Genomic DNA, 112677 nt, shown 5'->3' with positions numbered 1-112677 from the left:
TTGACTTGCTAGTCGAGATTCCTCGCCTTCGGCTACTCAGGCGGATACGATAGAACTAAATTTTGATTGACGTTAGATGTGCGCGGCTGATGTTTTTTTTTTTCCAATTTTTATAGAAAGCACATGGAAATTGTCATTGTATATTTCTCGTAGTTTATGAGTAGTGAGCAAAAAACCGGGAAGCATATATATAAGCTCAGATTACGTCACCCAATAAACGCGTTCAATGACCAATTTAAACAATCTTGAACGCCAGCATGCGTACAAAAACTGTCAATGTCAACTTTGAAGCGGATTATTCATTTTTGCGACCGTGAGGATATTTAACGTAAAGATTCTATGAGTGGAAGAATGCAGTGCTGAATCTAAATGTACACTTTGCAGCATCTATGGAGCTTCCTTCTCGGTTTTGGAAACGTGTATTAGCAAAATGAATATGCCCTAAAACTTTAATGGAAGGTGTAAAAAAGGTAGATAAGAAAGTAAATCACGATATCCTTTCACTGAGAATTCATCTTCAATAACTCGGTTTTCTTACTGACAACGAGGTGTATGACAACATCTACACCAAATCACACTTCGAAACCGAGATACCATTTTTCTAAGCTATTGCGTAGCCATCTGATCGATAATGTTTTCAATGTTCAACGATACCCTGTTTATGAACGGCGCAACAAAGATAATTTTTGTGGTTATAGCCGCGTTTCCTAAAAAAAAACATGCGACAACTGATATGAAAGAAAGTAAAAACTTTATAATGAGCCACGAGCCCCCACTAAATACCCTATATCGCTTCGCTTAATACGATCATTCCTGTGATGAGTTTTCAGCGTTACGCGTTACATGCGTAGTAAACGAAAAAGTAATTCGACTCGAACGATGTCCAATAGTGTTCGTCCTTGAGACGAAACACGTTGGTGTACGGAACTTCATAAAATGGTCCTGAAAATTGCGTCCTTTAAGATGAACGGAAGACCATAAAGGGACAGACGGACAAGCTCACAACAATTCCGGAAGTTATTCTAAATCGATCGGTATAACAAACTTAACATACCTTCAGCAATGTAATCCACCTCTCTTACTGGATAGTAGTTGTATCCAGTTAAAAAGATATCTTTAGTGATAGCAATTATCTAGTTTACAATACTTTACTTTTTCCTATCATTAATATCTGTCTACGACAATTACATCGCTTCGCTTTGCCGAAAAATAATTCTCTTCTATTATATAAACCTGTTTTAAGTAAAAATGATTTACCCTAACGGTCACTACTTATAACATAGTGTCGTAGGACCAAAATGATTGCACAGAACCAACTCGCTACCCTTAAGCAAAGTATTTTATAAAAACCTCAGACTAAAACAAAGGAAAGCACAAGGGAGATAATTATTTTGAAAGGAAAAATACATGCTCACTGTGTAAGAAATATGTATTAGACATAAAGATACGCGAACGGAATAATTTATTTAATGTTGCGGAAGAAAGGAATGATAGACAACAAATATTCCATAAAGGCAAGAAATGTATTTTAATGGAAAGTTCCATTGTATATTTCAAAAGCAAAAACATAAATTTGGTAAGTCGAAAGTCAACATCGCAGTTATAAAGTCTACACCAGAAAACGAGCAACAATTTTTGTAATTACCTCAAGCCTTAAAGTATACTATAAATCCGTTTAAAAACTTACCAAATATATAGACGTATTGTTGTTGCAAAGTCTATAAGACGTAGTAGTTGTTTTACAATTGTTCAACAACTGATGACAAGTGATTTATGAATTTTGGGCTTTTCAAATCTTTTCCCAATGAAATTCTTGCCTTAAATTTTTAATTTTAACTTTCACAGTACACCCAGTCCAAAAGAGTGAGTTTTGGTCTCATACACAAGACAAAGAAATTTTTGATTTGTTTTAAATTTTGCACATTTTTTCTTAATTTAAGACGCGCCATATGTCAACTAATGTTTGTAAATCAATGTTCACCGTTCGCGTAACAATGGTCAATAAAATAAGTAAACAATAGCGGCATTAATATCTCATAAAAACCAGGCAACGCGCAGTTAAACAAACAAATAGCGTAAAGTTAAATTTCATACTCTCGCTGAGGTCAATTAGAAAAATGCCGGTTGCACAGAAAATTTTTTACAAGGGTGTTGACAATTTAGTTTAGTGCATGCGTCACCTTTAATTCTTTTGTTTTTCTTTTTTTGTTTCTTCTTTTATCTCGTCGTTTGTACAGCTTGTAAATGTTTTTTTGTTTTTAACTGTGTACTTATTAATTGGGAAATTTTTACAACGATTTGGAAATGAAATTTTAACAAAGCCATATCATTTCTCGTACTGATATCTTTTTCTTATTTTCTGTGTGTGTTATCAGTGGACCTGACGCTTTTTAATACGCTTTGTACTCTTCTTAAATCGGTTGTCAACGTTCGGTTTGATAACTAAACGACTACTGAATAATTTTTCACTTTTGATGTACATTTATTAAATAGTCTTCCTTTAACAGGGAAAGAGCTTTTAGATTTTCTGCTGTGCAAAGTAACTAGCTTTTAAAAAGCTTTAAAGGTTAATCTACCTGTGAATAAGCAACAGTATAAAATGCTGCATCATCTAGAAAGTTCGTGGCGCTTTTCATCCAAAATTCAAAGCCTATTTTAACTAGGTCTTGTTAGTACAATAGATTTTCTAGGTCGCGGTACGATTTTTCCACGCAATTAATAAATAACTACATCTTAACTGAATATTTTTAAGCGAAGTATATGCCGTTTTAGGTATTTTCCCCAATATTGATAAACTGTCGGGGGCAAAACTATGGGACAAATGGGACCATCTCCAACTACGTTGAATGCATCAAAAGTTTCCAGCCAAACTAAACTGTCTCAATTTGTACACATAATCACTAAGGATCTGTGTCACAATCCCGTTGTAATCGTGTTTAGCGCTGAAAGCAGTGACTGCTTTTGTATCACGCATCACGCAAAACCTATTTGACATTTAAGTGCGTGGCGCACGCTGCAAATATATTCATTTTGCTCAGTCCTTCTGTTATTGACAGTAGAGAATGAATTCAATCGCCTAGCCGCGTTGGACCAGTTCAAATTCTACAATTCCCTTTCTACCGTATGGAACGACAGATGTTACATTATGTGGACTGGGGTGGACTTTACCACCGTTTGTATAGGATTAGCATCTTTTTGGTATATTATTGTCGTATATGATGCACTTTTCATCATTCACTACCATACTCCCCAAGAACCACTTGGCTTTATCTCTTTTTAGATGGTGTTCGCGATTGGGGATTTGATGTATTCTGATAACTTCCTTACTTTTGAAGCGCTTTTGTGCGGTACCCGAATATCAAATTTTCTTTTCTTGTAACATTTGCTATTTTCGCGACCTTGTCGTGCTGTGCTAACTTGAAGTTGGTGATGGGTGGGTTTAGCTTTTGATTTTATTAGGAGAAAAAAGAGTTTTGGATTAGTGTGCGAGGAAAGACGGTGTTTGACCGAATGCTTACTATAAATTATATGCAAAAAATAGACGATGACAATAAGACTATATAAACGCGGTCAATGGGATGTGCGACCGTTTATACAACAACAAATTACCACCTCCAAGAGTGAACGTAAACATAGCAGCAGCCGTTCTTGTACTACTCTTCATATATTTTTGTAATTTTGTTTGATTATTTAATACGGTTCTATCCACAATTTTATTATATCATGTGATATAGTATATATTGTTTTCTTCCGTCTTTAACAAAAGAAGAGAATTAAAAATTTTTGTAAGGCTGTGAAAATGTAAATCACTCTTTTTTTATTCGAAGAACAAAAGAGGAGATTTCTTTGATTAAAGATCGTATGCAGGTCTTTTCATATCAGAGTCTTTGATCAGAGCATCACACTAAGGTATTTTCATACCAAACTTTGTTTGATCTGAGAGCTCTGAGAGAGATTAGACCATTATACTCGTAGGCATCGTTGAAAGCTAGCTTTCGCTTTTGTGTTCTCAAACCAAAGTCTTTGATTAGATTTATTGTCTTGAGTTACTTAATATCACGAGTCTACTGCGGTTTAGAAATAAACGCCTCATCTTGATGTTACGTTAAAAAACACTTGACTGCTCCGTACTCGATTCTCATGAGCAAGAATTCTGTTAAAACCTTCTTGAAACGAATTAATTGTTTACGAAGCGCAAGCGTACGTACACACTTGGGCTTACTTGAGAAACAAATTTAAAATTGATGACGTAGCACAGATAACTTTCGTTTCATAATTTATATAAATTTGCATTAAAGATTTCTGAGCTTCACATTTGTTAGATGTATCGATTAACTTCAGCCAATCTTTCTTATGAGTGTTTGTAATCCATTGTTTTCATTACGTATGTAATCATTAGAATTTATAACTAAACTATTAAGTTCACTTTATTACTTTTTTCTTTCACACTCACATTGTTTTATATAGCAGGTTCTTTATATAAAATATATTGTTGTAGTTGAATTTAATCTAAATTTATAAAGATTAATTTTAAAAAATAATAAAGTATAATTATTTGAACGAAATCGTTACCATTATGTCTGTCAACGCACTTTTCCTAGTTAAAAGCAAGTAAGAATCCTATAGTCGCGCAAAGGCGCCATTAGACATCCTAAACCTCTTCGCTTAATTGATAAGACATCAAAAATTATACTTTATTTTTATTTACATAAAAATATACGTTTTTGAAAAGCCTCATATTGAAGAATGTTCAAACGTCAAAGTAGCAAGTAGTTTAGCAAACTGAACCTACTAGTCAAAGAATGTATTGTATTCCATATTTGCTTTCGCCGTAAGAAACCACAAATTAGACTTTCTCGCCATAGAAGAGTTTGTTTTCACGAAAGCCGGTATATATAGGGCGGTCTAGCAGATAGACCCTTATGATCCGAATACCCCGTAGTTAATTTACTAAGCATCATGTTTTATCTTAAAATATTAAAAGTTAAGCCTTTTTAGCATATACGGACCTAGTCTTCATTAAAACCCTTATAGGGGGTGGGTTTCAAAAAGTAGACTAAGGTGGTCCACATTCGATAAGTGTTAATTATGATATGATATGAAATGAAATTATTATTTGCAATGAATTTTTCTTAAGAAATATTGAGAATTAAGCCCTTTTACCATATAAAGATTCAGTTTCCGTGGGAACGATCTTGTCCAAAGTTTTCGCACCTATTTAGAATGCCAAAGTACTATTGCTAAGAGATCTTTGGCCCGAAATTCTAAAAATTGCACTATTTTTCATATAACGATTCATCAAAATAAAGGGGGTTTTATGGGGAGTGGTCGAAAAAGTGGTCTGATCCGAATCATATTTAACAGCGTTTGTCCGTGAGCCAACACGCGTCCGTGTACCAAATTTCACCAATATAGTACGAAAATTGCGACCGGTAGGTTGACGACAAGAATACGTGCGCTGACATCAGACAGACATACAAAGCGGCAGTTAAGTTTAAAATCATTTTCTGAATCGATCGGTACCTGAATAAATGTAATATATCCTGCACCAAAATTTCTCAAATCAATCAAACCATTATTTCTTCTTCTTTTCCTCTCTAATTGCTTGTTTCACATATGCAGCTCATTCTTATTTGTTTGTTTACATAAAAACCAAAACCGGCAAAGTCCAGTAAGAAACTCTTCGAGACTGATATGACTTAAAATTATTTTGTGATCATATTGATTGATTGTTTTCATGTGTTCAAATTAAATGTCAAAGTCTGATAAGAAAAGCAAGCTTTTATGTGAGTAAAGCCAACAACAATGCCTATAGAGTATTGGCGCTGAAATTTATTGAAACATTTAACAAGTATAAACCTCTGAAATCTTTAATATGAAAAAAAAGAAGAATGCTTTGCATCATCTTTGATTTTCTTCCCACATATACAGATGTATGTTTATCAACATATATGCACTTAAAATATATGTTCGCCGAGCTTCGTAACATTTGATAATGAGAGCGAAAGAGAGCATTCATTGTAACAGCGCTACAACTGTTACATTAACAGAGATGTCATCAGGCAGGCAACATTCGCGTTTTATTTAAGAACAGTTCGAACTCTTTTGTAGTGCTGTTTTGCTTCTCTCACGCACGGAAAACGCAAATATATAAAACACCGCTTTAAAAAAATTTTCAAATATAAGGAACAAGCAAACAGTTGTTTACTTATCGATAAAAACGATAACGACTTTATCCCCGTCTGCCATCCTTAAGGTGTACTTGTGTGCATGTAAATATATATATATATATATATATATATATGTATACTCTTTAGGTGCAGAAAAAAACATAAAAAGTTGATAAAAATTAAATAACAAGAGTAACAAATATTATTAAATAAATAAACGTTTTGACAGAGAAGTAAACAATTTTTATTAAATGTTAAAAAATAACGACATGATAAAATAAATAAGCTAAATGAAAAATGGAGTCAGTCTAGAAAAAAGCAAACGGTGAAAAAGTGAAAAATTTTCAAAGATATAAAAAACATATATCAAACTGTGTTTTTAATATTAAAATTACATATTTACATATTTTTGCCTTAAATTACTTTGCAAAAATAATTTATAAACCGTTAGATGTATAGACAATTTATCTAGTCGAGCTGCTGGGAATTAAAAACTGTACATATAGATGCACGGGCATTGCACGCATAGACTGAATTGAAAGAGGGCAACTGCCAGTGTTAAGTTGTATGTTCTAAAGCTGCTGTATGTATGATATCGTTGAGTGCTTTGCTAACAACGCTGGGAGTTATGAATAACAATCAAGCAAATAACGTTTCTAATCAAGCTGCCGCTGCTGCTGTCAACCAAAATAACAATAACAATGCTGGGCCAAACGTAAACCAGGCAGCAATACCTGCAGCCGTTGGTATAAACAATCAAAATTCGGCCGCCGAAGGCAGTATGGAAAGAGGCAGGTAAGTATATCGTGTTTCCTAGTTACGGTTGGAAATTTTTTCTCATTTATTTTATCTATTTGTAGTTGTTTGCTACGTTATGCCAGCCAAAATTCTTTAGATGAAAGTTCCCAAAAGCATATACAACGTCCTAACAGTAAAGATCGTACTGTCGGTCAATATCACAATGAATTGCATTCCACGCATTCTTTTGAGGCCATGAACGAAATGCGCAAGTATGTCACTACATATGTAAAACTGTTTTTGTGTTTATTTTTACTTTCAATTACAACTTATTTTTTTCTGGTCTGATTTGCAACTTACTAAACCGGCCAAGTAGGTTTCTAGAGCATTAGACCCAAATGAACTAAATGCATAAATTTTTAAATTTAAAACATATACGATTTCAATTAAATACAACATCAAGGATTATTCCACAATTTAAAATAATTATTACTTTATATCTGATATAATATAAAACAACAACCCCTTCATACGCGTAATACGCTTAACGTTAACATTTAACCTTGAACTTCTAGTTTAGTGTTGATTTCATATTTTTATTATAATTCCAGGGGATGTATTAAGTTCGTCAATTGTTTGTCTGCCTTATGGGGCGATCCGTTGTTTAAAAATGTACATCTTTAGCTTCGTTATAACAACAAACACATGAGTATTTGTATGTCTAAAAATGTCAAATATGCCAAATTAAACAAATTTCAATGATGAGATTACGTTTTTAGCTTCTTTCCTTTTTAAGAATTATCGAAAACGTGCTCAAATACACCCGCCCCTTCATATCTATAAAATCATTCTTATATTCAGTCTTAATATCAGTCTTAATGGACGACATTTTGACGAAACTGGTCTATATTTAAAAAAGCCTCAAAATTCCCGCAACAAATTGGCTATAATTGCGCTAACAATATGTCTCTTTAGGTCAGCTATAAAGCAAAGGCAGCTGACAAAGTAGTAAACCAGCTTATTTTTTGAAGCAATCAAGTTGAGTAAAGATTCAAATTTGTGAGTCCTCCCTTTGACGATTTAATAATCAAAGACCTCAATTATCATCGCCTATCTTAATATTTTTAAATAAACGAAGCGATGACGGTATTCTCTCCTTCCTCCATCTAAAATTTATACAAATTATTTCGATTCAAATATCATGCAGTTCGCAGCAATTCAAAACGTTTCTCTCTGTACATAAAAATTTATGTTTTTCAAGTGGAGTGCTCTGAAAATTCCGTACAAACTGACAATAATGTTTATTCTTATATTTGTGTATATACTTATATAAATAGCGCTGAGATGTTTTTGTGACAAGACTGTGACGCAAAAAGTATTATCAATAATTTAATAACTTGTTTAAATAAACAAGTATAACGTGTAATAAGTTTTGCAGCTTTGGCCTGTACATATATAGAAAAAAAGGGACACAAAGTTTAATTATATTAATTACTCTAAGACACAGCTTTGTTGTCTAGTTAGCTTAAGAAGTTAATCTTTATCGTCTCAATTCATTCAGGCATTTATAAGAATTACTTAATTAATTACAGACAAAATCTGTTGTGTGATGTTACCCTGGTAGCTGAAGATATGGAAATACCAGCCCATAAAATGGTCCTAGCATCGTGCAGTCCTTACTTCTATGCCATGTTTACAGGATTTGAAGAGTCACGGCAGGGTCGAATTACCCTACAGGGCGTCGATCATCATGCTCTTGAACTTCTTATCGAATACGTGTACACATCAACGGTAGAAGTCAATGAGGATAACGTGCAAGTCCTGTTAACAGCAGCCAATCTTTTGCAATTAACCGATGTTCGAGACGCCTGCTGTGACTACTTGCAAACTCAATTGGATGCCAGCAATTGTTTGGGTATACGAGATTTTGCGGATATGCACGGTTGCGTCGAGTTGGTTAATTATGCCGAAACCTATATAGAACAGCATTTCAAGTAAAATTCGTAATGAACCTTTAAGAAAATACTTCACTATATTACTATCTTTATCCCTTAGCGAAGTAATACAATTTGATGAATTCTTAAATTTGACACATGAGCAAGTAATTAGTTTAATAAGTAATGACCGTATATCGGTCTCCAGCGAAGAAAAGGTTTATGAATGCGTTATAAACTGGATACGTTATGATCCCACGCCACGCGAACAATATACTGCAAATTTAATGGAACATGTGCGCTTGCCGTTTCTATCAAAAGAATATATAACCCAGAAGGTTGACAAGGAGCCTTTGTTAGAAGGCAACATTATATGTAAAAATTTAATTATTGAAGCACTTACTTATCATTTACTACCTTCGGAAATTAAAACGGTGCGTACAATACCACGTAAACCTGTCGGACTGCCAAAGATACTATTAGTAATAGGAGGTCAGGCGCCAAAAGCAATACGCTCGGTTGAGTGTTATGATTTGCGTGAAGAAAAGTGGTATCAGGCTGCCGAGATGCCCAATCGAAGATGCAGGTGGGTTAAATAACATCAAAATATTGTCCAATAAAATAATAATTACCTATCCGCAGAGCCGGCTTAGCGGTATTAGGCGACAAGGTGTATGCTGTAGGTGGTTTTAATGGCTCATTACGGGTGCGTACTGTAGACGTTTATGATCCTGCAACAGATCAATGGTCTACCAGTAACAGCATGGAGGCAAGACGATCGACTTTAGGTGTTGCAGTACTTAATGGTTGCATTTATGCTGTGGGCGGTTTTGATGGTACTACAGGCCTTAGCTCGGCTGAAATGTTTGATCCAAAAAATGAAGTTTGGCGTTTCATAGCGTCCATGTCTACTCGACGTAGTTCAGTGGGCGTAGGGGTAGTTAATGGTTTACTCTACGCTGTCGGCGGTTACGACGGTTATACACGTCAATGTCTCTCCTCAGTTGAACGCTACAATCCCGAAGCTGACACTTGGTATGCTGTAGCAGATATGTCGGCACGTCGCAGCGGCGCTGGCGTAGGTGTACTCAATAACATACTCTACGCTGTAGGTGGTCATGATGGTCCAATGGTGCGCAAATCTGTAGAAGCATACGACCCTGAAAGCAATCAATGGCATTCAGTAGCTGACATGTCATTTTGCCGCAGAAATGCTGGCGTTGTAGCTCATGATGGCCTACTCTACGTAGTGGGAGGAGATGATGGTGACTCAAATTTATCATCAGTCGAGGTTTATAGTCCCGAAACTGACTCTTGGCGTATACTGGCCGCGGCCATGATAATTGGACGCAGTTATGCCGGTGTGTGTATGATAGATAAACCCATGTGAATAGAAGAGCAGGGTGCATTAGCACGGTATGTAAGCAAAATTTCATTCACATATATTATTTCTAACTATTTTTAAATTGACAGACAAGCGGCCGCCAATATAATGGGTATTGTGGATGATGAAAATAGTCAAGCTGAAGGTACAATAGAGGGAGCTGTTGGTTTGGTTCGCAACAGTGACCAACATCAACAGCCGCAGGCAAATATTACTAACAGCAATAGCAACAGTAGCAACTGTAATCAACAGCAGCAAATAAATCATCCACACTATGAAAATATCTACGAAACCATTGAACAATACAATGCGGCTGCTCGGGGTGGTGCAGTAAGTGGTGTTGTCGCAATTCCTGCAGCAGTCAATGCGGCCGCTTCAGTAAATGCATCGAATAGTACTAATGCCCCTGCCGAAGAGCAATCCATTCCACAACAACAACAGCAACCACAAGGAAATGACAATAACGCACAAACACAACAGCAGCAGCAACCACGTTTGTATAATAGCATCAATTACCGTAATGATTTGTATGATCGGGCAAACGCTACCAATATCGGTTCCACATCCTCAAATACCACCACTGCAAACGGCGGTGGCAATAATTACGATATACCCAGATCAGTACGCTCAGCTCTGGGTTTCAGACGCAATTTTCAATTGGATTTACACGCAGGTAATTAAAAGAAAAAAAAAAAAATTATTAAAATTTTTAAACTGAAATCCTATTTTCTTGCAGCAAATCCTCGATTTAATGCTTTACGTTGTAATGGTATATCCTGCGGCCATACTGCCTTACATAATGCCTACGGTAGCAATAGTTCTTGTCAACGTCAGCACAGTTTTGACGATTCCGAATCTCAAAATTATTTCAATTTAAACAACTATCCTGCACCGACTATGAGATACGAGAATATTTATGAGCAAATACGCGACGAACCAGTCTATCGCAACACCACCGGCACCTCGTCGACGTCCAAGAGCGCCAGATTGTACGGACATCTTAATGTTATTGGTCATGGAATAGGACGTATCGAGCGTCATTTGAGCTCCTCATGTGGCAATATTGATCATTACAATTTAGGTGGCCACTACGCGGTATTAGGTCAGTTTTTCTTCTTCTAATTTTCAACCATTTTAATTTCCTTTTTTAATTTTTGTTAGGACATTCGCATTTCGGCACTGTTGGCCATATACGTTTAAATGCCGGTTCGAATAACGGTGTCAACGGAGGTAGCAGCAGTGGTTCAGTGAACACAGGTTCCTCTACATTATCTAACGGCGGTTCCGCCTTGACTGCTTCCAACTCGAAAGACACCGGTAACGTAAGAAATAGTGCGTCGTCCTTCTTTAGTTGTTTGCACGGTGAAAGTACACAAAGCATGAACAATATTTATAAAGCCTCCAGCAATGTAGCCCAAACCACCAACACCAACGTAAATGGAAGCAACGGCCAATCTATACAATCAACTATTACCCCCAACAATTCTAAAGAACGTGAGTCGCGAGCTTCTTCTGTAGGACCGTTGCTTAACAGCAATGTCACCAATTCATCCGAAACAAACTCGTCTGCTACTCTTCATAAGGCCACTGGAGCTATACCAAAAACCAAAGCTTTAAATTTAGGTTCAACCAAAACTTCTAGTTCGAGTTCGTCGTCGCCCCCTACCACCGAGAAATCGGTAGCTACTTTAAAAAATACTTTAAGCAAGAAATCAACTACGTCATGTGCAAATACTAACACCAACAAATTAACAACTGCAACGAATACCTTTAACACTATGGCCATGGAGCCCGGCAACAGTACGTTAAATCGGATTTCAAAGTCTAGTCTGCAATGGCTGCTGGTTAACAAGTGGTTACCACTATGGATAGGCCAAGGTGCCGATTGTAAAGTTATAGATTTCAATTTTATGTTTTCACGTGACTGTGTCGACTGTGATGCCGCCTCAGCTACCGCTCAAATGACCAATCCGTACGCCACACCGCGTTTAAGTGGACTGCCGCAAGATATTGTTCGCTTTAATGCCCGAGCTATGTGCTGCAACGCTTCGCCAAATCAAATGTCATTTAGACGGCAGAATTCAGATTTAAATAGTCGGCCTGTACATAACACTTTAAATCGTTTACGCGAAGCGGAAACGTTCGTCAACAGTCGACGCTATGAAGATCCATCATACGAAAACGTTCATGTGCAATGGCAAAACGGTTTTGAATTTGGACGTTCTAGAGATCAAGAACATAATGCAATTTGCGGTCAGAACTCAACAGCTTCATACGCGATCACTGCTGTGAATAGGAACGCATTGCAAAGAGCTCGATGCGATAGTCCGAATTTAAATCAAAGAGTTTCCACCAATATTGCAAGCAGCCAACAGAAACGTTTAAGAACTAATACAAATAGTAGCAGCAGTAGTAATAGCAGTAGTAGTACGGGTAACTCCAAGTATAAAGATCCCTATCGTAATTACGAACTGAATACCGAAAGCAACACCTTTAAGCCGAAATCAAATCAAAACATGAAGTGTGACACCTTAATCGATAGCAACGCTAGTGAGAGTACTAATAAACTTATTGACGCAAATGTTGTTATTCTACCCGAAGAATTAGAAGGTGCTGTTGGGGGCACAAATCAATCACCATTATTGCCCACTGAAGACGCTACTGCAGCAGTAAATCTCTTAGAAACTAACAGTACGAGTGTATCGCCGCCTTTACCGCTCGTCAATGACATTGAACCGGAAGCGAAAACTGTATTTGCTAAGTCCGCAATCAATGAACAAAAAGATAATTAGAAGATGATCTTGTGTCGATTTTTTTTAAAGCGGTTATAATTAAGTATAACTTATAAGTAAAAAACAACAACAAAGTATACGCACTTGAATAATTTAATCCGCATTTTAAGTTTAACTTAATAATGGTAATTAGTTTATTAGCGATTAGTTTTCCCGTCTGTCCGTCCATAAACATTGGATTAGAAGACATTTGCTTATTTAACTTTATTAACAGTATGAAGGAATTATAAGAATACGATTAACCCAATAACAAAAACACATAATTTAATAACATTTACAAGTATTATCAGTTAATATTTAAGCGTATTACCTTAAAACCTAATATTTAATATATATAAAAAATACACCTATTATTATTACTGACAGGATGATTTTAACTTAAGTAAAAAACAAGCATATTCATCCCATACCTTGCAATACTCATTCATCGTATAATATTCATATCAAAACTTAGAATTTAATTTTTTTTTTTTTTTTGTTTTTTTCAAATAAAACAAACAACGCCGAATATGCTGCAAGAGAAATCAAAATACATTTACATAAATGCATATATAAATAATTCTCATCAAATTTATTTACATATATATAAATACATATATACATGTAGTTGTAGAACTAAAATCGTTTTTTATTTATAATCTTAAACGTTCGCGACTCTGCGAATCACTTTAGCAGATATGTCGAGTGTTTAAAAGTTTTGTAATAAATGCATGAGTAATGTTCAATTTCTTCTTTATTCGTTTGCTTTGAGACCTTTTCGACGGCAATCCAGCCATAAATCAACATAAATTATAACAAGGGCAGAATCCAACTCTACCCTACGGTGAAGTTCAATTGAATCCAAATAGGAAACGGTAGTAATAATAAAAACAAGAAAGAGACAGGTGTAAGTCAATCAATTCCTTTCTTGTATGAGGGGTTTGTGAAAATTTTCGTCAGCGACTTATGTACCCCAGGGTACATAACAAATAAGTTCGATGATTTCAGCCTTTCTCTACATAAAATAACAATTTTCCATTTAATATTATTGGTTTACCCAGTGCACATATGAAATTTGGTGACTTTATGGAATAAGCGCATATATATTATCAATAATTTGTAAAAATGCCAACCATCTGAGAATAAGCATATACGTTTGTTTTTGGCGCTAATCATGGAGCGCTCAAAATTCTTCTTCCAAATTCATTACTTTTATTGTTCATTTGAAGAAATCCGCTGCTTCAGAGGCTTATGGTGATACTGCTTCATCATATTCCAATTGTCGGTTTTGGTTTGGACAGGAAGAAATTTTCGAAAGCCTGACTGACTTGCTCCTCAGAATTGAAGGTTTTTCTCATTCAAAAAGGTGATAGTCTTTGGGGGTGAGGTGGGTGTGGTGAAACAGACCATCCAACCTCAAGAATTTTTCTTGAATCACCCATGCTGTATTTGGCCGCGCATTGTTGTGGAAAAGAAGGACATGGAATCCAGCTTTGCGAACTTACGATGTTTTGCTTTAGATTGATTTCGTGCCACTAGCTTGTCAAAATCCTAGTACACGCTTTATTTACAATTTTTACTAGATCTCTTCAGAAATAAATTATCTGCACGAGCTTAGATTTGCCAAGATTTCGACGCTTCTTTTCGAACTCCTGAAGTGCCTGAAGTGAATACCCTGCTTATATACCCTATTGAGAATAAGTGACCAATATAGGTTTTAATGCTAACTTTGTTATTAAACACGCCACCTGTTTCCTGTAAATTGATCTTAAATTTACCATCAATCGGCAGCTGCATAATAAGGTACCGTTATCGTAAAACACCAGCTGCATCAAGAATTACTTTATTACACTACTAGGTAAAATATCGAAAATCTTTAAAGGGGCGGACATAAAGTCTTAAATGGCAACTATCATGAGCTGCCACGCCACTGTACTGTTTTTCAGGAAAATGAAAACAAAAACATATGGTTTTAGAATCAAAAAGAAATAAATCCCTGTAAAAGTAAACAACAAATTAATGAAAAATAAAAATAAGGGAGTTAATATAAAACTGAATAAGCTTGCAGAGATTTACATTAGGTATAAATTTGCCTATGAATTATCCATAATTAGGAAATTACCTTTTATTACTCTTTAAGAAAACAACTTGATGAATACATTTCCACCTTAAAATATTATTCTTAATTTAGCCAGAGAATAACTCCTAAGTGCTGCAGCAATGGCGTCGAAGGCTATCTAAGGCTTTACTGGAAACTCTACCGCGCATGAACTCACGATCATTGAGTTGCTAGTCGAGACTCTTTGCCTACTCAGCAAGTCAGGCGGATGACCTTGTTTTCCATTCCTTACAGGAAGCTAGTGATCGCAGCCGACTGAGCACTCACGATAACGCACGACCATAGTAAGCACTACCGCCCTTCGATTTGAATCCCCGAGAGAAAGTCTAGTTTCGTACCTTCTAGTTTTTTATGAAGGAAACTGAAAAATAATAAAATTTTTGGGAAGTAAATTAAGTTTGCTAAATTTGGATCGCGTCATATACTTTTCTTGGCATCCTCCAGTATGGGGGCATTAAAAATGTGCCTTTGCATGAAAGTAAAGTGTAATATTTTATGTATTAATACCAAAATTAGTGAACAAATGCATTGGACGAAGTGGAGTAGGATATCTACCGATCGACATCACTCAACTATTATATGGCTACTTGTGTTTTCTTAGTTCTTACTTACTCCTCTCTAATTGCACATGTTTTCATCGTTTCACACGTTACTTTTACGTCTTGCGTGTGTGGTTTTTTCTTATAATATGTGGTTTTTTTTTTACATTCGCAAATGTACATGTTTGCTTTCGTAACAAACCAAGTACACTATACACGTTTTCCGAGATTTTTTTGCTTATCTATCTGGCTTGTGTCGGAAAGACGTACTGATGTCATTTGGAATACGCAAACTTAATGTATAATACATAAGTTTTTCGGCAGATGAGGTTCAAAAATGTTTTCACCATATTTACAAAATTTTTAAAATTAAATAATAAAATCCAAAGTAAACGTTTTCCGCCAAACATGTAATCAATATTTTCTGCAAACATTTTCTAACCAGTTAAAAAAAATGTTTTATTTGCAGCAGGCATTTAGTTTAATTGTATAACTAATCTTATATGACTTATATGACTGGTAGTGGAAATTATAGCGTATGTTTGGTTCCTTTTATAATTCCAGAAAACATTATCCTTTTTTTAATAAAAATTGATTCAAATTTACTCAGTACTTAGTGGCTATGTCAATTAACATAGGGCTCGTTTTACTTTCATATTAGTGGAAGAAGAATATCCTCGTAAGTTATCTCAATGCAATAGACTTTTTGCACTTTGTAAATGGGTAAGAAAATGATCGATTCGAAATGATTGCAATGATCGGCTTATTTGCAGCTACAAAAACATTTCTGTCATTACATTTGTATACCAACATATCGTTTATATATAACATTTTAAAACATTTCTTTCATTTAATTATATTTAAAATATTCGAGTTTAGTTTTGCTTTAGTGAATCCTAACTACTAACGCTTTAATAACACATTTTAAATAAACGATTATAAACACTCCGGCAACTCCTATGCCTTAGTGTCATTAAAATGTAATAGATTTTTATGATGATTTGTCAAAATACGACAGAATTTGATTCAGATTATATTGTGCTTGGGTGAGTTTTGGACGTGAAATTATTTGATTAGACAGAAGAAAATTTAAAAATTTAAAATTTTTCATAGAAATTGCCACAAAAAAGCAGAAAACGAACAAAAAGACTGTAACGAATAAATATTCATAAAGAAGGCATTTGTCGTATGCCCCTAATCAAATGAAAAAAACAATGAAAAAATAATGAAAGTCGAGATTTTTCTAACCTATATTGCCAGCATATTTATTTGTATGAAAAATATATATAATTTAGGGGTTTACTGAGAAATAATCGTGTAATTTTTGCATATCACATAAGAATATTAATTATCGATTGGTGACTATATCGATTCCAATGGAAATCAATTAAAAAGCAAAAAAACAAAAAGCTGCTGGGACATTCATGGTAAAGTTGTGAAAATTTTCTTTAATTGGTGTGATGGGAGAAAAGCAAAATGGCGTTAAAGGGCGTCTCCCAGGCAATTGCGTATTAAAATTGTAGTAGATTTTTAAAGGTTTGAAGCAATACTTCTTTTTTATCTTAGACGCGAATCTAGCTAATGCACACAACGTTGTAGAATGGTTTCCGAACAGTATTTAACAATTTTAATGAGCGGATTAATAATAACATTAGCGTCGGGTAGTGGGTATGTATTTATTTTATCGTTAAGTTTTGCGTTTGTGGTTAGTTAATTGAGATAACGTAAATAAAATATTAGGAAATTGCCATAATGTTTGCCGATTTGCCATCACGTGCAAAGTAATTTCATAAAAATTGATTCCCACAACAGTTGACCACTTTGTATTAGCAAAATATGCCGTCTAAAGCGAAAAAGAGGAACGAAAAAAACCTTTTTTTAAAAAAAAAATCAAGTTCTCATTGAAATTTGTTTAGAAGGAAATAAAGAAAAAATTTTTAAGAGATTTTTTGGCATATTTTATTTCTATAATTTTTTATAACGTTTTTAGTTTTTACTTTCACCATAAAGAAGTGAAGAGACATTTGTGAGTGAATTTCATTAACACTGGATTTAGTGCGTGTGCTATTAACAACTTTATGCATTGTTGTATAAAAATTTTGCATTTCTCTCGCTATCATTTTGATGACAGACTGTACAGGACATTGTTTATAAAGCAATTTTTTTTTCTTATCTTTGTTTATTAACGGAGTAGTACGCATAGCATAGGAGCAATATCCACCATAGTACAGTTTAAATTTCTCAATTTTACCTTCTTTTTTCCAGTCACGGGTTTAATTTTAATGGAAGCCAACTAGCTGTTCCTCTAACAAAAAAACAACTTTGCTCCGATAGAAGAATTTAAAAAAAATTATTAGTTTTATTTGATTTGCCGCTTGCTTGACAAAAGCGAACATTATTTAAAGACAGTTTCAGTGCGCGATTAGAACACCCTGTCTTTTGTCTTATTCTTTTACAAAAGTATTGTCGCCATTTTATTTAGAGAAAATTTTATGTATATATTCCATTTAAAGAATTATAGTTAGTCATCAAGTGATTTACAACAGCGCAAATACAAAAAGTAAACGCACAAGTCTGTGTCGTAATAAAAGCCTACACAACTTATCTTTAATTAATGTATTTATTCTGCAATAATTCAAAGCATTTTAGGTAAAATTTTATGTTTTTAGGAAATATTGAAAATAAAATTTAATTAAAAAGGGGAGGGATGAGTTTTCTTTGCTTTTTTGTGATTTATATAGTTATGAAGCAATATTCATGGCTTAAATAATTGGCAGAAATAGTTACAGTCGCACAAAAATTTTCTTTGTGAAAGTTTTAGATAATTAAAATAATTGCTTTTTGCCTATTTTTTATTTTTGTTATCATAGATGTTGAACTTGAAAATATAGAAGCAATTACGTAATATCTGAGTGTACAAATTATTTAGAAGCAGTGAAAGTCAAGCGTTGAGTTTCTCTGCAAAATTGATTTTTATAAAGACGGCGAAGCTTAATTGTTAAAATGGTGAGTTTTCTTCTTTTTTTTTTTTCTCTAAATTCTACGAAATGTGGGCCATGTTGCAATTTAATAATATATGTTTTTTTTTCTTGTTACAGCCACGAATAGTGCCTATACAATTATTGAAATGCCTCAAAGTTCTGTTGGATGATAATGGAGGCATATTAAGTGCCGGAGAAGTGAAACGAATAGCAAGGTAAGTTGGTTTTAATTATCTATCATAGCATACTTTAATGTAATTGAAAGTGGAAACGTGTAATATGGCAACGGGGTTGGCAAAAAATCAATTGCGAAGAAGTCTACTAGTGTGCCACGTTGTTGTCTTTCTTACATGGCTTAGTGTTGCCATAATACATAAATTTAAGTCAATCGTACAATGTTGTCTTTACTCACAATTGTCACATTTATTGATTTTATTTTATATTGCGTTTTAACATTTTACAGTTTGATGACTAAATATTCGAAAAAATTGGTTTCCAAGTGCATTTATGTGCAAATTTTGAAATGTACCAAAACTGAATTACTGGGCGAATTTATGGGAGCTGGAGGTTGGTCTTTAGTGTACACCTGGTTAAATGATGCTATCCGTGCTATGAATTGGCCTTTGGTGCAAGAGATTTTAGAGTTATTATTATTATGTCCGGTGGATGTGCATCGTTTAAAAATAAATTCTGCTCCTAAATTAGTTAAAGGCCTGTGTAAGGATGGCGGGAATGAAGGTAAGTACTCATTATAAATAAATTTATGAAATAAAGTAAAAATAAATATGTTGTGTGAAATTATTTATTTCCCATATTTGCTGGAATCTCAAAGCATAGATATACACATATAAATAGATTATATTTATCCACCAATAAATATGCTTTTCATTCCCTTGGAAAATTTCTCTCATACATACACAAACTGAAAATGCCAATAAATGTGGTGTTTGAGGGTCCGAAAAGTTCTTTTTTTAAGGCACTTACGCAGGAGAATTTTTACAAATGACTGAGAATGTAATCTCTCTGGTCTGAAATTGAAAAGTTTACATCAGATGTAGGTTCTGGTAAAAGCGCTTAGATGTACTAAATTTGATTCACATCTTACGGCCCTCTACCCGTTTTATTTACTGTAAGGAAAATTTTCATTGCTACCCTTAATTTTACTAAATACTTTAATACATTTATGTAAGAACGTAGAGATTCCTCCTAAAATGGCAGTTGTTTTTTAATTTTTCCCAAAAAATTTACCAGTTTCACTGCGAACGCATGCTTTCATTTATACATTTTACCTGGTTGCTCATTTACTGAGCATACATTATGTGTATGTGGGTGTGTATATTCGATTAGCCTTTTTGTAATTTGTGCATATATAGGCTTGTAAAGTATGAGTAACGTAAGCATTTAGGCATATACGTTTTAATTGTTAACAACTCAGTACGTGAAAGCAGTGATTGATTTACAACTTTGTGCTCGTACTTTATTTTAACTTCAATGCGCGATTTTTTTGTGCAATTAAAGCTTACCTTTCTTTTTCCACGATTTCTTTGGTAAGCCTTGAAAATTTAATTTCATTTGTTTTTAATTTCTCGAATGGCTTCTGCTTACTATTGGTTTACACTACACGTATGCATATATATAATGTGAATTTTTTTTAAGTTTTTCGTAGATATTCGTTTAATTGAGACAAAGTTTTTGGGAAAGAAATACATCGCATAAGGATTGTATGCTTTTTTAGAAAACATTTAAGAAAATGTGCCTCTTTACAAGTTTTTCTTTACTCCAGGTCTTCCAGTGTTTGTAGCTAGTTTCTTATTTCTTCCATTTTGTTATATATAGCAGCGAACGCGAATCGAGAAAAGGGTCAGCGGTTAGGAAGAGGACTAACAAGCTCGCCGAAAACTTATGTCCTGATCACTATTAAAAAGCAAAGGAAACTTTAACCATTATGGAAATGACCTAAGCGAGGAGTAAAAAAAAGTATTTCATGTTCTGCTTGCTCCAGTTTCCGTAATGCTTTTTCTGGTCTCCCCTTAAGGTTAAGCTCTTCTTGGGAGAAGCACCTACACAAAAGGCATGCCCTTCAAGCAAAAGTGAACGTTTGGATATATAGAAAAATGAGATTTTCGTTCCTTGTTCTTCACTGTCAACTCCATGCTCATGGAGGAGCATATTACTTTCCTGAAACAACGGGTGAGGGAATACTTTTACATTAAAGAGCAAAACAACACGTTATATCCCTTTATGTTAGACTATATTAATCGTGTGACATTTGAGAGAGTCTACTTTGCATCTACTAAGGCATCATTAAAGGAACGTAAGCATTAGCAAAACTGGAAGCGTGCGGTTGAAGGGTCACTTCGTTTCTTTTTTTTTTGGTTCGTGCCTCTTGGGGGAAATATGGACTTCGTACATATGCTAAACAACAAGGGCATGTACTTCACATACTAAACAAATTATTTAGTAGTGGAAGACCAAAAAGTTCTTAAATAAACCAACCTTTCAGCAAAAATAGTGGAGGCTATCATTAGGAAATGGTAAAAAAGTTTTTGCAGTTTTTTATTTTAGGAAAACCTTTGGTTTTAAAAAGTGTGAATCGATAAACATATTTATAGACCACACGTGTGGGATCTGAAATGAAGCCACCTTTTTGATTTTAAGCAATGTCTCGTGAGGAATCTACTGAAAAACTTGTATTTGGAAGAGTTGTGGATTTATAAAGGTCATCTATTAATTGAGCGTAAATTGTTCGACTGTTGCACGTCTTGTGATATGAGCACACTAGCAATTTTCACTTCTAATTTGTAACTTTCCAGGTTATTTCAACAATTTATAAGAGACGAGTTATTAAATTAACGTCTCAGGAAGATTAAGAATATGTATAAATAACCTGATATTTTAAAGTGCATTATAAGTTATTGTAGAAGACGCTCTTGCGCCGAGAATAATATTTCAAATATTTTTGAATCGCCAATAGCAGGCTTGCAAATAACTAAATTAACCTAATAATGAATGCAAATGAAATTTATTATAAAGGCAAAATTACTTATAAGGGCAAGGAAACATTATTGTATTTTTAGATTACTTTGTAAAATTATGATTTCTTTCTTGTGTCTTGACCATTTTTTATGCTGTTACGAGAAATATGCATCCTCAGCTTCCCATCCCAATCACTAACTATTTTAAGCCAAAATGTATGCATGTTTGTTATCCGAAATCTCCAAATCTCAAGTAAGCAGGTAAATTATGACAGAGAGATGCGTAGGGCATAATTAGCCAAGAGCAAACTGTGGAGTAAGGTCCAAGTGCCGTCCAGAGACACCAACTACTACCCCTTTCCATAATCGCACAAATGATGGCATTTTCTCGGAGTTTTCTTTAAATATATCGGCCGTTCTCCTTTGCAATTAAGTCTGTTATTAAAAGAAAATGTCCACCCTTTTCAAATAGAATGAAGGCAAGAAATTTATTGGGTCCACACCGAGACACCCTAATAAGGCGCATTTCTTTTATTAATTTTAATAACTTTCTTATTTTTACTGGAACTAAACTTATTTCAAAAGAAAGCAAAGAATGCAGAGAACGGCGTAAGTCTTCAAAAGAAAAATGGTTTATAGTGAAAAGTAATTACTAAAGTTTTATCCGAACGAGTTGTTTGCAAACACCCACATCCGGTAGTTTAAAAATTGAATTCCTATATACTATAGATTGTAAAAAATTTAATCGTAAGAGTTAAGTCGTCTGCCTTTGGTATAGTTTTAAAGATGCCACTTCCTTTTTCTAATAGAAGTTAAATACATGGGTAAACATTCCTTTTTATACTTACTTATGTAAAGAATATTTTCTCTTCATTAAATCCATTGCATCGCCATCTGAATTTTAAGAAAGCCAAATAGGAAAAGTTTTGTGGCTTCTAAAAAAGTCATATTTGAAATTCATCATTGAGATTTTTAACACATGATTTATTATATTTTTGAAAATTCCATTTCAAATTTGCGAGGCTGAAGATAGATAATCTGGTCTGCGACAGGCATTTCAAACTACGCTGACAGCCTGAATTTAACCCCAATTTTCTACATTTACGTTTCAGGTGTTCGCATATTGGCTAAACGTCTTGTCGAGCAGTGGTTAAAAATTGTTACGGACAATCCTGAAAGTTCTGCGTCAAAAACGCCAGCGTCAACACAAATTGCTAATCAAAATCAGTCAGTTAACAAGGCGATGACCCCGCAGCAAAGCAGCCTAGTCAAAACTTCTACGACGGCAGCAATTACTCCAGTCGATATTTCCGTATCTGTAACACAATCGTCTGCAACTGTTAATTCCGCACCTTTAACTACAAATACAACAAGCGGTTGTCTGACAAATGTTACAACAACAACGCAACCGGAAACAAAGCAATCTGGAGCTGAGAACATGCAACAAGTGCAAGATGAAAAGCAAATAAATAATAAAGAGAAAGCACAGCAAAGAGACGAGCAGAAAGAAGAATCTCAGGTCGAACAAGATCCTCTCGGTGAAGTGCAAGATGTGACGCCGACATCGACCTCATATACGTTGACACCAGCTCAAAAGAAAGCCAGCGAAAGCGGTTTAGTGTATAAAATAGTTGTTAAGGATGGTCAGCAAGTGCTAGCCAAAGTAGCAAAACCTGTTGTCCCCGTCGTTAAGCTCTCAGCTAGTGCGATCGCTGCTGCAATTTCCTCAGCTCGTGATAAGGAAAAAAGTGCTAATGATAGTCTTGGTAAGGAAGGAGAAGATACTGAAGATGGTGAAGGTACAAATTCAATAAATGACTCAAACGCTGCGGCCGATGTAGAAGAAGACGACAACAGTTCGTCGTTGGACAAAACTGAAAAAGAAAGTGAAAATAATAGCAGCACTGAAGAGGAAATCGATACAATGAAGAACAAGCACAAATCTAGTACAGAAGCGGATAAAAAAAATGACGATAAGAAATCTGAGGGCGAGAAAGAAAAATCGGGTTCTGCTAGTCGTAAAGAGCATAGACGTTCGAAAGACTCGAAAGATGTCAAGGAAAGGCGTTCCAGTAGTAGCGGAATAGAGAAAGATAAGGAAAAAGATAAAGACGGGAGATCGAAAAGTTCTTCAAGTTCCGGTCACAAATCTTCTAGTCATAAGTCATCGTCTTCGAAAAGTTCGTCATCCTCATCGTCGAGTAAATCGAAATCTTCTTCGTCTTCTCATCGCAGTTCTAGTGATAAGCACAGGAGTGATAAGGACCGTTCCAGTTCCAATAAAGAAAAAGAGAAGGACCGTAGCAGCGGCTCCTCCAGTTCGTCGAGTAGCAAACATAAATCATCTTCAAAGTCGTCGTCGTCATCCTCCTATTCATCAAGTACAAAGGATAAACATCGCGATAAGGAAAGAGAGAAATCTAGTAGCAGCTCTTCCGTGTCATCCTCCTCTGCTAATAAGAGTAAAGATAAAGAACGTTCAGATAAAGATACAAATCAAATTGAAAAGGATAGAACTGCAAGTAATCATGAAAAAAGTAGTAGTAATATCTCGACGTCTCCATCGATAGACAAATTGGGTAGAATACCTAAGAAACCGAAAGATGATGCCAGTGCTAGTGCCAGCGATGAGTCTCAAACTAAGCCTACTTCAATTACAATTCCATTTAAGAAAGCTTCCATCTCGATAGAAATCCGTAGAGATTCGGAGAAAGCTAAAACCGTTAAAACGTACAAATCTCAGTTTCGCTCGCATGGGTTGACGGAAGAAGCACCGCCTCCGCCGTCACGTAAAGGATTAAAGAAACCTTCCTTTGGCGCACACACGCCTGGTACCATATTGCCCACCTCTTTGCCATCTTCGCTCAAGCGTTCTTCGCCAACACCGCGCGATTCGCCCGGTGAAAAAAGATCTAAGATTGATTTAAATAATGTAACGTTAGCGAATGAGAAGCCTGGAGCTATTAAACTTATACCACCCAAAAAAAGTAAGTATAGGTCGCAAGAAACAGTTACTAATTGTCGCGTTTTTCTCCTCTTTTCTTTGCAGAGAAACGCATTGATCGTCGTCGAATTTGCTTTGCATTTAAGTATAAATATTTTTTTCCTGTTATTTGCTTAATTATTTATTTTATTTTGCTTTTCTTTGTGTGTGAGAGCAACGAGAAAAGAGAACAAATGTACTTTTTCGAATACTCACGAGTCTGTTCATCATGCTACGACACTCAAATGCGTGTTTATTACCTACCTACCACCGCCTTCAGTGTTTTTGTCTACCTCTTCCTCCTTCAACACATACCGATTGCAAGAGAGTGAAGAAATGCGATGCGCTGGACGGATGGGTGGCCTTGAATTTGAAATAATATTTCAACAAATTATTATTGTTCCTTTTTGTTGTGCAGCATATTTATGAAATTTATGATTTTTTATTTCCCCGTCATCAGTGTAAATGCCACGAAGAGCTTTACATACAATAACGATCGATAGATATAAAGAGTTATTGCGCGATGAAAATATCAAAATCCTGCGATGTCTACGTCTTTAAAGCAATAATCCGTTATCCAGTCTATTCAGTGGTTAATCGCGAAAGTGTACAAAATATTTAAAAAAGCAAATGAAATGCGTTTTTGGAAAAGTTTTTTACATCAGCATTTTAAAAAAGGTTACTATTTTAAATATTGTTTAGATGAATTTTTTTTTTTTTAGATAAATAAAATAATTAGTGTTTGGATAAGTAGTGTAAAAATGTAGGGAACTATCGAGCTATTAATCTACAGCATTATGGCGTTTATCGATTCAATTCAATTTCACTCTCAGTATATTTGTGGAAAAACTATTCATACGTCCTGAGAACTTCGGCACTGCCTATTTTCTTTTCCTGCTTGGTTCAGCCAAGTTGAAAACAAGCGGCAGGCAGTAAGTGCCCTTTTATTTCAAAGTCGGGCTAACATTCTCCTCTGACACAAACCCACTGTTAAAAAGGCAAAAAAAAAAAAACGTAGCAACTCGATTTTGCTACTAAGGATGGGCCGGGCTGGTAAGCGCCATTTAATAATTAATGAACAGCGAACGAGGGGGCTCTCTCCAATAAATATTCGATTGAATTCCGGAATTATGTCTAAAAATTAAAACTATAATTAGTTTTCAATTTGTTTTTTTACTTATATTTTGGCCATGTTGCACCTATTGGTCTAAAATATTCAATCGGTTATGCACCCGGTTTTTCTGTTTTGATTTTCCCAATACTTTTGAGAATTTCAACAACAAATTTGGAGGCCTTTCATGTTCAAGTTAATCTTGAATGTTAATTTGTTCGAGTTCTACAAACCTGCAACATTGACATATATATACATAAATATCCATGCATATATGAATTCGAAAACAAACTTATTTATGAAAGCCAATAAATATTTTCAAAAGCAATATTGGAATGTTATGCACTTGACTCCACGCGTTTTCCATTAAGCAAGGGTTCAGTCGATCGGCCACAGTATATAAGATAAAATTTCTCGAACTCTGAAATATTTTGAAATCAACTTTGCTCACAGATGAGATTTTTGAAATATCTAATATCATGACAATGCAGCGCTGGTATTGAATAGAAGTCAAATGTGATTATGCAGCTACTGTTAAAACCTATCATTATTATTGGGCCTCTCAGGTAACACACATCGGACGACGTATGAAGAAGAAGTGCTCAAGAAAGCAGGTTTATTTAATTTCTCAATATATGATCTGTAGCAATTTCCTATGACTGGGCTTCAATCCCAATGCATTCTTTTTGAAGTTTGGATACGTGTTTCGATTTGACTAAGTCTGTCTGGGTTTGCAGTCTCTCTAACTAGCTCATGACTTGTGGATTGTAAAGACAAAGTTTAGCTATGAGAGTTCAACCTACCTAAGAGCTTGTCCAGAAAATGCAAGTTTTTTTATGCATTTTTCTTCAGCGATTTGAAATTTGAATGAAAGCATGAAAAGCTGGTCTGGCCCATACATTCGGACAAATTCAAGTCCGGCTGAAAATGATCTGAATGAGTAAATTTTCTAATAAGAGTAAAGCAAACGAAGGGCTATATTCGGCTTTATTGCCCCCATGATTTTGACAGTCTTGACAGATGATAACGAATGCGGCATAGTTAAATCGATTGACACTAACCTCTTCTTCATGATAATGATTACAATCTGAAGGAGGGAAAAAAAAGCGCACGAAATGCTGAACACATCAGCATATGAAGAAAAGTTAATTATATAGGACTATGGGTTGTCTGCCCATTAAAATTTTCCTTCCCCTGCGTAATATCCGGAGCTATGTACACAGCTATGCAAAACAGATCCGACGACGAATTCGTATCTAATGTAGAATTTCTGGTTGATTTCGATGTGGCAATCTGTGCGTCGTCTGTCCTTCGAATACTGTTGGAAAGCTCACTGTTGCAAAAGTTTAGATGACTAAAATTTTCAGTTTGTATGCTTAATCGATTGCCATTGATTGCCAAGTTCGACTAGGACGGCATTTTTAATAGGCCATAAACAGTCATTTGGAATCCATAGCAGATGTAGATTCGGAACTTGGCATAAATATATTTATAGAGATAATCTGAAAGCCACTAGCAACGAAATAAATTTCATATCGATGTTTGCCATAAGACGTAGCATATTTTAGGAAATCAATTCATACAAATGGATATTCTATACTCTTCTCGCTCTTACAGCTATACTGTTCCGATTTTCAAATCAGATATCGAAACTTAGCACGACGGCGCCGCGTTTGAGAATTCTTGATTTGTGTATTTCCAAGAATATCAACAAGATCAAAATCTTACAGAGGAGCTCTTGCCCCGTTTGCCTGTTAGAAAGTGGAAGTGTAAACTTTGTTTTTCCTTTCAGCTTACATGTAGCTCGGTTATATAAATATAGGAAGAAAAAGGCTTAAGGACTCTTAGCGTTGAAGATTTTTTTTCTTCGTGGGTAGATAGGTATAATTATTACACAGTTTTAAACAAGTTTGCTAGAGTGCATGCAGCTCGAAAGAATGGTTATATAAACATAGGAAAGAGGCTTCAACATTGAAAATTTTTTTTGCTTACATAGATGGTTATCATAATTATTCCAAAATTATATATATAAATATAGGAAGAAGAAGACTTAGAAGGCGTTTAAAACTTTTCCTTAAACAAGAACTGTGCAATTGAAGATTTGCAAAAGTTAATTGTACGAAAAATGCGGCATTCTTGCAACTACTACTCGACGGATATAAGAGCATAAAGAGTGCGGCGTGAACTTCGCTAAAAGAGAGAAAAAAAAAGAAAAGAAAAGCCCCCTAATGAAAATGGAAATGCGAGTGAAAAAGTGTATTCCGTGCTCGTTGCTGATCGTTACATTAGAAATTGTATTATACTTTAAGCAAAAAAGTTAATTGTGTGCGATTCCTTCCAATTCAATTGCGACGTAGAGAGCGTTGATGCACCTATGATAAGTATTAAACCCAATTACGTAATATTTCTTATTAATAATATTATTTATGAAATCGCCATATTAGAGTATATTAAGTTTTAAACTTAAATACTTAAAGGAAATTTAAAGAAAAGAAAAATAAAATGCATTTTTTTCTAATGGTAAACAATAAAGCGAAATCGAGCTGAGTAAATCCTTTAAGTTTGGTAGCAAACTATAAATACACAAACAACAACAAAAAAAAAAAAACTGTAGATTGAGTACAAAAAAAACTTTGTTTCAATATATATATATATATTTACATGTATATATATATATACAGACATATATATGTTTTCAAGCACACATGCGCGCTATTAGCAACGAATTACAACATAAAAAACAAGTTATTTACATATAAGTACACATTCATACGGTGCTCAAATGATGATTTTTTCGCTATGATCTATATAGAAATTCATATATTCGTATATTACAAATTTTTAGGCCTACACTTTAACATGCACAATAGTTTACCCATGTTTATAGAGTAATAACAAGAACTTAGAATAAATTTGATAGAAGTCTTTTTTTTTTTTTTTTTTTTTTATATAGTAATATTCAGGCGTAGGAGTTTCTCGTCTTCTTAATAAGAACTCTGAAAAGGGCTAAGGGCTTAGATGAACTCTTTTCAAAGTCTTCATACGGCCAAATATTTATTTAGAATCGCTAGATCCTCTCGGGATCCTATATAAAGTTTGCAATGGCAAGTCAAATTAGTCTTCTCTCTTCTCTTAAAATCCAATATCGGATAGATGGCGGTAAAAACAGTTTAACAAGTATAATATCGCTTACTAACTCTTGTCAACCGGAATCGATTGGTTTATTTGTGCATAATTCAATCGTTAGTCAACTTTATGCATTTGTGATCAGATTTTTAAGCCTTGAGCTTCAAGGCGGGTTTTAATGCGATACAACTAGATATAGAGGCGTGGGCGTCGCGCAAACTTTTATGGTGATTTTAATGTTATCGTCTGTCCACATTTTAAAGTTTCTTTTTAGAAAAGGAGGATTGATTTTTTTGAAGGAAAAGGCTTGACTTTGTCCTTGTTTCTCAGATTTATCTAAATTCTTTTATTATTCAAAAGTGCAGCTGTTCTCTCAGCCTCGATCTACAGTTCTTCAAAATCAAATTTTTAAAAAGATATTGGCACGCTTGAAACGAAATATTGCTACCAGGGTTAAAGGATTGCAGCTTTGTGTTTTTATTCATACTATAAAGGGTCCCTTTGCGATCGACATTTCGAAGACTTGTGCTAGCGTAATGTTACTATTTGGACGATTACAGAAAGTAAGATTATTAAATCTTTTGCTGGTTACTAAGAACTTCGGCCACGGTTACGTTCGTCAAATTTTATGGCGTCTTTTCTGTTGTTACTGCTTCCGGTCTCTTTGTTGGTTACCTATGCTACCTTATTTGCAAAATTTCAAATACTTCAAGCCAGTGCAAACTGCCATCGCCTACGAATGAAATTTTTCGAAAAGCATGTTAGATTGAAATTCTCAGAAGCAACATCTACGGTCTCCAATTCAAATAGACGTCTTATGAAAGTCTTATATAATGTTGATCATCACCAAGTCCTTGCGTTTCGATTGATTCTTATGTAAAATTTTTTCTGGACCCTTTTACATGTGACTAATAATAATTAAGATTTCATTATTCATTTTTAAACTTTTGTATTTAGATTCTGATACGAATGCAAAGCAAATTTTTGGCGTTAATGTGGATCTTCGTTCTTTCTCTGCTGAATATTATATATTGAAATATATATTAAATTTAACTATTCCTTTTTTGTTTATTTGCTTTATTTTTTTACAGTACAAACGCTTGTTGAAACCAATCTGTTTTCCGATGCTTTGTCGGCAGCTACTGGACCTAAAAAAGTTACAAAACGTAAGCGACCTCTTACACCTTCATCGGCCAGTACTGGTACGGCCGCTTCAAGTTGTAATAAAGAAGGACCGTCTCCATCCACAAGTCCTGATTTATCAAAAGTCGTTAGTTTGAAATTTTATCAAGACACTTTAGATGAAAGTAAAACAGAGGATTCCAAATCGGATAAGGAAAATGAGAGCGATAGCATTAGTAAAGAGAACTGCGAAGATAGTTCATTGGATAAGGATATTGAAGATGATGATGACATTCCTTTGAAGAAAGTTAAGGAAGATATTGAACAAAAAGTGGCCAAAGAACGAAAATTGGATGTTGATGGTAATATAATCGATTTAAGTGAAACCGAAGATTTAAACAGAGGCAAAGAAGGATCACCTAACGAGAATTCGTCAAATGAAGTAGTAATTGTGGTCGAAGATGAACCCAGTGGTGTAAGAAAACCTGGTCCTGGCTGTGGCCCTAATGGTCCGCCAGGTGTTTTAATGTTGCATCGTCGTAAGGGCCCCAAAAAGAAGTTGTCTTGGTCTCCGCAGGAGACCTTGGAACAAATTCGCTACTTTGAGTTGGATGAGACAGAACGTGTAAATGTGACGAAGACTTCTTTCATGGATATGAAGAACTTGGAACGTTTCAATGAACGTGACGCTATTATAATGTCGCGCCGTGGTTTCCAAAGGGAAGATAATATGGAAGCACAGACAACTTGGAAGCCCTTAATTGAAGTAGAAGATGTGCCACATCACCCGGATGGCAGTCAATCCAAGCAGCGGAAAATCCAAGCTGAACGTGAGATGACCACATTGAGAGCTCTATACTTTTCCCATGCCATTATACCGGACTCCCCTGCCGAAGCAGAGATAGAGCCGGTGTTTGCTTACGACGTGCCGGTAATACCATTAGATGATTTAACTGGCAATCCGGATGCTGTTAATGATTTTACCAGTATGCCGTGGCCGGAGCCAAAAGGTTCTCCTAAACAAGGTGATAATTCTATGTCAGGCACTGGTGGCTTAGGAAGCCCCGTAGATATGTTTGCCGGTCCAGTTCCAGCTGTGATACCAGCAAATACAAACAATCCTTTTAACCCTTTCTTGAGCCCTTTTGGGAATTCGGGAGGTCAAGCTCCACAGCAGATGCCATTGCAAAATGGACCGCAGAGCCCTTGGCAAAATCCAACAAATGCAATGGGTCCTATGGGACCAGGCAATGGACCCTTATTGGGTAATCCCTTCAATGGCCATAGCAGTCCTACTATGGATATGGGTGGACCAGGTATGGGTCCTGTACCTATGGTTAATAATGGTCCTCCGCAAAATTTTTTGGGGCAATTTGGACCTAACGGTTCGCCTTTCGGAGCGCCGCCTGGCTCTCAGTTCGGTCCACCAAACAACGCGATGTTTAATGGGCCACCTAAAAATTTTGGGCCGATGGGTCCTATGCCACTTATGGGGCCTAACATGAATATGTTGAACAATAATGGTCCGATGATGAACGGGCCAAATCAACGTCTCGGCAATAATCGTAATAATGGCGGAAATGGAAATTGGCGCACTGGCGGCTCGAATTTTCAGGACAACAACAGCGGCAATAACTGGCGACCAAATATTTCGAATCGTGGCAACAGTGGCGGCGGTAATAACAGCAATAATGGGGTGTGCAAGGCTTTCATGCGCGGTCACTGTCATTTGGGCAAATCATGCAAATATATTCACCCAAAAAGGAAACGCATTTAGGAGTTGCATGAATCTTCTTCCCCCTTGGAAGATATTTCAATTTCTTCCGGCCCAACAATTTTCAAACATGACTGTGATAAAAAAGCCACTTAATATGTGCACTAATTGACCTTTGTCCATAGCCGATTTGGCCTGCAGGCCTAGGACATATAATGCTAAGTGGAGCAGAGGTCATCGCTACATTAAGTTGTTCCTATCGTAGGAGACACAAGAAAAAAGACTGTTATTGCTAATTTACTGTTATTAATTTTTCACATAACTTAGGTTTTTATTATTGTTTTTGAATCTAATTAAATAAATTGAGCACTAGCTTCAAGAGCTATCAGTTCTGTTTTTAAATATTTTATGACTATTTGTATCATTTCATTGCCTTTCCTTAAATTTATATATTCTTGTATTATTTGGTTACTTCTTTTAGAATCTCAAGATGCCTATCCTTCCGAATCAAGAAGAAAGATTAAGGCGATCGTAAAGCATGCGTTTCATTTTAAGATTCTGTTCCAGTTGAGATGTATTGACATCGAAAGATTGGCATTAATCTTACACAAATCAATCAGTATAGCCTAGCGTGTGGAAAGTCTTGTGTGCCGGGAGTCTTTTTGGATTTGTTTGCTTTCTGTAATGATGTCACTCAATTTTCAGTCTCCCAAAAATTTTATTCATGCTTAAGTGTCACAAGAGTTCAATGTGAGAGAATTTTTAAATTGTGCAACCTTATCTCTTTGGAAATGAGAGGTAGCTAGCGTGTAATTATGTGTAACATGAAAATTTAACGCCGTTATTGGTCAAGTGAAAAAATTCCAAAAAAAAAAAAGATTTTGGGGGGAAGTTGTTTTTTTCCCCTCTACAAGAATATTATTGTGCAGTTCCCAGCTGCTAAGTTTTGAAATTTGAATTGCAAATAGAACGCGTAGAAAAGGAGCACAGTTGGTCACCTTAGTACATGTCGCGCAAAGATTGATTTTTAAGAAAATTTAATAAGCAGTGAAGTGTTGAATTCTAAAAGTATGTTTTCATTTACGCAAAAAATATAAAATTTAATTTGGAAAGGTGTGTCTTTGCCTTTTGCGCGTTTATTACCCGTATACAGATAGCTATTTTATATGATAATGATCAAAATAGGCCTCGCCAGCTGGGTTGCTTTGTCTGTACGGCACTGGACAGGGAAGTGTTCAATTCTTACAAGGCATCAGTGTGCTGTTTTAGTTAAGTTTACTTACTTAACAAAGCTTGTAATCAATGAAACCGAAACGTGTTCGCCTACCTACACTTTATTTAACAGAGAAGTCTATGGTGTGTGCTAAGCTTCAAAGTGTCTATGGGGGTAAAACATAAAAGTTTCAGGTGATCAAATACGAGCTTTTGTGAAAAAAATTAAACAATAAGCAGGCATTGTTAAGATCTTTCAATATCCACTTACAGGGACTTGGCCTTGAAGGAAAGGAATTTAAAGAACAAATGTCACGACACTCTTCAAGGTTGCATTTTGCAGGATTGCTTCACATATCCCTTTTATTTGAAGATTTATTATGTCTAGCAATGGAGGAGAAGAAAGTCAGCAGCGTAGGTTTCGAGCTCATTTAATTGTCTAATGTGAGACTATTAGAGACGCAGAAATTGAGATTGTAAAGTTAAAACATCACATGGTAAACTGGCTTACCAAGTTGAAAACAACCATAATTCGTTCACAATCAGCTACAATAACTGACAGCTGAAGTAACCTTGAAAAGAAAACCTCAATATATTTTTATCAGTAATTTTTAACTTGCGAAATTTCTTTCATTTACTTATAGCCATCCAAACATTCACAACGAGCGTAATGCAAATCAGTTCGGTACCATGTTGTTTATTAAAGTATGCGAGATAGAAGCTTCTTCAAATTTCTTTTGCATGCACTTTGCTTCTTGTTAGTTTTTTGGTAAATCGAGAATCTTCGCTCGCGTATCGGCATTGAAACATCTCTTGTAGTTATACTAACAGAAATTTTTATTGTTTTTGTGATTCTCTACTGATGTCAATACTATGAAAGTGATCGCTGGTAGGGGAGTGAAATTGTCCACTACAACTTTTGCGTACAGATGGGCATTACTTTGTTTATCGTATAGTCACGTCTAGGAGCATTCAAAACCCACTTATCAAGAGTAGACAATTACTTGTATTCTGCAGCTTTAATTCGGTCTACGTGGTGGAGTAGGGAAAGGGCCTTGACTAACATCTCAATAGTCATGGGTTCAAATCTCAAATTTGGTAGAGTTTTGATTTTAGGGTTTTATGACTTTGGTCTTAGAATTTATTTCTTCGGCTAATATTTACTCGCAATGATTGATAATACAACTGCAAGCAATACATTAAATACTACACTAAAGCACGGAACCGTCTTTATTACGCTCATATAATCTCAAAAGTTTGCCAAAAAAAAGTTTAGTCTTCAACATTTTCTTACCAATCCAGAGAAGATCCAACTCTAAAAATGAACTAAATAGAGGCCGTGGCTCTCCCACGGTCAGTTAAATATTAGGGAATTTTCGATTAAGAGTGTTAAGGCCGCCCATTCATATATTTAGGCGTCCTTCTCTTAACGAGGTATATGCAAAGCACGCTTTCCATACAAAAAATTAAAGGTATTGATGCAGTGCAGTACGAAACAACCATGCTACGCGGGGACGCCTGTGTATGCAACACCAAGTGTAGTAGTATATTGCGTCAAGGGAAAAGTTCTTAGTAGCTGCCATTCATAACGTAACACCTATGAAAAGTAAGGCTTCATAGTTAGGTAAAAGAAAGCTTTATGGGTGGGTTGTTAAGTCGATAGTCGCAAGTAACTGAGATTTGGAAATTCAAAAAAAGTTTTCTTTATCTTATTACTACTTTAGCACTCCGACGGTAAGGCTTCGCAAGCTTGAGATAAAGTTCGTGGTGTTCGCGCGACAACATTCCACCAAAATCGGGGAGACGCATATGGCTTGCTTGCTTCCGCCCAGAAAGTTTCGCCGCTAAAAGCGTGCTGCCCTATAATGGACTAATCGTTAGTAAAGTCGATTTATGGCCCTCGTTAGGGAGCAAACTCGATATCGAATTTGCATTTTCAGTTAATGGTTCTCGTTGACAAGCCTTCGTTCACGATAATTGAGCCGATAGCGTTATACACACAGATGGCGCAGCATTTTATGCACACACGAGAAGCAATCGAATACCGTCAAGTCAGCATGCGATCGTATAGTTTTTCTCTTTCATATTGTACGATAGCTAGATAGCGAGGATCGTAAACCGGCCCCAGCACATTTTACTGGACTGCGCAAGATTAGTTTTAAATTAGTATTCTAGTATTAACAAGGAAAAAATTAATCCACTAAATTTCTATTTACGAGTCACGATAAAGAACGAAAAAGGGGTCGTTCAAGATGGATGAAAATGCACAAATGAATTCTATCAATTTTCAAAAAGTTCGTCTGATAATTACCCGTATTCGATAATTTCGTTTGATATTTTTCTGTCCTTCTCTGAAGAAGAAATATTTATAGTACTGTGAACTTTGAAATCTTTTAACTGCCCTATCCTGATGGTCGTCCATCTGCTATTCTCCAACACGGTGCTGATCTGCTATGTTCTCCCCTTACACATATTTGTAATGTTTGTTTAGAGAAACTTCACTTCCCGTCGGTTTGGAAGAGTGGATTTATATTTCCTTTTTTAATAAAAGCGGTTCTGTGGAAACTTGGGGAACTATGGGAATTGCGAAATTTACTTTAGTGCGCTGCGTAAACTATTGGAATGACTGGTATCAAAAAGACTTACTCCAATTTTACGATCAATTATATCATTCTGTTAGCATGGTTTTTTAAAGGGTAGGTCAACTGCCACTGATCTTCTAGAGTTTTGTTGCCCAATCTCTAAAGCATTTTCCAATCACAAACAGACTGACGTTACTTTCACGGACTTTTTCAAAGCTTTCGACAAAGTTGATCATAGGCTGTTAGTCTATAAATTGCATTGCCTTGGTTGTTCGGAAAGTTTGATTGTCTGGTTCAGTATCTATTTCTCTCGGCCTACCCAACGGCTGATGGTGAATTCCTGCGTATCTAGAGTAATTGCCGTCACTTCCGGTATTTCTCAGCGCAGTCATCTTGGTCCGCTTTTACTTATTTCATATGTGAATGACCTTTCTGAGTGTATTCCACATTGCCGGGTTTTAATGTTTGCAGGCGACGTTAGACATTCGTGGTACTAAACATCTTCAGTCTGAATTTGGGCACCTGTGTTTATTAAATATAAGAAGACGTCGTTCGCGTGATGTAAGACGTTGTCCTCTTGTTATCGTGTTGACAATCACGTCCTGGAAAAGGTTTGTAATTATAAAGAAGTTTTTTCGACTCAAAACTTTTATTAGGTGTAACCTTCGCCTTTAAGCTAATGAAAGGAGTTGTTTTTTCGCCGGCTTTATTAGAACTTTTCAGTAGTATTAGTATTCACAGTAGGGTCACCTGTGCTGTTGCAGGTACTACAACGCCGAATTAATTATGAGTTGCTTAATCCGTTTCGGGTAATATGTAAAATGTTCAACGTTCATTACCACTTACTTGATTTGTCCGTTAATAAGGTTAAAAGCATAATAATAAATTAACTAATTCTGCTAAACATATCCGAGTCTTGTAGAGTACACGTAAACTGACTCAAAACATTCCTTTGTGTGATTTTGTTTCTCCTTTGTCGCTATTAATAATGTATATATAAACAAATATTCAGTCATCAATACATGTCTCTGTATCGTAATTTGAGGCTTAGTCAAATGCCGGTATACATCATATGTTGATCTTATTTTTAATTGAATTTTTTTCTTTTTCTCTACACTACATTTTAAGTTATTTTGTAGTTTAAATTCGGCTAATGATTTGTTCTGTAGCGGAATTTAATTAATTAACTAAATAATCATTTTCAAACATTGTTGAGTCCTGTTCTGACTGATTAAGTCAAGTCGTAAAATAATCTTGAAGGAGGCAAACGAAAATGGCGGGCTTTTGTTTATGGACATATTTTATATTTACTCACACTGTCCTCAAAAAGAATGCGTTCAAATTCCTAAAAATTGCATATATTCTAGGACAGCGCAAGACTCCGAACTATACCTATATGTCTATGTATTTCCGGGTCTGGGCATGCATCATCCGTCTATTATTCGAAAGTTGCCAAACTTAAAGAAAGTTTTAGAATCTTAGGGATACACACCTTAGGTAATGTTTACAGATTGATATTGAGGATGAACGTGCTTCGTGGGTTATGGCAACGTAATGGGTAAAAATCCATAATTTTAAAGCAAATATTGACCTCACACTTGATATATGCATTTATGAGAAACTACCTCAAACTGCAGTGAAGGAATGATCATTAATAATGTATCGATAATAATGTTAACTACGTAACAATCGCCTCAATTGACGAGCCCGTATGTGTACATTTATTAGAATATTTCAGTCTAAGCTTGTCTGTCCATTCGTCTGTATGTCTTGTTCTCTTTGGTTTTAGATATTTTGATGAAATTCGATAACATACGTTGTTTGGAAAATGATTTCTATCGGATCATTTCTTCAACCTCTTCCCATATAAAACCTTATTGGGAAAGATCGTTATATGAGATAAACCCATTTTTATTATATCGATTCAGAATCACTTTTCGAATCGATTTAATCTTGTTCGAGTGTATATCCATCGTGTTTTCTCTGGTTTAATCTACAGCGCGCAATTGTTAAGATATTTTGATGAAATTTGGTAAACTGAGCCATTGAAAATTTTTGGTATTGGGCCAGTTTTCGGAACACCTCGTATATAACGCTGCCTAGTTCCTCTATTTAAAAAGAAAATACCTTTGATGGGTAAAAAAATTATTGTTAAGATAATTAAATTTCTACGCGTCTCTTTGTGAGGAAAAGAGAAATCTTTATAAATTCGTGCAAACGCGGAGCGAAAATCGTAGATTATTTGAAGCGAAACCCATTTAACGAATTGAGAAAACCGCTCAAAGTATCCGCCAGGTGAAAAATATGCCAAATCTATCCTAGATTGCTTGTAATAAAACAGTGGCGAACAGTTAGGTCAACTATTTGCCAGAAATTTTTATGAGCAGAATACGAAGTTATTTTAACATAATAAGAAAAAAAATTTTAATACGAATCTACCGGCAACATGATCCTAGATATTCGGTTTAAATAGTAGCATCGCAAGTTTTCCTTTAAACTAAGTCAAGAAATATATCCACAGCCAATAAGAATTTTTATGCTACATTAGTTTGCTATATACATTTTTACCGATAAAATTTTAATATAAATTCGTACGCATACTTTGTGGAAGCAATGTATATAAGGCGAAGTGTTGAGTAATCTCCTTTGCTATTCAAGTGTTTTTAATGTTCTTACATACACATGCATATAAAAATAATTTATGCGAATCGGTTGATATGAGGAGCGTGTTCTCTCTATTAAAGAAAGAAACAAAGCGGAAAAGACATTAAAGTAAAAAATCAATATTTTCACATAGAAGACTAACGTGGGGACTTGCGGTAAACTTAACCTACAATAAAATGCATGTCTTTATTTCTAAGGCTTCTGTCAAATAAGAAATAAGGAAAAACCATGCCGATAAATTTATCTCTAATACCAAAGACTAATTAGTAACGTGAACGGCACCAAAGCACATCACACACCATAACACAAATATGAATATTAAGAATTTATTATTGTTCGGGCTTTCTCTGCTGCATTGTTTAGCAGTAGAGGGCTTAAGTTTTACTGTTACATCCAAAATTTATATGGATGTTAAACACCAAAAGAAATCATTAGGTCGCATTGTATTCGGTTTATTTGGTAAGAATTCCCCAAAAACTGTGACAAATTTTCGGCATATATGCTTGCGGGGCATAAATGGTTCCACATATGTGGGCTCCAATTTTCATCGTGTCATAAATCGTTTCCTTATACAAGGCGGTGATATTATTAACGGCGACGGTACCGGTTCTACGAGCATATATGGAGATTATTTTGAAGATGAAGACATAGAAATTGAACATAATCGTCCCGGTTATTTGGGGATGGCTAATCGGGGACCAGACACAAATGGCTGTCAATTCTATGTGACAACAGTAGCTGCACAGTGGTTGAATGGCAAACATACAGTTTTTGGCAAAGTTTTAGAAGGCATAGACACGATATATGCCATAGAAGATGTGAGTTATATTTTGTGATCGAAGAAAAATTTAAAAAAAAACCAATTGAAACATCCATACTCGTTTTGAGGCAAATTACTAATACTCACTCACTATTTGAGGTAATTAAATTGAATTGTGAAGAACACTTCTCTTACTCAAAATTTGTATTGTATTGTTTTTGCAAAGTGATTGACATCTACTGCAAGCGCGATTCAGACAGTTTCGACAATTTTTAAAATCAATAGTCAATTTTTTTCCTCTCTCCATCTCCAAAATTAAATCTTTTTTGTTCGTCAATATTTGACTTTACAAAAATGTACAAAAATTTGCAGAGAAGTTGTTGACCGTGTAAATGATTTTCGAGCGATATATCGCATGGATACCTATTGTGAGTGGCAAAGAGAGTGCGAAAAAAGACCCTGCAAAAAAAGAGTTAAATGGAATTTCACTTTAACGATGGTGCTTTCGTTCAAAATACGGTTTCTATCACCTTCAATTTTGCCGTGTCACTATACGACGACGACGTGATTCTCTGATGCGAACATCATAAAACTTGGAATGAGAAAAGAAACTACTACCAAGAAAATTGTATTCGGTCATGTCCAAAACTTTTATACCCCTCACCGCAAACCTGAAAAAGACGAAACAAGTAGAAGAATAAATTTTCATGCTCCGTAAAATATAGTGAGCGCGGTTGATTTTTTCTACTTCCAAAGTAAAGTTTTTGATTCATAGGCGTGCGGACGTTGTAGTCGTGTGCTTGGAAAAGTTTTGGTCACTTCAAAATTCCTTTGCAAATATGTAGGGGAACTTCATTTCGCTACAAATACTACACAGTTCCGCAGGCAAACAGAGGGAGAGACGAATAGACGGACATGCTTAGGTGCATTCAGAATTTGAAACTGGCGAAGAATTTACATACTTTACGGGGTTTTTCAAAGTGGTTTTTGCGTCTTTTAAACGGATTGAGGAAGAATTGAACTTTTATACCTTATAATATCGGATAAGCTTGGTCAAGTTTTTCCATTTTTCTACAGGCGCTATAGCATTGCCCATAGAATATGCGGTCAAATCGTTGTACACTTACCTGCTACAGTTTGTGAGTAATGAGCATTTTTTATTGCTTTTTAAAAGCGGAGGTGTTTTGAGTTTACGTGGCACTGTAGGCCTGTCCTTCGACCGGTTTAGCCACTTTTCAGTACCGTCCGCGTGCACATCTCTATCAAATTTGAAGTCGACAGTTGCACTTTTACAGCGAGAAGAATGTTTACAACAATCACCACGCGGACGGGCAGACGGACAGGTTTAAATCAATTCAGAATATGATGCCGATCGAGAATATATACAATTTCTGTAGTCTCTGACAAACAAACAAACAAACAAACATTAACATACCACTCAGCCTCTGGTGATGAGTATAAAAAAAATGAGTATTTTAAAGTATTTACCAGACTACAAAGCGCATGATCCCATCTACAATGAGAAAGCGATTGTTAATTATACCCCATAAGAGTTAGTACTAGCAAGAAGCATTTGTACAAAATTTTTTCCCATAAGAAATAAAAACTTGCTGTAGAAATGGTCGCGGTCGCCAGGCTAGTGCTTTGCAATTTCTACATATAGTTATGAAGTGAGCTCCAAAGATTGGTCTCAAAGCGAATATTTATTTATTTATTTCTAAATAAATTTACGTTTATTTCTTAAGGTGAAAACTGATACAGACGATGTTCCCTTGCACCCGGTCATCATAACTAATTGCGGGGAAATACCTACAGAACCATTCACATTTTATCCTGATGATTTCAAGTGAGTTCATTAAATTACTTAACGGTTATGGCGCAAGCCACTTATACACGATGTTGTCATTTTTCAGCGTTTGGGGTTGGATTAAAGCAGCCGGAATACCAGTCTGCAGTTCGTTTTTAATTTTAATAACATTTCATTATTTCTTTCGCCAATTGGATATGTATTGTTAGTTGCGGTAAAAGAACCAATCAAAAAGTTTATTAAACAATTATAAAGTTTTCTTTTTATTTTTTTTTTGTTATGAATTAAAAACAAATTAGTTTTTTTTTTTTTTTGTAAATGAATTCTAGTCACTAAATTCTTCGTCAGATTTATGATAATTTTTCAAAAGTCCGCGCATTAATATTGGTAAAGTGGGACCCATATGGACCTGTGAAAGATGCGATGAATTTGGAAAGGACGAACAGAAGTAAACTCTTCATTCATACTAACATCGATATATAAAAAATCTTCAAAAATTTGTTCGGGCTGAAAGTAAATCGCCTCCGGTTTGAATAGCACCACTACATTGATTTTGGTTCCTGAAAAATTATATTTGCATGTCGTGAATATCTTACAGTGGGTGAAATGGTGTTTTTGCTCCATATAAAGGGATTTATTTAAACTGTTATAGTAATTCTTAATGCATTGTATTTCCAGTGTCTTCACATTCCTTTGGTGTCGATACTTCCGAGACACATCAAAGGAATGAGCATGTTTTACTCTGGGATTTGCTTTAGCATCTAGTAGACGTTCACCTCTATTCCGATACGGTTTGTCTAGACAGATAGGCTTATTTTCACAACGATAATACATGAAGTCTTTATCGCCGGTGCTGTAGATTCATATATATTATTATTCTTATTAATTTTGTTGTTGTGAATGGAGAACTTACTTTTCTTCAAGTTCAAAATCAACCACTAGCCCAGGTATTTTCAAAGCAGTTCTAGCCGAGGCAATTAGCTTGCCCGGACCATAAAATTCCAACCCGAGTTTAACTTTACGGTATTGATTGAGATGCAAATCACCCAAATCTAAAATTCTCTCTCTCAATTCGAATGGTAGAGGTTGTGTGGTGAAACTTTTCAAGTTTGGCGGCAGTTTCTCTTTATAAGTGTTCCGGGAAATTAAATAATTTTGATAGACATTTTTCAGCATCACACAGGTTTCCTTACTGTAGCGCAATCTATTTAAAAACTTTTCCGTCTCCAGTAGCTGATCCAATATGGTATTATTGGGTAACTCTTCATTGTTATTTATCAACACATACTCTTGTAATATAAAGTACATGGCTTTCTCTTCTTCAGTCACCCATTCACGTTCCCATTCCACTGCTTGCGACGATGAAGTAAGAACAATACCACCTTCCTCTTCCGCATTTCCATCTAAATCCTCATCTTGGATAGTAATTGCTTTGAAAATTTCAAAAGAATATATTTTTCTTAGTAACTCGTACTCTTCGATTATCTCCAGTTGATGTTGTTCTACGAATTCTATATCGCGCTTGATAATTGCCAACATCGGCAAGACTCCATGTCCTTTTACACGTAGTAAAATTTCTTCACCATTATTGATAACAATTTTGAAGTCTCTGGCAAACTCTTCGCTAAAGCCTAAAACGCCTTCAACTTTGATAGGAGCACTCTCGAAAGCTGGTATGCGAATATCGCACTTGGTAATTATTTGGGCATAACCTGCTGCAATTTTGGGCAAACCCTCATCTGGTCTCTGGGAAGCTTCAATCCTTAGCACAATTTCATAATTTGTCACATTCTCGGCAGTAAAGGTTGCTTTATAGGTTTCGTACCACGGCTTTATATAAAAGATATTCACTCAAATAATTATTTTTGAACGACTTTTAAGATTGATCGAGAGTGATTATTAACGCACCTTTAATCCCAAATGAATACTGTCCTTACTTAAATGCAGAGTTTTTTCCAAATTAACTAAAGTTATTTGAAAGGATTTACTCTGGCCGCCAACTACGTCCAATTGGAAATTTGCTCGTACCTCAAAGCCTATTAAAAGGTGAGAGTCATTCCTCTCTGTTCATTTGCCCCGCTTTACATAATTCACTTACCTTTTCTTACCGGAGGCAAATGCAAGGCGCACATCTCTTTCTGATTCTCTGCCAACATACCGAATTTCTCAAGGAAGTATATGGAGCGTGCTAATTCGCAAGTTTCAGTGCTTGGTTGCGAAATGCTATAACTATCTTCCAATTTCAAATGATCCAAAATATGATCTACAGTCTGATAGACGCAAGTCTGCTTCGAGGTACCCGCAGAAGCGCCCATTGATGGCTCTATATCGAAACGTTTATTAAAAAATAACACTTGTCCGTCCAAGTTTTTTTCAACAAATTTTAAGTTCGCTTCTATAGAACTGGGATCTGTTTCTAAAGCCGTATCGATAGTATTTTCAATTAGAGTTGTCAATTGCATAGAAGGTTCCAAGCTTAATTTGCCCTTGTACGCGTGCAAATTTTGCAAATTCTCGTATTCAGAATCAATTGTCGGTTTTTGCAAGTCTTCTGGCAGTATGTAGTGTTCAGGCATCTCATCGTCTTTACGCTCTTCGACTAATGGCGGTTCTGGTTCAACCCAATCCAATTTATAACGTTTATGCGATAAGTCTAAATTCTCAATCAGCTCATAAACGATGCCTTTTATATTCATCGGATCATATTCGATTTTTTTCAAAAGACAACGATATTTTTGATAGCGAAGTGTCAAATTTTTTTCAGAGTCATTTTCAAGATTTTGCGGCAGTATGTTTAACATAAGCAAGATATCGGATAAGACCAGTTCCGCCGTTTGTTCAACATCGTCTTCCTACGGTTGTAAGTGAATAGACTTAATAATCATTTCATTACTTGTACGTCTGCATTTATTATTATTTTTTATTAACGCAGTAACGGTTACAAGGAAGATAAAGATACTCTCACTATAATAACAACGGCCAAAGTGAACTCTGCCGCACTTGAGATTTGAACCGATGAACTGTGACTTAGCAGTTGCGATTCTCATCTGCTACACTACTCATAGCTGTCACCGAGAAAGAGTTGGAAAAGTAATTCGTCATTCGGTTTTGAACTCTCGAAATATGTATCTCTCAAATGATGCCTGTCGAAATTTCAATATCGTTTCGATCATTTGTTTATAAGTTACTGAGGTTTCAATACCGATATTCTTCCTACTTTCAAAACTTCGAAAACTTCCAAACTCGCCGTAGGCCTAAAAAGTATCATACAGCGATTCGTCATTCCAAACGCAGTGGACGCCAAAAGTAGTTTACACAAGAAAATGTCAAAACAAATGTTGAAAATTTTCGGTACCCGAAACATGGCTCCGCCCCTAAATTTGTCAAAAAGCAAAGTGTTCACTACTTGGTACGAAAATTTGAGCATGAACATCCTGTTTCCTATACAGATACCGCGTTTACTCACCGTGAAATGTATGTATTGCCATGTAAAAAAAAAAAATCCTATAAGTAGGCAAAATGATATGAGCTGAAGATCGAATTACTACCACATCCTCCATTGTCGCCAATTCTGGCCCCATCTGTAATTGGTTTTTTTCAAAATCCCAAATGATGCTCCAGGGAAAAAGATCCTGATTGAATAATGAGGTCAAATAGGCAAATAGGCTCACAAAAACACGAAACGATTTGTTAGGGAAGCCTTCTACTGATTTTATCAATCTTGAAGAAGACAATGAGTTTTGGAAAAAGTAATGATTTGAATGGACAAAGTTTTAGATATTGGGTCGATGGAATGCAAAGTGAACTGCTGACTAGACATCCGCGATCATAAGGTATTCCTTCACTTAAATTTCCCCTCACTTCATAGTTTCTATGGATGCGTGACAAAGTATAGACCGATAGGCTTTAACATTCATAAAAAAATGCGAACATTTTATGCGATTTTCAAAACGTGCAATTAAGGAGAAAATACTCGTTAAAGAACGTCGAAGAATAACCCGCATGCTTAAGTGGATGATATTTTATACTCGCTAAAGGTTTTTTTAATTAATTTATTTTCATCTTAATATAACTTCTATCTTTCTCTCTCAATCTTTTAGAATTACCTCGCGTATATAATGCCATTCTTCGTGTAATTTCTTCCATTTGTATATAGCTTTCAGCGGTTTAACGTTAAGGATAGGGATATATGTAATAGCCTCGCGATTTTGGCTAAATAAAGTGATGTCATCATATGCAAGATTTAATTCTGGTGAAAAAATTTTAACTCGAAGGTACACAGATTTCTAAAATATGAAATAACAGATTATGTAAGAGTAAAGTTATTAATTTTAATTATCTGTGACCTGCGGTCTCCCATTAACTACACTTTGTATGCGACCTTCATATAGAGCGCCTTTATGGTCCTTTAACATTTCTTTATCCAGTATGACGAAAAATTCTTTAGTCTCTTTTCCGCTCATACTGAACATCAATTCACTTTTATCCGTCCCCTCAAAACGATGCCTAATCTTAAAAGGTCCCAACATTTTCAGAAAAACCGATAATAGAAAGTTTTCAGCCGCATTTGTAAGATAAATTATTTCTATTGGAAATGTTGAAAATTCATTGGAATCAATCCTAAGATGAATGCGAAAAATTTTGTATACCCCATTGCTGAAAGTCCTTATGTTTGTGAGTTTTATAGTATTTAAAGGTGATGTCCCGTCTACTCCATAAGACCTGCGGATGTATGAAGCTGGCACGTACAGTTACACGTTTGGTTTCTACTCTTTTTGGATCCGTTAGATCGACTATCGTAAGACGAAATTCATGAAAAATACTTGTTTCGTCGCAAGCTCGCGTCCATATAGTCAACTCTTTAACGCTAAGTGCTTCGATTGTCATAACCAAGGGATCTATATTGATATTAGCACGAAGCGATTTCTTTACAGCACAGCCCTTCGTTTCTGATGCCTTAAGCATTTTAATGATCAGACGATATTGACGTTCACCATAATTGATGATTTTAATCGTTTTACTGAAGTTCGGTTGCGAATCTATATACTCGTCTTCGGTACTGCAAATGATAATGCCGAAATTCAATTCGCCGCCGCAAATATCCGGTTCAAAACGAATCGGCATACCGTTAACGTTTAGCGTGATTGGTATTCTCTAAAAATGTTTAATACAATGATCAAGATTTCGGTTGAGATTTGTAAGCAGGCGCGCCACACAATAGAAACATACCACAATTTTCTTAAATTCCAATCGAATAAGCAGACAATTGTGGTATATGCCTGGATCACGAAAATATATTCTTAAAGTTAAATAGGTACTCTGGCCTTTAGGTGAAAGTTGAGCGCCCGACGGCTCCACCTGGATGCATTCATCGACTTTCTGAGAGAGCAAAAAATTTTTGATTAAAACAAGTCCGCACTTGAATTAATCGGTCAGTTAAGTGTTTACCATTTCAGCTCCTAACCAAGTGCAGGTTGGCGTATCATTGTGTACGAAAATGTAGACAAGTTCTTCTTTTAAAACGGTCATGTTTTTCGTTATTTGCGTAGGCTCTGTCTTAATGTTACTCGGTAATACCATAGCATTCACATGGAATGGATAACCGACTTGCACGCCCACAAATTTAATACTAATAATGATAGATGAGTAAGAAATGCGAAAGTTTACAAGCCAAGCAGTATGCATTGTCTTATTGCAAACTTACATGCCTGAGAGAGAGACTGCACCGACAGTACCGAACCTGACCATACAAGGAACTGTAATCATACTTTGTGGTTCAATAAAATATTTCCATTTGCTGTTTAAAAATGTCATTGTGCCATGCCTGCTGTCGGGCTATAGATATATATATATAGAGAGAAAAAATTTAAATAGTGTGACAAATACATGCTGTGCTATATGTTTTCAAACATATTTACCACAACGTCATAGTAAAAGAATCCTCCAATGTCGTCGTTGTTCTCAAACGTCATGGCAAAATCATAAAATTCACCCACATATAAACGCTCCTCCATATTGATAATATTATCCCAAGTTATTTCGGGCACAGCACATGTATATTCAATTGGAATGCGTGCCTCCATATAACTGGAGTCAACATATCGATGCGAATCCTCAGGATCGTCGTCTAAAACGGGCAAAGGCTCAGGACATACTCGCACCGAAATAAAACGTTGACGAAATCCGACGATATTCGGTATAATGACTACACTCATCGCTTTGCCGGTGTTTGGACTAAGATAGAGTATCTCTTCAGAAACATAAATTTCACGCGGATCATTGGCTACAGCATTCCAATCCATGTGTACATAGTTTTTATTTTTATCCATACCTTGAAAATAAGGCATGGCTAACAAGACATTTAAAACCTCATCTAAAATGAATTTCTCTGCGTCCGCTTTTTGGAAAATTTTGCCGCCGCGCATTTTCTTAACGAAATCCGGAGCTGCTTGTGGTATTTCTTCTAAAATGTAGAATAAAAAATTCTCATCAGTTGTTATGAATAGCAGATAATTAAGAATAATTTATTTCTAATCGATATTTTTCTTTGCCTAATTGCGACAATATTTTGCTCTACAAGCATGAATTGTCTTGCAAGTCCACATTGCAGCGGTACGTACCGGGAGCTATACAAAAAATATTCGCGAATGCCATAAACAATCGACCCGAGTTTATCTCGCTTAAACGAGAACATCCATCATGAGTTCATTTGGACAAAAACAAAAGCTCGGTATCAAATTATTCGCTCCCGCCAAGATAAAGAATCTGTTTGCAATTATTATTTGGAGCAATTCAATTACACTTGTGGTAGACCCGTCTTTGTCTATGACGTTTGTCTATTCGTCTGTCCGCATTGCTTTCTTCCATTCCACCTCCTAGCCGCAATTTTTAAGAAATTTGGTCCGCAGACGAGTGTTGGCTCAACCCCGAACACTATTAAAAATGCTTCGGATCGGAACACTTTTTCAGCACGTTCCAATATAACGATTTATTTTAAAAAGTCGTTACATAAACAACTGGATGGCGATGTAGACCAGTTAATGGAGGGCCGTGGCCTGCTTTAGATTTTTTTTGGGTTTTTTTTTTTTCATATTAAAATCGTCGAATCAACTTCAAAGATTAGTGAAATCCGATTAAATATTGAGTCGTAATTAAAACACAGTATTACAAGGGACAAGGTGAGTACGGTCTTTCTCGTTTCCAATTGACGTAGATTACGCACATTTACATTCCTTTCTTAAATTGGATACTCGTATTATGCCATATTAATGGTTACCTAAGCTGGTTATCGGAAGGCCAATAGGTTCACAGACTAACAGAGTTTGGCACGAGTTTAGTAGCCACCATGAACGGCGAATTGCTGACTATCTTCGGGAGAATCCTAACTCCCACTCTCATAACAAGAACGAAACACACCCGCACGCACATATATACGCACATATATATACATATAAAATCCGTATAACTTGTTTACTCTAACAATAAAATTTTGTAGACTACGGCAAGATAAAGCCAATTTTTTCGTTCCGGATGACAGATTGTTAGTTAACTTACCTAAAAGAGTATCTTCAAATGCAACACTAATTGAAGAACTGTCCTCCTGTACGGAGCGAACGGTGAGACCTGAAGTCGGTGTACCTGCATCATCTCGTACCACGATATCACTGATTTCGGGCATAGGTTTTCTTTCTTCTTCGACACAAACACGCATATGTTCAATAGGATCTAATACATCGATCGGTAAATGTTCATTGACGTCTTGTATATTTAGCACTAAGGGGACTTCGGTGCCATCATCTTTGATGGAAAATTGCACCGTTATTGGCACTGAGATAGGATTTAAAATCATAATTAAACGCCGCTGTGGTACCGCGACTGGTAGCAGACCTAAGCTTAGCATTTCTGGAAAAGCTCTGCAATAAACTTTGCGCGAGGTTCCTCTAAAGAAAATAAAAACAAAAAGAGTCAATCACAAATCCCCGAATGAACGCCCTAGTCCCAATTTACTTTATAAAGGCCGCAAACAATCCGCCGTATTTAACTTTGAATTCAAATTTCACTACAAATTTTCCAATTGATGTAGCGAAAAATTGTATATGAAATAGACCACGTTGACAGGGTGTCAAATGAAAGCCTTCAGCCGGTGTTATAGTAACATTAGCAATATCGGAAGTTCGGCAGCCATAATATGATACCTCGAGATCATTATAGCCTTTAATTTAAAACGTAAAAATTGGACTCGGTAATCGTATTGCCAAAAGCATTTCAGTATACATACCGTCAGTGTTAATGACTTTAATTTGCGCACAATGCTCTTCCCCGAAATACACAGTTGGCAAATGAATTGTCTTTGGTATTATGTCTATTGTCGGACCTATAATCAATCCATGCAGATTTAAAATTTCGGATTTTTTAAAATATTCATCTGATAGCTCTATGACAATATTTGCCGACACCTTATATGGCGGCATAAGTTCGTCGGGAACTTCGAAGTCTTCGTGAACTATGGGTCGAAAAGTGATCGTGAATTTCACGCCCGAATTACTCGGTATATTTGTATTGGTCGCTAGAATGGTAAAATGTCTATAGGCGTGTGGATCTGAATTTTCTGGTACAATGTCTCCCTCAACTTCGTTATACATTTTCGTTACGGAAACAACGTGTTCATCTTCTTCCTGTGCGCTTAAAAAACGAACATTGAAATCGATAAGAATGTTCGATTCATTGCAAACATGTATAGTCTTCCTCTCTTCTCGGGTAAATTTTAAGGCGCTGTATGACAAATTCAAACGATCAAAATAAATCGAAAATCTTGTAGGCTCATGTCCGTAGTCTATTTTGGCAGTTGGTTCTATGTTAAAAGTAAAGACATCTTGAAAATTTTGTTTACATGTATATCCGCTAGCCAAGCTTACCGTTTTCAATCTTTATTTTAAAGGAACCTTCCTCCCTTTCATAGCAACGTACTTTCAGTTTTAGCAGGATCTTTAAATAACCATTTTTAGGAATTTTGCTGGCGGAGGTCGACATCACTTTTATCTTTGCTCCAAAGCTACGTAAGATTAAGGGAAATTTAAATCTAATAAGACGTAGAAGTAAGATAACAACTTACCTTTGAACGAGGTATTTTAACTTTTCGAGGGTTTTGTTATATAAAATCAATTCATAAAACGTCTCATTGACAGGGCAAGTGGCTGGAAAAATAATCTTTTCCGGTGTAGATATATCCGCTTCCCTTTTCAATACAATTATGGGTATTTCAAATGTTACATTCGGGTGGACAGCGTGTATGTAGACATAGTAACGGCAATATTTTGGCCTCTTCGGCTGTATAGTTATTATCAGTTGTACCGCTGTATCATAATCGAGGAAATTGTCAAAGAGTTTCTCGGGCAAAGTTTGTAATGTTATATCGCTCGAGTCGGTCGCGTAGTGTAAGAGGCGAGCATGCTGTATCAAGAAGGCGAAGTAAATAAAAAGCTCCCAATTGCCTAAACTAAGGGTTAAAATGTACTTACAAGGCCATTATTTTTAATGCGTATAATCTTTTCGTAGCGAGTATGGACCTTGGGTTTGTGACGCAACACCAGCACTCTCGGTGTAATTTCCAAAGTATCAACTAGTGAAGCCTTATCATTGACATAATCTATTTTAAAAAGCGTTCAATTTCAATGTATTCAATGATTGGAAAAGAATATAAAGAAAACGAAAAGTCAAGATTTTTCTTCTTTTTCCAAAAGGAGATTGACTTTTCCTATCTATAAGGACTTACATTGCTTTGTGGGACAGCAATATATTTTCGCACTTCTCGTTGGATGACATACATGCTTTTTGCTGTGTATGTAACTATTGGCACGGCGACGTCTTTGCATGCTGTAAAAATTTGTGTGTGGTTATGTGAAAATTGTATATATTATTTAATATGTGCTTTTAATTGTATTCATATTTTTTTATATTTTTTCGATGCTCGTATTGATTGACAATAATAAAAAAAAAGAAAAACAGAAAAATAAAAGAAAACTAGATGCATATCCAACTTTGAGGAAATACATTTTTGGATATACGCAGCGCCTACGCGAGTAGTATTCAAATAAATTACTTCACGATCTAAGCTCTATTAAAAGTGTTAAGGCAGGAAGTGCAAGCTGGAAAGCGTTATTTGCTCTTTTACTTTACTACGTCCTCTCAAGCAAATGGTACATTCAAAATCGCGCTTAACCGGTCTAAGGAAGTAAAAGATATAATTTGGTGTATTATTAAGCTAGTGGGACCGAGAAATAATAAGGAAAAAGCGGCCCGTTTATGGTTTTCGTGTGTTGTTATCGTCACTTGAATACGTTCCTCGGCGGTAATTTTTGAAACATTTTTCATTCCAAAGTAAGGAAAATCTATACTTTACCGACAACTGTAAAACTGTAAACTCCATAGTCCACAGTTGCCGAGTCTACTGGACATCGGGTACGATAAAAAAGGCATAGTTTATCAACAGCTATAGCAGCAGAATCCATAATCAACAGCTATCGAATCTTGTCGATAGCTCTCTCGATATCGGGGACTATAAAGCAGTCTCGGCGTAGGATAATGATAAAAAATAATAGATAAAAAATTAAAGCCGCGAAAGAACTTTTCTCAGTTAAGTTTGAACAATTACCAAAACCATTTCGCCTATGATTTTTAGCCACTTGAGTTCATTTCCATCTATCTATCGCTCCAATTATTACTTCATTTACATTCCATTTTTGCTTCACGAAATATAGTCAATGAAATCGAGTATATATTGAGCCACCAACTCAAAATCACTTCTCATTTTGATTTCACTTACATTTTATGTGGGCAGAGGATGGCAGTATTAAGCTAGGATAAGGCATATAGGAGCTTCTTTAATTCTTAACGCAACACAATCTTTGGGAATATATCCTATGTGTAAAACGGTAAAACGCTCTCATTCTTACCGCATGTTTATTTTATACGTGTAACACGGTAATGATTAGAAAAAATTGACGGAGTGGTGGCAGCTTAATAAACGTATGCAACCGGAGAACAATAATTTGGTAGTTGAGATTCTTATTGGGTCGGGTTCTAAGGTGGCAAATTGGTATTAGGTTAGAATTAAGGAAACAAGACGAACGTATGGCGTTCCGGATGAAAACGACTGTATTCAACCAACTCCAACTTCAAAAGAAGTAATATAAGTAAGTGGGTTAAAATTAAATGAAAGTCAAGTAAAGAGAAGTGATGTGCTTGAGTGAATGATTAATCACGAGGGACTGGAGGGGATACCAATCTTTCCCGTACGATACAAATCTTCTTTCCGAATTCACTGAAGTTAATTTCTATGTCAAATTATTCTTATGGACCAGTTTTTTAGAATATTAAAAACTGATCATTTTGCCGTATACAGACTTACTAATTAAGGAAAAAATTGTTCCACCAAATTTAAATTTGCGGCGTTACTTATATGTGCCGAAATGTGATGTTAAGTGACCGCAGGAGTAGCGGGGCCGATGCTTGAGGCACACCCCCACCAATTTCCATTGCTTTCTCGTTCGAAATTTTTTAAAATATCCTTTAATTAACGTTTATTTAGAATAAAGAAACAATTTTTACAATATCATTTGAAAGAGATAAGTTAATAAGAACTTTATTTATTAACAAAAAGTCAATGTCGTTCGTCTGTATTATCAAAAATTGTCTTAAAAAAATTTTTTAACTTGGAATGTTTTTTGAATTGCCCATTAAAATATTGCCGCGTATTCAAGCTTCGTTCCGTTTCGTGGATGTGATGATTAAAAATATATAATATTCAAATTATTAGCTAGAAGTAATTCAATAAACATATGCAACAGCAATTAAAAAATGGTATTTAATATTATAAATCTCTTTTCTCAGAGTATTCCACAATGCCCACTTTTCTGGATTTTGTTGAAAATAAACATCAAGCTCAGAGCATTCCACGATGCTCATGCGTGGCTTTTTTAATAATTCTGCTTTAAAATTTTGAAACAATGGGAAAAGGAATAACGTATAAAACTAACTGTTATACAATAGCCAAATACAGCGAAAGATTACTAATTTTGGTGAGAAAAAACTGGTAACATTGCTTATTATTTATGTTCAATCATATGATTATTCAAATTCATATATAATATATTTTCCTTATTAGTTTTGCTTGATTTCTTAAATTTTATATATATATATATTAATGAAAATCTCTTCTAATAGTTATATTTTTACCTGATTATGACTACGCTTAATGCTTATACCTACCTAAATATTGGTAATTGAGTCACAATGAAGCACCTACCTAAATATTGGTAATTGAGTCACAATAAAGCACATATTGTAAACTTTCACAGCGAATAAAAAAACCCAATAAAACCCCCAAAGAAATTTGGCAACACTGTCGCAAGCGCTTATAAAATTAGTATCGAAACATATGGAATGGGAAAAGTATATAAAGATTATATACAATAAAGTCTTTCAAGATTTTTGCAGAATATTTTTGATTGGGGTATTTGTTAATTAAAATATAAAATTGAGGTGTAGTTTAATTGAGATTTTTCAAAGTTTGTAACTAGACAGTATGACACAACTTATAAAAAGAGGTAAAAGTGCGAGTAATATCAAAAAAATTGTGTAATCTCAATCAGAATTTTCATATTCGTTTAGATATTTTGCAATTAGTGCGGCATGCACCTCTATTGCAATTTCAACGTTTTCGAGGTAAAATAAATATACAAAGGCCGCGTAAACCGCATTATGACAGAGCCTTAGTGGCAGCTGTAACTCAACCTCAATATCCGAAGCCGAACAAGACAAACACCTGTTTTGAGAAACGCTATACCAATGCTCAAATAGATAATCCTTATAATGACATTATAGCTCGAGAAGTACGTAATTGGTTCGATCATTCAAGTATGGTGGGCATTTTCCATCTAAATTCAATGAAGGCGGAGGATTTCTTTGATGTCCGTGTCCAGTTGCATAAACAAGGAATGCATCTCAAAAGCTACGGACAGAAAATCATTAATAAAGCAATTAAAGATTCCCGTTATGAAGCCATTCTTCCACTCTTCGATTCTAGTCATTGTATAGTATTCGCCCCGCATCAAAAGGTTGGTTTGTTGCTACGGACTACGCGGAAAGTACCTCAAATGGTGCTATTGGCCGGTATGGTCGATAATACCTTGCTGAGTCGTAAAGACTTTATCGCATACGCTCAACTCCCTGGCATACAAGCAGCGCAAGCTGAACTAGTCAACACGTTAAATATATCCGCCCGTTCCGTGGTACAAAATCTTGAAACACACCAAAACAACTTTGTTAATATTTTGGAACATTATGCAAAATGTGACGAAAACAAGAAGTAAAGCATTTTTTCATTTTTTAATAGTCACATGGACTAGAAAATAAATTCTCGCGCTGTCAACTTCAGTGAAGTAGGATAATTTTTTTTTTGTTAAAATCACATAAATTAAGGCTAAAATTCCGTGTTATGTATATAAAAAACTTATTATACCAGTTTTATATTTAGCTATAGTTGTTTTTATACATCTCATCGCCTGTCGATCACTTTTGGGCGAAATGATTACACTTCTCCCAAGGAATAGTACTGCTCGCAGCAAAAGTTAAGCAGATTAGAGCAGCCGATCAATTTGTTCTTGGAAACGCTCGAAAAAATATAATTGTTTTTTTCCAAATTTGTCTTGTCAACAAATCCAGACAAATTCATTTTCTCCCAAGAGATATTCTGCAAGGGGAGGAGAAATATCCTCTACATCTGACATGCACAAAGGTCTTCCCAAGCATTTCTTAAACATCCCACCAACATTTTTATTTCTCATGAATAGAAGCGTTGCAATTTATTGAAACAAACTCTGTGCTCTCTCCACAAATGGTTTTTTTTTTTGGACGATGTAACGGAAAGAGCAGCCAGTGGTTTTATGTGGAAACAATAACACAATAAGTGACGGAGTGAATGCGTGCGTAGGTGAACGAACTAATTAATTAGTTAAATAATGAATGAATTATTGAAAGAATGAAGTCAACATAATGCAAAAGTTAATTAGAGATCTACAACTAAGGCCATGCAGTAGAGGTCTCCATGATTAACTCGGCGTGTTAGTTCTTCAGAGACGTTAAAGTGGGGGCATCTCTTACATTAAGGCTTGAATTTTCATCCATGCTTCATTTACTTTAAGTGTTGAGTGATCGTACGCATATTTTGCGCAAGGGTTTCATCACATAATAGAATCGGAATAAATTCGTTTTTAACTTTTTGGCTGTGCTTTTAATATAGTTGGGGACGCTGTTTCCGTTTTCAACATGGTTGCGGAGGCGTTTTTGTAGGACTGCGTCTCGGATTTTACTCATTAACATGCAGAGAGTTTGGGAGTTGGTATTTAAATGTATGACTTCGACAAAATCGTAACGATACTATTGCAAAAAAAAATTTATTCGATGTGGTTTTTTACTTTTTCTATATTAAAAACTAAATTCAACGTTTTCGTGCCATTATTATAAATGGAAAAAATTTGAAAACAATTTTTCAATTAATTTTTCTAATTTTTATTTTAGTTTCGCAGTTTACCACACGCGTTGGAATGGCTCAGATGTCTTGTATACACTTCGAAAAGAAAAGTATTTAGTGATTTTGATATTATTATTATTATTTTTTTTTTTTTGAGTTTGAGAAAAGTAAATGCTCTTCGCTAGGAACTGATTGCATTTAAGGTTCGATTAAATGAAGACGAACCATTTGAACTAGAATCCAATATTTTTTGACGACAATTAAAAGCTAAATTTGCTAACGCTTCGGCCGCGTCCAATTCATCTTTGTGATGTGCAGTATTATAGAGATCTAAAGCATTATCTGCTTGATGTTCTTGTTGTTGTTGTTGTTGTTGTTGTACTAACGGTTTAGAATTCAATCTTAAATTCTTTGCAAGTTTATGTCTGCAAAATCAAAATATAAATGAACGTTGTTCTCATTCAAGTTATTCCACAGCGGATTACCTCTTGTTATTCCACTCTATGAAATAGTTATTCTTATTTGGCGTGAAATTGGCAGCACTTTCTAACCATTTTGAAAGCTCCGCTTCCGATTGAAGGGTTTTTAAGTTGCCATTATTAGTGCTCAAGTTTTTGCTAACCATTGCGGTTTGTTTGATAAGTTGTTGGGTTTCACCTTTCGTGTCTCTTAAGTATTTTTCCATTATTTTCTGTTTGTACTTTGTGTTTTTGCATTCCTTCTCTTGCCACAACAGTGATGAATTGTTTTCCAATATTCCACCCACGAATAGTGGATGATTGTTTGGTAATTGTAAGTTTGCCTGATAGTAATTGAATTTGGATTCGGCTTTTTCACCCGGAAACTCTTGCGTATTTAGTTTCGCATATTTTGCCTTTTTTCTTGCGTATTGTACGACAAAATCATTGTCGTCATCCTCACTTCGGCTTAAACGATATTGTTCTTCCTCTCTCCATATGCTATCTTCCGACGATATACTAAATTGTTCGACGTTACCTTTGGCATTGCTGTTGTAGTTTTTAATTAAATGGCCCCAAGATTTTTTAGATTTTTCCCTTTCGGAATTTTTTAACTTCCGTCTCCAATTCGCGAACCAATTACAAATTTGTGTATAGGTCAGACCCGTTTCAATAGCTAAACGTTTCTTCTCTTCGCGGCTAGGATAGGGATTTTCGCGTCTTCGTACCAGCCATTCTTTAAGCATACGCTTGATTTCCGGTGTAAATAAACGTTTCGGCGGCCGGGGATAACTCAAACCTTCACCAGGTGGCCAGGTACGTCTATAAGAAGAAATTTCTTGGCATTAATATTGGATTATATTAAAAAGAAAAAACAAGGAACTTAATCAGGCTTAAAAATAGTTAAGAACAACATAGAAGAAAAGCAAATGATGGTAAGAATTTCATTCAGAATTTATTTCGATTCATTATCCAATTTTTATACCTTCAGCACAAGGACTCTTTTATATGTGAGGGAATACTGTGTCCAAAAAGTAAGACTAATCTAAATTTTTCTTTTTCATATCTATTCATTACGCCAAATCTATTTCGTCATCTTCAAAGTAACACTCAAACTCAAATAGTACTCGTTGTGAACAGTTTGGCCTGGCGTTAGGCATTCATCGTGCACAGCACCGCTATAACCGAAGACATCTATTAACATTATCTTGATGTTTAAGCGACTTGCGAATCGATTGATCAGTCGTTTCCGGGTCTCATCTCATATTATTCCGTAGGCTTCTTCACTACATCAAACAATGTAAAAATCGTAAAATGTAGCTTTTGTGTCGTGTAAAATAAAGCGCAACTGGAAACAAATATAACTATGGGATCGTGGCACAGGTTGAGATTTACTTTTTCTAAACGTCAACTCTCTATCCGTTTTAGATTTTAAATTGTTATCCTTTATAAACAATAATAAAAGAAAGTTCAATCCTTTGCTCATGTGTTTCTGACTTTAAAATGAATATAAATTTATTGGCTTTATTTAATTGCTTCAGTAAGTTAGCTTCTGAATCTTTTACAATTAAATCGTCAATATATCATTTTCTAGTGAATTTGGTGTATATTCATGCTTTAAGTTTTTAGGTTTAGATTGCAGGGCAAGTTATCTCAAGTTTTAGAGGGACGTCTGCTGTAGTGCAGATCGTCGTCGTAAAAGATAAAACGTCGTTTGGACAGGCCGTACCGATAGAAACGAGTAACAATAACAAAAAAAAAACACAGGATGTGGCCAGTGCATAGCACCGTAGTGCTTCCGAATATTCCGTAAGAGAGTTGGAATTATAGGGCCGAGTGTTGTCAAGCTGTGAACAAGTGAAACACTGTAGTGGACCACGGCCTACTTTTAAATATCCTGCACCGCTTCGATTAATGCAGTTGTTCATGTAACTACTTTTCAAAATAAAACGTTATATGAGAAGTGATCGGAAGGATGCTTCGATCTGAACAATTTTCAATATCGTTCGTTCTTGCCTCAAAATACGTTAGTGTACCAAATTTTATCAATAACTTATGTTTATGTAAGTTGAACACACAAGGATATGGACAGACAGACCGACAAGCTTAAATCGATTTAGAAAGTGGTGCTGAATCGATCTAAATAATAGAAGGTGGGGTCTATGTCAAGACCTTCTGGGTGCGGAAACTTGATATATCCTATATAATAAGTGTGGTAGGGTATAAAGATTATATTTATCTACTCCCACTCTCCATCCCTTTCTATCTGCAATCGGGTTCTGAAGTATAAGCTACGACTGGCTGGTCATAGACAAAAAAGACATTTCTGTGCCCATTTTCCCTTCTTTCTTGGAAGTAATTGCATCAGTTGTTACGGATAACCTCTTCCAGCAATGGTGTAATTGCGTACAAGAACCTTAGTTTTGTCGAATACGGGACGAATCGTTCGTACGTCACTTTGGCGTAGATATTAAGAGTTTCGTTATAATAGTTCATTCATTTTCCATCAGTGGAAAAGTGTTCTTGGAGTTAAACAGGGAAAGCGACGCAATTGCGTTTATTTTCACCCTTCTTTCAAAACACCAAATCTTAATCCGGCGTACCAAAATATGATGGAGCATAAAGCCATCATTCGATGATTCCATACCCTCCCAATAGCATACACCTCTCTTTAGATTTCCTCGACATATGAAAACGTATAAAATAAAAGAAGAAAATAGTGTGACATCTGCGTTCCCTTAAATCTTCAATTTGGGGGCCAAACACCCCTAACGTAAACAACCTGGATAGTCAGCAAGTCTTACTAACGAAGTGAACTGGCACTGAAATCTCATTTCAGCTGCTTTTGCTTTTTTCGAGGTATAGCGAATATTTTTGGTGTTGAATAGTAAAATTTTTATGCATCAATTCTCGCAATGCATATGGCAAATACTGTTCCTTATCACATAAACGGACAGTCAAATACAGAGTCGAAACACAATATCACAATGATTATTATAAACGTAAAGAATGTATGGCTTTCTAAAGCGTTAAAAAATGAAAATAAGAAGCTTTTGTTATAGTCTAGTAGTTGAAACAGAACATGCTCAAACGTGTTAGAATTGATAACACAAATAGAAAATAAATTTTACATTTTAGCTATAAGAGAACAAACCTATGGCGGCGATTACGTTGAGGACGATGTACTTTATCCATAATTATCTTAAAATATTAAAATATTTGATGAGATAATAATTTAAATATTTTTTAAAACGAGGCGTGTACATATATAAAATTAAACCAATTTAAAAATTTAAAATTCATTTATTTTTATATATCGCATCTGTACATAATTGCTCGGCGAAATTGTGATAGATGCTTGCAGCCGGCTGTCCGATCATGCAAAGTGCCAAACAAGGTCGTGCATGAAATGAAGGTGAAATTTTTAAAAAATCGGCATTGAGATTCGTTGACGAGACCCTACTCGATTTTTTCACGCGTCTTGCCCGTTTTCTTTGCAAAAAAGACATAAAACATACATGCTCTCGGAATTGACCTGTTGTAGAAGATATTGTTTCCTTTAAGCGCGGCTTTATCAAATGGGCAGCTCTTGACGCTATAAAGGTTGGATATAATCTCCACGTTAGCTGTTAAACAGCTTGACCAGCATTTTCCTCATTTCAATATACACAACATTCGTTAGGAATTGACGGATGCAATGTCTTATATAAACATTACATATAGTTATGTTTAAGTAAATATGTACTGTTTATAGATTTTAGTTCAAAGTTGCTTGGATTCTATATAATATGAATTAAAAAAAGTTATAATTGCCTTGTGACAGATTTTCAGCTCCCACCTCAAATGATTTTTAATTATATTCACATAGAGACTTTAGCCGGAATTAATCAACTAAATGCCATCTGTCGTTAACGCTACAATTTCGATTATACATATATGATAAGTGACTTTTCGTTTTTATAACTATTGAGACGGACGGACGAACGTGCGAGATTAAATTGATTTAGAATTTCAATGCCGATCACCTCTCTCTCTTGTCTATTTCTACATGTTACAAATAAAATGACAAAACTAATAAATATCGACCCCGGTAGTGTTTGTAAAATTAATAACACGTTCGATATTATGTTTACGAACAAATTTTATTTAAACGGTTTTTTTTTTTTTATATATTCGGATTCTCATGTAGGTGGTTTTATTTCTAATCCAATAATACAATAAGTTTCCCAATATACATTTATATATATATCTATATATCTGCATATACATATGACTGACTGTGTTCACAGATATTTATATGCACACATGTATATAAATGCATATATATTAATAAATATATATGTGCATGCACATATATATATATATATATATATATATATATATATATATATAGTGGCACATATATATATATATATAACGTGCCAGTTTTCTTTAATGTTTAAATTGTTTTTAAGCAGCGTTAGCATGAAGCAGCAAAAAACATGAAATCTTTCTATTCATGAGAGCAAAAATATATCGGGCAGAAAGAAAGAAAGTAGAGAGACTGCCTTTCCCCCATTCATTTCCCAAAAATATTCAGTGGCTAACAATATAAACGTATAATAAAATTATATTCAGCCGTGGCCTCATCACTTACACTCACTACATTTTTTCTTAAAGGAAATAAAATCCAAAATAACAAAAAAAAAAATTAAATAACAGCTTTCAAAAACAAAAGTATTCTCAATTCTTATTGTCGAATTGATCCATTTTCAATGCCACTCTCCACTCTAGAGCTTCCAATATTTTATCAAATTCCAATATTTTATCAATTTATATTCATTTCTTCAAGAATGTTTGCCGCATGTATTACGCAGGCGGACAGATAGACATCTTTAAATTAATTCAAAATTCAGAAGATACTGATCAGGAATTTGCTTGACATTAGAGATCCTCTGAAACTTACTTCTGGATGTTGTTAATGTTTTTCTAGGATGAACGTAGTCGTCATCCTTCGACGCTGGGCCTAAGAAAGATATTTGCGGTTAAGAGGAAAAATTTTATGTGCGGTTTTTTGTCTTCCAGTTAAAAATCCTGCATAAATATTTTATTATCTTCTATTTATTTGAATATATCCGTCTGTCTACCCTCTTCTATTGTCTACAATTTGCGCGCAGACCTCACTATCACTCTCGATTATTTCGTGAATTTGATAAGGAGCTTGCACAAGTTAATTATAGTTAATCCGAATTTGAAGAAGCCCCAACAAATGTGAATGTGCATGTGCATTCCAATGAACCAAAGTGAAAGTACAGGCGTTACGTTCCGAACTGGCATCGAATCATTCAAACCACGATTTGCAAATGTAAACGATGTCCTTGCAGTGGTCTTGGTCTACTAAATTTAATTTTGAGAACAGTACAACGATTTCTGAAAAAGTTTCCGTGAAGAAAGTGGTGTGAGAAGATGCATTGTCATGAGAAGCACTTGCCTCCCCTTTTTGTCATAATAAAAATCAAACATTACCTTTGCTTAGATTTAAATAAACAAGAATGAATCCCACTACCCCGGACTGTATCGGCATGAAAGTGGACGCAAATGTCAATAAGGCAGCGACCACAAATAAAAAGCTAGTTCTAAATAATTACACCCTCCCTCCAAAAGTATTTAAAATTACTGCACACTTCTTCAGCTTTCGGATTCAAGTTCTGTCTTTCCAAAGCAATATATCCCGTTGAAATGCATGCCGATACGTCGCTGTTGTTATCAAATAGATCGAAGGGCACGTTTAAGGGTATAGAGCAGATATTGCAGGTTATATAGAATACTTTCAAATCGACTCAAACCGAATGTAGTGCCTCTCTCTCTCTCTCTCTCTCTCTCTCCCCCTCTCTCTCTCTCTCTAAGTTTTCTTCCGACTCTCACTCTTCAAAATATCGTTATTGTTTTCTCGCTAAACTAAAAAGAGCTCTCTTTGGTTAAACGTTCTTTCATGTTTTCTTTTATGTTTTCAATTGCGAAAAGAAAACATGAATTTTTTTCAAAACAATATTTATTTTGTAATGTTGTAGTTGTTTATGAGAGAAAAACCACTTGATTTTATTTTTAAGTCGTTTTCTTGTTTTCTCGTTTCTTTTACGTTGACACTATTTAATTGTAAGATCAATAAAATTGTTTATGGCCTTCTACTTAAAGAATGCATCACAACTTGTTTCCTAAAATGATTTAAATTTGTTATGATGGAATTTTCTTTAAAGACGAATGATGTCGTTAAATATAATTTGGCAGATAGCAAAAAGCGAAGCAAAGTAAAGGAAAAATGTAGGAAAAGAATCGCTTTACTTATAACCAGATTCCGCTCGAGATTATAAATACTCGAAACCGTTATATTGTTAATCATTTTTAGAACGATTTAAATAGAAATAATTAGTTGACATTGATTAGAAACGTTTTTGTTTTTTATTTATGCATTTTTTTTTTTTTTTTTGTTTTTTTCTTATTCATTCATGTTTTCTTCTCTGTCTTTGCTTTCCTGTTGTTATATAATCGAAAAAATTTTATTTTCTAGCAAAAATAGATTGATTATAGAAAATCGTAAAAATCTTTATTCAAAACTTTTACCAAAAGAAAAAAAAAAAATAAAAAAAAAAATTACTGATCTTACTCACGTAAGATTAATTTTCGAGTTTAATTTTCTAGCATTAATTTTTCTGTTTTTCAATTCTTATTAACTTCTCACAACCCTTGTCGTGTCTTGTTTACCAGATATCCGATGTGAAAATATTTAAAAACTATAATATATAGATTTTGTTTATGAAAATGTTTTATTCGAATTTTTTATAAATTTTAAACTTTTTCCTTTTTAAATATTATTTTCTTTGCGTTTTCGTTTATTATTATCATAAAAACAACCGTTTCGTTTAAATAATGCGATCAGACTACTTGCCACCAATTTCATTAAAATATTTTTATCTTAAGGAAAATAAACACACAAACCGAAGAAGACAATGCTCGTATATAAATATATGTAAAATCATACAGTGTACGCCCGCGATATTCACAAGATATTACTCTTTCTCTCTCTCTCTCTCTCTCTCTTTCGGCTTAACATTGGTTTTAATCAATTATTTGTGGTCTGCCTGAATGATGCCTCCATTCTTAGGATGATCAGTAAGCATTTTCATATGGAATTCGCATATTTCTTATATGTGTAACAGGTTGACGGTTGGAAAGAAATGAGAAAAGAGATATATCTATCTCTTTAAAGTAAACTTCTTAGCTTTGCAATGTATCCCAGAAAAATTCATCACAGAAATTATTACACGTCAATACCAGAATACCTTTCTTAGTTTCTTTTAAAAGAAGGCGTGTTTTGGGAAATGGTCCGATTCATGTACGGTGTAAAAAGGGCCAATTGTTTTTAAGTTTTCCGTATTTTCTATAAAATTTATAACAACAATAAAAGGCGCAGTGAAATAAAACGCCTAACCATTGTTTAGAGATTCAATAAACCTTTTTAGAGAAAACTATGATCGCTCTTCGATGATAAAATTTTTTTCACTTGTAACTTAGTCCATAGACAATTGTTTTTCACAAATAAGTTCGTTAATGAAAGAAGATTTCAACGGAGAAATTTTTAATTTTGGCAAAAAGGCTTCAATGTGAAGTGGTCCATAATTTTTAAAAGGTTTGCGTCTTTTTGCTTTAACTTTTCTAAAGCCTTTTCGAAATTTTTGGTCAAATCTTATTAAGTGTAGCTCATTTTTTCTATTAAGTATTAATTTTAAAATCCTAAACCGTGAGTTTATAAACTTTCGTTCTTCGAATTTGTGGAATTTATGTCTAATTGAATAGTATTTGAAAAGCTGTTAAAATTTGCAAAATTTCTTCCTAATATTCTTTAAAAGCATATTATCATGTCGGAAGTACTAAATCTTAATTAGGCCGTTTTAACATCGTATGGGTTAATAGAAACTTTTCCAGATGTTATACATCAGTTATGTATGAATTTTACATATTTTTAACCTTTAAAAAAGTTTTTTCAAATTAAATTTTGAAATATCCTTAGACTTCATTCCCAATAAAAAGCACACCAGTGTCCGTACAAGTACGTAGACATGAGATAACATTTTAAAACTTGACTATAAAAGAAAATTTCTTTTCCATATCCATGCTGTGATTTTGTCATGCTTAAGCCTCCAGGTAAATAATTGTTTTTGAGCGCTAATCAAGGCAAGGAAAATAAACAAATTTATCTTGTACCGACTGATACAGCACCTGTAGCGACTAATAGTGACTGGCCGACCAAAGTTTCCATTCTTCGCAATATCTCTGCAATAAAGTTGTTCTACTATTTATTTGTTTAAAGAAGATTTAGGGCAAACTTACAATTATGCCTTTCAAAGCCATGCTAATGTCGTATGATTTGCATTTTAGGGGACTGATATCGTTATATATATTGAAATAAATATCTTTGAACTTTCCTGGTATCATAACCAAAAAAAAAAAAAAAACAAAACAGAAAATGTTTTTAAATCTATTACGATAAAAACAAAGATGTTTTTTTATTACTAATATATACTGAGGACATCCTTTGCTCTACTTTATTATTTTCCCTAATTATTGATAAATCTAAAGAAAAACTACAACACAATGTTGAAGTGGATATCGTGAAGCAGTGGTATTCAATATTTTTATATACATTGCAGTTTTTTATACCATTTGTTTTAGTTTTTTTTATTTTTCAGTTTCGTTCTCTCCATTGGCTTTAAATCTTTCCGTTCCTTGCTTTTTGCTTTTTTTTTGCTTTTTTTAATATATAATACAATTCCTTAAAATTTGCAATTTCACAAAGTTAAATAAATAAATGTATTTTTTTTTTTTTCAACTCTCTTTTGCAATTTCACAACAGCTCTGAGCAAAATCACTATTTTCATTATTATCGCTCTCTCAAGTTACCAAATTCGAAGTTCAAACTCTCTCAAGTTACCAATAATCTAATGTTGAAAATGTAGAAAATGCAATGAGGGAACTACCGGCACATACAGTATTGTTAAAATCTAAAAACTAACTAAAAAGTAGTTTTTTGCTTTTTCTCAAACTGTATTTTTAAGAAAAAAGGAACCTTATTTATACCAGGCGTGCAGCAAGCGAACACGTACGAATACATTTATTTAACACTTTTTTCATTTCGTTCACACAAACGATTGTTTTTATTCCAATGTATTTTAAAATACAGAGTAATGTGTAGGCACGTATACGCATGCAGACTCGTAGTTAGACACTCATACATAAGAAAATCACTTCCGACGACGTCTGTATAAATAAAGAGAATGAAATTAACACAGAAAAATCTTTGAGTTTCGAGTAGATTTGAATTCGTTTGTTTGAAAGAATGAACACAAGCAGTGGTAGCGGTAGGCCGCCACAGAGCGCAAATTACAGGCGAGCAAGAGCAAAACGTTACTGACCATTTTAAAAACGTATATATAAATAGAAAACCATACAACTCAAGCGAGTTCTACCGCACTATTGAGTTTGAATTTATTAGGTGTCCAGCAATTACAACAACAAACGAATCAGAAAAACATCGCATAAGCGAATTACAAATGAAATTATTTCAGTCTTTCTTTCCCCCAAACAGCTGTTATTTAGTTAAATGTGTAAACCAATGACGAGTAAAAGACAACAAAAAAGAAAAGAGTATAACAAGACTCTGAACTCTGCCTGAGCGAGCGTAAATGCCTGAGGGTTACTTATATATATATATATATATATGTAGTTGTTCACAGTCAATTTCATTCATTACAACTATAAATAATTGACGTAATAGTTGCAAATTGTTTATAATTTGCTTTACCACGAGCCAGGAAAACAGTTAAACAGTTAAAGAAAATCTAACATCAAGTTATTTGTAATGACTGAGCGACTGAGCTATTTGTAAGAATAATGTTAGAAACTTGTTCAACACTTCAAAACAATCAAGAAAGAATGCATAACATAACGACGGTAGAAATTTTGCGAATAATTGTTAGAGATTTTAAAAATTAACTGTGACTGTGATGCGATGAAAAAAGAACACATTCAAGTATGAAATACAAACCTAGACAAGACTACAAAATGCGGTAAAGTTACATTCGTTTTGAAGTCAATAATGAATGCTTTACAATTCCAACGCAAATGTATGGCATTTTTGTGAACTGTGAGCATATTGGTCGTTTGATGGACGCTATTTTTGTTTTTTTTTTTTTGTTTCCCCAGGCTTTACTCATTAATGTAAAGTTTAACTTCTCGAGTCCTTGGTCATACAATTGCAACTCACCAATGGATCCTGAAGAAGTCTTCTCCCCCAATCTGCTGTTGTGGACAAACTCTTACTATAAAGCACATTCTCTGCGACTGCCTCAACTTTTCCTTGGCTAGAATGCAATACATTTGGAACGATTAACCCTTTGTACATTCTACAATCAACTTCAGAACAGAATATCAATTCAATATTTTACTTTATTAATACTACTAACCTTATTATCTAATATCCATTTATTTAAATTAGAGCCGATAGCCTGTGTTGCTAGTGCTCAATGTCTCTTTTTTTTTAGTCTAAGAATTCAATTCATTAGTCTAAAATTAAAATAATAGTAATAATAATAATAATAATAACTTCTTGAGTGGTTAGTTATTTACTTTGCATTTTAAATCACTACAAGCGGTTCAAGTTGCTTATGTTTTTGTTCATTTTCAATGAATATGGTGAGGACTTTTTTCTCATTTGCCCGCACTGGAGTTTCACGTGTGACCATTTCGTCATAGTCGCTTTATACTTATATACGTAAAAATAATTCCGGTGAAGAGAGTTTCAATTTGTTTATTCTGTTTGAAGGGTATCTTCATGTCAACCACGTTTCGATCTCAACTATTTAGCAAAGCTCTGTTAGGGCGTTTGCAGAGCTCTGTTAAGGTAGTTAACTTTCACATAATTCCAAATTTCCATACTCTCACATAATTCAAAATTCCATAACATTACATAATTCAAAATTTCATACTCTCCATAATTCTATGTTTGTTTTAGACTTCGCGATTGGCCTAATCCTAAGTATATTGTGTCTGGCGTGGCGATAATACTTAATTAATTAATTATTCTTTATTTAATCTAATTATTAAATGTTTATTTAATCGCATGTCGCATAATTGTCCGTAGTACTCTGCCGAAGGTTATAAAAATTTCCTTAGCGTGTATTTCCACACCATAAAAGCTATCGTTAGGAGATCTGCGCGAGTGCAAAAGCAGGTAGCTTTATGTAAAACAAGATTTTGTAGCTACCTGTGTGTACGTCTCTGGTTTCTGCACCTTTTAAACGGATTGAAGAAGAACTCAACTTTGATACCCAATAATATCGGGTAGGCTTGGTCAAGTTTTTCCATTTTTGTACAGGTGCTAGAGCATTGCCCATAGTATATGCGGTCAAATTCTTGTACACTTATTTGCTACAGTTTGTGAGCAATGAGCATTTTTTATTGCTTTTGAAAAGCGGAGGTGTTCTGAATTTACGTAGCACTGTAGGCCTGTCCTTCGACCGGTTTAGCCAATTAAGAGACATTTTTAGTAAATTTCAGTTGCGGTCAGGACGAATTTCTTCGTTGGCATCCATAGTGTAAGGTTTTTACTTAAAGTTTTTTGCAAATTCATTCTCATTTTTACTTCATGATTTTTGTCTTTGTTTCCTTTTTATACTTTTCATTTCGAACTGAAGAGTCCTTTAAAAAAAAAAGTTCGCGCACCTTAAAAAAAGTGAAAATTGCGTATTTTTTTGTTGTTCTTGTTTTTTATATGTTAAAAAAAGTTCATTGACATTTTTTTTCTTTTTTTGTTGTGCGTTTTGTTTTTAAATTGGAACAAGACAACAAGCGAATGCATAAACGCAGTTAAAAAAAACTGTTGTCATTTTTAAATGCGACCGACGACAGCCAGCGAAGGCAAAACAAGTTGTGAGCTCACGAAAAGTGAAACAAGCCTCTGACGGTAATAATAGGCTGACAGAATTTTTAACATAGCGTAGTCATCTATCTGAACTGGGTAGAGCTAAAATTATGAGCGCAATGAATGCAATACATATGTGTGTTAGTATGCGTATGTATTTATCACAATGAATTCGGTGCATACACTCCGTGTACAAGTATACAGATAGATATTTAGCATGCGTCGTCGCACGCGAGACATCGTAACAAGCAAGTAGCTGTCAGTGAAAAATGAATGAATACTATACACACAGAGTTGGTGTCTTTTGAATGTGCAACGAACGCTCTTAAATCGGTGGTTGAAACTGTTCACTTCCCGCTGATGATAACGATTCTACGCAATGAAACATGCATGAAGCATGTTCCTAAACTGTGTTATACGTATACCACATGTACAAGTGTATGCATTCATGTGTATGCGTAAATGGAAAATATATATATATATATGTATATGTTTGTATACGTATATAAATTGCACATAGATATACGCAGTTCATGCTATGTCATTGACTTGAAAAATAATATCGTTTTCAGCTCAGCGTAGCCAGCAAACATTGAGTCACATAAGTAGTTATATATCTTTGTACATACGTATCACTGAAGGCCCTAATTTTTCAAGGTTTCATTCCAGTTTTTTTAAACTAACGAAATGAGCGCAAATGACATTGAAAATTTTAGATCAAAAAAATACGTTGTCATTGAACCAGGTCATCCAGGCATCGTCGTTGTATCAAATGTGTTATATAGCCAAAGTGATTGCTTAGCAACGCGCTTATTTGTTACGGTAACGGCAACGGTAACGTTGGAACGCATTGCCTTGATTGATAATGGAATTATATGGAAACATCTGTGTTGTATGTAACGAAACGTTTAGCCGCATCACGTGCGTATTCGTATCAGAATTATCGAACGACGTTAACTGCACAGCGTTACCGATATTCTTAATAGGATATCAGGAAATTTAGCCCGCATTTGTTAATCGTTCATAACTTTTCATTTAGAGACAAGCATATGTATCTACACACATATATGTTCAATTTCAATAAGCAGAAAGTGTGAATGTGCATATTATTTTCAGTTCAAAAAGTGTTGCCATTTTTTTCCAACTTGATATAGTTTGCTAATTTCACCTCATCTCAAAGGAAATGTTTATTAAAGATCATAAGTTCTAGTAAGTAATCCTTTGAGTTAAGAGGATTGTATTACCAAACTAGGTAGCATTTACAAGCAATTACTTTTTTGATTGTAAATACATTGGAGAAAGAACGATATAGTGAATGGATTTGTTATTGCTTTTGCCTATATCACATATATGATATATATATATATATATGTTACATACAATGTTACATAAATCTCCTTAAAACTCATATGTAATTAAATCTCTTAAAATGAAAAATTTAATTTATTTTTCCGGTTCACTTTTATCCTTTAAAGGTCTTCGGCGATTACGTTTTATATAAGGACGCTTGCAGTTATATTGCAATTCCTAATTCGGGCTGTAATGATTAGCATGCGATAATTAGGATGTAATAATATCTTATCACATGTAAAAAACATTCTGCACTATCTTGTACTAAATACAGAACACCGTTCCAGAATTGACAAAAGCTACTCATTTATAAATATTGCACATACACATTATTTGGTTTAATACATTTTTTCGTATGGAAAGCGATCGAAAATGTAGCCCGATCCGAAACGTTTTCAATAGCGTTCGTTCTTGGGTCAAAGCATGTGTATGAGTTGAATGCAAGTGTGCACGGAGAGGTATTAAACTGAAAAACGGACAGACAGACAGACAGACAAGCTTAAAATCACTTTCTGAATCGATCGATGGAATAAAAAATAACTCTGTCTCAATTCCTTCTGAGTCTTGTACACACCCACACAAACGTAAGCGATCCTTGCGCGACAGGCGGTGCAGGGTGTAATAATCTCTTATATCGTTATTTTACACTGGGACAAGCTTTAAGAGTAGTTCAAGGTATTCTTTATGAAACGTCTCGCAACCTTCATATCCTTAAAATTTTAATTATGTTATGGAAGTCAACATAAACTTCCTAGCAATTTAAATATCGATAAAATGATATCTTTAATTAGTAAAGGAAAGGCATGAGATGATTTGGAAATGCGATATGGCCGAGCATGACCTGTCTTTGTGAATCATATTCCATAAGTAATCGTTTTCTTTCAACTATGGAAATCATTTACTAGTAACTTGGCTATCTATCTATACCTCTAGAGATTGTTAAAGAATAATTCCTTTGTTAAATAAATTCCTTTCGATGCGATATAACAGACATTTGTTTGCCTCACACAGTAGTAGTAGACTTTGTAGCTGCAAATGTCAAAGCTATGGTAACTCTTTTTTGATGTCGCATTCATTTATAAACAACAGCAGCGCACAGATACTTTTGTATATATAAGATTGTGTGTATTTGCGATAATTTGGCTATAAAAGCTGGAATGGCTGCTTGTTGGCTTAACGCCTGTTAATTTGTATTAAAGCAGTGTTTCGTGGTTGGTCGTACCTCTTGATTGGATTGTTTGTTACTGTGCCAGAGCGGTAACGTAATGGTAGTGATGACGAGTAGCGTGCGGTGCTAAGTTTGCGGAAACAACAACTTCAAAGTCAAACAGCAAATATTGTCAGACGCATGGTTGCCGGCTTCAGTCGATTGGTCGTTGCTCTGTAGCATGGTAAAGAATGAATTTCGAAAATTTTGTGTTGGTCGAATAGCGCTAATCGCTTACCAGGTCAACAGAATTTCTAGCGTGTGCTTGCACTGTTACAGTTGGATGAATGCTCTTATTGGCTGTCATTGCTGCACTTTTCGTTCAGTTCATTATTGTCTGCTTGTCGGTTTAGTTGTGTCGGTTGGTTATTCTTACTTGCTTTGGTTATTTGTAAATTATCTATATATTTAACAAAAAAAAAAAATAAAAAACAAAGAGATGAAAAAGAAGGGTATGCGCGTTTGTATAAGCAGCGGACAGCACAACACAAATCAGCCTTTAATATAAGAAGGCTGGTAAGCGTACGTCAAAATAAATCAAATAAAACTATCAATCGAACAGCTGGCTCTCTGGCTGGCTGGGTGATTCTCTTTTGTTCATTAGTCGTCTATCCGTCCATTCAGGTTTTAATGATGATTGTGCGATATTGACACGTATTAAATGCTTTTATAATTTCGTAGTTATTTTATATTGTAATTCTCGATATATTCTTTCTCTATTTTCTACCTCTCTTTCTCTCTCTCTCTCTCTCTCTCTCTCTCCTTTTTCTTTTACTAGCAGTAGGGGTATAAAGAAATCTCATACACATACACATACATTCTCGTTCAATATCTTTTATGTGCATGACTTGCGGTAGAGATATACAAATAAGTATATTTATGTCTGTATGTATATACGTATGTAAAATGTACATTAGCTGAGTTTGTTGGCTGGCTGGCTGGCTGGCTGGCTAGCTAGCTAGCTATAATGAATGCTCAGCTATCCCAGTTAGCGGCGTGCTCGTATGCTTGTTTGTTGGCATATTTCGTGTATATTCCAAGTTAAATATAGAAATTGTTGTTGACCAACCGTACGGCTTTAAAGAGGGATAAACTCTGATAGTTTGGGTAAAATCAGTTGTTGATTGGTTTATTTTAAAGGTTTTTCAATGGTTCTCAAGTTGCAATTGCATTTGGGATAATTTTTCCTTTTCTGTTTGTTTTTTCATTTTGTTTTTGTATTACTTTTTATACACAAAAGGGGTAAAGACTGCTGCGTGGAACCGTGCATTCTTTTTCTGCAAGTTTGATTGGATTATTATATCAAATCGAGTGACATGTAGTGTATGTGCTTGTGTTTCTTCTGAATTATTTACGCATAGCAATGAAAAATGAATTCTTAATCAATTACCCTTAACTGTCAATGAGTGCTCGACTGACTTGTGTCGTGTTATCAATGAGCAAAACCTAACTTAAATCATAGATGAACTTGTTGTTAAGTGACTTTTATGTAGATAAAGAAAGAAAACACGATTTAAGGGGAAACCCTAGAAATTAAAGAATAAACAAAAAATATACATTTATTAACTTGTCTGTGTGTGACGCCATTGAAATCAAAAGTATCAGGACGCTTTGTTCTATTGCTATTGTTGCCTCGTTTTGTTTTGTTTTTCATGCAGATACGTCCGTATAAATATAGATGAATGTTAGGTGTACAGATAAACTCTCCCCGTTCAAATATGTTGCTTCAGACAATGTACCTGACGCCTTCAATTCTCTCCAAATCTCTTCAGATATTGTTGTTTGAACGTTGTAAGTTTCAATTGTTTATAAGCTGACGTTCAGTGCATAATATACCATGACCAAAAAGGAAGACCAACGTTCAAGTTAAGTTGCACGGTTATATCGAATATCAGAAAGGTGTTTTTCTAAATTAATAGTGCTGTGATAGACCTCTGTGTCAAATTTCACATCATAAACCTCATAAGCATTTTAGCTGCGCTTGGTTTTGTGTGATTTTGTTGAGCAAAGAAGTTGTGTTAAATTTTATTTGCGAATTGAAATGAGATAAGCTTTGGATGTACGCATACGATCCGGAAATAAGGGATCAATAGAACGAATATTGTGCAAAATGCCAAGCCAGGCCCGGGCCAAAGTCGCTCAAAAATCAAAGTGACGTTAAAAGTTTGCTTCGGTAACCGTGGTGGTGTTTTGCACTATGATTTCCTTCCGTAGGCTCAAACAGTTACTAAGCAATATTATCGGAGTTTGGATCGATTTGGAATAATAAATAGATTTTTAGCAGCATCGAACTTTAAAGAGATGGACGTCATGTATGGAACTGCATCTTTCTTTATTTAGTAGGTCAACAGTTCACAGACGTTTCAATCGCGGGGGTATTCATAACCTGCCCCATTAAGGGCAAAGGAAAGATCATAAAGATAAACATGGTTATATATATATATACATATATATATACATATAAACGGCGGGAACTTATTTGTGTACCTATTATTTTTATAATATTTATACTTTTATCGTTTAATAACATATAAATAAACAATTTCATAAATAAACTAAATAAATAATTTAATAAATGAATTTAACTAACTCTTTCGAATAATAAATGAATAAAGAAATTGTATAATCCACACCCTCTAATTAATATCCATTAAATACTTATAATTAGAAAATATCTAACTAAGCCCATCCAATTATCGAAAAAATAAGAGAAAACCAAATAAAAAAAAAAAAATTTTTTTGCTGTTTTTATATATACAAATTAGTTATCGAACGTTTTAAAGAAAAGTGAACGGATTAAATAACTGAAATGCTTTAAGTTTTATTCCTATTCAGTAAACAATATTCAACTGATGAGTGGAAATTTTTGCGCAAACGCATTTAACGAGCTTTTGGAATTTTATAAGTTAAGAAAAAATATCCACATTTTATCCAAACTAATCTAAGCGATACAGCTAAAATGTCTTATATATATATTTATAAACTTCTTTTCCATTTCATTTTTCTCACCTTTTCACTTATCGCGCTTTGGAAATAAGTGGTTTACGATTATATAGAGCAAGCTTTTGTCATGCTTGTTTTTCTTATGTCATGAAATTTTTTAATAAATTAATTACATTAGCTCTCTTTTTCATTTAGAAGGTGAAATAAGTGTACGTGTATACTAATGCAACCAAGGACCGATGTGATCTACGATAGTGCAACATATCCAAATAAATACTTACCGGTTCGTACCCGTGGCGATGTAATTTTATGACTGAATACGCGCTGTGCAAAATTTCCCTTATCGACCTACCTTAAATTACGTAACTGACAAAGAAAAATCTCGTTCAGGCGACGAAATTCAACTCCTTCTCATCCATCATCTATTCCTTATTACAATGGTAGCATTTCTTAATTCTATTTTTACTCTCTTTTACTGCTATCTACGATTCCTTCATTACTAACTGTCTGAAAAAAGTTACAAACTCTTAATAAATACCGATATACGAAATCTCAATTCAAATCGACAATGAATAGATCCTTAAGTACCAAAAGAGATACACTTAAGTTCATTTTAAATGACACAGAAGAGCTGCTTACTATCCTAAGCAAATATACAACTTGATAACATGTTTTTTAATCGGTAATTATGTGAACATCACAACTTACGTGATGGTTATAATATTGGTGCATACTAAAGAAGAAAGCCCGTCAATTAATTATTTCGGTTATGTCTTTCGTAGTTTTTTTTTACATTGCATAATTCTAAGTTAATCTGTGAATTGTTGAGAATATATACGCTTATTCTCGTATGTGGCCAAATTTTTATACGCTTATTTTCACATTTTTCGCTAATTCTCGTATGTGGCCAAATTTTTATACAAATACTTGAACAATTATTTAACAAATGTAAACAAATTGGACGCTTATGCTTAAATCACACAGTTGAACAGAAACGTTTTTACATGGCAATTATAGATGGCTCTAGGACGTATTTCCTGATTCTATTTAAATTGACATCCGTTTTATTAAAATCATTTTGAATTTTTTTTTAATTTCCCATCAAACATGGACGTATTTGTGAGTATGTATATCAAGATCGATTTCTAATTTGGTCTGTGGCTGTAACATAACAATATATTTAATTAAAATTTAAGCTTTTAATTTGTTTTGTCAAAGCGACCAGAACTTTTGATCACAAAAGGAACATGCATACAGTGTGAGACCTGTTTGTCTACAACTACATTTTTGTATTTGTTTTCACTTTGGTTTCAAAGAGCTATTGAAGTAGTGTCGAGCATATTTTCAGTCAACGTTTTCCATATTTCCAAGTTATAGTCGTAAACATCATAGTCACATAAAAACGAGATATGAAATTTAAAAAAAAAAAGAGTAAGGAGCAGAACAATTTTTAAAAGGAATTTATTGACGTTATTTTTACAAACGGCACTGCTTAGGAAAAGACGAATGTGGTTAAATCGATTCCGAATCTTATGCATACTTTCTAGGCTCTGGATTTCGACGAAGAGTATGATATAAATTATTCTTCGCGGAACTGTAAAGAAATAAACAAGAATTTTACATTTTATTCCAACTGTCACGAAGCAATATTGAGAGTCTAAAAAAATAAATGAAAATATTAGTCATTTAATTAGAAAAAAACAAAAGCAATCATTTACTTTTAAGAAAGAAAACGCAAAATAAAGCGCACAGAAAATTTATTGTGAAACGTAAATTATTCTCTGTATAGTTAAGAGCGAATACAATAATCTGATTAAGACTGCTGCCTTTATATGTTAAATTTCTATCGTAGGTTCTAAAAGGTTGAAAAGAGGAATACATTCGATTTCGGTTTTCGTATGTAAAATTGTGGATGTGGGTGGAGAAGTAAAATAGTTGATTGGTCAATATAACTATCGTATGTATAACCAGAGATACATTTTGCTATTGGTAGACACAATTTAAACAATTGAAATATATATGTTAAGTATGCCATACGTTACTCTATAACATAATAAAAGCAAGTTGTTCGTCAAACTCTACGGTTATGTAAAAACTTATTTACATACCCTATATACATGTATAAGCTCCAATTGATGATATGCTGGCAACAGGGTGAAACATCATTATCAAATATGCCATTCACAGACAAAATATGCTTTATTAAAATCCTATTGTTATATGTATGCACACAAATCAACATTCGCCCAGCTGTAATGAATAAAAAATAAAATGAAAACATGTTTTCTTTCTTCTCTAGCAGTCATCATCAATTGAAACGTAGCTAGCCATCTACACACAGCGCAATGTTTGCATAAGTGAGTGTATGTCTAATAATGTTTCGTATATATATATGTATGTATGTATGTATTATATATATACATATATATATATATATATATGTAGACCGGATAAATTAAGCTTTTTGTTGAGGTGTTGTATCCTGGCGCGCGTCATTTATCAAGTTAACAGAAATTTTAGCGAGCAACAACGCATATCAGAAATTCCACATTCTCTTAATTTCGTTGCAGCGTTACGTATACACATTGTTACCATGATAACGATTTTTTCTTAATATTTAGGTTACAGGGTTACCTCTATTGAGCGAACAAATAAAGTTTAAAATGATTGCGATTTGTTAGACAAACTTAGGAAAATAGATAAAAATGAGAAAAATTTATTTGTTTAGCACAATTACAAGAGACGTGGAAACATTTAATACAATACTTTATGGTTAAAATGATTTTTGTTCTATTTTTTATTGTTTCAATATTGATTTTGAGAAAAGAATATGTGAATAAGCAGAGATATAAATTTTAAATTATTTCTTTCAAGAGCAACAAACACATATTCAACGCTTACTCTCTAAAGTGCCCAAATTTTAAACAACACATGTTCAATTATTGAGAAGTGTAAACAAACATATACGCTTATTCTCTAATGGACACAATTTTTAGACAAACACATTTTCGATTATTGAGAATTATAAACATTCATAAACGCTTATTCTCAGATGTTGGCATTTTTTATACGCTTACTCTTATATGTTGGCGAATTCGGACGCTTACTCTCATCGAATAATATAATTATTATTATTATTGTTATTATTATTTAATAATTGTTCAAGTATTTGTATAAAAATTGCGAGCATCTGCGAATAAGCGTATAAAAACTGGCCGCCAACTGAAAATGATTCTCAATAATTCCAAACGTCTGAGAATAAGCGTCCAATTTGTTTACAATTATTATTCAATTGTTTGGTTGGTTGTAGATGGTTGTTCATCGTTTATTGCTTTTTTCGTTTTTCTGTTGCTAATCCTTACGGCTTTAAATATTTTATTAAATATTTTTAAAATATTTTTCTGTAAAAGCAAGAGAAGATTCGTACAAAGATAGATTTGATACGAATACAAAATCTTTACAAATCTTTCAAACAGCATCACTTATCTTTACTATATAAAAATAAATGAAAATGTTACTATACTTCGGATATATGCAAATAAATTTATGCGACCACCGCAAAATAAATGAAAGTATTAAGCAAAATAAAATTTTTATCTGTATACGAGCTATAATCAAAATTAAATATCTCGTCGAGAATGTCCTCAAAAAATTTTAAAAATTTGTTATTAAATGACAATTCGAATATAAAAAAGCATTTGCATGTTGTATTTTGGGGTAACAGTATTTGTGAACTTTAAACCACTAGTGATGCAGGGTACATTAAGTTTGTGTATACGTATGTAACACCCAGAAGGAGTTCACGTAGCCGCAGTCTGTATTATACCGATATACCTTAAGCTTGTCTGTCCGTCAAAATATTTGTCTGCCTGCAAATTTGAGCGTTGCGTGGTTAGCGCCTGCGTGCACTGGGTAGCTTAATAAATAGATAACTGCTATTTTATGTAGAGGAATGTCAAAATAATCGAGTTTAACCGTTTTGTGCATTGACGCTTCACATTTTTTATCTATTTCATCAATAGATATCACTGATCAAAATACATGCAATTACATAATAATTTGACATAAACAGAAATCAATTTGGAAAACGTAGGTCTATTATCTAGACCCCACCCCATATAAAGGCCCTAATGAAAAATAAGTCGTTATATAGCAAAATAGTCCAATTTTTGATATTTTGTGATGAAAACTTGGCCGTAAGTGTAAAAATTATGAAAGTTCAACCGTTAAGGATTGATTGGTGTTAGCAAATTATGGCCGTGGTGGATATGATTTCTCAGAAATGAATGCTATCATTTTATTGAATGAAGAATTTGCTTTTTTTTACTTTGATCATTTCATCAATTAATTTTCTCGTTAAATTCAAATTTCATTAATTTTGGAAATGTGAAATAAGATTTTTTTTGAAATTTTGACCCGTATACTGTGATTACTGCCAATATTCTTCGATTTGAAATAAAAAAATGAATTTCATCAAAACGGAAAAAGCTAGTTTTGATTTTTGTGTTCTCCTTATAATGTAGTCATTCATTCTTAGTTAGAAAACTAACTCCTTACAAAAATAAAAATATCGCATTAATTGTTATCCTTTATGCAGATACGAAGAATAATAGAAACATCCTTATTAAGCAGAGAGCAATGCTTTGTTAATAAACCACTTCACATTTGTAAAAACAGGGTTGTTAATGTGGTTGCAATTGTGGAATTCGGGCGGTTTATTTACCGTAATTGTGGAACCCGGGCGGTTGATTTACGGTAATTGCGGAATTCGGGCGGTTAATTTACGTTATTGTGGAGCTCGGGCTAGCAGCACTTCACATTACAAAGAAAAAATTAAATGTCATTGCATATTTTAATGTTTTTTCCTATAATATCAATTAATAGTTAGTCGTGTAGCATACTTTTCAGCTTTTATTTAACCAGAAAAAGATTTATAGTGTATTGGAGACAATTGGCAAACATTTTAACGGCGAATTTCATTTTGAAGTATTCTTTACGTAATGCCTGAGGATATACTTTGAAAGTTGAAAGCTTCCTCTTCTAAGCTGGCAGTGCTGTAGACCATATTGTTTCTTTGTAGAAAAAACTTAGTAAAGCTGTGGGAAAAGCTTTTCAGTAAAGGTAAATTTAGCGGAAATTTGTTATTTAAATCATTAGTGCGTCTTCTTCTTTTTTTTCAAACATACCGTCTGCTTCTAATTTTGTTTCTGATTATATATAACTTAAGGCTTAACTAACTTAACTAACTTAATAAAACATTAAAATTATTTCTTTGGTCTAAACAAGTTATAATAATAGTGATAATACACAAATCAAATATCAATTACAGAGTGATTACAGCTACCGTATTAGTAGTAGATTAGAACAACAGATACACCGATACAACTTCATACCTACTTTGATAAATAAAATTTAAAATTTATATTAAAGTTGAAATCTTTCAGAATAACTACCGGATGCGCGTAATCGTTGCTGGTGAATATTTCTTGGAAGCACGGATGATAAACGTTATGTCAAAACAATTTTATTTCATGTTTCAAAAACTTGTTCAACGATATTTAAATTCGTCGTTCATAATAAAAATTTTTATTTGTACAAACAGTGAATATAAAACAAGCAAGAAAATTATATGCGGTCGAGACCGAATCTTTTATATTTTATACTCATCGCCGTGGCCCTAAAAAAATGGAAAACAACTAAGTTTTCATACGCCATAATATTGCATCGGCAAACTTGTGTTTTCTGAATTTAGAATAAACGTGAAATTTAGATGGTGTATGTGTTGCAGATTAAAAGTAACAAGCAAAAAACGCGGAAAGCAATAGTGGTCACAGTTTTTGCTACATAAGCGACCACACTGTAAAGTTAGTGAAGCGTGGCCATATTTTTGCAGACGTACTACAGCATCGTACACAGAAGATATGTTCATGAGTAATGAGCAAAAAATCACCTTTTTGCTTTTTCTAGAAAACAGTGGATTCCTCGTTTTATCTAGTGCTGTAGGCGTGTCCTTTGACCGATTTGATTCATTTTAATCCGCGTGCAAGAACTTGCAATGTTTCTGCCAGGAGAACGTTTACCGCAGACATAACATAGATGGAAAGAGAGCCCTACGAGCGGACGGAAGGACAGACATGCCTAAATTGACTCAGAATTTGATGCTGATTAAGAATGTGTACTATTTGTGGGGTATTCAAAGCGTCCTTTTGGGCGTTGCAAACGGTTTCACAATGTGAACATACCTCTCACCCTTCGGCGATGGGTGTAATAAATCCATTTTCATATTGAATAAATGTGTTTACGATGACTAAATAAAAGAAGGAGAAGAAGAAGAAAAAATAAGTTATTGTTTAATAACTACATGATATTTTATTTATTTTTAAAAAGCTGCTTCAGCTGTTAGTATATGACAAAAATCTATTTAAATGATTTTGCATTAAATTTAAAAAAGAATTTCAAAAATTTTGGTAATATAATAAAAACAAAATAAATGACTAAAATTAATAAAAATTTCCTAATTTCTCACCCATAAAAATCAGAAAAAGAAAAACAACTTAACGGATAAAAGAGATAGAAATACATTTGCTTATTTTTTACAATTATGCAAAAATAACACATTTTTTTTTTTTTTGAAACAAGACAAAAAAAAAATAAAGAAAAAAATAAAACAGAAAATCAAAAATTTTAACAGTTGTGTTGTTGTCTTCTTTTTTTTTTTTTTTTCTTTTGAATTTTTTGACATCTGTTTGGTTCTTAACTTATCAGCATGAGTAGCTGACTGAAAGAAAAAGTTTTTCTTTTCGTTCGTTTTGGCAGCGTAACGAACGCATGCATTATGTTCTGAAAATTCAAATGTTAAAAATTTTCGTTGCTTGATTTTGAAATGCTACATATTGCCGGAGTGTGTGTGTGTGTGTGTGTATGCGTACGTCCATCCGATTTGTGGGACTTTTTCGTGTACGTTTGAGTTGATTTCAATTGCCAAAACAATTAAGTGAAAACATCAAACTGAAAAATACCACAAATTCTTAAACTAATTTTTAACAGAAATGTTTATTTTTAAAGAACATAAATCTATATGTTTTAATCATACGCATGCATAAATGTATGCAGTTAGTTTCACATTTATTATTCCATTACATTTTTACACTTAAGTCCCCGTGCACAGGTGTATGTGCTTAATGAGTACTTTATAATCTTGCAATGAAAATAATCCATAAAACATCTATCTCTACTACGGCTCATATTCATTCATTATTCAAGGGGGCTGCATGTCTTTGTGTCTGCCGTCTAATGGTGATTAGGACTATGGCAGAAAATGTGTCGGTGTGTAAAGTTTGCTCGTGGTAATTCGTTTTTTTCCTCTGTTGGATGCCGAACCACGCTCGCCTTTTCGAAGCCACTTGTCGGAATCGTGCAAATTTTTTTTTATTTTTTTTTTTCGAGAGCAAGCCGGTGAAGCCGCAAGGTCCAAGCTATGCATACTCGCGTCTCCAAAAGCATGAAAAGCGTTTAGGCTTCATTTGCAAACTTTACAATGCACTTTTTGTGGACGTTCCGATTCTGATCTTAGCCTTCATTCTTGCTCAGAGCATGTTATATACCCATTTGCGGAGGCCTTGTTTTTTACGGTTGTTATTATTAGTACTATAACTTGTTTAGACCAAAGAAATAAACTGTGGGACCGAAAAGTAAGACGACCTTTAGGACCAAAAGGTAACACCACTGGCTCCTTTTTCTTAAAGGAAAGGCTCTGGATGGTTAATCTAATCGCTTTATAAATATGTAAATAAATAACTATGACGACTAGCTCAGGGTGGGCTCCTCCAGAAAGAAGTGTGGAGAGAGTTAAGTAGGCGGTGACCGTGTGCCTCACTACGACTACATAGCATATGAGGAGGGAGGATTGAGCTCGGGTATGCCGACTTAATAGCCATGCTTCTTAGTCCTTTAACGACACTAAGGGAAATATCTTCCCTCATTTAAAAATTAGTGATTATGGTTCCTTCTTTGTTTGTAAACGTCCCCCGTTTACTTAGTCGCTTTCGGTATGTGTTCTCCCTTGACATTCTGTATAAGTAAGTGCAGATAATTAATTACGACAAATTTAAAATAGGGAAAAATATATCCCTTAGCGTCGTTAAGGGGTTAACTACTTGGCTATGCCGACAATAGACACTAATCTACCATTCTTCCACATTCTCTTCTTCTTATTGGCATAAGAGACTTTGTAACTGTTGTACGACATTTCAGCTACTCAGAAAGAACCCAACTAACAAAAATGTGCGTTAGCGGACGTACATTGGCTATAAACGAATGCGTTTATTGGTACGAAATTTGCATTACTTGCAGCAGCACAATGTTCCCCAATAAAATGGTAAGTTTTCACGGCTTGAGTTGAATTTTACAACTTGAAATTTCAAAACAATATATAAAGAAGTAAATTTTTGCAACGAGCTTGCTGCTGACGCAGCTCGTCGCCTTAGCGTAGAGTTTCCTCCTGACTCAAGATGGAGACATTTTTCATTTCATGCGTTAAAATTTAGGCATTCTTCTTTTCAACCAGTTGATTCTTACATCTTTTGAATAATAATTGATTCTTACATCTAATCCCATTCTCCTATCCTAAGCGGATTCATTTCACTTTAATGCAAAATATTCAGTTCCTAGTGTTCTACTTCAATATTTAACTAACCTCAAAGAGTTCTATCATCTCCACAAATTCAAAACAGCAATGCCTTATCTTTGCTAATTTCTATTACCTTTCTAACCCCACTCTCCTATCCTGAGCGATTTTCATTCGCTTTAATACAAAAGGTTCAATTGTTAGTGTTCTATTTCAATAGTTAACTAACCTCAATGATTTCTATTATCTGTTTATATTCAAAACAGTAAGGCCTTATCCTTGTTAATTTCTATTACCTCTATGGTTTGCCTTATAAGGCAATGGTAATCAATATCCTACCATGCTTGAAACTCTATTTATGATTATCAGTAAACTATATAGAGGATGGACGCTATTGTCGGGTCGTTAGTCTACGTTACCTCAATGTCATTCCAACTAACTTTGGCTCCTTAGATTAGCACGCTTTCGGTTATCCAAACGGAATCTGTCTGCCATAGTGTTCATAGTGGTCGTTGATGGCTCGTCAGATCAGAAAGGTCGGAAGTCACATTTTAGCCATTTTCAGCCATTTTCAGCTCTTTGTAAAATTTTTTTGCCAACCATCGAAATTATTACATTCGAAGTACGTTAGGTGACTTACTTTAAACGCTACGAATTTCTAGTGATTTCTCTTAGTTAGCTAACTACAATTAGTGCAAATAACGTGAAGGTAAATGTGGGATCAAAAAGAGGGAACGATCGTTGCTTTCACAAAAGTATTTCTATGCATTGCGTACATTCCTACATATTTAGGGTAGCTTTCCTACGCTAGTAGTAAACGAATATGTTCTGCAGTTAGATTGATGTGAAAGCCTACAATGTGATTTTTGAAGATTTTTTGCACACACATTACCGAACCATGGCAGAGTCGTACCAGTTTTAACTGGACAATTAGGCAATTAGGACTTTCGTATTTGTTACAATTTTTATAAAGTATCTTATATTTTTGTGATGAACTTTACACTTGAGATCCGTTATGAGCTGTTAAAAGAAAATTGTATAAAAATATTGCTCCTTCTTACACATTGAAATTGTAAATGTTTTCCGTAAAGTTGAGCTTAGCTGAAGTGTAAGTATTTCAACAGTGTTGCACTGGTCTTTTGTGGCTTAAAAAGCAAAAACAATTAGGGCGTTGCAGTTAAGCTATTCGTAGGTCGCCGTCATGAAATTAATATATAAAAAATAAGTGGACATTAAACGAGATAAGATGTGAGGATTGGAAGCGCGCCAGACCATAGGGGCTTTTTGCTATTTGACAACAATGCCAGCAATTCTTAGGGGTGATAATATTAATTAAAGCCAAAATTCACAAACTTATTCATGCCTTTCACATACTCAGTGATCAGGTGTTCGAAGTAACAATTACTGTCAAATGCATATAAAGCGTAAAGTGCGGACACATGCTAACCTTTAGCCTGGCTTTTATAATCAACTGAGGGAGGGAGGACAAAATATGTACGAATTAAGCAATTGTGCCCTTAACCCGAGCACTTAATGCTTTAATATATATTATGTGCACCTTGCGATGTCTTTGTAAATTTGGTACGCGCCACTTGTCATAAGTTCGTAAAAAATGGACAAAAACCATAAAACATCTACAGTTAGCAGTTTAACATTCATGATAAACGTATAATTGGTGCTTAAGCATTACAATGTATGCAGTGTGTATATAAGGTATGATAGAGAGAAGCGATACTTGCCGCTATATCTTTAGCCCTAATATATATATATATATATATTTATATATATATATATTTTTTTTGCTTTCAAGTATTAATGGTTTTCTGAATACCTTTACGTTGTGTGTGTGTGTGTGTGTGTGTGTGTGTGCGGTATTTTTGGAATATTTTCTGTATATAGCAAAAAGAGGCATAGCTGCACACCTTGTATGCGTGAAGATCAGAGGTAAGATCAGCCTTCCGCGTGAGACACTGTCAGTCAGTTAGTCAGTCAGTCAGTCATTTAGCTGAACCTGTGCACAGCGGCAGCAGCAGCTTATCTTTGTTTAGCATATATTTTTGGCTAATAACCATTTTTGGGGCGAAAAGTGGAAAGAAATATTATAAAAATATGTATATACATATATATGTATATGCATGTAAGTAATTTAAGTTGGCAGCCGGGTAATGAATGCCATTAATTTCATGCCATTTGCCTCCTTCTTCTTCTCCTTCTTCTTCTTCTTCTTCTTCTTCTGCTATATACTACATATGACGAAGTTTATTGTATGGTTCTTCAATGTTGTCTTATATATGAAAAGAAACAACAACAACAACAACAAAAAAAATCAGTACAACTAAGACGGAATTATTGGCAACAACTAACATGTACGTGTGTACGCATGCCTGCATGAACGCGCAAGCATTTATCTTTATACACTTAACGCATCTCGCGTCCGTTTATTTAGTTTTACCAACTTTTTCTAAAATTCTCGTGATTCTCTTCTATTGAAATCTTAATGATTTTAAGCTAAAGTTCGCATTGGTCGACTACCAAATACACGTTACTTAAGCTAGATTTAGAAATTAATATAGAAATTAATTCCAAACGCATTTCTATGCTCCTCTTTCCAAAATAGTCAAACGTCTCTACAAATGATTTTCATATTGAAAAATTTTCATTTAAACTCGAAGAAGAGTAAATGTCCCCCTCTCTTACACTTTTACTGCCTATGGCGATAATTAAGAGTATGCGTAAATTAAATAAGACAACAAGATCAAGACCCAGGCAGCATTTTAAGCATCCATTGGGTCAAAAAGCACATAAACCATTCCATAAATATTGGCAACACACACAATAATAACCAAACAATCTAAATACGCCAGCTGCAGGAAAATATATTGTGAAAGACAAGCGAGAGTAGAGCCGAGCAGAGCAGAGGCACAAGTTCGTAAATTTAATATGAATGAATAAAGAAATCATCACATAATTCGTTACGCTTTGTCATTCTATTCAAATTATCATCAACGAAATGTTGAAGATTTTCATATTTACTGCATACTACATGCAATGCTTGCAATTTCATTAAATGATATCAATATAAATAGCTTTAGCTCTTTTTTTCTTTTAAGAGCTATAGGCGATAATTGGTATCGGGATATTGGTCTTCACTACTTCGAATAATTGATTTTTTTATTATTATTATTATTATTATTAATTTCGCCAGAGAAATCAATTCTAAGACTAAACTCTTAAAAGCACTAGCATCTAAGGCTATCGGCTTTTATTATTAAAAACTCTACCGCACTTGAGATTCGAACCCACGACCATTGACTCGCTAGTCGAGATTCCTTGCCTTTTTTAAAAAAAATCTTTTATCGTAAAACAAATTATTTATATCGTGATATGTCATCTCATACAAAATTGCACATAACGGTTTTCCTTAAATACTCGGCAATTTCCTGAACTTCCGCCATTCGACAAAAAACGCCCCTACCAGAAGGTTTAACTAAAATTACTAGATCTAAAACGTTAGTTTGTTCATCTGGTAGCAACACAATCTTGCAGTATAAGTGACTCTGTATTCCGCGTAACATCATTTTTTTCGTCCGAATATATCAAGTTTTGTGCCGAATAAACCTGATTTGCGGTGACTTTCGATTTACTTCGATTTGCTTAATTTGAAGAAATCTGTAGTTGGGGCGCATCGATTGCTTGCAGAAGCAGAGAGAGAGAGAGAGAGTGGTCATGAGCGGTTTCAAAGGTTTAAAAACCCGGTCTGGAAGACAAAGAATGCTATCAAAAGACGAAACGCAAAAGACTCGATCATCACTACTTCCTGTCGCTGCTGAATCGTGTGCCCGAGCAGCGCTTTTCATCATATGAAGATAGCAAAAATTGGTTCAATTCGCGGATAGCCTCAGCAGATGAAGAGTTCTTTCGCCGTGGTATCCGAATGCTGCCAGAAAGATGGGAAAGGGTAATGGCAGCGTTCTTTCACAATAAATTCCTGATTTATGATAGAAGGCAGCGCGAACTTATTTGGACATTTGTGTGTGTACTACAATCCTGAAGCCATTAAAGATCTCATCATTATTCCTGTGAGTTGACTGCAAACTTCACTTAGCGAAGTATGTTTGCGAATTTTAACTTAACATCGTCTCTCTAACAGCTGATTCGCTATGCAGTGCACGCATGTAATATACTCTGCAGCCTATCTGCCGTAAATCATCCTAATGGCAGGCAGACAGAAGTGATTTAGTCCAAATATTCAAAGTACTTTCTTCGCGGTGTAGTTCGTACGTGAGTTACTCGTCATTGGTGAATAAAGAAAAAAAAACAAACCGTCGCTTGTTTTCAGATGACACATGAAGCGAATAAGACCATCGAACAATTATTTCAAATATGTTACACAGTCCAGTAAATTCTGTAACGTAATGTGGTGTTTTTATAACGTTTATAACGTGTTTTTTCTGCGTATAACGGCTAACGGGAAGTAATTTAGTTTGTGTGTGTGCGTGTGTGTGTGTTTTTCGATTCCAATAACTCAAACGATTTGAAAAATTATTCAATGCCTTACGTTTTTATTGTTGACATTTACGGCTCACTCCCATCTCTGGGTATCAGGGAATAAGCAAACAATAAAACATGGCTTTCTTTTATTATGATTAACCACCTGTTTCTTCGATTCTGCTTAAAGCCTATGTCATCTAATTCGTATTAATTTCAAGCTGCTTATAAGGCCGTCTCGATAAAACGTGGCATGATTTAATCCGCTTTGTCTTAATGCTGCGTTTCTGCGGTTCCGATGGAAGCCATTCCCTAAATTAAATTAACATCTGATTTTTATATGACGCGATTACCACAGAAAGCATTTCCTGAGTATAGTTAAAATTTAAATTTCTTGTAATTCGCTTTTCATATAGTGCTCTACAAAACTGTCGTTTTAGTGAAGACTTTACTGTAGTCTGAAGTGTATAATATGCCATAAGTGATGACTTTAAATCAACTTGAATTAAAGAAGACGGAGCAACTAATTATTATTTCGAAGGTCTCTTAGTACAAGATCTTTAGCTGGTGAGAAAAACAAGTAATTAGTGCAATTTGAGATAAATATGTGCAAGTGTTTCATATAAAACGATTAAATTAACATATCTCCAATCTTGCGTTCATAGCCGAGAAGAAAGATGTGGAAGTGAATTACTCGAAGAATGCATAAAAAAAGAGATATTTTTGCGATAACATATGATGCCTGAATACAATAAATTTTGTATATATGAGAACCAAAAATTAAAATCTTATAAAAAGATTAACAGAAAACATTTAAATGAAAATTATTGGTTTATTTATTCTTTTCGTTTTGTGGTCAAGTAAAGGTCCCCTTCTCAAATAATACGCAACCAATGTGAGGTATGTCGACAAAAAATATAACCAATTTGTCAAAAAAAAAAAAAAAAAAAAATATTGTAATTTTATATATATAGCTACGCTAGAGAGAAAAAAAATAAAAAATGAACTCACAGTGAACTCATACCTAAAGTTCTAAAGCTATGCAGAAAGTAAAAAAAAAGAAGAAGAAGACGATTTCTAGACTTCAATTAAGATAATTACTTAAAATGCACACAAAGTTCTGAGTTCGTTTAAAGGCACAATTTGTGTGCTAGGCTTCGAGTAGTAGAGGAAAAGTTATAAAATGAATGGCAAAAGTTTTAGAAGGAACATGATCGCATGTACACACTTACCATGGGTTGTTAATTATTATGTATTATGTCACTGTCCAAAATAGCTTTGAACTAACTTTGAACTTCTTTGAAGAAAGGCTTTCCTAATTAAAATTAGCGTAATCCCTATAAACTGCAGATTGGCATCAGTAAGCTTGACTTCGCTAGACATGACTTCAATAATTGAGTACGTAGAGTGAATCCATCAACTCGAGTCGGCTTGACATTCCAATTACCTTAATTTATTTATTTATTTATTTATTCCACTTATACAAGAAACTCAACTAAAAATGTTGACAATCGGGTTCAATTGACTCTGGGGAGATGAACTATGCTTTGATGGGAAGCATAGATGTGCCGAAACTCTCATCTCCCAGCGGTGATCCCCGGGCAACGGCTTCGGCCGGCTAAGAAGAGTTTAAAATTTTGGGCTGCTAACTCGGTGACGAGTTTCTGAGAGATGGTGGAGGGGTTGGCTGGAAGAAGAGCTCTTACTCAATAAGCTAGTTACTACCGAGGAAATATATTGAATGGTATTTAAGTACAATGAAGGTAGTAATCTAGCGAGTGCATGGTAGAGTGCATTAGACTAGTCTACCATGTTCAGGGCAATACCCGAGACCTATATATCTTGAAGAAAAGTAGTTCATTGGTGCTGGCAACCAGGAAAGTATGGAGAATCCGAAGCAAGTACGGTCGTTTTTAACAACCGCCCAAAGTATGCCATAAGGCTTTGCAAAACAAACTGGGAGCCACGGGGGTCAGGAAGCTCGCCTCACAAAGCCACGTATGCCTGCGTGTATATGATGGACTTTGTCCTTAAGTCGTAATAAATAAATTAATTATACTATTAATGCAAAAAGGAATTGACGGACGGCCTTCCCTTTGGCCGATTGATAGAATATGTCTGGTAAATTAATTAATACATGCAAAAATGGAAAAGGGATATGACGAATAAGTTTTCCCCTTTTACCTATTTTTACTTTTGAACACATGTCACGGATGCCTGCGGGTAATGGTGGTAATTGATCAACAGCACAGTGGAAGCCTTATGGCGGAAGAAGTCAGTTGATCAATTTGTGAGTCCTGACTGCTTGGGTGCGGCCCTTCGGGGAGTACTCGTGGTGGTTGTGGTTGGCGAGTTCCTAGCTAAAATGGAACAATTGAGTGCAGCTAGGCCTCGCCATTCACCAGAGTGGGGTTTATTGTTCCATACACAATAAACTGTTCTGGACTCTGGTGCTGTTTAGGCCCCTACTCTGTGGGGATTGTCTAACTCGCCAGGGGGCGTAGTACGCTTAAAAGTGGCTTGGGCCACCGTGGGGTTAAGCCTTTCAGGCAGGAACCCACGTTAAACCCTTGCCACAAATTCAATTGACTCTTAAAGTAAATCTTAAATTAATTAATATTAAAACTTAGTATAAGTACAATAAAATAAAACAAATAAGAAGGAAAAAAAAAAGCAAAAAAAGCATGTACACAACTAGCCACAGAGCCACGCCCACAACCGGTACAGGACCAAATTGCGAATGAACCCCTAAGCGATCGCAAACATGCTTAAGCTTGGCAACCGATAATAATTAACAACAATTCATTTTCGACTCATCGTGACATTTTAAGGTTAAGAGCCAGTTTAAGTACGACATAGGTATACTGCGCGCATTAAGCAATGTTGCTTTAATGGACTTTAAAGAGTCCGATAATGAGTATAAGTGATAGACAGCATTTAGGTGCTTGCAAACAACTCTGAGCGGGTTAAACAGATCATAATTATATTTACACAGATTAAGCTTAACCAAGGTAAAGTACCTAGAGAAGCGATTGGGGGAATTAAAGCTTATTTCACCAAGTAATGCAGGCGAGTCAATAGCACCATTTATTACTTTGATTACGAAGGGAACGCCATAATAACGTATTTATATTCTTAGTGCACTCATCAAATTCGAGTAATCGGCAAACATGACTACAAGTCCGCAAAAGTTTAACACGTAAGAGAAGCACTTGCGACTATGCTTGAATCCCTTACACCCATCATTTTTAGCTTAAAAAAGTTTCCAAGCAGTGAAAATATAAATATCTGCTCTCTATAATATTCGGTGGGTGCGGCCGATTTTTTCCATCTTCACATGGGAATATATCGGCATCAGAAGGATACGTACATGGAAGCTATTATTACCTGCCGTAACTTTATAAATAACGAACAGAAAATTTTCCATTTTCTTGCTATCGCCTAGCATCGTAGAGGCGTTCTCTTATGTTGCATTGTGAACGTGTTCGTTTGAGTGTCTCATTTCGTTTTCCGTACTAAATTGCTTGCAAGGAAGACCAATATTTCTGCCATTACTCAGAAGGGCAAACAGACGGATAGAGAAGATGCACAGACAGTCAAACAGGGAATAGACAGATGAACGGACAGATACACATGCTTAATTCATTTCAAAATTGAATATCGCCAGAGGCGAAATAAAGTTTGTAGCAAACGTTTGAACAAAATGCATCTATTCCTGTCCTTCGTCGGTGGGTATAAAAAAAGCTAAAAACATTGAAATATTTTTATCAATGACTTTCAACTTCCGAAAGATGTCGATCGAAAGTTTGATGCGATTATGTTTACATTAAAAGATAAAAATTTTATTGTTTATCTGGACAATTATAGAATCTACACAAACTGGAATGTTGGTAAAGCTACTTTCATGATATGCTGCGCTCTCAACCCAACCAAATCTCTTGAGAAATTAAGAAATTCCTTACATTGCTTAGTGAAATAACTTATGATTTATATACATTTTTCTCGTAATCTGTACCTTAATATAGATTTCCATTCATCTTAGGCCAATTTTTAAAAAAAAAGAATTTGATTTTATCCCCAGAAAACTCGCAAAAGATATTTTTGATATCTTGTAGACACATTTGTGAATTAGGCAAAGACACAGAAAGACGAAATGTTAGTTTGTTACTAACTATTATGATTAAAATTATCATAGCAGTAAGACTAGAAGCCTCCGACGCCCGATACGTTCACACAAAAGTGTAAATAACTTGATCATTTCCCTTATTTTTAGATTTGCTGGTGTTGTTGCTTTAACAGTCCATTCTAATCAATTACATTTAATCAGTCTAAGTACTTCGATTAATACAATGCGATAAAATGTCATATAAACAGAACATTAAACATTTTCACAGTGTGAAGAAACGCTATAGAAAGCCTTAACTTTCATTGAAAACCTACTCGAGTTACGAATAAATAGCTTTAGTATTGACTGATAAGGAAATCGATATTTTTGCAAAAAATGCGCTATGTGTGTTTGTAAAAGACATTCTTGGCGATCGTAAGTATCGGTAGTCAGGCAGAATCAGGCAAGTCATCCTACATTTGAATTAGACAAATGGGACTTTATCGTATAAATAATTTTGGAATCCGGAAGTCCGGACAATCTGAGGATATTTACCTAAGCTGATAAAGTCGCATCCGATATCTTTAATGAAAATAACGATACCCTACCATATTTGCGCTCTCACATTTATTGATTAGCTTGACTAAGTGACAACAGTTATGTTATTCGAAGTATTTCTCGTCGATCGCTCTACATTTTTCGCACTTGCCTAACAATTAAGCGTGAATGCCACGTCCAAAAAATTGTTGCTCTTTTGAGGCAAATCAGTCATCGAGCCCTTTTCGTCAGAAGAGCAAGGCTGCTCAGCAAGTGCGTGTACCATCGATGCTGAGTTCGGTGAGTAAGCCGTTTGGGCTAGCATTTTCCACTTGAGTGCTTGCAAAGTTTGTTTCGCAAACGTGCATAGATGGATGAATCGAAGGTTTCCATGTAGAAAATTATCTTGTGTTGCTTTTTTTTGATATTCTTTTCTTTTGTTCTTGCCAGCTAATTACGGTCCACATCCTTTGAGTATTTTCGTTTCGCCATAGGGTAGATGCGGTCGATATTAAGCCGGTATCTAACCATGAATTTTTCGCATCTGGGATCCTCAAAATAAAACTACTTCTCATACCCAGCAACGGTACGGTGCGAGAACAATCTACTTTTGCTTCGGTCCGGGGAATGCGAAAAGCTCGACATATTCGTTGTTAGAAAGATATTTTTGCGTTGCGTTGCATTTGGTATGCGCTGGTCCTCATTACCAAATATCTAAGCTAGAAAAAAAAAAATAAAAGAAACATCATTTTAGACATGTATGCCTTCTATGTGACAGCTAAGGCTTTCTATAAGTAAATTCCGGTTTTACACTCATATACCTAGTAGCGAAGGTTATTAGTGACATTTGCATTATACAAAATAACAAAATAATAGCATCATAACATAGATGAAGTTTAGCAAATCGAGTGAAACCATTGTGGTTGAGCTAATGAACAATCTTTGATTATTAAACATTTACTTTTACTACTTTTTGAAATTCAAAATTTTCTTCAATTTGCAAAAGTTATTAAATCAAATCAGTTGTAGTTAAAGTGTCCTTGTATTGACTGAGAAAAATGAGAAGAAAACAAACTTTCATGGGAATATGAAGCTAATTAAACGCTTGAGACAAATCGATTATAAGTTTTTCACTTAAAATTATATATGCGGTTAGGTGTCGGAATATCTATTTATCTAAAATTTATATAAATGAATAACATACCACAAGACATCACCAAATGTTCGCAACGCATTTATAAATTAACAAACCCATGACAGTTTCTTTAATAGGCCATTAGTATTGGGATGACGGATGACAACCGACCAAAGAGAAAAAAAAAAAATAAAACAAAAAAAGAAGAGAAGAACACATGTGCGCTTTTATACCTTTGGTTAAAACCAAACACCAAACAAAATAAACACAACATTAAATTTGAAATATATTCATATATGTATATGTGCGTGTAAAAAAGTTCAACGTGTCACCCACACGCCCACAAAAATCCGTACTTCCTGAAATTTTATTTTTAAATGGAAAAAAATTTAATTTCCTTTAAAAAAAGAATAAAATAAACAAAGATTAACTAGAAAAGAAAGCCAGCCTAGTGGAGAAATTTTTTATACTTCTGGTTGACTTTTCATTTTACTTAAGCAGAAAACATATAAAATTTATGTGGAAATGTACGAGAGAGGAACAAAAAAAACTTATATTATAACTTTGACAAATTTCCAACGGCTGCTGTTGGCATTCAGTTTAAGAAATCTTATATGTTTTTGAATGAGTCAAAAATGTATGCATGAGTGGTAGCGCTGAGGCTGATGATGGTGATGATGGTGATGATGGTGATGATTATGACGACGACGGCGACGATGGTGAAATGTTGTTGATTTTTTTCACATTCTTCTGTACAGCAAAAGATAGCAGTATGATGCGGACACTAAAATGTTTACGTAGCGATATATCACTGCTTGTCGTTCATGCCGTTTATACTTTCGATTTTGGAAATTTGATAAAGACAGCACTTCAGACAAACACAATGATCAAGCTGCAGATTCGCTTTGCAGTGTAACGACGCGAAGGCTTCTTTCTTACTTACTACTTACGGGCTAGTTTGTTGCCCGATCCGAATTCTTCTCGCAAAGCAAAACCTTTTAAATGGCTTTGCTATGTATTTGCATCAAATGTTATGTCGAAATTTTTTCTTAGCTTTCAAGTTACTGGCAATAATACACGTTAGTTATTCTTTCCTTGATTCAAGCTCGGTTGCCTGCTTTTACGACAATGACAAAGGTAGCATATGTCTGTCTGTCGCTCGGTTGTGATGGTGGTGACCCGAATTTTTTTGGGTACAGAGACGGTCTGCATCGAGAGTACAAACATTTTTTTATAAGGATGAACTGCTGGGTTCCCTTAATTAGTACATCTGATCATTTTATTTACATGTTTACACGTTAAACTAACACAAATTTAATCTATGATTATTATTATTATTATTACTATTATAATTTAATTAGCCAGAGGGATAGAGTCTAAGATTAAAGTCTTAAAGCACTAGCATCTAGATGTCATCAGCTTGATTGAAAACGTTACGCTCACTTGTACCCACAACCAAGTAGTTGTTCATCGGCATGGTGTGACTATTCGACCACTCAGGCGAAATCTCTGATAATTCCTTTCCTTTTTCTGACCTTTAAAAAAAAAAGACTTTACTAAACTTTAGAGATCATCTGCAATATACTAAGTACTAAATGAATTAAATACTTCTCTCAGGTTTCTTCTTCTTGTTTTAATCCTCTTTTCTATTTGAATTCAATTATGATTATCTACGTCATAGGATCAACAGATCTTTCACAATTTGTCTTGTATAATTTATGTGACATCAGGTTAATGGGTTCATATTAAGTAGAGGAAAAACTTCGTAGCGTTTTTTCACCAACTTTCAAACCCAGTTGTCTTATATTCTTAAATGAATTTTGTTAAACCAAACAGACATCTTGTGAAACGGTATTTGCTACTTTCCGCCTAAAACCAATGAGCTCAATAGTGAAGTCAGCTTTACACGATTAAGAGAGATCTCCAGTAGTGCTCTTTTCAATTATGTTAGTGCTGACAGTAAGAAGTTGAGGTCAGACTAAGACAGATTGGACGTGCTCAGGATGCACGATTCCCGTTCATTCTTATCAAACACGAAGAATTTTACTTAACGTGACGTCTAGCTAGGCCTTCGTCATCCTTTATGCAGCTCTACCCATCTTTGACCACGATGTGCTCATACGTGATGTGCTTTTCATCCTGTGTTATCAATATATTCAAAAGGGCTCGAATTCGTTCCTTATTAACTCGAGAAGGTTCGCACTGAAATGGCGAACTGGAAAGGGTTTCAAATTCTTTTCTTTTTTTTTTTTCAATTTTTAAAAAAATTTCATCGACTGCGTCGACCATAATACGATGGGACTTAAAATTGAAATTTTTATAGAGTAAACGGATTGTCTATTTGCCTGCTGTTCATTTTATTAAAGCGTCTTCATCATACGTACCACGTCTGTGAAGCTTTCCCGCTTCAAGCGAAGTTCCCTTCGAATTTTCTATGGACGATCGCCTTTGAAATCATAGTGCCCTAGTAGGATTTGATAGGATTAGCATTGGTAAATGCTACACGAGTTCAGAGTCATCCATCCATTCGTGAAAACGCCACGAACTTTTTCTCTTGCTTATTGAATGAAATGTCACAATAACTGAGTGAATGCGTGAAGTAGGAGTGTACTTTTGCATCAAAAGCGAGTAAGTTTCTTAAGAGTAATTTGTGTTTTATAATGCCTAGCTAGAAGAATAAAAGGCGTTCAATCTGTGAATAAGATAGCGCAGGTTAACTAAACGTAAGGTAGTGTAAGTAAATGCCAGTCTTCGTGATTGTAAATTGAATGAATTGAGCGTAGAAATGATTTTCTAAAAGTTCAATACTTTTTAGACAAATTATTATATATATATATAATTAAAATTTGTACTTTAGTGGTATTTGTACCGGAAATTTATGCAAATATTTTCCTCTTTCCTTTTTTAGTTAAATGTTGCTATCTCCCGTAAGTTGTTGATCATTTGAAATAACTTAACTGTACTAGATTGTAGTGTTTCGCTTATGACGTGCGATATTTTTCATTTTTCATTGCAGACGGCGATGCCGAAAGATATTGTACTTGTGCTTGTGAATGTGTGTTTAAGTGAATGCGGTTGCCTCTTTTGTTTTTTTTTTTTTTTTTAATTTTCTTTTCTTTTTAGCGGATATCTGCTTGTTTAGCCGCCATTTGCCATAAAATGTCGCCAAATGTGGTCGTTGTGTAGCATCTTTACTCTTATTAGCTTGCATGCGCACACATCCGCACAAGTTGGATATTGCTTCATTAGATTAATGGACTTTGTCTTCTTGACATTTGTTTTTTGTTTACTGTTTATTTCATTTTTTTACCGGATATAAATAGTTTGCATTATCGAAAGATGCGAGGCTTTAGCATGTGTGTGTCATTCCCTTTTGTAACGCTTTGCAATCTAGAATTAATTAATTTTTTAGAAGGTCAATATCCATATGTTCATTTCATTCAGTCCATCCATACGCATTTATGTTGGCATTAAGCGCTTGCTACATTTTCTCGCTATTGTAAAGCTCAAGATGCTTCCACATTGCTGCGATTGTATATATAGTGCGTCGATTGTAATTTTGCTGACGCATCATAAAGAAAAATGGAAATCGAATCACTTTCAAATGCCAAATAATTATAAACGCCTTAAAAATAGTTTAGAGGCGGAGATGAAAGGTCGTCAATGAAATCTCTCAAATCTTTTCTATCATATATTAGCAACTTTTTCACTCTGCCCTCCACACAGTCTGTGCTTTGAAACAAATGCATTCCTATGCATTCCTAGGCGATTAATGGGTTCCTATGTCGGCATATATGTCAAATTCAGCGTACACTTTATGTAGAGCGCTGCGTACGTTTGACTTAAACAAGCAACAGAACTAATCAGGGGCACTTAATCTTACTCTCTATGCTTTCGTGAACCGAGTCTGTACTTTTCCATCCGTCCATCTTTTAGGGTATTTACTAGATCTGTTCTTAGCTGTAGGGCGCAGTTACTAGCCGGTCCACATACCTGCTGTGTATCGTCCCTATAAATGAGGGTAAGAAATATCGTATATATATATATATATATACATTTACCAGAACTGTCATTGTACTATGCCTGAAGGAAGACCATCCAACGGTCTAAGAAGACTTTATGAACGAACGAATCCAGCTTCTATCTTAACACTTGCCAAGATTTCCCTCTAGCTTATCTTTTACAATATCAAAAAGTACGCATTAGAGATTCGGTAAATATTGTAGAGCACAGTCTCAATCTTTCGTTCTTCCAGCATTGCATGGAATTATTTATTATATATTTTCTGTATGTAGCGATGGAGAAAGGTTAGGTTAATCGAAGCTGTTTAGTAATTTCATATATACTCTGTAAACTATGTCATATTTTCAATGGAATTTCTCCAAAGTGACTAGAATTTTTGAACATCTTCGTTTTTAGAGACAAATTCCTGGCAATAAGGAAAAATGTATACCAAGTCTCCTTCGTAGCCTACCTCCGCACATGTTACATACATACATACTTATTAAGCGTTTGAAGTTGTTCTTGGAAGCTTCATTTGCTCACCTTTACATTGTTATGCTAGCTGTAGCTTGCTTAGCCTTGAAATGCATTTTCTAGTCGCATTGACCAAATTCTGGCAATATCGGGCATCATAGTCATATGTATAAGAATAATTCCTCCCCAAGCGATTGCTGCCGCGATACCTAAAAGTTATATTACTAATGTTCAAAGACGATAGCCCCAAGAGCTCTTCTGCCAATGGCAGCATGACATACAGGGCTCTTACAGGCATGGCCCTTGGTAACAGAGGAAAGGCTTTGCACAGAGAAGTCGTGTTTATTTAAGACGGAATCGGTCTTAGATATAGATTCTAAGTTTTTATTGCTTTTTACAAATGTTTTGTTAAACATTTCCGATATGTTTTTCTTAGCATGGAAGTGTTAGATCACAGAAGACCATAAATAGTGAATATATTTCAATTGTTAAGGAGATTTTGAATTTTATCAAACAATACAAAGAATTCATTTGTACACCTAATAGTACCAGAATAAGGAAAAATGTTTTTAAAATAATTTTCAATTTATGAAATTTTGAAAATTAAATTTAAAATAATTGTTAAAAAAATTCAAGGCAACAACAGAAAGAAAAAAAAAAGATGAATTTATTAAACCCAGAAGAAGAAAAAAATTATGACTCATTTTTAAAATATGGAAAAATATAAATGAATTTTTTTAAGGGAAAATGGAACAGATGTTTTACTTTTCCGGCTTTTTAAAGTGACTATGCCACCAGCACTTAAATTGAAAAACATGCTCTCATATAAACAAAATAGCACACGGAACAAGTGCTCAAAGTCCATAAGTAGACATAGCTGGAGATTTGCTTTGAAGCGATAATATCATCATTTTTACTTTATTTCACATTTTACACATGTGCATGCACGCATAACTCCAGCAAAAAAAAAGAATATTTAAATAAAGAAAATAAAAACAAAAAAAAATCTCTAAAAACCTAACTTAATAAATAAAAAACTTCCTACAAATTATAATTGAGTATGTATGAGTGCATGACAAAGAGACAGCAAGGGATCATTCTTTTCGTCTTTGCATGTGTAAATAAATAAATGTATTGCTGGCACATTGATGAAGAGGCAATAGCGGACAATAATGTCTGTCACCCAAACAAACGAAGTGCAACAGTCACAACACCCATCAGCATCATCATTATCATCATTATCATCATCGTAGTCAGCACAATCGGCAGCATTAGCACCAAGCAATGCACACACAGAACAGACAGAAGAGTTGGGAGAAAAAAAAAAATAAGGAAAATACAAATCTTTTTTATCGTTTTTTTTTTTTTGGCAAAAAACGAAAGACAAGAATTACAAGTCAAATGTATATATTGTTGTTGTTTGTATGCCATCTCATCTTCGTCATCACGAAAATCAACCATTCATCTTCACAATCATAAACGACATCAGCATCAGCATCAGCATCAGCACCAGCAGGCGGCAGCATTATATCAGCAGCCATCAAACATCAGCAACTAGCAGCCATATGCCTTTTGATGCATTTCACTACACTGCCAGCAATAGTTTAAACAGAAAATGCTTATTTGCTTATTTGTTGCAGTTTATTATTATGATTATTATTGTTGTTGTTGTTGTTTTTATCTTTATTGGCATCCATATAATACGAATACAATAACTACACGTTTCATATATAAAAAAAAAATATAAAAAACACACACACTCAACGCTTGAGTGTAGCACATGTGTTTTTATTGCAGCAATTGTATATTATGTTTTGTTGTGCTATGTTGTGTTTGTTCTTAGTCCGTACGTGCGTGGTGTGGTTTTTCGGTTTTAAATCACAACGATTGTATTCATTTGCTTTAAAGCCTAAAGACGACCAAGTTGATGTGTGGGCTCCCAACAATATTCACATATCCCCCCTCCTCCTATTATTGAAAACATCTCAATGCTTTCCTCATGCTTGCTCCCTATGCACTTGTATGCGTTGTATGTGTTGTGCGTTTGTAATTATTTGCCACTTTTGTATCAAATTATATTTTCTTTTCATAAACATTTCATATGCATATGGGTAACTGTATGCGTGTGTACTATATCCGAATTGAATGAATGAATACGAAATTCAATAAAAAAAAAAAAATTATGAAAAATAAACACATGAAAACGAAAGGAACATTTTGCTGATTATTAACAGATGTTTCAATAAGTCTGACATGGTATCCGAAAGCTTTTTTAACAAACATAAACAACACAAAAACGCAACAAAAAAAAAAAAAAAAAGGGAATAAATAAAAAATAATAATAAAAGCAACCGCAGAAACCTCTTTGGAATTTATTCACAAATTCTTGCGGTATTTGCCGGCTTTGTATCGGCATTTCAGACCCATTAACTGACTGATGGTTTCTGATATATTCTGGTATTGAACAACTATTATTATACATGATTGCAGATACGTGTTATGTTACAACTCGTTGCTGCATAAAAAGATCTACTTGTTTTTCTGTACAGTAGTTTTTAATCAACTAAAACTTGTGTCACCATTTTATACCCACGATCAAGAACTGGATTAACTCAGAAAACATTCATACTGGGTTTAGTATGAACAATTTCTGCCTTTCTACATGTCTTGCAGATCTCTTGTGGACGGATGGACGGGTGGACGGATGGACGGACAAAGCAATGCAACATCAGAAAGTCTTTTACTAACTAAAAATATCTCAATTTTGCTGACTGATTTGTATTTTTGTTCCTTAAGAGGAGAGCCACATGTCTCTAGTAAATGCAACAATTTTTATCTTCACCACTGGGAGGAAACATACGATCTATATTTTCGGTTACAACTGCCAGATATATATTAGAAGCTACGAAAAGTATGTTTGCTCTTCGCCAGCGTAAAATTATGTTTACCTGGCCTGATCTGTATTTTTGTTCCTTAAAAGGAGAACCACATGTCTCTAGTAAATGCAACAATTTTCATACCCACCACGATCTATATATGTTTGCTCTTCGCCAGCGTAAAATTATGTTTACCTGGCCGGTCGTGTCTTGTGTGCTGATCGGGAGTACATATTGGTAGCAGACCTAATTGCGCTGCTCTGAGTAGTGCCAAAGCGGCATCACAAATGACAAAGTCATCACAAGTATTCTTATTTGTGACTTGTGCGACTTTACCGACTTGTTTTATAATAAATTCATTCAAAAGATTTGTATTATCGTTGTACAATATCATATATGAGAGAATCTCATAGAAATTATGAGAAGAAAAGCCATGCTCTTGTGGCAAGTCACAACGCCAGACTACGGGTGTAAGTTTTCTTCGCTATGTCGACTTTGTAACTATGAATATGATCTAGGCGTTATATCTAGTTTACACGAAGCCCTTTGTCAGAGTTGTGGGCAGAGATTTTGCGGAAGATTTTGACCCGAAATACACAATGTTGTGCAATTTTCCCTATTCCCTTAATAAGCTCCGTCCGATCTCTGCTCGATTGAACATCTCAATAAAATCGAAAACTTTGACTTTCTTTAGATAAAAGCAACAAAGTATTTCTCATTAATTACTTATGATAATGCCATGAAATTTTTCTTTGCTGGTAGGTAGGTTTCTGCCGACATAACGAACAAACATTTCGCACCAATTAAATGAAAAACTCTTATTGCCCTTGAATCACAATTATTGTAGTTTAGGAGATTTCTGGTTCGTATACTTAAACTTGAGAGTACTACCACCGATAGAAACACTTTTTCTGAACGTAGTCAGACGACTTCAATAAATATTTGAGCTAAATTTTATTGAAATTGAAATTTTCATATATGCTTTTGTGATAATATTTTTTAGCCGCTGTGGAAAGATATTGGTTGTCCGTATATTATAATATTAACTAGAACCCAAGTGCCTACGCGGCAAGGTTGGGTTTTTTATATTACTTTCTGAGATTTCGGGAATTTAAACCGAAGAGGAGATGTGACCTGTGTGTAGACTTAGGCGGCCAAATCGATTCAGAATTTTGCGCTGATCTATAGTATATACACTAACATTTGATATAAGAAACGAACGAGTGCAAAGTTAATAGAAAGCTAAACTTCGCGCGTGGTATGGATCCATTCGGCGCACATCGATCGATGGTTTATGTAGCACAAATTGTGCGCGTTTCAATAAAATGCTATCGCTCTCTTCTACTTACTTCATTCGGAGTTCAAAAATATAGATACGTTCGAGTTGATTCGTATCGTCTCGAAATGCGATATACATATCTATAATACCGATTAACGAAGCAAATAAAGATCTACTCCATCTCTAATGAAGTTTTGGTACAAAGAGTTACTGCTAATTCTGTATCCATTTCTATGGGTCACAGATTAACTAAAAATGACTTAATATAACTTATTACTAATATGCAACAATATACTTAGTGTAGCTCTAGAGCTTAAGTACGTGTACAAAAGTTGTAATAATAATTTCTTTTTTTTGCATAACTTGACACTTGACTGTTACCGGGGCTGCAGAGTATAAGGTGCTTTTGTGGTTTTGTACTTACCACTGGCTGGGGGGTATACTCATCCAGAAGGCAGCTTCAGAGACCTTATAAAGTATGTAAAGCATATTCTAGAACAGCATGAAATTCTGCATTGAAGAGGTCATGCTTGTCGGTCTGAGGGCCTGTCTGGTGTGTGTTGATGACATTCTTCTGCCCGCAAGTGGGTATTGAAAATGGACCAAATTGGTTAGAGCGCAAGCACAAATCCCATCGATATGGGCCTTTAAGTGAAAAATACATTTTATGTCATTGACTTTTCTATGATAATAAATAGAAGGTTTTAAGGGTATGCGGGATTCAACCCCAGCCGAATAAAGCTTTCTTATGTTTGACTTAATTTTTCAATAAAATTCCGTAAGCGGAAATCCTGAAAATGCCATAGATCGCCCCCAGCATATCATATCCGCAGAAAGCCCATTCACTTGAATTTGAATATAAAGGATTCAAACAAGCCCAAAAACAATTAGTTGATTTGCTGTCTTCTGTAGTTTCACTATGAACGGCTCCGAACGATAAAATCGTGCTATGGTTGTTAATGAGTTCACTTAAGGTATGAAAACATTCTTCAAGTCATTCACAATCATTCCAATCATTATTTTGGAATAACATATCGTTGCAAGCAACCACCACTAAGTAAGTGTTATTTCCTCCCAAAAATTCAAGTACTGTGATGCACCGCGAATTTGATTGAATGGAGCAGCTGAAAGCATGAGTCAACCATTTGCTCTCGTATTGTGTATCGATGCGGCGACGGCCTATTTTAAAAGTGACAAAAAAAAACTTTTTTTTTATGAATAAATTATTTAAAATTTTTTTCTCAATTAGCGGGATGCCATACAGTGGTTTTTGAAGTCTTTCACACAGTTACGTTTAAATTGACAATGTTGCGAAAAACCTGTTGCATGCGACAATATCTATAAGATTATGTTTACAAATGCAATTTCAAGTTAATACATTTTGATATCAAATAAAATAAAAAAAACCCTTTCTGCTATCATCTGCTCTCGCTGCTGCAACTTGCTAGTATGTGGTAACCAACATTCGAATATTTATTTATTTGTTCCTCTTACCGTTAAAAGCATTTTCGGTTTTCGTTGTTCCTTTATCGCTTTTCTCAGCACTTACCTTATTAGCGATCGAATTGTAATATTTGCTTGTCAACATAACGATTAAATGCTCTACGAATTTATAATGAAGCACTGGACCGGCCCGATAAAAATGATTGCGGTAATGAATTTTTTAACAGTTATGTCACTGGCAAAATTACTACAGCCTATGAAATTTCATGTCAATATATAAAGAAGGCAAATTGAACTGATGAAACTAAAAAAGCGAAAAAAAAAAAAAAACAAAAAAGGACACAAAAAATATGTTATACAAATTATGCTTCAATAACCATAACATAAATATATCAATGAATTCATTCTTGAAAGCTATTGATTGCAAAAGTGCGAAAGAAGCAGTTGAAGATAGGCAATGATGCCGGATACCTTATAAGAAGGAACGAGGTGTGCAGGACCGAATTAAAAAAGCGCTTTTTAAAATCGTTTACATTACTTCATAAATAATTTCAATTAAGTTGAATCGAGGCAAGATGCGATAGTATAATGTATACCCGAAAAACTTTATATATTTTTCTTAACTGGGCAGCTAACCACGTCGGCACTGTTTACTGTGATGATGGCTTTTAATGATATTGACCTAAATTTTGTAACATAAAAATAAAGAGAAGATATATGCATGTGTGGTACGTTATCATTGGACAGCAATCAGTGCTCGTTTACAAAGTATGACCCTTAAGTAAGATCATTAAGTTCTTACCATAAATGAGGTAAATTTAAGACACTTTGCAAAGTGAACGTAATGATCAAATATTGAAAGCAAGAAAAAAAAAACTTTATATTAGTTTAGGCCGAATTTTTTTATACCTGTCAGGCCAACATTCGTTAATATGACAAAAGTCTTTAACAAGTTGGGGAAATAGTAAACAACTTAAAAAGTAAAAGCCACATCTAACCGATATGCGATATTTTTACATGAACAAAGCGCATTACTCAATGAGTTCGTAGGGTAGGCCATACAGATGTCGTCATCGTCATTGACGAACTCATATGGTTTTTAGATAGCATCAATCTTGAAACAAAACGCGTCAAAAATTGATGACATTTCGACCATTAATTTGCCAGTTACAACGATCCTAGTGACGTTATTATCGTAATTTTCAAGACACTGAAAAAATCGGAGTGTCGTATATTGATGAAGTCTAAGAGAGTGCCGATATTAAACTGAGCCTGATGCTGAAAGCTGTGGTCGTCCAAGTTCGGCAATTGCTCCAGAAAACATAAAGAAAGTGCATAAGTGCGTTTTGAAAGACCGAAAATTGATGCTCCATGAGGTAGCTGACACCTTAAGGATATCAAAATAAAGCGCATGCATGCTTTGTTTGTCCATGAAAAAGCTGTGTTCCGCGTTTGCTCACTTTTCATCAAAAACAATAACGTGTTAATCATTCAGAATACTGTTTGGAGCTGTCTAGGCAAAATAAAAAGGATTTCTGCACGCGCTGTATATAGCAATGGGTAAAGTTTATATTCATGACCACTTTGCAAAGGCAAACTGATCGACGGTCGAGCGCCGTCCAATACGACCAAAGAGGCAAAAGTCGGTTACAGAAAGTTCCGCCGTCCATATTTTTGGATACGCTTGGTATAACATTCGCCGATTATTGATTTCAATAAAAGCAGTTAGAAAAACGGAAAAAATATTGAAAAGAGTCCATTTAGTGTCGGTGAACATAATTCGATGACATATTCCATTCTCGAGTGAAGTAACCACTTTTTTGTCGCTTTTTTTTTTTGTTCCCTATGATCAATCATTCAGAGCATGTCCCCTACACATGTAACACGATAAGTTTCGGAAACGGATGGTCAATGAGGAAGCGACAATGAGGATAAGACACAGTCTAGTGAATATGCGCAATGCTCAGTGCGTTGGCTGACCTTTCGCGATAGCCATGATCTTTGCCAGGCACAGCAACTTTGTCCCTTTGGAATTCAATTAAGAGAAGGGAGTTTTCACAAAGCACAATGGACAATGTCAATAAAACTTCGTAGCTTGTTCATCAAATAAAGTAGTAAAACTTTATATCGAGCTTCGTATTTTTTTTGTTGTTGACAGATTTGCCCTTATTTCTTTCAGTGTGGTGTGTTATGGTAAGCTTTAAGCAAAATTTTTTCTTTTCTTTTGTTTCTTCAAAAATTCTCTAAAGAACATAAACAGCAGATTGACAGTTCTGATCAAGTTTATGAGTTCTTTACTGCACCTGCGTTTCGCAAGAAAATGCAACTTAAGTAAGCTGCCATCAAAAATTTGAAGCTTTTAACTTATCATTTTGGTATATATACGGTCGATTATAAAAATGCCATTAAAATAACACCCAACGTTCTTATTAAGTTTTGTGAAAAAGCAGGTGTTGACTTGTGTCCTTGCTTTACTTACTTACTGCGCACTGTTTACTGTGTACTGTGTATTTTATTTATTATTTTGCTTCGTTTTTATTTTTCTCTCTTTTTTGTTACTTTGGTACGTAATTAAATTTGCAAAAGCATTGAAGCTTCTTCACTTCACTGAGTTACGAGTTAAACTTATTATACTTATGTATCTAAGCAGTATTTTAGGCATTTTCATGGTTTAAGTTTTATGTTACATCAATTATTGCTCGGTTATCGAGTATGAATTTGAAAAACGGAGACAATGAAGAAAAAGTGATTATGACGTTGTTTTGCATATTAATTGATAATTAAAAAAGTTTCAACATGTAATTGCACCTGTTTTACTCACATAATCTATTTGAAATTGAAGGAAGAAAGAAAAAATTTGCAATTGACGTCGGGCACGTGCCTGTTACACCTCTATTTGCAAACGATGGGACTGCACTACTTTTGCACTTCTTTCTTTATCTGTCCATCTGTCCGTTTGTTCTTGATGCTCTTACTGTCGTAAAAGAAAGAATAGTTGGACAATAGTTTATATGCACAGATTGAAAACACGGACTCGTTCGTAAAACGTAAGAGTACCGGGAAGAGAATTTGCTTTTTCCGAATGAATCAAACAAGTACAAGCATCGCAAACGCAATCGTCCATCATTAGCAAAAGCCACGCTCGGGATGGGAGGAAGCATGGCAGTTGTAATATAAAGAAGTGAGTGAAAAAAATCAGCCACGCCCACTCCATATTAAAGTCCGTTTAATTTTTTCTTTTTTTGAGAATAACGGTGATATGTACAAAAGACTCGGTCATGACCGAATGTAAATTTCTTACTTGTTGTTGTATTTTGTGAACGGTGTTTCTTAACATGACGATTCAATTTTAGCAGATACTGCCGCTGTTGAAAAAGTAAAGTAACGCAGTAAAATAATATCTGACATGCTGTAGACAGTATTGTACGGCCAGGCGTTGGACCTTTAAAGATGTCATAACAGTTGGGCTTCTTCTCATTGCGCGAAAGTGCAAAAATTTCTTCTATGATTTCCTTGAATGTCGCCTTCCTTCAATTCAGATGCACGCCAACCATTAAAGCATTTTCAAACATTTGAAAACTCTTAGTTGGAAAACTTGCGAAGTCTCTGCCAACCATTTAAAATTTCCGCAAAAATATTTACCAAATATTTCATTATCTTGGCCTTGATACTTCCCCCAAAAAAGCTTCTCATGATTTCAAGTCAAAGTGAGCATCCATCTAAAATGCTTTGCAAGTACAATAACAAAAAGGCAAAGCAATATTGATCGAGTAGCGAGAAAGCGCGAAATTGTTATAAAAAGCTGAAGGTAACGAGTATCGAAAAAAAACTTATGCAAGGAGAGGATAATTTTTTCATTTTTAATTTTTAATATTTTTTTTTTTTTTTTTTTTTTTTTTTTTTTAATAAACAAAAAAATGTTCATCGAATACTAAGCGAATATCAAATTTATCAAAACTATATGTATAATGAAAATTTAAGGTTTCTGTAAGGAATTAAATGTTAAAAAAAGAGGATTTTAAGAAATCAAAGTGAAATTAGTTTGAAATTTAACACCAAACACTGACACACACCAAAAGTTGTTGCATATTTCGGCGCCAGAGCTCAACTCTCACCTAATTACAATTAGTTTCGAATAAAAACGAAAGGTAAGATTGGTGAAGTGAAATATTTGAAGAAACCATATAAAAACCCATTAATACAAGTTTCATACAAAAATACGAAATACTTTTAAACGAAGGAAAAAAAAAAAAGATGAGAAAACAAAAAGCAAAAAAAAGAAAGAAAGAAAAGAAACTGCACTTAGGAATGTGCGTGCAAAAGAAGACCAAAAAACAAAAAAAAAAAAAAAAAAAAAAAAAAATGAATGTAAAAACGGTATTTGACTAGCTGGCGTCTTAATGTGTCATTTAATGTTATAAATTTTTTGATGGCACCAGTGTGGAGGATTTGTTGCCCACGCATAAGCAATATTATGAAATGCATATACAGAAAATATATAGAAAAGAATTTTAACGCGCTGACTGATTAAATCCAAAAGGATTTTCCATGAAAAATTGTCTTGTAAAAAAATTCTCATTCTCATCGGTTGCATGTTGCACCAACGATTGTGACGGTGACGGTGACGATGATGGTGGTGGTAATGATGATGATGATGATAGTTAGTGGCAGGAAATGCGACGCGCTTTGCCAACACATAACACAAACTCATCTGTTCACTTCTTATACACATATACAAGTGCATCGGTTGCTTGTAACATTGCTGCTGGCAAATTGCAGTTGCTCATCGAAAAGCCAGAAAGAATAAAGGAAAAGAGGAAAAAAAAAATCAAATATCTTCCCGTGTGACATGATATTGTGCCAATTTTCATAGTGCGTTGTAGTTAGTTTCAAATTTATCTTTTTAAATTAATTTTTAAATGTGTGTTTGCGTTTTCTTTGTTTTTTTTTTTTATTTATTCGACTTCTCCTTATATGAATGATAAAAAGCTTTTAGTCTTTTTTGAAGGATAAAAATATATTCGTGTTGTTACACGGCTTTGTTAGCACGTAAAAGACAAAACAATCCGGCACTACTATAATATATAAATATTTTCCCAACTAATGTGCGTTTTTAAATTGTAAAAATTCCGATAGAAAACTAAATTTAACTAAGGGTACGTTTTTTTATTGCAGAAGTAAGGAATCATTGCATTAGGCGGAAGTAAATTCCTTCAACTTTTTAACAAAGATGGGCTTGCGCTAAGTGTGTTTTGTCATTTTATTAATTACGCATTGAAAATCACTGCGAAAAGATTAAAGTCGGATGCAAATTGCCCGTGTCTGTCCATCTGTCTTTTAAGCATTACATTTGTACAAATGAAAATTAAAGTTTGAAAGAGATGAACTTTAAAAATTTCCACTGCGATCTGCTCGCATTTAAAAGTCAGACAATCAAAAAAAGTAGAAAATATAAAATCAGAGAACACTTTTGTTTTCGAAAACAGAGAAGTTGTTTCTTTTCTGACTACGCATAAACTAGGAGAGATGTAACGTTATAAGTCTTATATTTCCATAACATTTATAGAAAAATTGAATAACTTGCCCACGCCCCTCCAGTATTACGGAGTATTAATACTTTATTTTTCGGAACCACTTCTATATAAGAATTTTACATGCATCGTTCTAGTAGACGTGTGCATCACATTTGCTACTTTTTTGTTCGTGTGTTAGAGCGTCCGCCATAGAATATTCGTTCATCTTTTTGTATGTTTATCTGCTACAGTTCATCAGTAAGGAGCAGAAAATCAATTTTTTATTGCTTTGAAAAAGTGGAATGTTCTCTGCTTAGTTGGTGCAGTGAGCAAGCCCTTCAACCGATTTGGCCCGTTTTCAATACCAATCTTGCGTGCAAGGTATCCTTCAAATTTGAAGTCGATAGCATAATTTTTGCAATCAGGAGAATGTTTTCAGCAGGCATTATGCAGACGGACAGACGGACATGCTTAAATCCATTTAGAATTTGATGCCGGTGAAGAATGTATACACTCTGGTGCTTCCTGCTGGACGTTGCAAACATTTTGACGTAACGTACCTTCATTCATTGATGAGTGAAAAACAACAGACCGCCTTCTCTAGTTTAAGAAGATGCATGCTTCGGTGAATGAAAGAATCTCGTAGCTTTGCAAATTTTTTTCGTCCAGCATATAAGGAGCATATAAAGAGAATGTGATTTCAATTATTACAGAGCTCCACCGGCAAGCGTATTCTACAAAAAATATAATCGAGTCAACCACACGTAAGTTCTGCTTATATTGTTCTGAAGGAAAAAAGTTGTATATTTTATTACTCGAATACTATAATGACATATGGTCAACTGCTTTAACTCGTACTTCACCTTAAATCAAAGCTAATGTTAACATCATCTTAACTAAAAGGGCGCACAGGCTATCTGTTAATAGAACAGTTCAAACATTTATTACTGCTTACTTATCTGCGGCAAGCCGAAAAATTTCCTAATTTCGCGTTGAAGCTTGAAAATTTTATAATAAGATAATACACCAAGGGAAATAAAACCTCTTAAGAGTATAGATTTTCGATGCAGCATACGGAAAAACTGAATCGGACGACAAAATAACAAAAGCGAAAGCGAATTTCTCGTAACAATTAGGCGAATAGAGTATCTCAATCCGCCTGAGTGGTCGAGTAGGCAAGAGTTTCGACTATCAACTCAGTGGTCGTGGGTTCAAATCTCAAGTGCAGTAGAGTTTTTTTTAACAAAGCCGAAAGCCTTAGATGCTGGTGCTTTAAGACATTTAGTCTTAGAATTTATCCTGTGACTAAATTTATAATAATAACAATAATAATAATAATAATAAGAGTATTTCAGGCGTTAAGAATATTCATTAAAATTTCTTCCTTGTGTATTTAATATTTTTTTTTTTAAATATTTATTATAAAATTTCATTTTTCATTCTTGCGATCATGACTTAAATAGTCTCCCGTTGTAGTTGTAACGTAACCTTAGATTCTTTTCAGTTGACTGATTGAATTTGCTCGTACAACGCGTTGCAACAAGTCGGAGTATGAGTTCGAAACATGTTGGAATATGAGTAGGAATGTTGGATTATTCATTTATATGCTAAATGGGTTAACTGTATGTGTATATTATTAAATGTTTTGTTTTGTCTTCTTTCAATGAATGCCTGATGTTTTTAAATACTTTTGATAATAACGCACATGCACATGCATGCCTGAACGAGTAGAGAAAATACGCGAAATTAAATAATTGATTTTAAAGATATTAAATTCTAGAAAAGAAGAAGTTATTAAACCAGCTGCAGAAGAATAACAACAATATCGACAGTGTTTTCCCCCTTGTGACAAAACGATACTTGCCTTGATCTTCGTGATGGGATTCTATGTTTCGCAAGGACATTGATACATAATTAGTACAAATACTCATTATGTCACCTATGTTCGCCTGGCAATCTGGCGTCTGCTGCTGTAATCTTCCTCTCGTTTGCTAAAAAATATCTAACTTTGTAAGTGTGTGTTCAGTGCAACAATATTTGTATTAAAAAGTACTATTCGTCTTGTTTTCTTGTTTATCTGAATGTATTTAAGTCACTCTTCACCGTCAGAGACTTTTTAATTTTCTGAAATCAAATACGCGCTGATGTCCGGTTACTTGTTAGTAAATTCCATTAATAGTTAATCGTTAATTATTAGATAACTGTTTGCACTTATTACGTTGGCTTGTATTCAACGCTTTTAAAATTACCGCTTATTACATTTGTGCGTAGCACCTTTTCAAGAGTGTGCAAAGTGTGTGTTAGTCTCAAAATAATCACCGGCTCTTAAATTGTGCACATTATGTTTTATTGTATAGGATATACGCTACTATAAAGTACATTTTTATACTCACCATTCAGTAAGACGCGTTTCTACAGCTTCTGTTACAACCCTCAAAAATGCATTTCAAAGCAGCATGCATGACAGTTCTATTCGGTATAAACAGCTTCTAATAGACTACGTCCCGCTACGCATTCTATCGCACACAAGGCATTAGTATTGGAGTTAGTATGCTTCACTTCCCGATTGACGTTAATACACGGCATGGCTTAGCTACGATTTCTCGCCTTTTTCCTTGTGCCTTTAAATGTTGTAGTGTACAAATGGAAAATCTTTTTTTGCATGTCTCTTGACTTTAATTCCCATAAAATCCAATTTGAGAGATGCCCCAATTGCTTTTAGGAGTAATGCCCAAGAATTCTGCAACTTCTTCTTCTTGCATATAACATTGACCTTCTTTCGGTAATGCCGTCTATTCAGCATAATGAAGTGTTCATGGCTTTCGGTTTTTGGCTATTCTTTTGAACACAATAGTTACAATTGATAAGTAAATGCATGGAAATGGATGATGCTTTAAAAGGGAAACAAGAAAAGTGAAATTCCAACGCAAATTACATTCCTTTAGCATAAAAGTTCATATATATATATATGTATGCAAGCTACCATAAAGGCACGATTAGGTTAAGATAACCCCAATAACAAGTTTTCTTCAACTTAAAAGACTTTCTGTTTACGTTTGCATTTGCTTTCAAGGTCTACTTAAGGGTCTTAAGCATTTCTTTTATTTCAAGTTATGACGTTAGAAAAAATTCTTTTAAAAGTCGTGTGGCAAAGATAATGAGTGAATTCTTTTGTTTACACACCTGTCTGAAAACTGAATTCTTTTCATAACTTTTTCTTATCGGAACGAAATACATTTCTTATAGAAATTTTTTGCGTTAAATCCATATCGTAAAGAAAAAAAAAAGTGTATTCATAAAAGCAATTGAACTCTAGTTCATTTTCAAGTACATTTATTTGCAAAGCTTTTCATTCATTTCATTAAAAAGGTATCTTAATCGTATCGTCGCGTAATGGGATACGGGTGTTATTTTATTGTTTTTTAATTTCAATTAACGCTTTTTAATAAACTTCCATAAATAATAATAATTGTATATGTCGTCATTATTCCGCTTTCATATTGCAATTAGATACAAGTGTGTATGAGCTGGAATAATGCATGTATGTGTTTTTTAGTCAGTTGCATTTTAAAAACGCTGAAGGTGTGATATGAAATCAAAAAAGCATTAATAACAGTCTACCTATAAAACAATATTTTCCGGCATATTTAATTATTATTGCAATTATGGGGAAGAATTGAGAAAAAAACGACACGAAGTGAAAACAAAGCACAAGTAAAAACATTATAGTCAGGCAACCAGGGCAACCATTAAATACCTTACACCATTTCGCCTAAGACACATATTCATATATTTTCGTAAGAGTACATCACAAGTTTTGCATTATTCTATCTATATGCATCTCTCATAAAAGTCCTCCTACTGGAGGATGCCTAAGACGCTAACTGACGTGAATTTGTCAAACTCAATTTAATTATTAAAGAGTTTATTGGTTTTTAATTGATTTCATTACCATATAAGAGACTACTTTTCAGAAGAAAAACATGTTCATATACAGGACGGAGGATATAACATAACAACGTCAACTTTTGTGCTAAATTATTATTATGGACCAACTTTTATTACAAAATGGCTTACTATTCATACGAACCCTTGAATGGAAATTTCATTCAGTTGATCTTTATGGCAAATTATTTTGCATCGTAAAATATAAAAAGCCTTACTATTGATTAGAATCCTTATAGGGGGAAGGATCCAGAAAATAGACCAACCCTGTCCAAATTTGGTAAGGTTAATTTCTATGTCAAATTGCTATTATGGACCAGATTTTTCATTTAAAGTTTAAAAATTAAATAGTTTAAAAATAAGAACAGCCCCTTTTGTCACGTAGGTAAGAGGCGGGACTATCAAGTTAGTGTTGACGGGTTCAAATCTCAGTGCGGCCGAGTTTAATCGGGTCGTAGCTCAGTAGAGTGCTCAGTCTGGGATAACATTTACCTGGACTGGACACATATCTACTAGGGTGCGGACACCACTCATCTCCTTATTTCTATCTTTCTGACCGTTAAGGCGTTACGCGGACAGAGGACATCCTCTAAGCGATTGATTCTCTCCGGACGGACGGATAGACTCTCTTAGGTTGATTCAGAAAATAATCGATCGGTCTAATAAGAGGGCGTCTATTTCAAGTCCTTCGAGTTGTTACATGCAGTCGCATAAACTTGACATACCCTATAACAAAAGTGGTGTAGAAAGTGAATAAAGAAAAAAGCCCGAAATATGTCTCATAAAATAAATCCATATTTTCGATGATCTGGTCACTCTAAGATTTCGAATCGATTTATTTTTTCTCTGTGTACGTTACGTGTCGACCTACGAACACAAAAACTTATATAGAAACTTACTTAATACTTGGCATGTTAATTGAAGACTACAGATCAAGTTTGATAATTGGACTGAGTCGTTCATAACTACGCTCGGAACTAGCAAAAAATTTTACACATTACAATATAGAACAGATATTAATTGGTCTGAAAGAAGACGGTAGACACATATACGAGGTGTGAAGCGTCAATGAAAAATGAGTGTGATACCGAAGCGATATTGCTCAAGTATATTCTAGG

The 112677-nt window shown here is 34.6% G+C and overlaps 7 protein-coding genes and 1 long non-coding RNA gene across 15 annotated transcripts in view; 4 read left to right on the top strand and 4 right to left on the bottom strand.

Annotated features, from left to right (window-relative positions):
• LOC119635276 (dual 3',5'-cyclic-AMP and -GMP phosphodiesterase 11) overlaps positions 1 to 2142 on the bottom strand; it is a 140554-nt gene extending 138412 nt beyond the window's left edge. The window contains exon 1 of the mRNA XM_038029999.1: positions 1688 to 2142. The gene's annotated coding sequence lies outside the window, so the exon portion shown is untranslated. The remainder of the gene's footprint in view (positions 1 to 1687) is intronic.
• A 4099-nt stretch (positions 2143 to 6241) lies between these two features.
• LOC119635317 (ring canal kelch protein) lies at positions 6242 to 13557 on the top strand. Of its 3 annotated transcripts, XM_038030090.1 has the most exons (9): positions 6242 to 6256; positions 6622 to 6965; positions 7031 to 7180; positions 8501 to 8902; positions 8964 to 9428; positions 9485 to 10258; positions 10316 to 10899; positions 10963 to 11328; positions 11388 to 13557. In XM_038030090.1, the coding sequence occupies exons 2-9, from the start codon at positions 6760 to 6762 to the stop codon at positions 13016 to 13018; spliced, it is 4578 nt and encodes a 1525-aa protein (XP_037886018.1). In that variant the 5' UTR covers positions 6242 to 6256; positions 6622 to 6759; the 3' UTR covers positions 13019 to 13557. The 3 variants fall into 3 exon arrangements, with proteins under 3 accessions (XP_037886018.1, XP_037886020.1, XP_037886019.1); XM_038030091.1 differs by lacking the exons at positions 6242 to 6256; positions 6622 to 6965; positions 7031 to 7180 and adding an exon at positions 8355 to 8440 and having other exon boundaries at positions 11388 to 13555; XM_038030092.1 differs by lacking the exons at positions 6242 to 6256; positions 10316 to 10899; positions 10963 to 11328; positions 11388 to 13557 and having other exon boundaries at positions 6542 to 6965; positions 9485 to 10232.
• Positions 13558 to 13984: 427 nt separating this feature from the next.
• Positions 13985 to 15240, bottom strand: LOC119635522. Its single transcript, XR_005247067.1, has 3 exons — positions 15120 to 15240; positions 14746 to 14993; positions 13985 to 14685 (listed from the first exon to the last, which is right to left on the bottom strand). It is a non-coding gene; the product is annotated as an uncharacterized LOC119635522 (long non-coding RNA).
• A 1431-nt stretch (positions 15241 to 16671) lies between these two features.
• Positions 16672 to 32076, top strand: LOC119635249 (serine/threonine-protein phosphatase 1 regulatory subunit 10). 2 transcript variants are annotated; one of them, XM_038029934.1, is made up of 6 exons: positions 16672 to 16701; positions 18526 to 18661; positions 18754 to 18851; positions 19100 to 19374; positions 22724 to 24598; positions 29923 to 32076. In XM_038029934.1, exons 2-6 carry the CDS (start codon positions 18659 to 18661, stop codon positions 31728 to 31730), a joined length of 4059 nt encoding a protein of 1352 aa, XP_037885862.1. In that variant the 5' UTR covers positions 16672 to 16701; positions 18526 to 18658; the 3' UTR covers positions 31731 to 32076. The 2 variants fall into 2 exon arrangements, with proteins under 2 accessions (XP_037885862.1, XP_037885861.1); XM_038029933.1 differs by lacking the exon at positions 16672 to 16701 and adding an exon at positions 18156 to 18304.
• A 5982-nt stretch (positions 32077 to 38058) lies between these two features.
• Positions 38059 to 40930, top strand: LOC119635398 (peptidyl-prolyl cis-trans isomerase, rhodopsin-specific isozyme). The gene is made up of 3 exons (XM_038030207.1): positions 38059 to 38943; positions 40631 to 40731; positions 40799 to 40930. The coding sequence occupies exons 1-3, from the start codon at positions 38437 to 38439 to the stop codon at positions 40899 to 40901; spliced, it is 711 nt and encodes a 236-aa protein (XP_037886135.1). The 5' UTR covers positions 38059 to 38436; the 3' UTR covers positions 40902 to 40930.
• Positions 40931 to 41017: 87 nt separating this feature from the next.
• Positions 41018 to 51200, bottom strand: LOC119635439. The gene is made up of 19 exons (XM_038030246.1): positions 51092 to 51200; positions 50211 to 50338; positions 49805 to 50142; positions 49608 to 49744; positions 48971 to 49543; positions 48700 to 48904; positions 48247 to 48632; positions 46611 to 47155; positions 46397 to 46527; positions 46141 to 46321; positions 45922 to 46071; positions 45342 to 45846; positions 45039 to 45277; positions 44799 to 44978; positions 42791 to 43544; positions 42601 to 42728; positions 41606 to 42522; positions 41164 to 41545; positions 41018 to 41101 (listed from the first exon to the last, which is right to left on the bottom strand). Exons 1-19 carry the CDS (start codon positions 51198 to 51200, stop codon positions 41018 to 41020), a joined length of 6072 nt encoding a protein of 2023 aa, XP_037886174.1.
• A 1933-nt stretch (positions 51201 to 53133) lies between these two features.
• LOC119635347 (39S ribosomal protein L10, mitochondrial) lies at positions 53134 to 54225 on the top strand. Its single transcript, XM_038030134.1, has 2 exons — positions 53134 to 53297; positions 53362 to 54225. The coding sequence occupies exons 1-2, from the start codon at positions 53276 to 53278 to the stop codon at positions 54060 to 54062; spliced, it is 723 nt and encodes a 240-aa protein (XP_037886062.1). The 5' UTR covers positions 53134 to 53275; the 3' UTR covers positions 54063 to 54225.
• Positions 54226 to 55268: 1043 nt separating this feature from the next.
• LOC119635346 (homeobox protein Mohawk) lies at positions 55269 to 64662 on the bottom strand. Of its 5 annotated transcripts, none has more exons than XM_038030128.1 (4): positions 64378 to 64662; positions 58835 to 58881; positions 55708 to 56502; positions 55269 to 55647 (listed from the first exon to the last, which is right to left on the bottom strand). In XM_038030128.1, the coding sequence occupies exons 1-4, from the start codon at positions 64378 to 64380 to the stop codon at positions 55404 to 55406; spliced, it is 1089 nt and encodes a 362-aa protein (XP_037886056.1). In that variant the 5' UTR covers positions 64381 to 64662; the 3' UTR covers positions 55269 to 55403. The 5 variants fall into 5 exon arrangements, with proteins under 5 accessions (XP_037886056.1, XP_037886058.1, XP_037886059.1 ...); XM_038030130.1 differs by lacking the exon at positions 64378 to 64662 and adding an exon at positions 62422 to 62454; XM_038030131.1 differs by lacking the exon at positions 64378 to 64662 and adding an exon at positions 62328 to 62415.
• Positions 64663 to 112677: the final 48015 nt, after the last annotated feature.

The sequence above is a fragment of the Glossina fuscipes genome, unplaced genomic scaffold (assembly GCF_014805625.2).
Source record: "Glossina fuscipes isolate IAEA_lab_2018 unplaced genomic scaffold, Yale_Gfus_2 26, whole genome shotgun sequence".
In the NCBI taxonomy this organism is placed as follows: Eukaryota; Metazoa; Arthropoda; class Insecta; order Diptera; family Glossinidae; genus Glossina; species Glossina fuscipes.
The sequence above is the reverse complement of the archived record's forward strand: the minus strand, read 5'-3'. Positions and strand labels throughout refer to the sequence as shown.

Coding starts and splice junctions, on each gene's coding strand:
- LOC119635317 (XM_038030092.1), top strand. CDS start 6,760: ATGATATCGTTGAGTGCTTTGCTAACAACGCTGGGAGTTATGAATAAC. Junction 6,966..7,030: donor GGCAGTATGGAAAGAGGCAG/GTAAGTATATCG, acceptor ATCTATTTGTAG/TTGTTTGCTACGTTATGCCA. Junction 9,429..9,484: donor ATGCCCAATCGAAGATGCAG/GTGGGTTAAATA, acceptor ACCTATCCGCAG/AGCCGGCTTAGCGGTATTAG.
- LOC119635249 (XM_038029934.1), top strand. Junction 18,852..19,099: donor GAAGTGAAACGAATAGCAAG/GTAAGTTGGTTT, acceptor AACATTTTACAG/TTTGATGACTAAATATTCGA. Junction 24,599..29,922: donor ACTTATACCACCCAAAAAAA/GTAAGTATAGGT, acceptor ATTTTTTTACAG/TACAAACGCTTGTTGAAACC.
- LOC119635398 (XM_038030207.1), top strand. CDS start 38,437: ATGAATATTAAGAATTTATTATTGTTCGGGCTTTCTCTGCTGCATTGT. Junction 38,944..40,630: donor CGATATATGCCATAGAAGAT/GTGAGTTATATT, acceptor TTATTTCTTAAG/GTGAAAACTGATACAGACGA. Junction 40,732..40,798: donor TTTTATCCTGATGATTTCAA/GTGAGTTCATTA, acceptor GTCATTTTTCAG/CGTTTGGGGTTGGATTAAAG.
- LOC119635439 (XM_038030246.1), bottom strand. CDS start 51,200: ATGGATTCTGCTGCTATAGCTGTTGATAAACTATGCCTTTTTTATCGT. Junction 47,156..48,246: donor ATTTGAAGATACTCTTTTAG/GTAAGTTAACTA, acceptor TCTACATTTTAG/AAGAAATACCACAAGCAGCT. Junction 43,545..44,798: donor AATGGCATTATATACGCGAG/GTAATTCTAAAA, acceptor TTACAACCGTAG/GAAGACGATGTTGAACAAAC.
- LOC119635347 (XM_038030134.1), top strand. CDS start 53,276: ATGACACAACTTATAAAAAGAG. Junction 53,298..53,361: donor GACACAACTTATAAAAAGAG/GTAAAAGTGCGA, acceptor ATATTCGTTTAG/ATATTTTGCAATTAGTGCGG.
- LOC119635346 (XM_038030128.1), bottom strand. Junction 56,503..58,834: donor CAACGTAATCGCCGCCATAG/GTTTGTTCTCTT, acceptor TTCTTCTTATAG/ACGTACCTGGCCACCTGGTG. Junction 55,648..55,707: donor ATAGAGTGGAATAACAAGAG/GTAATCCGCTGT, acceptor TTGATTTTGCAG/ACATAAACTTGCAAAGAATT.